At 37.9% G+C, this 144,179-nt stretch overlaps 1 protein-coding gene, 1 long non-coding RNA gene and 2 pseudogenes across 6 annotated transcripts; 3 read left to right on the forward strand and 1 right to left on the reverse strand.

Annotated features, from left to right (window-relative positions):
* Positions 1-62,175: 62,175 nt before the first annotated feature.
* On the forward strand, positions 62,176-104,413 carry LOC143654323 (pancreatic triacylglycerol lipase-like). 2 transcript variants are annotated; one of them, XM_077126132.1, is made up of 13 exons: positions 62,176-62,260; positions 81,258-81,303; positions 82,883-83,037; positions 83,595-83,717; positions 85,756-85,890; positions 86,566-86,677; positions 88,989-89,108; positions 89,201-89,320; positions 89,847-89,965; positions 99,030-99,159; positions 100,211-100,319; positions 100,857-101,021; positions 104,190-104,413. In XM_077126132.1, exons 1-13 carry the CDS (start codon positions 62,204-62,206, stop codon positions 104,269-104,271), a joined length of 1,473 nt encoding a protein of 490 aa, XP_076982247.1. In that variant the 5' UTR covers positions 62,176-62,203; the 3' UTR covers positions 104,272-104,413. The 2 variants fall into 2 exon arrangements, with proteins under 2 accessions (XP_076982247.1, XP_076982246.1); XM_077126131.1 differs by lacking the exons at positions 62,176-62,260; positions 89,847-89,965 and adding exons at positions 71,513-71,749; positions 98,089-98,264.
* A 3,805-nt stretch (positions 104,414-108,218) lies between these two features.
* Positions 108,219-116,251, forward strand: LOC143654325 (uncharacterized). 3 transcript variants are annotated; one of them, XR_013161763.1, is made up of 4 exons: positions 108,219-108,339; positions 114,258-114,377; positions 115,433-115,534; positions 116,066-116,251. It is a non-coding gene; the product is annotated as an uncharacterized LOC143654325 (long non-coding RNA). The 3 variants fall into 3 exon arrangements; XR_013161761.1 differs by lacking the exon at positions 108,219-108,339 and having other exon boundaries at positions 113,224-114,377; positions 116,066-116,210; XR_013161762.1 differs by lacking the exons at positions 108,219-108,339; positions 115,433-115,534 and adding an exon at positions 115,305-115,393 and having other exon boundaries at positions 113,228-114,377; positions 116,066-116,210.
* LOC143654581 (TIP41-like protein pseudogene) lies at positions 108,368-109,202 on the reverse strand (annotated as a pseudogene).
* An 864-nt stretch (positions 116,252-117,115) lies between the features above and the next one.
* LOC143653427 (protein phosphatase 1B-like) lies at positions 117,116-133,538 on the forward strand (annotated as a pseudogene). Its single transcript, XR_013161265.1, has 4 exons — positions 117,116-117,391; positions 117,594-118,392; positions 127,232-127,320; positions 128,318-133,538. The product of XR_013161265.1 is annotated as a protein phosphatase 1B-like (transcript).
* Positions 133,539-144,179: the final 10,641 nt, after the last annotated feature.

A 144,179-nucleotide genomic window follows, 5' to 3' on the forward strand; every position in this document is an offset into this window, starting at 1 on the left:
CTATAAACAATCTCCGTCTTGTCGGTGTTGAGGTGGCTTATTTTATTGATGTTCTTGTGGTATGAAGTTTTGATTTTTTATTTAAATTGTAATTCACCGAATGTGCATTGTAACTTCAAGAATTCTTGGCAATTTTATGTACTTCTTATTAGCTTAGACAAATCCTGAACATGTGAAATAATACGTATTTGAATAAAGTGGACAGGAAAGAGAAATTATTCTGTGAAAGAAGGGTCTGTGGTTATATGAAGTACCACGAGGTGGCAGTATCTCTTCACAAGCTCTTCACCAAAGTCCCTCCAAGGACTTTGTCAGTGTATAGGACCATCTTGCTTAGTTTTCATCACATTCTAAACCTATCTTTAAAGATTGCAAGCTGTTTCCATCTACAAATGCTATTTGTTTAGAATATGATCTGAGTTTTCCCACAGAAACAGGGTTCTATGGCAGTGAATTTTGTCTATAGACCAGTCCAGATACAACTATTTAACTGATACATTTTCCAAAAGAATAAAATAGACCTTTACTGTTTATGAGGGATCCACCTTGAGGCATTTACAAATCCCCAAATGCTCTGCCATCATGGGGAGTAATATCATCATAAAATTCAATGAGTGGGCCATGGTGGCTCAGCAGGGAAAGTTCTCACCTACCACGCCGGAGACCTGGGTTCAATTCCTGATTCCTGCCCATGCAAAAAAAAAAAAAAAAAGAAATATTAAAGATTTAATGACCCTTTCAGACTTTTAAGAAGGTTTGCTCATTCAGTCTGTGAATCCTTTACTCTGCAGTTGCTGTGGACTTGGCACTGTTTTAGGACTCAAGGATATAGCAGTGGGCAAGACAGTGTTCCTCCTGCTACTTCAGAGTGTGCCCTCTAGCAAGCAACAGAAGCAGGCACATAAATAAAAGGAGAAAGAAATATTAGTTGCACATTAGCTTTACTAGTTGCTGTGAAGGCAACCTGAGACAGAGAAGGCCTCTCTGAAGAGGTGACATTTAAATCCTGACTACTATTATAAACCGTCTAGAGAAAGAATCAAGGACCTTAATATGCATTTCTGCCCACAGTCTGAGCTGTGGTTTCTTCTAGTTCAATAAATAAAATGTAGTTGTTTGTAGGAAGCTGGAAGGATGGCTGCTAAATTGAAGGAAAAGTGTGTGCTGAGTTGAGCATTAACTGAATTGAACAGGCAGCCTTGGAGGCCAGTATGCAGAGTGGGAGAGGCCCAGAGAGAGGCATCCCAGGGGAACCCTGGGAATAATTAGGGAGCAGGCCCCAAGACGAAAGAGCTGAAGGAACAACTGTGCATCTCTTTCCTGCCTTTCTTTTCTGTTAGCTCATCACAGCTAATTAGGCCACACTCCCAGCTGACTGGTCCTGGGGCACCAGGTTCCTGGGAATGGGGCACTAGGTCGATTTGGAAAGAAGAGAAGGTTGAAGGGGAGGAGGGCTGAGAGCCAATCTTGGAGAGAGAGGAAGGAAAGTGGACATTTTAAATGGTGGCAGCAGTGGAGGAAGGGATGCCCTGTTGACTACAAACCATCTCTATGTAGCCATTCACATATGAAAATGAGAGAGGAATCTTCTCTGTAAAGCAGCTGTAAAGTGGGGGGAAATGGAGCACTAGATCATATGACAAATATATCCAATGAAGGCAATTACTTAATTTTTCACTACTAAGATGAAAAGAGCCTGAAACTTAGATGAAACTGAAAATGCTCATTCCTGTGTTCCCCATTAAGTTGGTTTGGTGGTTTTTGACCTCTTCTGCATGTAGTCTTTGTGAATATTCTTCAAAGTCCCTCTTTTAAGATTAAAGTCTTCCCAGACATTTCTGAGAGTTCCCTTAACATCAAGTGCACTTGATCAGCCACAGCTTGGGAGCACATCTGGCTGGCAAAGCTAGGTCCAGGACACCAGGTCTTGAAAGAATAACTGGTTAGACTCCCTGGAGTTGGGCCTTGCATCAGTTTACATATTTTGTTACACAGATGCAAATATCTGAACAGCTATTACCAAATTTAGTAGGTACAAATATAAGACACTACTAAAATTGGCCCTTCTAACATAAAACATGCAAGTATTTTCAAAGCATGAGTGTGCAGATACATTTATTTCTTGCCCAGGCCACATTCCCAGAGAGTTATCTGCTTCTCCACTCCATATCCTTTCCACTCTGGTCTCCACATTACATCAAGGAGATTTTTCTAAAAATATAAACCTTATTTTAAATCTTTTCCTCTTACATATTTGCAGCAGCATCCACTGACAGTGAGGTCATGTCCAAGCCCCTTCAGGTCAGATCACATCTGACTCCTGCTTACAATGCTACTTTCATCTTCCACCAAACCTAGAACTCTACCCACCAGCCTTAGCAAACCAGTTATATTTTCCAAAACTGCTTACAGGCTATGTTTATTTTCTTTCTTCTCCAGGGATGCTGTTTCCCCCATGTTCAACTTGGCTCCTCCTCTGGTCCCTTAGATCTCGGATTGCATTTCCCAACTCGAGCAGGAATATGTCCCAATTCCCCAAGGCAAGGTGATTTGGTGCTTCTGTGGGCTCACATGGCACCTATACTCACCTCTCTTTCTTCACTAAGAATACTGTGTTGAGGTGCCTCTCCTGCTGAATGGAAAACAACTTAAGGACAAAGCTAAGCCTCATTCCTTCTTTTATCTGAGTGCTGAGCCTAGTTCCTGGTACATAACAGGTGCTTGATAAATAATTGTCCAATGTATATATGAGTGGATTTGTGAATGTTCATAATGTTTTGGAGACCTTGATATATTTTGCCTTTGTTTTGTTAAATATCTGAACATGAGACAATGGGCTGAGAGTCTGGACACCTGGGCTCTTAGTCTAATTTTGCCTCTAACATACTGTGACCTTGGCAAATCACTTTGCTTCTCTGGGTGTCAGGCTTTTCATCTGTAATATAATAAAGTGATATTAAGTGAGCCTTAGGTAGGCACTAAGGGTCTATTATTTTAACTGTGTTGCTCTGTAGATTCATCTTTACGTACTGATAAGCCTTATCTTTTTATTTTTATTCTCATTTATTTTCCGCATGCAGATGTTGCTTTTTGAGATCCTACTAAATCCACAACCTTATTTTTACATATGGTATCCCATATGTATAGCCACTTTTAACTTTCTGACTTTGTTAGCTATTTTGGCATGGTCTAGACACAACCTTGTTTATATGAGGAAATTTGACATTCCTGTATGTACAGTTCCTGCATTAAATGTACATAGTTTATGTGTCTGTACTTTGTCCTGAGTGATGTCTGACCTTTTCTATTACCTTCTTTCTTTATAAATCGTATAGCAAAGAATGGCTTGCCTTTACCATCTATCTTTCTAAAATACTATCACTCTCAAGTATGCTCTTGTTGGCACATATCTCAGTTTAATAGACTTGCTTTCTCCTAGGGTTGGGCCCAGCTGGGCCGTACTTCCACAACCCTCCAAATAAAGTCAGGCTCAACCCCTCAGAGGCCAACTTTGTAGATGTTATCCACACAAATGCACCTCACTTTTTGAGTTCGGTAAGTTTTTAACAGAAACAGAAGCCACATTGAAGCACAGAGGAGAGTTTTAGAAATTTTTGCCCTAATTTTTATTCAGGTGTTGAAACTATTAATGCCTGTGGCCACCTTGACTTTTACCCAAATGGAAGGACACACACGCCACGATGTGATGACTTCATTACACCTTTACGAAATTTGATTTTCATATTTATAAAAAAAAGTAAATATGAAAGCTTCTGATATAGCATCCATTCAGCTCCCTCCTTGGGTGAGATCCCACATCCTTTTGAATATATTTATGTATTCAACCCCAAACAACAGTCACATGTATGAAGCTTCCCATGAGCTGTGAGATCTGCAAGTTGGAGACTGTGTGCCAGTTCCTTTCGTGTTCTCCATGCTCAACACAACATCTAGTATATTTTAGTAACAAAGTATAAACAGGGAGGATGTGTTCATTCCTTCAACAAATCTATTTTAAGTGCCTACTATGTGTCCTGTGTCCTTCTAGGAATAGCAGAATGAATGCAGAATTCCTACCCTTGTGGAGGTTATCTTCTCATCTGAAAGAAGAACAATAAACAAATAATACAGATGTTATAGAGGATCTTATGTGTTGGTGAGAGAGGAGGTGAGGGTAAGGGAAGGAAATTTTTATAGGGTGGTTGTTCTAGTTTGCCAGCTGCCGGAATGCAACACAACAGTGACGGATTGGCTTTTAATAAAAGGGGGTTTATTTTGTTAGTTCTTCAGAGGAAAGGCAGCTAACTTTCCACTGAGGTTCTTTCTTACGTGGAAGGCACAGGATGGTCTCTGCTGGTCTTCTTTCCAGGTCCCTGGGTTCCGACAACTTTCCCCGGGGTGATTTCTTTCTGCACCTCCAAAGGCCTGGGCTAAACTGTGAGTGCTGGGATGAGGAATGCTAAGTTGCTTAGGCTGTGCTACGTTGAGGTCTCTCATTTGAGCACCAGCCAATTAAGTCAAAAGTCCTTCATTGCAGCAGGCACGCCTCCTAGCCGACTGCAGATGTAAATCAGCAACAGATGAGGTTCACATACCATTGGCTCATGTCCACAGCAACAAAACTAGGTACATTCACCTGGCCAAGTTGACAACTGAATCTAACTACCACAGTGGTAGAGAGTCCTTATTGTAAAGATAACTTTTGAGAAAAGACCTGAAGACTTTTTAAGACCAGGGATGTGGATACCTGGATGAAGGGCAGCAAGTGCAAAGGACCTGGGGCAGGTGCCTATCTGGTAGGTTCAAGGCAGTAAGGAAGCTATTTTGGCTGGAATAAAGTGAAAGAGAAGAGAGTGGTAGAGGGTAAGGTCAGAGAGGGAACAGGGGCAGAGAGATATAATGCAGGATCTTATAGATTGTGGGAATATTTCATTTGAGTGAAATGGGAGTTATGGGAGGGCTTTAAGCATAGGAGAGACATGGTTTGCCTGACTTTTCAACCAAAGTATCCTGGATGCTATATTCACAAATTAAACAAATAGTATACAACATTATATAGTGGCCACCAATAATAATATGCATAAGACACTTAGTTATAAAGCACCAAAAAGTTATTATTTGGTAATTTCATTGCTCCCTAGTTTCATATATTATTATCATGTAAATAATGATATATATTATACACAATATGTAATAATACATAGTATTAATATTTATGATGATATGATAATGATAATAGGCTGATATGAGGTAAAATAATCTTGTGCCTCATAACTGTGTATCATTTAGTCTTGTGCCTTTTAATTGGAGATTGTCAGTCAAATAAATTTCCCAATTTGACAACAGAGTGTTACCCAGAACACAAGGAGATTTACTTTACTTTTGTAAGTCATTGAGTACATGAAGAATATATGACCCAATTTTGATGTTTAAACTTCTGGGGAGTAAAATAAATATTCTGAGTTTTGCTCACAGAATCTTGGATATCTGAATGAGTCTAAATCTCACCACCTGATCCCATGTGGTCAGAATATCTAGATGCTGAAATTATTTGATCTTATATTTGCCTATTCAGAATAAGTATACACAAGTCATGAAATTGAGAGGAGCTCAGATTTACTTTTCACTGTAGATTAATTACAGTGTTTTAATAGAACAATATTATACATATGGCATTTGAGATTATCTAAAGGATTAATTCAAGTAAAATATACATTTCTCATAAGCTACCATTTCGAGACATTGTATTTCCTACCACTTTCTTGTATTAAAAACATTTACTTGTCATTCATCTTGAGTCTTTAGATGAATTTTAAGGATTCAAGATATTCTATTTTTTTTTTTTTTTTTTACTAAGAAAGCATTTACTTTTTTTTTTTGTATGTTGTATGTCAGGGTCACATTTCATTCTTTCTCCATGTGAATATTCCATTATTGCAGCACCATTTGTTGAATTTTTGTTTGTTGTTTCTTTATTTTGCTTGTTTGCTTGTTTTTTGAGACGTGCATGGACCAAGAATTAAACTGGGTCTCCCGCATGGCAGGTGAGAATTCTACCACTGAACTACCCTTGCACCTCACCATTTACTTTTAAAATTCATTGTTTACTATATTCTAATGAACCATGTTGTCTAAATCACAATTAATTGTGAATATAAATTCTTATTGCTCATAATTCTATGGTTTAGAGTTCATCAGACACCGTGCTGGCTGTTGTCAACTGGGGTAATTCACACATTTGCTTCCAGCTGGTGGCTGGTTGGGGCTAAGCTGACAGGAATGTTCAAGGTAGCCTTCTCGTGCGTCTGGAGCTTTGGTACTGGTACTCTTCCAAGTGTCCTTTCTCCCCATGTGCTATGTTATCCTTCAGGGCCCCTCAACCCAACCAGATAATCAGGATTTCTTTACATGGCCTCTGGGTCCAAGAGAGGAGAATGGAAACTATGGATTTAAAATATCCTTTCCTCTGCATTTTTTTAAAATAGGCAAGTCACAAGTCCAGTCCATAACCCAAAAACAGGTTGGATCTCTTGCTGGGAAGGGTGGTACATTAACATTGCACAGGTATGAGGTTATCATTGTACTATAATTTTGGCCTCCAATGAATTCTCCTTCTTAGGTCCATGCCATATAGTAAGAATGTTGCTATGTAAAGAAAGCATAAATACTAGACTCCTGTGGTAACTTCAGAAGAGATGGCTCAAATGTATCTGGATCTATCTTTTTTATTATTAAAATAATACTAACTGTTGGGAACAATGATGCTGTGCCTGACAATGACAAAACAGTATTGCTTTTAACATTTTTAATAATATGCCCCACCTTCCACATCCACAAGCTCAGCTAAAGGTATGCACTGGTTAACATTGCTGGTTGTTTTGTGATTGAGTCAGGAGTTCAGCCCTTCCCGCAGAAATAGGAAAACAGAAATAATTGGGCTAAGGTGGAGAGGTTGTGGGCACAGGGATTCTTAAAGCTGTAAGTGTTTATGTCCCAGATCCCAGGGAGTGCTTGGGGTTATTGGTATCAGAGGACAAAGTCATCTAAACTTGCCTTTGCTCCTGTTTGGATGTCCTTTTAGATTCACACACATCCACAAATATTTGGTACTAAGAAAGTGAAGTGAAATTACTGATGGATTTTGTGTGATATTCAAGCCTAAACACAAATTCTTGCTGTCTAGACCACTCTACCAAATCAAGAAATTGTTATTAAGTTACTCTTTCTAAAAAATGGTTCACGCTATCAAATATCTGTTAATTGATATGAGTGAATTGGCAATTGTTTTCACAGAAGCAACCTGCCTTCTTTGAATGTAAGCATGCCCAAGTCATCACTTGTATGCATTCTCAATCTTAATGCTTATCCTTGTAATCATATGCAACTTTTAAAAGTGGTAAGTAAAACATTTTGCATTGGAATTCAATAATCAACTAATTTTTTGAAGCATGATCAGCCAGCTAAAAATTAGAGCTTTGAGGTAGGCGGCAAAAAATGCATCTGCCAGGCAGGTCATGGTGGCTCAGCAGGCAAGAATGCTCGCCTGCCATGCCAGAGGACCTGGGTTCGATTTCTAGTGCCTGCCCATGTTAAAAAAAAAAAAAAATCTGCCATTTGGGGAAATGATTGTTTCTGTGCTGAGTCCTGAACAAGTAGCTGGATTGCTGAAGGGCTGAAATAACCAAGCCAGCTATTTGAATTCTGGTTGTTTCAGTTGTTTTAAAGATTTTTTTTTTTGGCCATTTATTATGCAGCAATTTGATGTTACTGTGTAGCAGGCATAATAAGTCCAGGGCAAAATTTCTTCATGTATGCATTTTAAATGTCATCTTCAAAGATGCCCTGGGAAGTTTGCACCAATCAATAGCTACAGTGAAACATATTACTATGGACTTGGAATATGAAAATTATTTTATTAATAGTTAATTATTTATACATAGCAGAACTAAGGCATAGATAGCTCACAGGAGTTCCACACCAATCAATACGTGACAAAATACCAAATCAGATTTTGCTGGAGTCATAAAGCACACCACGCCACATCTGAGCTAAATGTATTTTTTTATTTGGTTATCATTATGACAAGGAGAAAGAAAATATATTTTATGGTAAGACGGGGAAAAGATTTTCATTCTTGAACTTTAGAGACCTGATCTCCTGGTTTCTTTTTTTCTTCACATACTATGTGTTTATTCTTCCATGTTTGCATTAATTTTTACCATGTATTTTAACACTAAAATAACAGTTGAGATGCAACACTGTGAATTCTATTTTTATTATTTATTATTAAAAGTTATTTTCTGATTGAGCCAAGCCTCTGTAATTATGATTATGACCACATAAAAATAGAAATTTAGCAACATAATAGATTTTTGGCAACAGCTTATATTTAAAATTACTAAATTTTTTAAATAATTTAATTTCATTATACCCTGTTTTATCTGTGTATAAAGCATGGAATTTTCAGCTCAAGTTTTTGCAAATACTCGCACTTTGTAGCAGTGTTTGAACATGCATGGAAATATGGTGGTTTGGTGCTCTCAGGTGGCCCTGTCGTTTTCCTGAGCCGGTTGTCCTCGCTGATTGCATGCCCTGGTGAACTACTATTCCCAGAAGGCTTAACAGCACTTTGAAAAATCCCAAACGCTGGTATTTCCCAGATAATCCCTCTTCTCCCTGACCTCTCACCACAGATGATGCATTGAAGAGCAAAAGGATTGTGGCATATCCTAACTGAAGGCCAGTGGAAGCAGTCTCCAAAGTCACATATTCAGTCTGCTATACTGGAAAATCCTTAGGAGTTGGCTTATATACCACATGGATGCTAATTTTGGTTAAAAATTAGAGAGCATTGAGTCAGTTTCCTTAATGTGTTTTATCGTACGTTTACCCAAAGACCACCCCACTGAATCAAGAAATTGTTATTATAAAGGTACTCTTTCGAAAAAATGGTTCAAGCTATCAAATATCAGTTAATTGATATGAGTGAATTGGTGATTGTTTTCACAGAAGCAGCCTGCCTTCTTTGAATGTAAGCATGCCCAAAGTCATCACTTGTATGCATTCTCAATCTTGATGCTTCATACGAAGCCTAGTAGATCATATTATTTTCTAAACACAGGGACTCTTCCTCCATTTGCTCGTAAGTATTATAACTAAGTTTTATTGTAATGCTTTAAGGTATTTATCTTCAAAATTTCAAGTTATTATTGAGTGTCTTCTAAGTGCTGGACATTAGGTCAGACTTTGGGGATGCAGTGAAGACTAGTACAGTGCAGCCCCTCATTGAGTTTAAGCTAGTGGGGAAGGCAGGCAGTAAACTGCTCCAATCCCAGGTATAAGTTTTTTGTTGGGAGACTTTCAAAGTACCCTCAGAGCACAAAGGAGGAACTGCTACAACCAGTCAGGTGAGCCTTTAGAGCAGAAGTTATGTCTAAATTGAATCCTTAAGCAGAGTAAGAGGAGAAGGAGAGGAAGAATATTTTAGGCAGAAGAAACTACAAATGTACATGTCTGGAGTTTAGAAAAATCGGAAACTGAAGGAAGGAGATGAGGTAGGAGAAGTAAATGGAGGGCCTTGTGTGCCTTGTGGAGAGTTTGGGCTTTATCTTTGGGTCAGTAGAAAGTCACTGGAGGATCCTAGGGATTATCAGAGCACTATTTTGAAAAAAATCACCCTAGATGCTACATGAATTAGAGGGGGCAAGATGGAGGCAAGGGGACCTGTTAGGCAGTTGTTGCAACAGCCTAAACAGAAAGAGAGAACTGAAGATATTACAGAGCTGTTAGGAAGTAGAGGGAAAATGGAACTTAATGAATAAATTTTGAGAGATATAGAAAAAGGGAGAAGGCGAGGATGATTCTGACTGAGTGGATGATATGCCATTGGCTGTGCTTAGTAACCCAAAAAAGTGAGGCAGATTTGGTGTAAGATGATGGGGTCAATTTCTGACATTATAGGTTTGAGGTGCCTTTGGGACTGGTGAATGTGCACACCTCACAGCAGTAAGAGATATGGGTCTGAGCCTCTGGTGATGGGTGTGGTCTACAGCTAGAGAGTTGGCTGTCACCCTTGTATAGATAGTAATTAGAGTGTGAAAGTGGGTGATGCAATTACCCCCAAAGAATGTGTCAAATGAGGAGAAGAGAGCACAGAGAAAGGAGCCCATGCAAAGGAGAATGAGGAATGGGCAGAAAGGTAGAAGGAAAATTGGAGGAGGGGAAGAAGTTGAAATTAAAGGAACCAGGGGAAGAAGGGAAGAAAGAGGATGAAGAAGGAGGCTGATACATTCACCACGGCAGCCATGCTGAGAAGTCAAATGAGGCAAGGGCTCAAAGGGGCCCATTGGATGGTGAGCTTGGTGAGAGTGGTTTCAGTGGAGATGTGGTGGTGGGGGCCACATTTCAGTGGAATGGGCTAAGAGGAAAAGAGAACTCAGCAATGATTAACTCAAAGAATTAAATACTCCTCTCTGGTAGGGTTTCCCCACTTTAGGGCATTTTTCAAACAATTCTATGAAGTACGGTATTTTTACAAAGTTTTAAGCATACAGCGATTTTAGAATTCAAGGTTTAAAAAAAAGCTGTTTAGTTTGAGATTTAAAAAAAAATGTTATTCTTGACCATTTGAAGGCAATTATGCTATTAGCAGTATCGTGCTGATCAAACCACCCCCAACTCCCCCTCCCCCACCACTGAACATTCCTACTGCACCCTACAGCAGAGGATGGGACAACTCATTTTGCTTCTAAATCATTACAAAAACAGACCTTCTTGCCCAGTGGGTCTTCTGGATTTTTTTCTGGATTAATTGTCAATTGTACCAAATAAAAACTTGGTTATACAAAGCATTCATGTCAGAGAATATAAAGGTAATAGATGAAAGAAGACATACAGCTCCCATTTAGTAATAAAAAATGCCTGAAAAATTAAAGAATTTTCTTTCTTAACTATTTTTGGGAAATTAAAATATGAGCATTTCTATTTATTTTAAATGTAGATTTGATTTAATCCTGAAAGTTGCATTTACATTAATGTGCCCAGAATGTCATGCTTTTCAAGTGTTTTAACCCTTCACCTTTTTTGTTTTTTTCGTTATTTCCAGCACAAATTATCTATCAAACTTGGAGGAAACTCGAGGGAGCAGATTTCTCTGTGTAGGTGGAATGACTGGAAAAATAGGCGAGTTTGAGATTGCCAGGTAGGCTCAGACGGAAAATCTGGGTGCTGACACAGTGTTGAGCACTCAGTAAGCAGCTCAGTCTTTCCTTTTCTTACCGTGCCACAGGCTACCATGCTGTGTTTGGCTTTTCTTTTTACTTCATATTTCCCAGATAGAAAGAAGAAATCATGAAACTTATTATTTTCCCCACAGTTCCATCCAGAAACAGAAGATGTTAGGAAATGGAGACATGAAAATACAGATCTAGATAATAAAGCAAGTAGGGAAAAAATGACAGTAGGGTACACAAGATATATCTTTAAACCATTCCGTTTAGTATTATGCTAATTTGAGTATATATTTTTATTTATGTGGCTCACAAATTACTTATAAATGTCTATCAATTTCTAAATTTCTAATAAGTTATACCCACAGATAAAGGACATGTATTGGAATAGTCAATGGCAGGAATAATTCAGTACAGATTTGTGTATCTTTTGCTGTCTCCCTTTATCATTAATTTTCTTTAATATTTTATTTGATCAGCCATAACATTTTTGCTTTCTATATTTTATTTTCATTATTTAATTCTGTGATCCATTTCAGAATTAACATTATGCACAGGAACTAGTTGCTATCTTTTGTAAACAGATGCATGAATTAGATGTTTTGCCTCTATACTTTCCATCATCTTCAAATAATGGGCAAAGGCATAAAAAGCAGAGATTTTGTGGTTATTTTGTTAGCTGAGGGCTATCTTGAGTTAATCCTTCTGAAAGAGTTTCTGCCTGTCATTGTAGCAAACAGCACCCCCCCTTTCTTTTTCTTATTGGGTTGCCTTCTCTGTAGAAAATCCCCAGACCCCCTCTCCTGATCTCCAGGAATTGGTAAAACTGCAGACAAATGAGATAAGGCGCATTCCTGGGATGGGGACCCCTCCCCTAACAGCTCCTCTGTTTCTGTAACCTGCTTCACGCCTTAAACTGGCCAATTGCCTTTCCTTTAATATTGCTAGTTGCCATATTAAGCTTACCCTATCTCTAGCATGTAATATAGTCTATAAAAGCTAAGGTTGCCTTTTGTTCAGGGCTCAGACTTTCAAGGTGACTCGGCTGAACCCTGTGTGCATGAGCTAATAAATCACTTGCTTCCTGAAATTCAGCCTGTGCTAATTTTGCAGAAGGTTCCATTCCTGGTTTTCACACTACATCATCTTGCTTCAGTGTTACTGTATGTTAATATGGGTCCAGTCAGTTACCATCTGTATTCTAGGATGAAGCACAGGCTCCAGCCCACCTTTCTAGCTGTGTCTCCCGCATTTACATCAACTCGGCCAGGTTATGTTGTTTGTACTACCCACCATTGAATAGATCCCACCCTTTCTTCTCTTCCTGGTTTTGCCCATGCTGTTCCTTGATTCCAAATACCCCTTCCCTGTCTTAGTGTATGTTGTTTCTTTCAGCCCTTCTTGGCCACATAAGCCATCCCTCTGAGAGAAGTTGATGACAATAGTGTATCTGTGGCTCTGTGGCTGACAGGACAGTCTGAAGCTGGGAGTCAAAGGCACCTGGCCTGGGCAGGAGGGGATGAAAATGCAGTTTCTGCCCCTTTTAAGATTCATGGGAATGTTTTTGCCGTCCTTGTACTTCTTTTGGTAATGTCTGGAGAAACTATTTGTAATGCTGTTGCATAGTTACTCAATCCTCTTTTAAGAATAATTAAGCAATTAAGGTTCACATCAGATGCCTCATCTTGAAATGAAGTCACCTAAATGCATTCATATTCTGATCTGGTCCTTCCTATTATTTCGTCTAGCTTTTACAGTCTGACCTCACTGTAGATTATATCTTAGTTTTGGGGGCTTCTAATGACACTTTCATGAAAGTCTGCATTATGTGAGCACTGAGTGAAGGCAGTTCATTGAGCCACAGGGAGATTACTATTAAGCGCTTAGAAGAAAAGTTGTATTCTGATAATTAAATCTAATTCTATATATGCTAGAATAAGACAGGCCTTAGGAATAGCAACATTCATTAATTTATTCAACTAACATTTAAAGACCTACCATGTATAGTTATTATGTAGATACATACAAGTTCCACTCTGTTGGACCTGATATTTCAGGTAGAGAAGACAGACAATACATTAGCAAATGATTAAGTTAATGGCAGATAGTGATAAGTCTGATGAAGAAAACAAGGCAAGGTGATGTAATAGGGAGTGACAAGGGGACTAGCAGCTTTATCAATTATGAACTACAGTTTAACTTTGTTTTTGGCACAAAAAAGGGACAGTACCATCAGAAGGAGCATGGTTATCAATAGGCATAGAAAAAGGGAAGTTGGTAGACCTCATGAAGGTAAGAGATGTTGATATGGGTAACACAAGCAGTCTAGCTCATGCAAAAGGATTTTTTTTGCATCGTGGGAAAGGAAAATTTCAGCCAGCCTCATTTTAACATGGTTGGAATATGCCTCAAGATAATCCACCTCTCTCTGCTCTACAGCATGCTCACTAAAACATTTCCTGATCATTAGTTTGGTTATCCAATCCTATATGGACAAAGAAGGTGCTAGAGATAGTGTAGGAAAGCATTCTGGTTAGGAAAAAGGAAGCACTTTCCCATTCTAGCTAGGTTGATGATCAGGTCTCTGGTTTATAGATCAGTTATGTGTGGATTTATTCCATCATTGTTAGGTTAATTGTTTCTCTGTGTTTAATCATTTCCAGTTGGTAGCTGGACTTAACTTGGTCCTTGTAAATGAGATTGAAAAGTACAGTTGTTGTTTCCTTCTTTTTATGTATAGAATGTTCTTCTCCCCCAATAAACTACAAGGCCACAACCAGATCTTTCACGATAGATGACTCATCAAGATAGTGCTTCTTTAAGCATCCCCTAAAAGTCAATCAACCAAGTTTCCGGTTTACATCACCCTTCTTTCAATCTTTGGAGCCACGCTATTCTGAGAGGCTTATCAATGTGAAAGGAAAGAACAAATCTAAAAGAAAATACCAGCAAACACAACTTTCTCTTCTATGGTACATATACAGATATTTTCTTTGACTTCTGTTTTGTGGATATTCAGTATAAGTTTAAGAGTCATATTTTTCTGTTTATAGTGGAAAACTTAAGCCAGGCATGACTTATACAAAATAAATTTATACAGGCATTAACCTTGGAAACATTACAGGTATTGAGTTCATTTGGAATAAACATTCATTTGGACAGTCTGAAGATAAGTTGGGAGAGAAATGGTGACAAATGTTTCTGGAAAATGTGAATATAGGTAAGCACTCATTTTTCATTTGCATTTCCAAAACAGTGTAAAGTTTATATATAGTTTTGAAAACCAATATTTAATTTGAAATTTCTAATTAGTATAAAAATGTATATACCTTAAAATTTTGCAATTAGAAAAGGAAAATTATGTAAGAAACCAGTATTATATTTATAAAGGTGTTTACAAAATTATATTTATTCATTGAACTAGAAGATCTACTAATGCCTTTTCTCCCCCTAGACTCATATTTGTCTTTTCAAGCTTAGAAAGCCGGCCAAGTATCCTGTTGGGCAAGGTGAGCCAAGACTGATGGAGCCCAATGCTATGGTCTGATCTATAAGTCTTCTCCCATCTTGCTGAGTACTTCTTGAAGGTAATAAAGCCTGAGCAGAGCGTCTCAGCCTTTTTTTCCTTTAAAATTTCAAGACCTACCTTCTATAGTCATGACACAGTGGAACCCAATATTATCCCAAAGCCTGAAATCATGCTAATTCCCAGATATATTCTTGACAGATGAATTTAATTGAAAACAATGAGAAAAAAGACAACTCTTTCGGGTTGGTATCTGGACCTCATTTAACCCTTGTAAATGAGGTTGAAAAGTATAATTTTTTTCTGTATAGAATGTTCTTCTTCCCAGTAAACTTTTGGGTGTGGCTTAAAAACAGACTAAGCTCTGGGTTTGAGTGTAGTCCTGTGATCTCTAGGAACTTTCACAGCTGCATTGGAATAAAGGAAGTGACACAAAAGCAGAGCATGTGAACTCACTGGGAGAAAGTGAGCCTCTGTCATGTTGAGTTTTTGAAGTACATTTATGGTATTTTCAACTGGAGCAATCATTGTCCTAAAATTATCTGAAGAGTGTTTATTGCATTTTTAAATCTTGCTGAAGCAAATTATGATTATAGTTCATAATATATAGTAGATTATAACCCTGAAGATTAATACACCCAACTAATAATAATGAAAACCAATAACAGTATGTTAGTATTTCTAAAGTGTCCCTTGGTCTTCAGGATGTATGTGAAGTCTGAGAGATTTTAGAGCACATCTGTGTTGTGTGAATCCTGGTAATCACTGGGCCCTGGAAGTCAACAGCCTGGGGCTCAGCCCCCTGTTGGGGAAGCCCCTGTCACAGGAGAATTAGTCATCAACCTAGGTCTTCAAGGCCCCCATTGTGTATTTGTATTTAATTGAAAGCCAGCATTTGATTTGTAAAGCTCTGGGGAAAACCCTAGGTTGGCAGTAATAATATTGTAATATTTAAACATCAATTGTGTTTTCTTTCATTTTCCTTCAGTGTCTTCCAATTCAGTTATTGTTATCAAGAAATCAATGGAAATGGAGGGTGATTGCTTTTCTCTGCTCTGTTTTCTATCACTGGGCTCAGTGTCCAGTCCATAGCACTGTGCTATAAATATTGTTGGCAATCAATGATGGTAGGTATTATGCAGAGGTCTTCTTGATTCTCTTTGGTGCCTCATTTTCAACTGAGCCTTGAGAAGAGATCCATGGATTTGCATAAACAAGCTTGAGTTATAAACCAGAAAGCAGGGCAAAGTTTTTACCAATATGCAAGTAGGGGATAGAAGATTGGTTGGAGCACAGGCATGGTGATGGGAGGAAAGTAAATATGAGCCCATGTGGCACAGTCTGGCAGAGCGTTCTGCCATCATTGGTGGTCTGGACATATCACCTGTAGGTCTGAACAGTTGTGGGTACAGCCCAGGAAGGGGGTGCCCATGAGCAAGTCCAGTGGGAAGGACTGAGTAACTGTGTTGGCAACAATAGCACTCATTAGCAACCTGGCCTTGGAGTCTGTTCCCCAACTCCAGCAGAGGGAAATCTTCCTGAGAGCAGCTGTCCAGTGCTTGTACCTCTCTCTGCTCGGCCTTTATTCCCTTCAGGAAGTACTCAGCAGGATGGGAGGAAGACTTATGGATCAGGCCATAGCACTGGGCTCCATGAGTCTTGGCTTGCCTCCTTGCCCAAGAGGACACTTGGCTCCACTTGGCTGGCTCTTTCTAAGCTTAAAAAGACAAATGGAGCCAATTAATGTCTGGTAACCTTATTTTAAGAGAAGGTAGACTTTTTGTCCCATAGTTCTTAATATCTTTCTCCTTTTTTACAGTGTAAAATTGAGTATGAAAAATAGTGCATGAGCTATTTAGGTGAAGGGATTCTGAAAATAAAAAGTAACACCATTACGAAAGCTCTAAAATCATAATTCTCTTGCTCTCTTAGTGCCCTGTGTTATCATACCATGGCCTATAACTCTTGGGGCAAGGACTATTAGGAAAGTCTTCTCTTTCTTAAATGAACTACCTTTAATGTTGAAAAATTACTTTCAATTCAATTAGCTATTTACTTTCTTCACTCCCCATTGCCGTTGATTCATACACATACCTTGTCATCATAGCACCCATAAGCACCTCACTTCTAAACTCCATAATCAGAGTGTCCCCCTCTCTAGCCACAACCACTTCCCTTCAGGCTTACCAGCTGACCTTCTTAGACCTTTTTGTGACTTCTGGTCCATTACCCTTGTACTTTCTCATAATCCATCAACCCACTCCTTACTTCATTTTCTTTCTTGCCCAGCTTAAATTGCAGGATAATGCCTACCGATATTCAAAACTACCTTGCCCCCCATCTTTTTTTTTAGCTTTGGCATCCTGTCAGTCAAAGCCTCAACCTTGAATGTGCTCAGCTTTCCTCTTACTCTGGGCCAGAATCTGAACAGCTGAGTACTCCTGGGACAATCACACCACAGGGAGGTATGGGAGAGCTAGGGTGATTATAAATTGGTGATCAACACTGTTCTGAAATTCTTCCTTTTTTCCTTTTTGACATCCACTACTCTGAAGTCCCCTCTCACTTTATGAAGAAAACAGAGCTCATTAGAAAGCAAATCTCTCATCTCTTTGATCCGAACATATGATATTTGCCCTTTTGTATCTGGCTTATTTTATGCAACATAAAGTCCTCAAGGTTCATCCATGTTGTTGCATGCATCAGGACTTCATTCCTTCTCACAGCTGAATAATATTCCATCGAATGTATATATTACATTTTGTTTATTCATTCTTTGGTTGATGGGCACTTACATTGCTTCCATATTTTGGCAATTCTGAATAATGCTGCTATGAATATCAGTATGCAAATATCAGTTTGAATCCCTGCTTTCAGTTCTTCTGGGTATATACCTACTAGAGAAATTGCTGAGTCATATGGCAGTTCTTTACTTAGCTTCCTGAGAAACTACTAAACTGTCTTCCATAGAAGCTGTACTATTTTAAATTTCCATCAGTGAATGAGTATTCCTATTTTTCCAACACTTATAGTTTTCTATTTTTTCAATAGTGGCCATTCTTGTAAGTGTGAAATGATATCTCATTGTGGTTCTGATTTGTATTTCCCTAATAGCTAGTGATGTGGAACACCTTTTCATGTATTTTTCAGCCATTTGTGTTTACTCTTTGGAAAAATGTCTGTTCAAGTCTCTTGCCCATTTTTTAAAGGGTTGCTTGTTTTCTTTTATTGTTGATTTGTACGATTTCTTTATATAATCTGGATATCGAACCCTTTTTGAATATGTGGTTTCCAGGTTTTCTGCACCAGTAGGCCTGCAGGAAAGAGGAAGATAGTTGGATAAAGATCCAATTGAGTAAGGGGCATTGATCTCTGGACCATGTCTAGAGTTAGAAGAGGTGGAAAATAAATGCTCCTGCCAATGCTAAGGAAAGTTCAGACACCTGGTTCAGTTCCCTATTTCCCCCACCTTCTCAGATCCCAGAAAATAATAGAAATTCCCCTGATTACTACAGCCCTCGTGTTTTCTTGACTCTACTGTCCCCTAGAACAGGCGTGGGCCTTAAGAATAGAAGTATAATTTATGCCTAGCTATTAATTCCTAGCCTTTTAAAACCTAAATTAATGTTAGATAAATGTAAAATATTTCTTGGAATCTTTACTCCTCCATTGGAAAAATCAATCTTTTTTCATATACCCTCTATCTGGCCAAGATTTTGTAAATCTTTATTTTCCACAGATTGTATAATAAAAACAATAGGTATGGTTTTTGTTGTGTTGTCTTTTCCCCCGCCAAACATGTACTTATAATACCAGATGGATTTTTTTTATTATATGCATGCTTCTGTTAAAATTCGTCTCTAAATTATTTAAGAGTTATAGTCAGGAAAATGGAGAATGTTTGCTAGATTTCATTCCAAGAAAAAAGGCTAAATGTGTACATAAACAAGGCCAAAGATTTTTGATGAATGTTTTATATCCTTAACATTCTATAGTTTGAGTTTTGCAAGCATTTTTCTTTCATATAGTCATATACTTTTTTCTTTTCTTTTCATATACATTTTTCATTCATTTTTAAACAAATATTTATTGTTATCCATATGTGCTAGGCATTATGCTAGGTAATAAGGTTATAAGGAAAACAAGATATAGTTTCTGCTTTCATGGGATATACAAAATTGTGGGAACACAGAAAAGTAAATCACTGATTATAATACGGCATAGCAAGAATTATAACATAAGCAGGGACTAGGGTTAGAGGAGCATAAAAAAGAACCAGCTTATTCGACTATTCTTAAGACTTCTACCCTCCACTTGTTAATCTCCTATGGAAGCAATAACCATAGAGAGGGCAGCCTACTAGGTTTTCATTTCTGAATTCTGTGGCTACTATATGTATTAGTATAAGTTATCCTATTGTATATTCAGAATATTTTATTTTTTCTGTAATTGAATTCTTAGAGGAATGGAACTGATGCTTCACTCATCCATCCACACACACATCTCCCCATCAAGGATCTATTGATCACGGCCAGTGGAACAATAATTTTCTTGAGGGTTCCAGGCAAAGAGAGCAAAGATCATGCCATTAGGTTTAGGATGAAACCAGCTAAAGCAGGACTAATTCACTCATTTTTTCTCTAATATAGTCCAGTGGCCCAGATGGAGACAATTGTAGGACAATTACCATTGATCATGAAAACAGATATAATTACCAAACTTCACTCCATCATTTAGGAATAACCACGACAAACCTAGCGTTTAAAATAATTTGAAGCTAGAGATATGTGTGTGGGGAAGGAGAATGCCACTTCCGAGGAAAGTGAACATCATTATTTCTTGACTCTCAGCTCAAAGAGCATGTGGGCAGCAGGAGATGCTTCTGGACGCTGCTCAGTTATAGGAGACAAGACTCTCAAATGCTCTGTTTAAAGAAGGACTTTATCCAAGTCATTTTACTTCATGCAAATGAGAGAAAAGGGAAGTGTCCTTCCTGCTTAAAATGAAAATTTATGTGTATTTATAGTTTCTGGAGAGCAGAACATAATTTGCATTTTATCTCCAGAGCAAAACAGTTTTTAAGTCAACTGCTCAAAATTAAACCTGTTACTGGATGAAGGTTACTTTCACAGGATATAGCACCCATATCTAAAGTCCAGGTACTTTACAAAACTCCATTTAGCATTTAGGAATAGCATTTGCAATGACATTTTTATGACATATGATGCCATTTGCTTTTCTCTGAAGCTGCAGAGGGAAATGCAACTTTTTTTCCTTATTTACAGAGGTTTCTTTCACCCACACTTACAGATGTCCATGGATTTTCCTGGCCAAAAACTGTAATCTATTGGTTAGCACAAAAAGAAAAAGAAACAGGCCCTAGGAATCCAAAGCACACATCTTGGTAAGAAAAATGCAAAGAACAAATGGAATCTGGGCACCAATAATACAGGTGACCCAAAATCTCAGAAATTTATTTCCTTCTGATCTTCTGCAATATCTTAAATTTAAGGTAGTGAGTAGATTGTGGATGAATTAGAAGATTTGGGATCTGATCCTGAATCAGGATAAATTAATGAAGTGGATTCAGGAAGCTCATTTCTCCTCTTTAAGCTTCAGAGTAAAATGAAGAAAGTATTCATGATTTCCGGGGTTGATTCCTCATTCTTAAATCTTTGGGGAATAAGTGGAGGTATGTCTATATGAATAAATGAATGGATGAATCAGTCAATACATTAAAAAATGACTGTTGGATTTTCTTGTGTGGTCAAAAATTTCCCCCACCATATAAAGCTCCAATTAGGTATTTTTATGTTTTTATGATGTTCACTGATTGTATCAAATAAAATTCATGTTTCCAAAAGCTTGACTTGTCTTTTTATTGTGGAAAGCCTTGTTTAATTGCCTTTAATGTATTTGAATATATATATTTTTTCAGTACCTAATTTTTAAAAATCTTTGTTAATAAAATAGCATACAAACATTCTTAACATACAAATATTTCATACATGGTGTACAATCAGTGGCTCACAATATCATTAGATAGTTGCGCATTTATGACCATGATCATTTTTTGGAACATTAGCAGCACTCCAGGAAAATAAATAAAAAGAAAAAAGAAAAAAGCTCATACATACCATACTCCTTAACCCTCCCTCTCATTGACCACTAGTATTTCCATCTACTGAATTTATTATAACCTTGTTCTTCCTATTATTTGTTTATTTTTCCATCTCTATTTTTTACTGATCTGTCCAAACCCTAGATAAAGGCACAGAGTTTTCACAATCACACAGTCACATTGAAAAAGCCAGATCATTATATAACCATCTTCAAGAAACAAGGCTACTGGAATACAGCTCTACAGTTTCAGCTACTTCCCTTTAGCCACTCAAATGCACCATTAACTGAAAAAAGGATATCTATATAACGTGCAAATATAACCTTGGGGGTAACCTCTTGCCTCTGAAATCTCCTAGTCACTAACACTTTATTTTTTCTCTTTTCTTTCTTCCTTCTTTTGGTCAAGAAGGTTTTCCAAATCCCTTAATGCCTACCCATCTCGAGATTTCTGTCCCATGTTGTCAGGGAGATTTACACCACTGGGAGTCATGTCCAACGTAAGGTGGCGGGGGGGAAGGCAGTGGATTCATTTGCTGCATTGGCTTAGAGAGGCCACATCTGAGCAACAAAAGATGTTCTCTAGGGGTGACTCTTCGGCCTAATTTTCAGTAGGCTTAGCTTATCCTTTGCAGGAATAAGTTTCATAGGGGTGAACACCAAGATCAAGGGCGTGGCCTATTGATTTGGTTGTTTCCACTGCTTGCAAGAAGATCAGAAATTCTCCAGGTGGGGAAGTTGAATCTTTCTCCCTTTCTCCTCATTCCCCTAAGGGGAGTCTGAAAATACTTCTTCATTCACTGTCCAAATCACTCTGGGATTTATCGGGCATCACACTAACCTGGACAAAAAAACAAAATCTCATGCCCTATTCAAGATTCCCTATACTTATGGTGTTCAACTAAATTGACCACATAAGTTTAATATATATTTTTAAGATGCCTTCTAGTAGAGAAATAAACATATTACCTCACCCAGTGTTAATAAATCCATTAATCCCACTATACCACAGTTTGTACATTTTCAAAATGAATCAAACCTCTATGCTTATGCGTAGTGAAATTTTAAAGATCTCATTCTGGTTAAAATTCTGGTTTGGAATCCATCTTGAAATTTAAGAATAACAAAGCAACATGTATAAAGATAGAATATTGCAAAAGAAAAAGGTATATTCTTCATTATTGGTTGTTGCTCTTGGATTAACAGTGTGCATGTGGATCTATAAAATATGGAGGAAATTTCATTGCAGTGTTTCCCAAATGCATTAAATGAGTTTTAATTACAATCAGTAAAGAAAGAGAAGGCCCTGAAGTCCTGAACTGTTTGCTAGTTTACTGTGTATTTCCCATGGCACATATTTCAGGTGGGATGCGAAGGGGAGAAATAACTGTAATAGAGAAACTTTGGCCTCAAAGCATATCTGGGGCATGCCAGCAGAAGGGACCTACACAGTGGATGTTCTGCAAGTATCTGTCATCAGGTTATATACGAATTTACAGGTATTACTGGCCTCGTTTCAAAGAATTGCTCTTAGTGTTGTAATCAATAAGATATTTCTCTCCTGAGACTGAACTTTCCCCTTGGTTGAACAGCAAATAACATCATATAAGGACAACATTTAAGCTATTATCTACAAACCAATTTAACACGATTAACTGGTCAGTTTTGTTTAAAACAAAAGTGACAAAGCAATTTACTCAAGCAACAAAGTTAGTATTTTGGGGAACAGTCTTTATCAGTATTGATTTCAGTTTTACTATATCAATATACCAATTTATCCAAAATATCACATCAGTTGTGTTTTGAGGGAACATTATGGAGTACTTAGAAAGCTAGAAAGAGATATAGGAATTTGAATGTCATAGGGTTAAATAGTTATCTTAATTAGTACTTTATAAGGGGGGACAGCCATTGAACTAGTGTCTATTAAACCGCTTCAAATTCAATTTAGATCACTCATAGCAAAAAGACAACATAGGGGCGGGCCGCGGTGGCTCAGCGGGCAAAGTGCTTGCCTGCTATGCCGGAGGACCTCGGTTCGATTCCCGGCCCCAGCCCATGTAACAAAAACGGAGAAACAGAATACAATAAAAACAAGAAAATGTTTAAAAATGTTTCCCTTTCTTCCTTCCTTCCTTCCTTCTCTCTGTCTTTCCTTTAAAAAAAAAAAAAAAAGACAACATAAAGTTCTATGACAAATGATTTAGAAGTTAGACACATTTCCATTTTCTAATGTAACTATGGAAGAATTCCACGACAAATGAATTTTTATGATGCTCATACTTCTTGCACTGAATGGGGTGAAATCCAGTGATTTCTCTTTCATCCTTTTTCTTAGTAAATCCCATTTCCAGTATTTCTCTAGATGTTTAATCTTGACACTCCATGTTCTGTTTCTTTTTCTTTTTACACTATTGAAGGCAGGCTGATCTCCCCCTCTGCTGGGAAGATTACAGTGAGCATAAATGGGGCCAGTGGATGGATCACAGGTCAGTAAAAACAGTGAAAGGTGGAAAATGGCACTACATATACCACAGCATAACTGGGGCTGCACTAATAGGAAGGAAGCCCCAACGAGACTGACTGCCATAGTTAACTTTCATTTAACCTTCCTTTTATTGTAATATAACCTACAAAAAAGTAAGTGCAAAAATTCCAAGTACAAAGCTCAAGGATTTTTTTCAAAGTGCCCATATACATGAAAATAAAGAAATAGAATATTAATGGCATCACAGAAGTCTCCTTTGTGCCGCTTTCCAATCTTTACACACCTAAAGGTAACCACAATTCTGACTATCATCACCATAAGTTATTTCTGCCTGTTTTTGAATTTGGTATAAATGGAATCATACAGTATTCATTCTTTCTTACTTTGCCCAACGTTATGTATGTAAGATTATTGGATGTAATAGTAATTTTCATGGCTATCTTTTGCATATTTTCTTATTTATTAATTCCACAGCTAACCAGCATTTTGATTGTTTCTAGTTTGGAGTTATTACAAATAATGTTTCTAGGAACATTTTTCTAAATATATTTTATGTGCATTTATTTTCAATATATCCCTAGGAGTGGAATTGCAGATTAATGGAACGTGCATATGTTCAGCTTTAATAGATACTGCCAAGAAGTTCTTCAGGTGAGTGTAACCGTTCAAACTCCCATCGGCAGTGTGTGGGAGTTAGTTTTGTCTCCACACCCTCACCACTCTTTGTACTGTCCTTTTAATTTTAGTCATTCTGGTAAGTATATATTGAACTCTCATGGTTTTGATTTGCATTTCTCTGATGTCAAATGATGTAGAAAGAACATATCACAGACATCTAACAAATATGAAATGTAATACCTATTCTGGTTTCCACAGAAATCAGGTTCCTTTCTTAATAAGTATAGTATGTACTGGGGGTGGAGCCCCTTGCTTGGCCTTAGTAAGGATTTTACTTTAGAGTTAATGTATTTTTATCTCATTATTCTTCAATCAAGCTTGGTAATTTGCATAATCTGTTGTTACTCCTGTGTTTTATCACATCCCATTTCTCTAAAAAGGATCAGTGACTTGAATGTTGTCCATTGAGATGGAAAATCAGAAATAACAACAGCAACATACATACCATAGCATAAAATAATAAAATAAACCCAAAACTAGCCCTGTATCGAGTGAATCTGGAAGCATGAGAAAAATAAAATGAACAGTTTTATCATCTTCCTTCAGATTCCTAGTGTATAAACATTTCTCTAAAGGGAGCATAAAGTTTTTGACATTGCCATGATAATTTTAAGGAAATCACAGTGAGCTCTTTATTAAGTACATTGAGTTCTTTCTAAACAATGCTTTCCAGTATGAAATTTATCAATGGGAAATGAGTTCAAGGCCACATAGGCATTATTCAAAGTTTGCATTCCTTATAGCAAAAACAGGTAAAGGTACAGGTCATGGTATCATCGGAGAACTTGAAGAATCCATCTCAAAGTTAGTGACAGATATTTTTCGGCAACACAAAATATCGGTGCAATTCCTTTATCAGGTGAAATTGTTGGACACTGCATAGTATCAACAGGACACAATGTGGAATTACCATCACTTGTGTGTGCCAGCAGGCTTTATAGTTGTACAAAACCACCCATGTATACCATGGTGTGAGGACAAGTATTGGATGACTTTTTGTCTTCTATCACTGTAAGCCCATGCTACCAGATAGATTCCATTCAGCTAAATGATTGGTTTTGAGCCAAAAGATAAATTGAGACCAGTATAGACAATAGCACAGCTGTGTTTTGCAGCAAAGCGTCTGGGACTACACAACTGAAAAAAAGTTGTTCTATATGCCAGTTGATGCATGGCTGCATTTGCCAAGAACTGTTGGTTAGCAACATATCTTCTGATGCTGAAATGGGGATGAAAAAACAATATGAACATGACCAAATGTTGGCCCTGGAATATGTATTCAAAATACTGTAGGAGCGCTACTCAAAGGAAATGAGGGCAAAGACACAAACGGACATTTGCACACCAATGTTTATAGCAGCATTATTTACAATTACCAAGAGATGGAAACACCCAAAATGCCCATCAACAGACGGTTGGCTAAACAAACTGTGGCATATACATACGATGGAATATTATGCAGCTGTAAGACAAAATAAAGTTATGAAATATGTAACAACATGAATGGACCTTAAGGACATTATGCTGAATGTGATTAGCCAGAAACAAAAGGACAAAAACTGCATGGTCTCACTGATACGAACTGACATTAGTGAATAAACTTGGAATATTTCATTGGTAACAGAGACCATCAGGAGATAGAAATAGGGTAAGATATTGGGTAATTGGAGCTGAAAGGATACAGATTGTGCAACAGGACTGAATATAAAAACTCAGAAATGGGCAGCACAATATTACCTAACAGTAATACAATTATGTTAAAACACTTACTGAAGCTGCATGTGAGAATGATAGAGGGAAGAGGGCTGGGGGCATAAAGGAAATCACAAAGAAAGACGATAAAGATTGAGATGGTATAATCAGGAATGCCTAGAGTGTATAATAAAACAAATTTAAAAAATGTTTTTGCATGAGGAAGAACAAAAGAATGTCATTACTGCAGTGTGCTGAAAACAGATGGTACTTAATATTTTAAAATTTCAACTTATATATGAGACTAAAGCAAAAAATGTTTATTTGGTACAAATTTATATTTTGACTAGTGCACCTCCTAAAATAACTTATGTAGATAGTTGGTTGAACACCTTAAGTACATGGACTTTGGGTAGGACATGAGATTTTGTTGGTTTGCCCAGGTGATGCCCTGATGAATGCCAGAGTGATTTGATCAGTGAGTGAAAAAGTATTTGCAAAGTCCCCTTCAGGGAATGGTGAGAATGGAGGAAAACTCAACTTCCCCAAGTTGAATTCTTGATATTCTCACAAGCAGTGTGGACAATCAGAGCTATAGGCTGAGCCCCAAGTCTTGGGGTTTGTTCATATGAAACTTAACCCCACAGGGGGTAGGTTAAGCCTACTTAAAATTAGGCCTAAGAGTCACCCCCAAGAGAACCTCTTCTGTTGCTCAGATGTGGCCTCTCTCTCCAGCCAACACAGCAAGCAAACTCACCACCCTCCCCCTGTCTATGTGGGACATGACTCCCAGGGGTGTTGATCTTCCTGGCAATGTGGGACAGAAATCCCAGAATGAGCTGAGACTCAGCATCAAGGAATTGAGAAAAACTCTAGAACGAGCTGAAGACCCAGTATCAAGGGATTGAGAAAACCTTCTCGACCAAAAGGGGGAAGAGTGAAGTGAGACAAAGTGGCAATGTCTGAGAGATTCCAAACAGAGTCAAGAGGTTATCCTGGAGGTTATTCTTACGCATTAAGTAGATATCACCTTGTTATCCAAGATGTAATGGAGAGGCTGGAGGGGACTGCCTGAAAATGTAGAGCTGTGTTCCAGTAGCCACGTTTCTTGATGATGATTGAATAATGATACAGCTTTCACAATGTGACTGTGTGATTGTGAAAACCTTGTGTCTGATGCTCCTTTTATCTACCTTGTCGACAGATGAGTAGAACATACGGAATAAAAATAAATAATAGGGGGAACAAATGTTAAAATAAATTTAGTTTGAAATGCTAGTGATTAATGAAAGGGAGGGGTAAGGGGTATTTTATGTATATTTTTTTCTGTTTTCATTTTATTTTTATGTTGTCTTTTTATTTCTTTTTCTGAATTGATGCAAATGTTCTAAGAAATGATCATGATGATGAATATGCAACTATGTGATGATATTGTGAATTACTGATTATATATGTAGAATGGAATGATCACAAAAAATTTTTTTTTCTGTTTTCATTTTATTTTTCTGTTGTCTTTTTATTTCTTTTTCTGAATTGATGCAAATGTTCTGGGAAATGATCATGATGATGAATATGCAACTATGTGATGATATTGTGACTTGTTGAGTGTATGTGTAGAGTGGAATGAGCATGTGTTAGGAATGTTTGTGTTTCTTTCTTGTAATTTTTTTTTAATTAAGAAAAAATAAAATAAAAACACTGTAGGAGGCAAAGTGCTGCAAGCACAGGCTGCTTTCCCACCCTCAAATGTGCTTGCTGTTGAGGGAAGAATGTTTGTGTGAAGGACACAAAAATTTTTTCAATACTCCTGACGACATCTAATCCATGATTTCAATGAGGTGCCTCATCAATTTATTCATGTTCTTGAATAGCCTCAGTCCCTTACTTTCTGGATAAAATATCACAGTTTTTCATCCTGAGGATAACATTTTAGAATTCCTAAGATGAGCACGCTACTGAAAAATTGCTTGATTCCTTATTAGTTTCCTGTTGCTGTTATAACAAATTGCAAAAGACTTGGTGGCTTAAAAAAAAATAGAGGGTGGGCCATTGTGGCTCAGCAGGCAGAGTTCTCGCCTGCCAGGCTAGAGACCCAGGTTCAATTCCCATGCCTGCTTATGCAAAAAATAAATAAATAATAAAACAACAACAACAACAAAAAAAAACATATTAAAAAAAAAAAATAGAAATTTCTAGTTCTGAGGCCACAAATCCAAAATCAGTATTGTTCAACCAAAATCAAGATGTTAGTGGGCCATGCTCCCTCCAGAGAGGCTCTATGACAGCATCCCTTCCTTGCTTCTTCTGATTTCTTCTTTCCAGCACCTCTTGGCTTGTGACTTAATTCCAGTCTTCAAGACCAACATCTTCAACTCTCTCTCTGCTCCATCTTCACATTACCTTCTCCTCTGTGTCTAGTCAAATATCCCTTTGCCTCCTTCTTATAAGGACACAGGTGATTGTATTTAGTGCCCACTCAAATAATCCAGGATAATCTTCCATTTCAAGATCCTTAATTTAATCACATCTGAAAAGACCCCTTTTCCATCTAAAGTAATATATACAGTTTCCAGGGTTTAGGACCTGATATCTTTGGAAGCAATTATTCAGCCTACTGTAACCCCGAAGATAATACTTTTTCCTATCACATGATAAATCTCTCCCCCTTCCATAAGCATATTTTAAAAAGATAACTAAGAACCCTCCCCTCTTAATATCCTCAATTTAGCAGACTGCCTGGATTTTCAGACATTCTTCATTGTCTCTATAAAACATGCCAACTTATGCCTACAGCACAGTGACTGATATGTCCCTGTATTTCTACTCCCACCTGTTGAATTCTGTTTGTTCTCAAAAATACTTGTCAATTGTACTTGTTAATATGGGTATGTAATTTCATCAAACATTGTATGAACTGAGGATATAATGTGTGCACCAGAGTCTCCTGGGGAGTTTTAAAATCCCAGTGTACAGGCCACCCTCCAGACAATTACATCAGAATTTCTGGGGGCAGGTCCCAGGCATCAGTTCTTTTTAAAACTCTCCACGTGATTCCTATGTGTGGCCAACTTTGAGAAACAAGACTGACCATGAAGGTATCTTAGACGTGGAAGGGAAGAATCAGTTTTGTGCAAACGATCAACTTAGGTGCTCTTTTATCCCTTTCTTTTTCACTATAGCTCACAACTATGCTATGTTCACTGATTCCAAGTAGTTTTACTTCTTTCCCATTTTGATCCCTCTTACTATGTAATGGCATTTGAGAATCTTGTTTTCAATATTTTAGGGTTCTAGGACATGGTCTAGCTTTCTATAATGGGGCCAATTTTCAAAATATTCTAATAGAAGGCTCCTTCCCTCTGCCTGTTCCAGTGCCCCTAAACAGTCCTGAATGTGTAGGCATATTCATATCCCCCAACAGCATGCCAAACAGAACAGAAATTGCTCTAAAGAAGGTTGAAGAAGAAATAGTACAGGACTCATCAGCCGGAAGGAATACCCAATGGCAAAATTTCCAGACCAGGAGTGAATTCTTTTACGGATCCCCACTTGTGCTAGAGGAAATAAGGTGAGGCATTGATTAAGAAGACTCCCTGGTGTGGCCAGGCATCTAGGAGGCAAGAGATAACAGAGGAGAGTGAAGAGAATGTCAGCTCCACTACCCAGGGCATTGAGAATTACACCCTCAGCGGCACATCATTGTTAGAGTCATGTCCCTGCCTGGTCCTCGGTAGAAAGACACAAGAAACTACTGTTTATGTCCCAGCAAATCCTTGTTTCATAGACTTTCAAATTCTTGCTCATTAATTCCACAAGTATTCACCTGAGGTAGAAGCCTGTTTGACTTATTTGAGAAAACAATGAGGAGTCCAGTATATCCTGGAGCCAGAGTGCAAGGCAGAAAAGGGGAGGAAATGATATCAGGAAGCAAAAAGACCACATCTCTAGAGCCTTCGAGAACATGGTGAGTCATCTGGAATTCCTTCCCAGAGAGTTGGGAACCAGTGGAAGGGTTTGAGCATTTCCCTTAAGTTCCTAACTCTCTAAGAGAAACAACTAAGCCCTAACTTTTGTAGAGCTGTGGGCTAAATTTGTGTCCCCACTTTTGTGAATACAATCAGCATTACAGGCTAATGTAAGGCTGGTGATCTTGGTAGTCTTGGGTTTTGTTTTGTTTTGTTTTCCTTTAAATGCCTCTGGGTGACTCTGTTTTATTTAATTAGCCAGTCCTTTTGAAGAATGACTTCCTTGCAACTTCTTCACAAATCATCTTCTTTTCTTTTCTAAATACTTTTATTTTTAGTCATTCCTTCTTACAACCCACAGACCTTAGCAGAATCCTTGTGCTCAGAAAGAACAGCCTCATCTGCCTTCCTTCTTGTGGGCATCCATGACTGGGGGGGACCTAAACTGGACAAGATGACACTAGCTGGCTTTCTCAAGACATGATTTGCAGTGAAGATTGGAGAGGATGGGTTTTGGGAACAGGACCAAATAGTTCACCTATGGTATTTGAGTGCCCCGTGCTGCCCATTTGAGCCCCTTCAACCTCATGTAAATGCTATTTGTACACCCAGACAGCACTAGGTAAATTCACTGGGATTTTGAGTTCTGCCTGAGAACCACAATTCCCATGAGTATGATAAATAACAATGATGGTTTCTGAGTGCTCTACCAAATCATTAGTTTTAGTAATTTAAGGGTAGCAAATGGAGAGGGAGGAATTTTTTTTTTTCCTAATACAGAAAAACTCCTTTTAGGATATTAGTGCTAGTAGAAATACTGTGCCTTCAGAAATATTCGTAAGCACTGCTCAAATCTTTAAGGATGATTTTAGCCCAACAGATTTTTTTGTCTTGCTTAAACTTCTAAAGGATTTGAGGGGGAAATCAGTGGATAATGAAATATTGAAATATTCTGAACTACTTTTCTCCTGGGAAATAAATGGTACTCTAGAGGCCCGAATAAATCATTACAACTAATGAAATTTCCTGCTGTGGCCTCTAGTAAATTTGCTCTAGGAAAATTGAATTTGTACAGATTTATACAGTCAGGTTATATAAAGGAAAGCTGTTTATCCAGCATTTGAGTAGCATAAATTTACTATTCATTATGTAACCACATTTGCAGGGGGTTCCCTGTGTAGCCTTCCTAGGAATGTGTTTGGAGAAGAGAAGTTTCACATTGCTAGTAATACTTAGCACTGCTAGTAAAAGACGACACTGCAGGATTCATCCCCAGCTACTTGACTCAAACTGTACCTTCAGCCATTGCATACTCTAGTATTTTCCTTGCTAAAATATCTCATTTAATTTCCATTTTCTTCTTCTATTTTTTTCATTTTACATATTTTAATTTTTCATTATTATATTTTATAAATGTATGTATATAATTTCTGAATTTCCTGTTTCTGTCTTTTGCCTATTTTATCTGGATGATTTGTCTTTTCCTTGTTGATTTACAGAAACTTTGTATATCATTTTTTTGTCTCGAGTATATATCACAAATCATTTCCTCAGGCTTAGATTTGTATTTTGTCTTGTTTTTACCTTATGGGGATGCTTTTAATTTATGCACTGTCAGGTGTGATACAAGAAATGAGGTGAGAATTAGCTTTATAATTTTATATGATCCACCGATTATCTAAAATGCAGCATTTTCTATTAATTGAAAATATACCTCTATATTAGACTATAGTTCTATAGATACTTAAATCTAATGATGGATTCCCTTCTCTGTTCTGTTCATTTTTCTATTTTAGGATTTCTCAACCTTGGCACTACTGATACTTTGGGACAGGATAATTCTTTGACATTGGAGGGTAGGTTGGTGGTTGTTTAGCAGCATCCATAGCCTCTACCCACAAGATGCCAGCAGCATCCCCTCTCAATGTAATAATCAAAAATATCTTCAGACTATGCCATATGTCCTCAGGGTTGGGTGAAGGGAGTGGTGAGTTGTGGAGGCAAAATTGCCCCCAGTTGAGAAGCAGTGGTCTATTTCTATCCCAATACCACATTATTTCAATGGTTGTGATTTTATGGTATATTTCAATACTGGCTGGCATAAGTTACTCTCTTCTTTTAAGATTTGTCATATTTAGACTCCCAGAACTTAGACTCATTTTGTGAATTAAAAATATTCTGTCAAAATTTTTATTGGCTTTGCATTTAATTCAAATATAATTTGAAAAAAATTGACTTCCTTCATGATCCACAGCCATTCTATTCAAGATATCTCCATTTTGTCAGGTGTTTTGGGTTTTCTTTCCCTTTGTTAAGATAGAGTGGCAGTCCTGCCCAGCATTTAAGACCATGGGCTTTGGTTCAAATCTTGATTCTACTATGTTCTGTGAATTACCTTGACAAGCTGTTAAAGTTCTCTGAAGCTCAGCTTTCTCAATTGTAAAATGGGTGTAATAATAACACCTACCCACATTTGCTTTGTGGATTAAGTGATAATGTAAAATCTCTCAGCTTTGACAGTTGTTCTTTGATATTATTGTGCTTCCTAGATATTTTGTCTTATTGTTTTTGTGAATAAAACTATTTCTTTCATTATTTTAATTATTTCCACAGAAAGAAATCTATTCATTTTTGCATATAAATTTTGCAACTAAGTGCCTTCCAGAATTCTATGATTGTTTTGAATGGTTTTTCAGTAATACAGTCATGGCATTGGAAATAAAGGAATATTGTCTCCTCCTTCCCAGCTGGTATACTGCTTGCTATTGAATTGCTGCCTTGGTTAGCATTTCCAGAACAATTTAAATTATAATGAAAATAAGGAGCACCCTTGTCTTCTAGGTTAAATGAAAATGCTTCTATCCTCTCATTGAGAATTTGTTTCTGAGAAATACTATTGTTATTGAAGAAATAACTTTCTGTTCTTACTTTTGAAGGGACCAGTGTGTATATGTGTGCTTTAAATAAAGAATAAGTATTGGGTGAAAGGACAGACAAAGGGCAATGAAAAAAAATAGCAGTAAGACAAACATCCAAACAAATATGGAAATGATCCATTATGCAGCTGGCCATGCAGATAAATTGGAACAGATTAGGCTTTTCAATAAAAAGCATATGGACAATTGTTTATCATATGAAATTGGACCCCCTACATAAACAAATCAACTCCAGGTAGATTAAAGGCTTAAATGTAAAAGGAAAACTATAAAAACTTTTAGAAGAAAATGTCAAATATATGTATTACTTTGAGTTGAGAAGGACTTCTTAAAAAGATAAAATATGTATTTACATAAAGGAAAAAATAGCTTGAACTACATTAAAATGAAGAACTTCTGTTCATCAAAACACCACAGAATCAAAGTAAAAATCTAAGTCCAAACCTGGACTAATATTTCCACATGAATAACTAACAAATTATTTATATCCTATATAATTCATACAAATTAGTACAAAAGAGAAAACAAGCCAAAAAACAGGCAAAAGACCTGAAGAAGCACTACACAGAAGAGTAAACCCAGTGGCCAAAGGAAAGAAGCTCAAGTCATTGGTAATCAGAGAAATTCTAAAGACTGGAAAAATTAAAAAGTTTTATAACAGCATATAAAGATACAGAGCTACTGGAACAGTAACAAAAAGGATCTTGTATGAAAATTTTACAACAATACTTTGTGTAATACTGGAAACTATCGTCAATCTAAATGTCACTTAACAGTAAAATGGATAGATTAATTTTGGTGCAACCATACAATAGAATACAGTGGTCAAAACTGAATGAATCATAACTACACACAACATGGGCGAATTTCAAAAATACAATGTTGAGTGGAAAAAAACAAGATGCAGAAGAATGCATATAGTATGATTTCACTTGTATAAAGTTAAAAATTATGATAAACAGTAATATATTTTAGAGGTTCAAACATATGTTATGCATCAGTATATAAATTATAAAGAAAAGCAATAAAGCAATACCATGTTTAGATCTGTGGTCCCCTCCAATGGAGGACAGAAGGAAGAAGATGAGTGGAGGAGGGATTAGAAGGGAACTTGTCCTAGTCCTCAGATACCTGGCTGTTTGTTTATACACACACTCAACAAATCTTTGTTCAGAGCCTCCTTTGTGCCCTCATGGACCTCTGATTTCTGGTACTGATAGATAACAAATATGATTCATAATAATATATGCTACAGAGTGATACATGCTAAGGATAAAAAAGAAAGGCACAAAAGGAATTGAGGAAGCATTGGTGGAGGCGGGGATTAAAACCTTAGATAATGTGGCCTGTGAAGGTGGCATTTGGGTCAAGGCCTGAAGGAAGTGAGGGAAAGCCCTGTGACTGAGTGAAGAAGAGCATTCCAGGCAGCATGAACCGAGAGGACAAAAGGCACAGAGGCGAGTGGTCAGCTCTGATCCAGAAGTGCCAGTCAGGGTAGCGAATAGGCAGCAAGGTTGGGGTGCTGGGGGAGTAGGGGAGTGAATCGTGTTGAAGGCTTTGGCTCTTACTCTAAGGACGATAAGAATCTTCTGGGGCGGGGGGTTGAGCATAAGAGTGTTGGTCACTGTATCACAATTCTTTATACCATGCACATACTTTGTAAAAGTGTTCGTTTGTGAAAATGCAATATATAATTTTTAAAAAACCTATGAAAAGACTAAAGTGAGATTTCCTATTCTCTCCCTTTCTTCCTCTGGTTTCTTCCCATGGATTAATTGAAGGAAATGTGGATGAACAAACAACTCACATGTTTTAATTGGTAAATAAATTAGAATATGATTATAACATAACAAAGTAATTAGGATTCAGTTTTGTGGTTTCTAAATGGCTGGTCAGGAGATACTGTTTAGATCTCACCTTCATGCAAGCCCCAGGCTTTGTTACTTGTTCCCTTTGGCTGTGAAGAAAGGTTTAGTTGACACTTACGTGACCAAATGCTTTGAAGAATGAGGACACTGGCTCTTAGAAGTTTCTGTTCTTTGATGTTTTAACTTGGTTCTGAGATAATGAGAGCTCATTAAAACCCCAGTATAAGATTATACAGGCAGCTGGTGCAGCTAGGCCCCTTGTACACAATTAGGTACTCGTTCTATATGTACAACTAATCAGATTCTATCAGAACGATTTCTTTCCTCAGTTTTGTGTCATTACTAAGTAAGACACTCACTAAGCCTCTTGATCACTGTACACAAATATCTCTCCCCCTTTGTTCCTCTTTTTTTTCTCTTTGCTGTACCTGCAATCATTTCTGGGTGCTGAATCATCATCTCTTTCAGGGACATGTCACTCAAGCCCCAATGGCAATGGTCTTTTCTCTGTTGCATGCCCTGAGAACTGGTCATATAATCACCAGTTCTTTTGAAAAGATTCCCTTTTCTAACTATTTTTTCCCTGACTAGAATTTTCGAGGTTGAATTTCAGCTTACTCTTCTCTGTGAATTTCACCCTGTAACTTCCCTTAGCTTTCACCACAGTTCCTTCTGTTAGCTCACTTTTTCTTCTACATTATTGTTGAGAAGTAAATTGACATGTTTTATTCTAAACAAAAAGAACATCCATTTTTTCTCAAATGATTGGAGTATCTTGTTCAGTTAGCTGTGAAAAAATTATTCTTAGTTTATTGAGGATTAAATATGCTGTTGAAAAAAACATGGGCAGATAATTTTTTAGCATTTGTTTGCCAAGCTCTCCTTAAAAGAGTCTGTGTGAATAAAGTGCTTTCAACCACAGGCACATACATACATACTCAGAATAGTGGAATAAACAAAGACAAATGACATTAAGATAGTGACTCATTAAGTATCAATTTTTTCAAAGAAAAATTTTACGTGTACATATGTGACCTTCCTTCAGTTATTATTGATAAAGGCTTTTCAGTGATTAAAACTGGAAACATCTCCTTGGAACTTTCTTTTATCATCCCTGTTCTATGGAAGTATAGGCAAAAGGAAGCACTTACTTATTAAAGGGCATTTATACTCTGACATGATGTACAGAACCTGCTGGAACTACCTGGTAAGTTGGAAAAATTGGAACTATTTAATTAGATATTATAAAAGCTTTTTAAAATATACAAAAATTTTATAATTTTATTTAAATTAAATTTAAATATTATCATGACTGAATTTTCTGAGTTAATAGCTACTAAAAATATCATCCTTAAATGTTTTTGAGGAATTTTTTAGGCATAATTTCTGTGTAGTAAAATGTACAATTCTTAACTATACAGCTTGATTTATATATATGTAACCTCTATGCAGACCAAAATATAAAACATTTCCATGATTCCAGAAAGTTCTCTCATTTCCCTTTCCAGTCAGCCATCACCCATTCTGAAGTAACTGTTTTTCTGACATGTGTCACTATAACATAGTTTTGCCTGTTCTTGACCCTTATATAACTGGAATCATAATATTATTACAAATGTCTTATGTTGTTAAAAATTGGATCATTTCAGGTTTTTATTCCCATTTTTTTTTTAGCCAGACACAACAATATTTTGGACTTGTTATAGGTGCTGCTGTTGGGTTCAATGGCAGATAAACACAAATAAGTAAGTATTAAAAGAAATGTTATATATAAGCTTTGTAAAGTGCTGAAATCATATGATTTCTCATTACTTGATGGATAAAATTATCTGTGGAATATTTTTCCTTTGAGAACTATATTCTTAAAATACTTTTAGAACCTTGAAATGAAAGTAATCCATGCATTGTTTTGCCCATGAGTTCTACTTGTGTCCAGGATGCCCTCAGCTTCAAGCCAGAGATGGAAAGCTCAGCCATTCGTTGAAATGAAAAACTGACCTGGGAGAGAACCCTAAATTCTCAATGTAAATCTTAAACCAGGGGAAATTGAATGCAGATATTATCCTCTGCCTCCTCTGAATTAATGGTCAGGACCCCTTGCCTTGAATGGGAAAAATAAATCTGAACTTATGAATGATCTGAGAAGTAGCAGGAATAAAACAGCTTACCTCCTTAGAAAAGCACATTCATGGCATTCACGTGGAAATTAATTGTTCAAACATTGGTTCGGATTTGTTTACAAGTTAGTGGAAGGGAAGCTAGAGGTCTTTAAATCACATGCTACATAAACTATTCTCATCAAAGCCCATTTTGAAATGCTTTCCACAAAATTTTCCATGGGCAGTGATTCTGGAAATATCCTCCTGGGGGAAAGATGTTAACATCTGCTCTTCTAGTGACAACAAAACCAACTTTCAAGTAAGACTGAGAAAGGGTTAGAATTAGGGTGATGGCTGGCTAATGAGCAAAGGGTAAATTCCAGAGGGCAGTCAGGCCACAAGGAAAAAGATATCTCTGGGGAAAATGACAGTAAAAAGCCCTGCCAGTAATAAACAGTGCCTGGCACCTGAAGGAGTTATCGTCGTCTTCAGCAAAGGAGGAAGAGGAGAAAGCAATAAAATAACTAGTAAAAAAGAAATTACAAAAGGAACAGGAAAACCATACAAACACCCTGTGCTGGTTTGAAAGGAAGTATGCCCCCTAAGAAAAGCCATGTTTTGATATAAATCCCATTTCTTAAAGGTAGAATAATCCTTATTCAATACTGTATATATGAAACTGTAATGAGATCATCTCCCTGGTTGATGTGATTTAGTCAAGAATGGTTGTTAAACTGGATTAGGGGATGACATGTCTCCACCCATTTGAGTGGGTCTTGATTAGTTTCTGAAATCCTATAAAAGAGGAAACATTTTGGAGAGGGAGACTCAGAGAGAGCAGAGAATGTTGCAGCACCACGAAGCAGAGAATCCACCAGTCAGTGACCTTTGGAGAGGAAGGAAAATGCCTCCCGAGGAGCTTCAAGAAATAGGAAGCCAGGAGAGAAAGCTAGCAGATGACACCGTATTCACCATGTGCCCTTCCAGCTGAGAGAGAAGCCCTGACTGTGTTCGCCATGTGCCTTCTCACTTGAGAGAGAAACCCTGAACTTCATCGGCCTTCTTGAACCAAGGTATCTTTCCCTAGATGCCTTTGATTGGACATTTCTTTAGACTTGTTTTAATTGGGACATTTTCTCGGCCTTAGAACTGTAAACTAGCAACTCATTAAATTTCCCTTTTTAAAAGCCATTCCGTTTCTGGTATATTGCATTCTGGCAGCTAGCAAACTAGAACACACCCCCTTCCCACAGAACTGCATACTTCCTGCCGCTTTCCTCGTGTAAGAGGGCCCACACGTTCTTCTCACGTGTGTACTAAATGAACTTTTTACCTACCTTCTTGGTCTGTGCTGTGCCCTGGAGTTCTTTCTTGCAGCCATCTGCAAGAACCTAGAAGGCCAAATCTGGCAAAAAGACTACTTATTTTTTTATATTTAATGCTTATATACTTTATTTAATAAAAATAAAGTTAAATATGCAATGCATTTTGTTTATGACACTTCAGTTCTACTGATGATATATACTTACCCGAGGCTTATTCTCAACAAAAGATGTGCTCAAAAATGTCCATTGATCTTTATGATAATAGCCAAAAACTAGGAAACCCCCTAATGTCTTTCAATAATAGGATGACTAGATAAATTATGACATATTCCCATAATGCATTATACACAGTGCTGAGAAAGAAGGAACTACTGATATACCCAACAACATGAGGGAGTCTCACAAACATAATTGAGTGAAAAATTGTCAGGCACAAAAGGATACATACGGCATAATTCCATGCAAATAAACTTCAAAAGCAGACAAGACTAATCCAAGGTGCTATAGGTAAAAAATAGTGGTTACACTTAGGAATGATTTATGTCTGGTAGAGGTCATAAGGGAGTTTTTTAGGTGCTACAGTGTTCTATCTCTTGATTCGAGTGATTGTTATATGGGCTTATACACATGTAAAAAATTAACTGAGTGGAACATCAATATTTGCCTATTTAGTATACATAAGACTTTAATATAAAATATACATATAAAATGTTCACAAGCCTAGATAGCTTCAGATAGTGAAATTTTTATGGCTGGAGCTCTTTAGAATCAGCAAACTCAAGTATCATGTTATGTAACTTAATTTAAAATGATCTATTAAGTTGATACTCTTCTTATTCTCCCATTTAATACATATATTCTATTATTAATTGTTTTTCTTCACTGAAATGGGGATTATAGTAGCATCTACCAAATGGGTTATTTTCTAAATCAACTTCAACAAAGTATAATTTTCATATAACAAACTGCACCCCTTTCAAGGGGATGATGAGTTATAAAATTCATATAAACTTATAAAACTAGTAGGCCACTCCTTTACATTGACTAGTATTATTCCATTGTATGGACAGGCCACATTTTGTTCATCCATTCATCTGCTGACAGATACTTGGTCCTTTCCATTTGGGGCTAAGAATACTGATGCTATGACTATTCATGCACAAGTCTTCTGTGGACATATGTTTTCATTTCTCTTGGGTAAATACCTAGGAATGGGATGGCTAGATTATAGGGTAAGTATATATTTTCTTCTTTAAGAAACTGATAAGCATTTTTCCAAAGTGGTTATAATTACATGCCTACCCGCAATGTATTTTCCAGTTTTTTCCACATTCTTAACAGCACTTGATATTGTCAGTCTTTTTAATTTTAGACATTTTAATGGGTATAGTGCTATTTTTCTGTGATCTTAATTTGCATTTCCCTGATTATGCTAATGTAACTATGTTCAAGAGTACAAAGGAAAATGTCAAAATGAAAACTAAAAAATATATAAAAGAAATGTATTTTTCTGGAATTGGAAGTTCCAGAATGGAATAATAAAATATCTGAAACAAGGAATTTCATAGATGGGTTTAATAGAAGATTGTCAATGACAGAAGAACTTGAAGATAGGTCAATAGAAATTGTCCATTCTGAAGAGTGGAGAGAAAAAGACTGAACAAAAGAAAGAACAGAACCCCAGCGACCTATGGAACAATACCATAAGCTTCAGCATAATTATAATTTGAATCCTAGAAGTAAAGGAAATATAGAATGGTGCAGAATATATATTTGAAGAAATAATGACTGAAAATTTTCCAAATTAATGAAACACATCAATTTAAAGATTCAACAAGCTCAAGAAACTCTAGGAAGGATAAATACAAAGAAAACCACACCTGGTTATAACATAATCAAACTGTTGAAAACTAAGATAAAGAGAAAGTCTTGAAAGAAGACAAAGGAAAACAACACATTACATGTGATTTAAAGGACTGCTCACTTTTCATCAGAATCCATGAGGGCCAGAAGACAAGAGGATGTCTTTAAGGTGCTAAAAGAAAAAAGCTGTCAAGTCAGAAATTTATATCCATCAAAAATACCTTTCAGGAATGATGTTAAATAAGTCCTTTTCAGATAAAGGAAAACAAAGAGAATTTGTAGCCCGCAAACCTGCACAAGGTTCACCCAGCCTTGTGGAAAAGGATTCCAGAGGGAAACTTGGAACAAAGCATACTGGAAAGGGAAAGTATGTTTGTAAATAATAAAAACTACATTTTAACCCTAATTTCTTTGCAAGTCTTGTGACTTAATTTTAACATAGTAGGATTTGTAATGTTATGTAGATTTAATAGAATGACAACTATAGTATAGAGAATTGTGGGGAAGGGTGAGAAATAATGAGCCTACACATTTGAAAAGTTCTTAACATGTTATGTGACGTGATGCTGTGAAGTAGACTGTGAAAACTTAGAGATAAATATATTTAAATCCCTAGAGCCACCACTAGAAAACACAATGCATAGAGTTGTAGTTTAAAAGCCAATAGAGAAATTAAAATAAGATGGTAGAAATTAGCCAGCAGTAATCAGTGAATTTACATAATCAGAAATAACCACAGCCAAACTCAAGGGGAAGCTTGGGACATAATTTAAGGCCAGAGGTGTGTGCCAGTAGGAACAGAATTCCATCTAAGGGTAAAGGAAACATCAGGATCCCCTGGTGCTCTCCAAAAACACTGGTGGTGTGGTATTTTTCCCAGAACTTGACAACCAGAAATATAATTAGTTACTATGGAGAGAGAGAGAAAAGGAGAGAGAGAGAAAGAGAGCACTAGGTATAGATACAGAATATTGTTACATTGCAGAATACTAGGAAAAGGATGGATTTGGAGGACTGGGGTCTGCTCCTGATTCACCCATAATTGGCTTTTCTTGTCCTGCACATATTATTTCCCCTCCTTGAGCTTCAGTTTCTCCATCTATAAACTGAGTGTGTGGAGTATTATTTCTAAGATTGCTTACTTTTTAAAAAGTAATAACTTGAATAAGGTGAAGGTATTTATACTTTAATTAAATGTTTGTTTAAAAAAATTTGTCATCCAGCACTAACACTGTAAGATTTATTTATTTTGCTTATGACATTCTCTGATCATAGTACTCTATCAAGCTCTGAGTATCTGTATGTTTTCGAGTGAAATAACTTTCCCATGATATACAGTAATGGTAGATTTTCTAAAGCCTTTTAAATTAAAAATAAAATAAACCAACAATAAAAAATCACCCTAGTCTTCATAATGGGGAAAAAAAGAAACAAAAACAACCCTTCCCTTTTCAATATATTTTCTTGAGGGGCCCTCTAGTGGAAGAATTTGCATATAGCACTATGAAAGTTACTACTTACAGATTTAATAACCTGTGTTACATTTCATAAGCTGAAAAACATAATATATATGCCTATATTAGAGTAAAATTCTCAAGATTTATTTCTCACTTGAATTAAAATTCTAGTGTGTATTCAATACAAGATGTAAGAGTCCACATGTATAGCCTTATAACATTTATACATATTCTGTCCTAATTATTGTTTGCTGATTTTTGGATTAAGTCACTTAAGAGGAAATTTTATTGCATTCTCCACATGTGTAAAGTGAGAAGACACTTGTGTCCTGAATTATCCATCTCTTTCCTGTACATTTCCTGCATTTTTCAGGTGAAATAGATGAGCACATCTGTTTGGACTGGGGAGAAAGTGCACTAAAGAGGCACCCGGGGCCCACAGTGTGGTTGCGGGGCGGGTGTGGCAGGCTTGGTGTGTGTCTTCAGGCCACTGTCTCCAGGTCCTAGAGAGGCCCACGGGCTCCACTCTTGGGGGGTGGGGGTGGGGGTGGGAGTGGTTAAAGAAATTGCTGGAGATGTAGAGAGACATTTTCCTCTCCTGAGAATCGGCTTTCCCCTTTGTTGAATAGAAAAGTACCATGAATGAAAACTATTTTTAAACTTCACTCACAAGCAAATTTAACCTGGTTTACTAATTAATTCTGTTTAAAAAATACACATATATCTAAGGCAATTTAACTCAGTAACTATTGGGTGTTTGAACTGAATTTCATGTTATTTGTTTCAATTTTGATAATAGATATAATTCATCTGAAACATCACATTGGTTGTACAATGGCGAACCTCATGAAGTAAATAAAAAGCTAAACTTACTTAGCAGAACAAGATCTGAAAACCACCTCAGACTTAGATATCATAGGATAAGTAATTACTTTCATTATTTTGTTCTAACAGCATTTTTTTCTAATAGCGAGTTCCTAGAAGAACTCATTTTAATTTAGCTTCCTCTTTCATAACAGAGGGAACTTAAGAGTTAGATGCCCTCCTATTTTCTTATATAACTATGAAAAAATATCATGGCTAATAGGATACCTGGGTTGCTTTTATATCTTACCTTGTGTAGGCCCAAATACCACTATTCCTCTGTATTCCCCAATAGTAGGCCTTCATTGTCCAAGGCTCACATCTTTGGAAAACCCTGGCTCCTCCTCTCCTGGGGATGCTGGAAGGAGGACAAAGGGGGCCATCAGGTATGTTACAGCCTGCCCATCTTGCAGCACATTTAAGAATGAACTTCAAATAGTTGTGCTTTAGCCTTTAAGAGTGGTTGCCAGTTGTTTTTAGTTCCCTGGACCACATGATTAGAAATCCAATGTTGAGGGGCAAGCATGAATTTTTAAATTATTGATACCAAACTTGGAGTTGGCAGGACTCATGTTTCACAAATAAATGTTACCCAAAACTTAAAAGCTAATCATCAGCTGCTTGTGGAGTCTTCACTCACACCCATGTTTATTCAGTAGCCATTCCCAATGTCCAAGTTTCATAATGCAATTGAAGTGGAAATAAACTTGTAGAGCTCAAAATTGCACGGTTGATTACAGTTAACTTTGATTTCAGTCATTCATCGGCACAGATCTGCCAGAACGGCCCTAGGCAGCCGTCAGTTAACAGTCATGAGCACAGGATGTCAGTTCCTAGTTCATGTCCAGTGGATAATCAGTTAAACTTTGGGTGGGCTATATCTTGGAGCTAGGCAAGGCCTCACTGGGCCCTGGTCATCCATAGGATGCCCGAAGCCCGGGACTATCTTGAAACTTTGGTTCACAACGACAACTTTGTAGACACAAATCATGTGGATGCTGAGTTCATAATCCCCCAATGAATGCAGAGCATTTCAGGAAACAGCAACCATCTCCCTGTAACTTCCTGTCTGTGCTAATATGAATCTCTCTTTGTGGCTGCCCTAACAGTTGTCAGTTCCTTTGGAATTTTGCTAGTATTCAGATGTACTAGGAGAGATATTTGGTATACGGAATTTCCAGTATGTTTATTTGCTGGAAATAAATGAGAAGTTCTCCATTTCAGCCGAGCTGCTATTATGGGGCCAACAACTCCCAATATCTAGCAGAACCTTGGTGATTGCTGGAGGAGGGTGGGGGGAAGTAGTTAATCCTCCATGTCCAGCATTCTTAATTTATTGGCAGCAGCTGTCATTTGTTGAGTGCCTACTATGTGCCATAGACCATGCTAAGCTGTTACATGCAATATCTCACACATAGTGCACAATAACTCTGCAAAAACAAAATACTATTCTTTGTCCCCATTTTAGAGAGAAAAAAACTGAGGTTTAACTGAGGTTTAGAGAGGCAAATTCTGTAGATTCTTTCCATTACATAAATGGTAACCTAGGAAATTTAACTTTAGAAAATGGGTAGGGAAGATGGAGCCTCTCTTTTCTAATACATAAAACTAATTACAAAGCTGGCATTTACATGCCAGTTCACACCCAGAAATGCAATGTGAATTTACACAACGAGGATTAACATGGTGAGTAAAAATTTGTTTTAGTGTTGAATATGCTGAGCTGTATTTTGAAGAAAAGCCCGAAAAAGCCACTGATGCTAAATTTATAAATGTGAACCTGGTGGGTTCTCCCACAATCCCCAAATGGATGAGCTCCTTGACCCTGGTTTCCATGGGAGACCAGCTATTATTCTTTGGTCGGCAATTTATTAAATTCACTTTCACCCTTTAAAAATATCTCAGGTATTGAAAATGAACAAAATTAGGTGCCATCACATCAGCATTTCTCGATTTTTAATGTGCACATGACCCCTGGAAAACATGTTAAAATACAGGTTCAGATAGGTTTGCATTAACTAGCTGGTTCTCAGGTGATGCTGATGCTGGCCCAAGAGCCACACCTTGAGTAGCAGGAATCTAGATTTCTCCCAAATGGAGGAAAAGAAATAGTGTACATAAGAAGAGTTCTTTCTTATACTCCATAGACAGAGACAGAGTCTGTGACAGTAAAACCATTATGTGTAGAGAGTGATTTTTCTAGGAAAGTTAAATTATTTTTTGCCAAACTTGCAAAATAATTGATAATATCTAGTTCTTTTTTTAAAAAAATATAAAAGGACTTCAAAAATTGTTCCAAAGACTGCCAGTGTTCTGTGAGGGTTCTACAGGGGCAAAAAAAATTGTTAGAGAAAGTAGGTTTGGGGGACTTTCGGGAAGATGGCAGACTGAGTTGATTGAACTTACCCCTGCTCCATGGAAAAGGTAGAGAAGGGACTGGCGGATGACTGAGGCAGCAATTCAGGAGTGCAGCTGACCTGGGAGAGCCTTCTGCAGCACACACGGCAGCCCTGGTTACAGAAGCTGAGGGACCGAGAGCAGAAAGCTGGAGCCTGACATGGAGGTGTGGAGCCTATGGGAGTACATGGACGGGACTACGGGACTAGCAAGTAAGCCAGGCGCATTCCTTGGGCTTGCTACCCTCACCAGCACAGCCCTGTGACCGGCAACTCACCCCACACCCCATGCACCTGAACCCTGTCGCCAGCTCCATTCCCCGAGCTCCAGGCACCCCCACCCCACCAGCCCCCAGTGCACATACCTACAGCTCAACCCACCTCTCCTACACCGCTCCCAAGCATTACCTCCTCCTCCCTGTTCCCTGCAGGCTGTTGCCAGTGCATAAAGGCTGTGAGCACTAACCGCCATACCCAGGCTACCCCGTCCCCCTGCCTATAGTGTCACACAGCCTCACCCCGCCCTCCCTGAGCTCAGCACATCTGTTTACGGCACTCCCAGGCCCACGCGTGTGCATGGACCCCCCAATTACATCTTTCAGCTCTGGGAACTGCACATTACAGCAGTCTTAGAACCACACATGTGCACAGCCCTCCGCCTCAGTTCCCAGCTCTGAGAAAGTGCCAACCTGCGCAGTCGGGTCACATCTGCCCACAGTCCACAAAGGCATAATGCTGACCTGCTGCCACAGCTCTACGCATGCGTACAAAGAGCCCCATGCCTTAGACCAGTGCACACCAGGGTTATACACCCCCGACCGGTGCACCCGCACAGCTACATCCTCCCTGGTAGCTGGGCGCCCACGTTCACAAGCATCAGCGTAACATCCCCAACCTGCGCCCATACCTGTCCTGAAACAAATCACCATACTGAGTGCTCCACCCTGTGCCCTGCTCCCTGCTGTATGACCACCCTGCAGACACAAGGCCTTAGACTACTTTACTTTGGAAGTCAATTCCCAAAGTAAATCAATCAAGATATTTACATGCCATGAAGACAGCAAAGATCACTAAGCATAGCACAGTTCAGACAGATATAGCCCTGCCTAATGACCAAATTAGAACCCCAGAGGAGACACAGATGTTGTCTAACTAACTAATCAAAGATGTTCATACAACTCTACTTAATAAAATAAGTGGGAGAACAAATGACATAAAGGAGATCAAGAAGACAGTAGAAGAGCACAAAGAAGAATTTGAAAGAATAAATAGAAAAATAGCAGAAATCATAGACATTAAAGACTCTGTTGACCAAATAAAAAACATACTAGAGGCACACACACCAGATTTGAAGAGACAGAAGAGAGAATAAGTGATATAGAGAACAGGATAATTGACTTCGAAGATTCAAAACAGGAAATGGCAAAAAAGATGGGAAAAATTGAATGGGAACTCAGGGAAATGATAGACAAAACAAAGCGCACAAATGTAAGAATAACTGGTGCCCCAGGAGAAGAGAGGAGTAAAGGGCTAGGAAGAGTAGTTGAGGATATAATGGGGGAAAGCTCCCCAACCCTCATAAAGGACATAAATATACAAGTCAAAGAAGCCCAAAGAACTCCAAACTGAATAAATCCAAATAGGCCTTCCCCAAGGCACATACTAATCAGTCTGTCAAATGTTGAAAGGAAGCAGAAAATTCAGAAAGTGGCAAGAGTAAAGCAATCTACCACATACAAGGGAAATCAAATAAAACTGAGTTCAGACTATTCAATTAGCACCCTGGAGGCAAGAAGGCAGTGGTATGATTCATTTACGATCCTGAAAGAGAAAGACTTCCAGCCAAGAATTCTGTACTCAGCTTCAAAATTGAGGGAGAGATTAAAAGTTTTCACAGACAAAGAAGTCCTAAAAGAATTTGTCAATAAGAAACTGGTCCTATGAGAAATACTAAAAGGAGTTCTGCCAGCTGAAAAAAAAAATAAAAAGACAGGAGAGGGAGGTCTGGAGGAGGACACAGAATTGAAGAGTACCACTAAGGGTAATTTAAATAATACAAAGAGAAAGAGGGAAAAGAATAAATAGATCTAACAAATAAGATTAAAAAGATAAGATGGTGGAATCAAGAGATGCCTTTTCAGTAATAATGTTGAATGTTAACAGACTAAATCTACCAATTAAAAGATACAGATTGGCAGAATGGATTAAGAAACATAATCCAGCTATATGCTGCTTACTAGAGACTCATCTTAGACACAAGGATACAAATAGATTGAAAGTGAAAGGATGGAAAAAGATTTTCCATGTAAGTTGTAACCAAAAGAACGCTGGAGTAGCTATACTAATATCGGACAAAATAGACTTTAAATGTAAAAACATCATAAGAGCCAAAGAAGGCTGGTACAAAAAGGAACAATGTGTGAGGCATGCAACAATGTGAATGAACACGTGGGACATTTGGTGGGACAAAATAAGCCAGAAACACAGAAACAACAATGGTATGGTCACCTTTAGAAAATACTTATAAGAAAATACGGACCTAGATTGTAAGCTTTTAGAGCAAACACATTAAGTCCGGAGTGGTAATTATTATTTCTGGGTTTTGAAAGGCTGTTAATATATATAAGTTATATATATAACCTGATATTTAGAGATAAGAATGAAGCTGAACAGGTTCATGGGGTTAAAGTAATTCAGAACATAGGGCGGGTAAGGAAGACAGTGTCTATGTTTTAGAACCACACATACCCTTTGAGACCAATGGAAGAAAGGTTTATTTGATCTGGAACTGAAATTTTCAGTAGTGCATAATCTAATTCAACCTATCTGTATAGCTCATTTGAGCAATTGAAACACAGGAAGCACAGAATAAGAAAGAGATACTTTAATCCTGTATAGATTATTGTAAGGCCTGGGAACATCCTAGAGTATATTAAACAGATAATCTAAAAGTATTGGCAAAGTCCCCAGAGGGAGGGGAGGAAGACTATGGAACTATTAAACCTTACTGTCAGGGAAATCCCCTGATACTGTGTCAAACTTTAGGGATACCCAAATCAATAGGCCATGCCCTCCATCATGAGGCTTACTCTTATGAAGCTTATGTAGGTAGCAGAGAAGTTTAGACTACCTATAGGCATGCCTAAGAATTACTTCTGGAGGACATCTGTTGTTGCTTAGATGTGGCCTCAGTCTCTCTAAGCCCAACTCTGCAAGTGAAATCATTGCCCTCCCCCCTACATGGGACAAGACATCCAGGGGTGAAAGTCTCCCTGGCGATGTGGGAGATGACTTCCAGGGATGAATCTGGACCTGGCACTATGGAATCAACAATTACATCCTGACCAAAAGGGGGGAAAAGAAGTGTAATTAATAAAGTATCAGTGGCAGAGAGTTCAAATAGAGCAGAGAGGCTACTCTGGAGGTTACTCTTACACAAGCTTCATTTAGACCTTGCTACTTACCATAACCTGCCAACCCCCAACCAGGACTATTCCAGCCAATCCTAAAGAACACCTGGGGCAATATATAAGATTCCACTAGAGTTCCAGGCACTTGAGTAACTTTCCAGAAACCTACAACCTCCAGATGGGAACCTGGTTCTGATAAGTTCTGAAACTTAGCCCAGCCTCTCCAGAACATCAGATAGTTCCATCTCCCGACCCCATATTAGTGACAGACCCTTCTAATATCAAAAATTTAGAATTGCCTTAGCCCAAAGAACCCCAAAGAGACGTATGGAAAGATCAAAGGTGATGGTGGAATTATACATAGAAGATATGATTTAACAAATGAATATGAATGCTGAATCATTAAATTGATAGCTCTTTTAGTCTCTAGTATTTTAGGGCAGCTAGAAGTTACAAACCTAAAATTGTGAAATAGTAACCCATGTCAGAGTCTTAAATATGTTCTACAATTGTGGTGCTGTGCTTTGAAATTTATACCTTTTTTGTGTATATGTTATATGTTATTGTTCACACAAAAAAAGAAGGAAAATAAAGTCGATTGTGATGATAAGAAAGTATTTAAGCCCTCTAGTCTCCTATATTCTGGAGCAGCTGAAGGGAAAAATATGAAAGTATCGTATGGTAGCCCATGACAAACTCTGGGATCTATCCTGTAACCACTTTTTGAAGAGTGCTTTGAAAACTATTGCTTTTTTATTTCTTCTCTCTCTAAATATGTTATACTATACAATAAAAAAAGTAAAAAAAAAAAAAAAGTTAGAATGGGCATGATCAAAAATACCCCTACAGAGTGTGAGAAAGATCAGAGGTGATGGTAGAGTAATGCTGAGAAAGCTGGGTTTAACAAATGAGTGCTGAATCATTTTACTGATATTTCTTTTAGCTTCCAGTATCTCTGAGCAGCTAGAAATAAAAATCTAACATTGTGGAATTGTAACTCATACCAAACTGTGAAATCTGTTCTACAACTATTTGTCGTGAAGTACTTTGAAATGTATTGCTTTTAGGTATATAGTTTATTTAAACAGAAGGAGTATAACAGAGAAGATAGGACTTAACAAATAAGTATGACTGCTGAATCAATATATTGACATTTCTGTTGGTCTCCAGTGTCTTGGAGGTGCTAGAAGGCAAAACCTGAAATTGTGGAACTGTAACCCATACCAAACGGTGAAGTCTGTTCTATAACTACTTGCTAAAATGTAGGTTGAAATTTATTGCTTTTTTGTATATATTTTACAATTTAAAAAAATGTTTAAAAAAAAGAAAGTAGTTTTGTTATACACATTACCTTGAACTAAACCAGCTTATCCATTAATGAGTTAAACTCATCCGGAATGGATCAATCTTTTCCTCTAAATTTGTTTTTCACCTTTAGTATGATCTAACTACTTAAGTCAGCTCTTGGGAACTACAAAATAGGTCACAAGGTACAAATTATCCTCTGTAACTGTAATATGTCTCTCGATTGTGATTCTGATGTAATTGACATTAATCCATCTTATTGTTATGCTCTCATCAGGATACCAACAAGAACAAAACCGGTCATTATCATGTGATTGAGAACAATTTCATAAGAGAATTTATGGTGTGTAAACACTTAAGAAGTGGTTTGTCTAGGAGCATCCTCAACCCAGACAACTTTGGAGGACATCCTTACCCTTCCTGTAATGTTTGAGGTAAGTGTTTTTCATGGCTTGTCAGTGACAAAGGAATAATATCACCCGTTAAAAAGATGACATTATTTCCAGTAATTTTTATGACTCATAGTTTTCTGCTTTTAAGAAATACTTTCCATAATTGCTTATTCAGCAAAAAAAAAGTTTAGAGAAAAATTAACTTAAAAGTACATTTAATTTAACCTCCATTATCCAAATGATTGTCTTATGTGAAAGATTTACTTTTTTCTATGTTTGCACTCTCTAAACAAAGTTTTAGTCTCCATAAAATGAAAAAATATAATTGGTTTATTTATCTTGTGTTGTGTTAAATGTGATCTTCATTATGTGATATTAATTAGTTGTCAGTTATTTTCAGGATCAATTTGTAAAATATATATTTGTTAAATAAGACGGTGATATAAATCATTTCACAATTAAAGTAGCACATTATGTGTTAAGTACATGGTATTAATCAGAGGAAAAATCTATTGGCTTAGAGGGGCACAGGTATTGAGGTTAATTAGTAGAAATAAAACAGATTAAGCTAAATTCCTCAAGGCTCCAAGAAACACAAATGAAACAGGAAGAGCTCAGGAGAATAATAATTATAATAATCATAGCTAATATTTATTGAAATCTTATTATTTGCCAAACCCTATCATCCTGTCTCATTTATTTATTTCTCACAGGAACACAGTGAGGTTTGTTCTTCTATCATTCCCATTTTACAGATGAGGAACCTATGATACAGTGAGATTAGGCAACAAGTCTAAGATTACATTAGCAAATGGTGGGGTTAGGATTCTGTGCTGCTTTGAAAATATTATGTACCCCAGAAAACATGTGTTCTAACCCTGATTCAATCTTGTTAGGGCAGCCGTTTCTTTTAATCTTGATTCAATACTGTAGGTTGGAATTCTTTGATTAGATTATCTCCATAGAGATGTGACACTCCCAGTTCTGTGTGTGAGACCTTTGACTGGATGCAGATGTGACTCCACCCATTCCACGTGGGTCATCAGTCAGTTTACTGGAATCATTTAAAAGAAGAAACATTTTGGAGAGAGCTAGCAGAAACGACAGAGCTGACAGAATGACACAGAGAGAGAGAGAGAGAGCTGAGAGAGAGAGCGCGTGAGAGAGCTGCCACAGATGCCGGCACTTGGAGAACAGAGACATGGATGTTTGGAGAACTTGGAGCCCAGCAGACGTTGCCATGAGATGTTAAGCAAGCCAGAACCTGGAGATAGCCAAGGGAAGCTAAGAGATGAAAGCCAATCCCCGAGAAACAAAGTAAGGAACCTTCACAGGAACAGAGACTGAAAGCAACAGAACCTATGAGCAAGGGACCAGCAGATACCAAGCACGTGACTACCCAGCTGACTGAGGTATTCCCAACCCATTGGCCTTCCTTGAATTCCTTTCCCTGGATGCCTTAGCTGGGACATCTTCATAGGCTTAGAACTGTAAAGTTGTAGCTTATTAAATTCCCTTTTTAAAAAGCCCCTCCAGTTCTGGTACATCACATCCCGGTAGCTTGCAAACCAACACAAATTCACATCCAAGAAGTGTGACTTCAGGACCCACATATTTTTCATCACCAAACCCTAGAAGAGAAGGTTTTGCATTCTGTAGACCAGAGCCCTGCCAAATGCAGCCCTCTACCTTAGGCCTACAAACTGAGAATGCATTCTACGTTTTTAATTGCTAACATCTATATTTTCTTTTTTTTTTTTGCCATCTTTTATTTTATGGGGAGGAGGGGTATTGAAGACCACGGTTGAGCTCCCCAGTCCAGCCTGCTCGAGAAGAGAAGCCCACAAAGGGAGGAATGAGGTACGCTGGGGGTAGGGATGGAGGAAGTGGAGGGGGAGCGTGGGAAGGGTGCCGGCCAGGAGGGGCTTCCCCACCCCTGCGCAAGGGCTTCTCTAGCCTTCTTCCTTCCGGTGACATAAAATTCTGCACCTTCAGATTTGGGATCTGACAGATTGTATTCCCCACCACCGGTCCTAAAGGGAGCCAAGGCCGATTAGTACCCCTATCCACCCAACACCTGTATTTTCTAATCCTTTGTGTGTAGTTGTTTACTCACCTGCGTTAAATTTGCATTTTATGTCATTCCTGTTCTGTGGGGTTATATTATCATTTTCACACATGAAGGATTAATAATTTAAAAGCGGTTCATTGAAATAAAAAAGCAGTGATGAAAATAGTAACACAAGTAGCCTAGGTCAGGATAAGCTCATATGCCTAAAGAATAGATAAGACCACACCGGGAATCTTTAGGTCCAGGGCGTGCAGCGATGAACAACTAAAACTTCGATTTTACTAGATCAGCATTCGTTTGTCCTGTGCAACATACCCTGAGTCTGCAATGGTTTTAGTCATGAATATTGGCCCAAACTGGTATTTATTATGTTGCTGTTCTCATAATATTTTTGAATAGTACACCATTTCTGCTCCTATAAATAAATTAATGTATTTTCCTAGAACTAGTAAAAATGAATGCTTTTAGGATATCAGTTAATTTTGCCACTAAAGGTAGAAATCACTTCAAGACTACAGAGACATTAATCAAAATTGCATTTCTTGTAGTGAAAGTTGCAAATCATACTATCACAATGGAGTTAATAAAACCAACCACAATGATAATGATACACATTATTTTGGGGGAGATAAAAACAAATGAGCTATCAGCCAAATTCCCTTATCAAATGACATTGCTGGATGTTACACAGTATGATTGGCCTAATGTTTGAAGTTCTTATCCTGAGGTGCTAGAGAGACGTTGTATGTTGCAGTTGGATGATCCTGCTCATGTTCAGATAGGAATTGGTTCCTGGCACATGTAGTACAAGGAAGAGTGATTTTACACATTTGTTGTCTAGTTTATCACTGGACTTCCACAGTTGCTGATTATTCTGTGAGCAGTAAAAGACTGAAAAACACGTGCTGGATCAGTAGGAACAGAAGCAGCTTTGTTTGCTGAGGGACAGGTATGCTTGTCAAACTATAAAAGGCAGCACTTTGACTCACAGACCAACTGGAGGTCAACTAAATACTTCATGTCCCTGAGTGAGTGTTGGAGGGACACACTGAACATCTTAACTACAATGGAAAGCCCTCTAAATTAGTCTCCACATATCAGAGTGCCATATTCACTCATGTTCTAAATTCTCATGGTTAGCTTTCATTCTATACTACGAGCCTTTTGATCATCTCAGCTCTTTGAAATACTCTCTTCTCTCAATCCCTATAACCCCACTCTCTCTTGTTTTCCTCCATCCTTACTGACTACTCCCTCTTATTATCTTTAGTGGTTTTTCCTTATTTCCTTAAGCTTTTGATGTTAGAAAGCCTCAGGGCATAGTGTTTGACTATTTCTCTCTAAGTAACTTCATCTAGACTATTGGCTATGTAAGCCCAATGAATCCCAAATTTGTATTTCCTGTCTGGACTACTCCCCTGGACTCCAAAATAATCACCTACTCCATCTAATAGGCATTTTATATTCAATATATTCAAACTGAACTCCACCCAAACTGATCTCCACCCAAAAACCTATCCCTCTCACATGCAGTCTTCCCATCTTAGTTCATGGAATGCCAGCCTTCCAGCTGCTCAAACCAAACGAGTCATCCTTAACTTACCTCCATTTCCCTTATTCCCATCCAAATCCTCTCAGTTTATCTTCAAAATATATCTAAAATCTGGACAAATCTCACCATTTTGACTGCTAATACCCCAGACCAAATCACTACCATCTCTCACTTGGGAATATTGCAATAGTTTCTTGATTTATCCTAGCATATGCTCATCCCCTTTTGTTCTATTCTCAACACAGCTGCTGTAGTGATCTTTCAAAATCACCCCTCTGCTCAAAGCTCTCTGAAGGCAAAGTCATCTCAGAGTAAAATCTGGAGTCATTACAATGATCTATGAGGCCTACCTAAGGCCTTTGCACTGCAGACTTCATCTCTATCCTCTTTCTCGCTTACTTTGTTCCATCCTGGCTGTTTGGGCAACAGTTCAGGCATACTCCCACCCCAGGGCCTTTGCACTTACTGTTCCTTTTGCCTGGAGTGGTTTTTCCCCAAATAGGTCTTACTTCCTCACTTTTTTCAAATTTGCTCCAATGTCATGCTGTCACTGAGGCCTTTTGTTTCCACCTTATATACTATGATTATGCTCCAGTCTGACACTCTCTTTCTTCCTTATTTATTTTCTCCATAACATTTATCACCTTGTTTATTTAAATTGTTTATTTTTATATAACTTCACATTACAGAAAAGTTGTAAGATAGTACAAAAAATTCCTGGATACTCTTCATTCCGATTCCCCAAATGTAGCATTTTACCTCATTTGCTTTATCCTTCTCTCTCATCTATCTATCTATCTATCTATCTATCTATCTATCTATCTATCTATCTATCTATCTATCTGTCTGTCTGTCTGTCTGTCTGTCTATGTACCTGTATCACCTCTCTATCCATACCTACATACATACATAGATATGTACATTATATAATTTCCAAATATATAGTTAACATTAGGAAATTAGCACTGATGCAATAATTTTATTTAATCTACAAAACTCATTCAGATTTCTTTAGTTGTCTCAGTGACATTACATTATAGTAAAAGAAGATCCAGGATAAAGCAATACGCTCAGTTCTGTGAATGAGTTACATTCATAGAACAAGAAGGAATACTTTCCAAGGACAAATGCATTCAGAGAAGGTATTAATTCAGCTTTGTGGCATGCTTAGATATGCTCACTGACATAGCATCTGATGGAGCTCTGAAAATTGTCTTCAAAGAGAAATCTCTGCATACAGATGTTTGGTGAGTCCCGTGGTGTAAGACTATAACCTGGGACATGCGGCTAGCCTCTGAAGAGGAAAAAAGACAACAGAAGACACAAGGGGTGGGGATCTGAGACCAGCATGTCTCCTGATGGGCTAGGAGACTTCGTGGGATTTTGAGAACAGGAATTCAGGATGGTCAGTTACAGATCAACCTGAACTAAAGGAGGGTGATCGGATGGAGTGCTTCCTTCCATCTCATACAACAGGATTCCCTGACTTATCATCCAGTCAGGCCAATGCAGGCCGGAACCTCTGACACTGTGGACTCCCCTACTGGAGCTGGAGGCAAAAATGCCCCCTGAAAAGCCAGCATGTTGGTATTTAGAGCATGAGGTCACTCATGTTGCAAGTTGCAAGTTACTCAACAGGCAACTTGATTTATTTCCACATCCCTCCTCACCTCTCCAGGATCGATCATAATCCCACTATGAACTCTCTACTCCAACTAAGGCTAGATTAAGACAGAGACTAAATTCCAAAAGTTAACTTTGCCCCTGCCTCAGCCTACTTCCCCTCTCCCAGTACAAATTCAAAATAAAAACTACCTAAATTATTAAATAAATATGAATAAAATCAGCAAGGTTGTGATGATTTTACCATGATAAACACTTCAGTCTTTAAGTATCAAATGCTTTAAAAACAGACGTTAGATGGCCCAAATTGAAGCTGTTTTCCCAAGCACATTCCTTTGCCTGCCTGTTGAGTTATTCAGCACTGACTCCAACCATATTGAGCTGTATGCATTTCCATGCTATCTCTTATCTCAGATTTTCCACCTGGAATATCATCCAACATCTGGCTACCTTTTACTATACATAGCAATTGCTTTTTTTGTTTTGTGCTTCTTTCACTTGATTTAAGGTTTTTGAGATTTATCAAGGTTGTTGCATGTATGAGTAGTTCCTTCATTTGGTAACTGGGTAGGATTATATGGATATGGCATGATTTGTTTATCCACTTACCAGTTAATGGACATCTTGGTTGTTTGTACTTTGGGGCTATTATGAATAAAGTTTCTACTTTCATAGAAGTCTTTTTGTGGATTTATGTTTCTATCTCTTGGGTAGAAACCTAGGAGCGGAATTGATGGTTCATACAGTAAGTGATGTTTCTTTCTAGGATACTGCCAAACTGCTTTCTGAGGTGGTTGTACCATTTGATTCTTCCCACTGGCAGTTTCTGAAAGTTCCAGTTGTACCACCATCCTTGGTATTGTCAGAATTTTGGTCACTATACCTATTTTATTTTGCGTTTCTCCGATGACTAAATTTGGTGAGCAACTTTTGGTATTCTTATGAGCCATTTGTATATTTTCTTTGTGAAGTGATTGGTTAAATCTTTTGCCTATATTTTATTAGGTTGTTTGGCTTATTACCAAGTTTAAGAGTACTTTATATCTGGGTACCAGTCCCTAGTTAGAATCCATACGGCAAATATTTTCTCCCAGGCTATGGCTTGCTTTTTCATTTTCTTAACAATATCTTTTGAAAAGTAGAGTTTGTAATTTTTATGACGCCCCATTTATCTATTTTTTTTCTGGTTAGTACTGTTTTTATGTATGGTTAAGAAATCTCCACCTACCCCAAGTTAGCAAAGATTTTCCCCCATGTTTTCTCATGGGTATAACTTTCACACTTTCTGCACTCTAGACAGGTTGCAGTTATTGCTGTCTTATGTATGTGATGTCTTTTCACCTTATTATTTTTAGGGTTTTTTTTTTTGGTTGCCATTGGGGTTCAGCAATTTTATAATGATGAGCCTTTGTGTGCTTTTCTTGAATTCATCATGCTTGGGGATCCTTGAGCTTCTTGGATCTGAGGGTTCATTAAAAAAATTCAATACTGTAAAACCCTTGTGAGAGTTATTCTCTTTTCTTGCTGGGACCACCATAAAATCCTAAAGCAAAAGCTGCTGCTGAACCCGCCTTTAGGAGAGCAAAAGTGGAGCCGAGGTATTTAATTCTGTCCAGCAGCTTTTCATAGAGAAAGAAGAAAGTCAAAGCAGAGCATGAGTCATAGCCACCTTAAAGAGAAAAAAAATAACGAAACATTTTGAGTTCCTGGGGTTTGTCACATAGAAGAAAATGGTTGTGAGCCAGGAGACTTAGTAACAGGCAGGTTGGCGGTGGCCAACATGTCGTTGAGAGGCGGGCTGTGTTTTTCGATCTTTCCCCATCATGATCTTCACCCGTCGGGCTATCCCAGAAAGCTCCTTCATTCGGACGTCTCCAGTGGGCACCTGGCAAGGGTAGGGGTCTCTACCACTTCACCCTAGCTCTCTCCATCTCCTGCCCTCGGGCGCTAGCTGGGCGGGCAGCCAGTGTAAAAATCTTCCAAGTTCCCAAATTGTCAGACACCGAGAAGAGGAATTTTGAAATATTGGGACATGTCTGAAGCCAGAAGTCATGTTCAGTTCACACAGTCACCACAACCAAATTGCTACCAAGTGCTAGGGAAGCACTCATGAATAGTGTCCTTCCCTTTGTGGGTTTGCTTATTCACGAGCTTCACCAAGCGGATATGTGTCTTTATTCCTTCATGACCTAACTCCTGCTTAGGACTTGCTCCTGCAATTTCCTAAATGCCCTCTCATTTTTCCCCCTCCTGTCCCCCTGGCCAACCCTTACATGTTCTTTAAGACTCCACCCTGACAACCAAGCTACCTGCCCATCCTACCATCTTTCTTCAGCACTCTGTGCTTAATTCATCAACTTACAAAGTTGCTTGTTTTTCTGCCTTTATAGTAGGCTTTTGGACACGAAGGACAAAGGCTGGATCTCCTTCACTATGTCAGGGTTCCTAGCACAGCATCTGCAACGTGGTAAGTGTCCAAGAGCATTTGCTGTCACGAATGAGTAAATGAAGTTCGTTCTTGGGACCAGCTGTGTTGTGGTACATGTGTGTGCATGTGGAAGCTTGCTCATTGCTACAATGATGGTAGACATTGCACTCCCTGCAGCTCAGATCCCTCTGTTACCCCTGCTGAAAGGGATCAAACAAAACTCTCATGGCATTTTCAGTCAAAAGAACGATCAATTGGCCCCCATCACCCTGAGCAGGATAAACTGGAGAGTGAAGCTAGTCTCACAAAACCAGAGTTTCGCTTGCAGGATTCTCCCTCCCCATCTCTTCTCTCTGCTTCTGGATAAAGTAAATGGACTTTCTCCAAACCCTGGGAGAAATGGCTTCCAGAACACTGAGCTTGTATCTTCCCAACTTTGCTAGGAAAAAGTCCTCTTTCCCTATGTATGTATATCTTTTTTTTCTCTGTTATCATTTTATTTCTTTTTCTGTTGTCTTTTTATTTCTTTTTATGTCTTTTTCTAAATCAATGCAAATGTTCTAAGAAATGATGAATATGCAACTATGTGATGATATTAAGAATTACTGATTGTATGTGTAGAATGGAATATCTTAATGTTTTGTTTGTTGTTAATTTTTTTTAATTAATAAAAAAAAATTATCCTGCTGTGAAAAAAAAAAAAAAAGAAAAGAAAAAGTCCTCTTGTTCTGGTCTAATTTTTATCCTGGACTCTCTTGTGTTGTGGGTCACTTGCTCCCTTCCCCAGCCTCCACATTTATATTTATTGTGCTGAGCACTTGGTAAGCCTTTCAGTATGAAAATGCATGCCCTTCTAATCTTGTGAAATTAATACAGTTTGTCTTTTTTTTTTTTTTTGATAATCCCCTCCCCTCTTGTTTCCTCATTCTGGTACAGTTATTGATCATTCCTTTCATTTGCTTTCTTTTTTGTTCTTATTTCTAATTCCAGTATCCTTCCCTCTCCCTTACTTTTGGGCAGATTTTGGCAATTCTATCTTTCATCCCTTTTATTTATTTATTTATTTATTTATTTATTTATTTGCTTGTGCCATCTTGTTTTTAATATCCAGGAGGCTCTTTCTTGTTCTTCGAGTGATACTTTTTTCTAGAAACCTCACTTCAATATGCAATTTCATTTCTTATCTTCTCTGAAGATGTTAGCTAATAGTGAATGGTTTATTTATTTATTTTGTTGGCATTCTCTCTGTCCCCTACATTGTCTGTTTCTTCCAAGTTGCTTTTTTGGGCTCTTTCATCTCAGAGGTTTTCCTTGGATGTCTGGCCATCCCTGGTTATCTGTGCATATTTAGGAGAAAGCACCAAAATCTTGTTTGTAAGTTCAGAGTTCAGGAGGAGTTCAAGATAGGGTGACTGAAGGGGAGACATAGGGGATCCCCAAATGCCAGTACCTGTAGATCTTTTGTCCTGGCTAATCAGTTTCCCAATGGAGGGATCCTCAAATCTCCTACACAGAGGATATATATCTGGCACTCCGAGATGGGGGGGGGGGGGGTTGGAAACCAAGGCTTTCATCTTTCTGTAGGAATATGAAAGATTCCTCATATTTTGGTTCGATGCCTCACTCACTGCACTCTGAGCTGTGCCCAGCATCTCCAGCCAGCCCAGGAAATAAGCCTCGGGTCTTATGTTGGGGATGGGGGATGTTGCCTGGCCACATTGAGTTAAAGAAGGAACCTGAGGAATTACCTCCCCCTTTAAAAGTTTTCAACCAATTCCCTGATGATCAGATTCTACTCTGCAGTCCCACTCAGCTTACCTGCTTTCAGGTAGGAGATGGCTCACATTTCTGTACCGTTCTCGAGTCCTGCAGTGCACATCAGCTTGTGCCTATCATCCCTGGGAGGCTCTTAACTTTCAACACTGTCTGTTCTGTCTGTTACTATTTCTCCGCTCCCTGCCCAGTTTCCAAAATTTTATTAGGGTCACTTGCTGTTATCACCTCTTCTGCTCATTGTAGTTTTCCTTGGGGTTTTATGCTTGCTTTTTTCTTCTTCTTGATTTTGTTTTGTTTTTACTCCTTTACTGCAGTTTAGTGAGACTTTGGGAAGGAGCAGAGATAAACATATCTATTAGTTGCTGGGTTTGGTCAGAATTTTCAGGGTCATCTTAATACACAAAAGAAAATCCCTGGACTGCTAAAGGGCATGGGGTTTCTTTTGGGGGTGATGAAATGTTCTAAAATGGATTGTGGTTATGGTGGCACAAACTCTGTGAACACACTAAAAGCCATTGTATTGTACATTTTAAATGGGTGAATTGTATAGTATATAAATTATATATGAGTAAAGCTGTTATATTAAAAAAAATTTTAATGGAAAATAAAAATTCAATAGTGGACATTTTCAGCATTATTTCTTAAAATATTTTGTTTAATATCACCAACCCCTTGCCCAGGACTCCAATTACGTGTATATTAAACTGCTTATTGTGGTCCCACAGGTCACCAGGGCTCTGCTCAGATTTTCAGTCTTTTTTCTCTATACTTCAGTTTGGATAGTTTCTATCACTATGTCTTCAGTTTACTAACCTGTGAATAATCTGCTTTTAAGTCAATGCTTAATAGTTTCCATTTCTCTCATTATGTTCATGTTTTCCTTTAAATCTTGAACATATTTATAAAAACTGTTTCAGTGTCTTTCTTTGTTAATTTTATTATCTCTATCATTTCTGGATTTGTTTCTATTGACTGATAAGTTGCTCCTTTTGTGAGAAGCCTGCTTCTTACTATGCCCAATAATTTGTATTTCAATGCTGGGCAATAAGACTACATTACTGAGTACATTATAGTTTTCTTTTAAAGAGAATTGTAGCTGTTTAAATTTTATCTGTCAGGGGCAGGCAGTTAACTTACTTACAGATCAGCTTAATATTGTTGAGATTTGTTTTTATGCTTTGTAAAGGCAGATTGAGATAAGCATTTATGATAGGTCTATTTTATCCCTCCTTCTAAGGCATGGGATTTTTGGATGTCTACTGAGTGCCCTGTTTGTTCAATGAAATGTCTTACTGTGTTAGTTTGGACTTTAATGCCTCCCAAACAAGTGTGAGCTCAAGGAATTGTTTTGTCTTTGCTAGTTGTTCTTTGACTAGCTTCATGCAGTCTTACTCTCTGCATGCATAGTTTAATATTCTGTCAGTGATCACGTAGATCACTTTGCCAAGTTCTGGTGGTCTTAATCTTTGTAGCTTCCTCCTCTCCAGTATTCTGCTCTGTAAATTTCAACTACTTCATACTCCCTGAACTCTGATCTGTCTCCTCTGCTCAGTGGGTCAGCCGTGGTCTGCTTGAATTCTCTCTCTCTGTTCTGGGGTCCAGGAAATGGTTCTGAGCATATGGATGGAGTGATTGTAGGGCTGAACTTACGTTTCCTTTTTCTTATTTGTCACAGTCTTGTACTTCTGGTTGTCCAGTCTCTGGAAAGGATTATTTCACATATTTTATCTAGCCATTTAATTATTTATAATAAAAGAAAAGTCCCAGGTGCTTAGTCATGACTAGAAATAGAAGTCCCTCAGAATTTAAAAAATTTAAATTAAAATGTGAATAACTTTTGAAATAGATTTTTCTATTTGCCTTACAAGGTTGGTTGTGAAATGTACATGGTGTGAGAGCCTGTGTCTTGATCTGCTCCTTTGTGAGAGGTCTCAGAAGATTTCTAATTATTCAATTCCAAAATATCTCGTGTGGAACCAAAAGAGCAAAAAAAAAAAAATGCTGATACAAATTATTGATTTAATCCTATTTTTTCTTTCATTACTTTTTAAAAATTGATCTCTTATATTCTTCATTTTGTCTCTCCTCACAGTTCCCTATACCCAAGCTGTGATCCCTGGGTCTGTTGAATTTTGTGTCTCTACCTATTTGACCTTTCTTCCTTCTAAATGGCATCCTGAGACTCATGTTTTTTTCTCATTATTAAGTAACCAATGTTTGGCTCTTTCTCCAAACCCCTTGAGAGTTTATATTTTAAGGGAGTTCAGGATGGCTGGAAAATGAGCAAAGTGTGGATATGAGAAATGGGTGAGGTCAGAAGCCTAGGAGGAGCCAACCAGCTCTGAAAAGTCTTATCTGTGATGTTAAGAAGAGTGAGCTTGACATAGCATTGTGCTGGCTAATAAGATAGCCACATATGCCATTGATCACTTGAAATGTGACTTGAACCATATATTGAAATGACAATATTTTGGATATATTGGATTAAATACAATATATTATTAAAATTAATTCCACCTCTTCTTTGCACTTTTTAAAAATGTAGCTTCCACAAAAAATTTTAAATTATTTTTGTTGCCAGTGCTATATTTCTATTGGGCTCTGCTAACCTGGAAAACACTTAGCAGGGGGAATAAGGCTAAGGCTTCAGGAATGACAATTGGATGGCCAGTGTGCATTTTAGAACTGACTTCTGGCATTGTGTGGAAGACAGACAAGAAAAGGGACAGTTTGTGGTCAAGGAGAGCAGTTAGAAGGCTACTGTGAGAGCCTAGGAGTGAAATAATTGTCATCATCAAGGTTACAAAACTTGTAATTCTATTTGGTTAATTTTCCATTTGCTGCCTTTGTAGTAGTAAAGTAAAATGCAAATAAAACAACCAAAAATATGTGTGTGAATTTGTTTTACAAAGAAGATACCCATCCTTAGACACGTGTATATACACATACTCAAGCCTCCAGGTGTACCTATTCTTGGCCAATTTTTACATAAACTCTAGAGCTAACAAAGACCAGAAGAACATTAGCTTGTGCAGATTGACACAAAGAAGTCATCTGAGGCCAGTGTAAATAAAGAACTTGCCCTCACCAACTATGTGAACTTGGGTGAGTTACTCAGACCCTTTGAGTCTTACTTTCTTTATGAGGAAAAACAGCTACCTTTCACAGGTTCAATGGGGAATCAAATGCAAAGTGAAAGTAAGTACATAAAACTAAATAATTAACACTATAAAATTTTAGGTATACTTGCTATTCTAATTGTGTTGGTTTGCAAACACTGCTGGACTGCAATATACCAGCACTGGAGCAGCTTTTAAAAAGGGGAATTTAATTAGTTGTAACTTTACGGTTTCTAAGCCTATAAAATTGTCCAAACTAAGGCATCTAGGAAAAGATACCTTAATTCACTGTCACTGAGTCAGGAATGCCTCTGTCAGCTGGGTACTCATGTGGCTGGCTTCTGCTGGTCCTTCAATGCCTTCAGCTCTGTTCCTGTGAGGTTCCTCATTCGGTTTTCTGGGGCTGCCTTTAATCTCTTGGCTGCCCTTGGCTCTCTCCAGATTCCGGCTTGCTTAACATCTCATGGTGATATCTGCTGCGCTCCAGACACCAGGGCATCTGTGTCAGCTCTGGACTCTGTCAGCTATGAGGTTTCTGTTGGATTCCAGTAAAGCAATCAAGACCCACCTGGAATGGGCAGAGTCACATCACCATTTAATCAAAGGTCTCTGTGGAGATAATCTAATCAAAGTTTCCAACATACTTTATTGAATCAGGATTTAAAGAAACAGCCGCCCCCAAAGGATTGGATCAGGATTAAAACATGGCTTTTCTGGGTAACATAATATATTCAAACTGACACACTAATCCACAAAGTTAGCCATTTCCATGCATAAAGGAAGAGGGTTGGCTTGGCTATAGTTTTACCACAAAGGTAAGGGTGGGCTAGATGACTCACACTTTGTAGGGTGGTTGCTTTGGAAGGAGTGAAGCATGGTGTTTTTTTACTTAGGGAATTTTGGCATCAACCCCTCCCATTGATGGCCCTGGCAGTAGGTTGAACTGGATAAAAGGGATGATAGACCAGGTAAAGGTTAAGTAAATAAGACCTCACTCAACTAACATGTTGGTTATCTGACCGCACAGTTGTTCCAGTGCCTTTCTTTTCCTTACCTGAAGTTTGGCATAAAAGGCCAGAATCACAGCCTAAACATACCTTTCAGAGTCAATATTTTAACTCCTTTGCAAACATGACTATTTGGAATTAAGAACTGCCACGTTTGCTGTTTTTATTCATGGAAGGTTTCCGATTCAATGTTATGTAATGCTCTAGTGAGGCAGACAGATGTAGAATCATTTTAGACAAGGGCCTACCTCAGTTTTCTAAATAGAGAAATTGTGGGTTTAAAAAAAATTCATGCATAAAATACAGAGTTTCCATATACCATCCTATTATTAACACCTTGCATTAGTGTGGTGCAATTGTTACAGCTGATGGAAGCACATTTTCATAATTTTAATTTAGTAACAATAGTCCCTGGTTTAATTTAGTTTTCACTGTATGGTGCCATTTCATGGAATTTAAAAAATATTTTATTCTTGTAACACAAATGCAACATAAATTTCCCATTTTAGTCACATTCAAATATATAATTGACTACTGCTAATTATGTTAACAATGCTGTACTACCATCACCACTATCCATTACCAAAAATTTTCTATCATCCAAAATAGAAACTCTGTGTATTTACAGCTGTAACTCCTATTCCCTGCCCCCTCTACCCCCTGGTAACCTTTATAACCTTTATAATAGATTCTGACTCTAAGAGTTTTTCTTCTCATTATTACATATCAGTGAGCTCATACAATATTTGTCCTTTTGTGCCTGTCTTATTACACTCCACATGATGTCTTTTTAAAAAAATAAAGTTATTGAGAAATCTTCACATGCATACATACAAACATATTATATAACCAGTGGTCACAATATGATTGCATAATTTTTTATTCATCACCATGATCATTTTGAGAACTTTTACATAATTTCAGAAAAAGAAAAAAAAAATTAATACATCCCATACTCCTTACCTACCATTTCCTCTCATTGATCACCAGTATTTCAATATACCCTGTTTTTACCCTTTATCTCACCATTATTTACTTACTTTTTTATCCTTATTTTTTTTTACTCATTTGTCCATACCCTGTATAAAAGAAGTATCAAGCACAAGGTTTTCACAATCACACAGTCACATTGTAAAAGCTGTATATTTATATAGTTGTCTTCCAGAATCAAGGCTACTGCAACACAGTTCAAAAGTTTCAGGTACTCCCTCTAACCACTGTAATACACCATAAACTAAAAAGGGATATCTATATAATGCATAAGAATAACCTCCAAGATAACCTCTCAGTTCTGTTTGAAATTTCTCAGCCACTGAAACCTTATTTTGTCTCATTTCTCTCTTCCCCATTTTGGTCAAGAAGGCTTTCTCGATCCCATGATGCTGGGTCCTGGCTAATCCTTGGGAGTCATGTCCCACATAGAGGGTAAGGTAGTAAGTTCACCTGTCGAGTAGGCTCAGAGAGAGGGCCTACATCTTAGCAGCAAAAGAGGTTCTCTGGGGGGTGACACTTAAGCATAATTATCAGTAGGCTTAGCTTCTTCTTTGCAGGAATAAGTCTCACAGGGACAAGACCCAGATTGAGGGCTTGCCCTATTGAATTGGTTGTCGCCACTGCTTGCAAAAATATCAGGAATTCTCCAAATAAGGAAGTTTAGTATTTCCCACTTCCTCCCAAGTCCCCCAAGAGGACTTTGGAAATACCTTTTTATTCTCTGCTCAGATTACTCTGGGATATATTGGAGCATCACACTAACCTGTACAAACTAACAAGATCTCACACCTTGTTTAAGATTCCATGTAATTACGGTGGTCAAGTAAACTGACCATACAAGTTAAATTAGATAATGTACTGCCAAAAATATAAATTTTGCACTAAATATCTCTCCCTTTGGTCTTGCACAGAGGTTGATGTTTGAAAGTATGGACCATATCATCCTTTATCCAGTATTCTGATTTACCCTAGTCCTATCCAAATCAGCTTCATTTTTCTATATAGCTTTTTTGTACCAGTACCATGCTGTTTTAAGTATCGTGACATTTTAATTAGCTTTAAGACTGGGACATATAAGATCTCTGCTTCATTTTTTTCAAGATGTCTTCAGCTAATTGAGACCTCTTACCTTACATATAAATTTGGGGGTTGGTTTTTCCATTTCTGCAAAGCAGGTTATTGGAATTTTGATCGGGATTGCATTGAATCTGTAAATTGAGTTGGGTGGAATTGACATTGTTACAATATTTGGTCTTCTAAGCCATGAACATATAATGTCCTCTGTGTCAAATGGCAAATCTTCTTTGATTTTTTTAGTACTATTTTATAGATTTTGTGTTCAAGTCCTTTATAACCGTAGTTACATTTATTCCTAGATATTTCTTTTAGTTGCTACTTTAAATGGAACTTTTTCCTGACTTCTTCTTCTCATTGTTGTTTGCTAGTGTATAGAGACACTACTGACCTTGAGGTGTTGCTCTTGTAGCCCATTAACTTACTGAATTCATTTATTAACTTAGGAGCTTTGTTGAGGATTTTTCTTCTAGGTTTCTCTGTATGTAGGACTATGTCATTGGCAAACAGGGAAAGCTTACTTCTTTGCCAATTTGTATGCTTTTTATTTGTTTTTCTTGCTTATTTATTCTGGCTAGAATGTCAAGTAAAATGTTGAGTAACAACAGCAATGGCCATCCTTATCGTGTTCCTGATGGTAGAGGGAATGCTTTCTGTCTTTCACCATTCAAAATAATGTCAGCTGTGGGTTTTCCATATATGCCCTTTTTCATGTTGAAGATATGATTCATTTCCTGCCTCATTTTTTAAGTGTTTTTATCAACCAGGGGTCTCTGGATTTTGTCAAATCCCTTTTCTATGGTAATTTATAGGATTATGTGGATTTTCCCCTTCATTCTTGTCATGGTTGAGTTCATGTGTCAACTTGGGCAGCTTCTGGTGCCCAGATGTTTAGACAAGCAAGACTTACATGATTGTTACTGTGAGTACATTCTGTGGTTTTTAATCATCAATAAGTTGATTGAATCTATGGTGGATTACATTTACAATCCACTGGAATGGCTTCGACAGTGAGAGATATAATCAGTTGAAGGATTTATAAGGAAAAGAGATGACTTCAGCAGCAGTCCTGGAGGGAATTTTCATCCCTAGTTTATCCAGACAATCCCTCCTGGGTAATTTACCAGGGTATTTGTTGTGTTTGCCCACTTCTAGCCTACTCTATAGGATTGGATTTGTACATCTGCACAGTTGCATGCAACACTTCTGCAAAATCTTACAATACTTACAGATATTTTCTATTGGTTCTATTCCCTTCATAACCATGACTAACACACTATGCTCAGCACACAGTTTAGTATTTTGTCAGTGTCTCATATAGACAAACATTCCAATTTATGGTGGTTTTTTCTTTGTAGCTTCCTCCTCCCCAGTACTCTGCTCTGTAAACTTCAACTACTTCAACTTCCCTGAACTTTGATCTCAATCTCCTCAATTCAATAAGTCTGCCATGTTCTGCCTGAACTCCCCCTCTCTGTTCTGAGGTCCAGGAAATGCCTCTGGACATATAGCTGGAGTGATCGCAGGGCTGAACTTGTTTGTTTCCTTTTTCACATTTATCATATTCTTGCACAGCTGGTTGCCCCATCACTGAAAACCATTTTTCATATATTCTATCTAGTTTTTTAATTGTTTATGGTAAAAAGTCAAGTCTGGCTCCTGTTGCTTCGTCATGTAGAAGTCCCTCAGATTTTAAATCATTTACATTAAAATTTTAATAACTGTTGAAACAGATTTTTCTATTTGCCTTACAAAGTTCATTGTATAATGTACACAGTGTGAGAGACTGTGTCTTGGCCTGCATCTTTTTGGGACATCACAGAGCATTTCTGTGTTCAATCCCCAAATATCTTAGGTGTGGAATCAAAAGAATAGCAAAATATTGACACAAAGTATTGACTGTCTTATTTTTCTTTTCTTTTTTTTTTTAACTTATCTTCTTTTTCACCTTCATCACAGCTCCCCATATCCAAGCTGTGATCACTAGGTGTGTTGAATTTTGTGTCTCTGACTACTTTCCCTTTCTTGCTTCTAAATGGCATCTGGAAATCTTGTTTTTCTATATTTTAAGTACCCTATTTTGGCTTCTATCCAAATCCTTTGAGTGTTTATATTTTAAAAGGAGAGCATAATGGCTAGAAAAAGGTCCAAATGTGTATGCGTGAAGTGTGTGTGGTCAGAAACCTAGGAGGAATCAGCCAGAGCCTTATTTATCACGTTAAAAAGTGAGAGTTTAACATAGTATAATGTTGTCGAATACAGTAGCCACATGTGCCATTGACCTCTGGAAATGTTAGTTGTGTCATATTTTTGATTGATAATATTTTGGAAATATTCAATTACATACAGTACATAATCAAAATTAATTTCACCTCTCCTTTTTTTTTAAATGTAGCTACCAGAAAATTTTAAGTTATTTATGTGGCTGGCGTTGTTTCTATTGGGCTCTGCTAAGCTGGAAAGCACATAGCAGGGGAAGGAGGGCTAGGGTTTTGGAAATGACAATTGCAAGGCCAGTGTGCATTTTAGAATTGACTTCTGCCAATGTGTGGAAGACGCACAAGAGAAGGAACAGTAGGGCAGTTAGAAGGCTGCCATGATAGCCCAGGAAAGAAATGACTGTCATCGTCATTGTCACAAGATTTATATTTCTATTTGTTAAATTTTCTATTTGCTGCCTTTAAAGAAGTAAAGAAAAATACAAATAAAGCAAAAAAAAATTGGTTACCCCAAAATATGTGTGTGAATTTGTTTTGGGAAGAAGATAATCATTTTTAGACATGTGCATGTATATTCATACTCAAAGCTCCAGCTATACTTACTCCTGGCCAATTTTTAGATAAACTCTAGAGCTGACAAAGCCTGGGAGAACATGAGCTTCTGTGGATTAACACCAACAAGTCATCTGAGGCAGTGGAGGGAATTTGTCTCTTACCAACTGTGTGGCCTTGGATGGGGGGCTTAAACCCTCTGAGCCTCACTTTCTTCGTGAGACAAATAGTTAAACTTTCACAGACACTGTGGGAGATTTTATATGTGAAAAAATTTAAGCATTTAAAACCAAATAATTAAAGCTATAAAATATTAAATATGGTTGTTATTTTATTGCACAGTGTCATCTATCTCCATGCATAAAGGAGGAGATTGACTATAGTTTTCCTGCAAAGGTTAACAATGGGCTAGACTACTCACATTTCATGGTGTGGTTGATTTGGAAAGAGTAAAGCAATAACAACCTCCAGATCATGGCAGGGTTTTTTTGCTTAGAAAATTTTGGCATTGTCATGTGAGTATAGCCTCCCTCCCGTCGATGGCCCTGTCTGTAGGCTGAGTGGGATAAGGGGAGGATAGGCCAGGCAAAGGTTCAGTAAATGAGACCTCACTTGACTAACATCTGGTTAGCTAACCACACAGGTGTTTCAGCACCTTTTTTTCCCTTACCTGGAGTTTGGCATAAAAAGTGGCCAGAATCACAATCTAAACATAACTTTCAGAGTCAATATTTTAACTCATCTGCAAACATAGCTACTTGGAATTAGGAACTACCACGTTTGCTGTTTTTATTCATGAAAGGTTTCAGGGTCAATGTTATGTAATGCTCTAGTGAGGCAAACACATGTAGAATCATTTTAAACAAGGGCCCACCCCTTGTTTTTTAAATAGAGAAGTTGTGGGTGTATAAAAAAGTCATAAAATGCAGCATTCACTCATACCATCATATCATTGACACATTCCATTGTTAGATACATTTGTTACAATTGATGAGAGCACATTTCCATAATTGTACTATAACCAATAGTATGTAGTATAATTTAGAGTTCACTGTGTGATACAATTGTATGGATTTTTAAAAAATTTATTCTCGTGATCTTTGTAACCTAAAATCTCTTCTTATACCACATTTAAATATATAATTGACTGCTGCTAATTATGTTCACAATGTTGTACTACCATCACCACCATCCATTAACCAAAAATTTTTCATCATTCAAAATAGGAACTGTGTATTTTCAACCATAACTCCCTATTCTCTAACCCTACTCTGTCCCCTTATAATGTATATTCTATACGCTGACTATGAGTTTTCTTTTTCTAATTATTTCATACCAGTGAGATCATGCAATATTTGTTCTTTTGTGCCTGGCTTATTACACTCCACAGAATTCTTCATGGTTCATCTATGTTCTGTCATGTATCAGAACAGAGCCATTCATTTTAAGGGCTGAATAATATTCCATTGTGTTGTATATACCAAGTTTTGTTTATCCATTCATCAGTGGAGGACACTAGGGTTGCTTGCATCTTTTGGCAATTGTGCTACTGCTGCTATGAAAATCAGTGAGCAAATACCTGTTGGAATCCTTGCTTTCTGTTCTTTTCAGTATATACCTAAAAGAGGGATTGGCAGGTCACATGGTATTTCTATACTTACCTTAGGAGAAACTGCCAAACTGTCTTCCACAGGGGCTGCACAATTTCATGTTGCCACCACCAATGAATGAGAGGTTCTGTTTCTTCACATCCTCTCCAATATGGGTGCTTTTCTGTTTCTTTAAGTAGAGCCATTCTCCTGGGTTTGAAATGGTACCTGTGGTTTAGATATGCCTTTCACTAATGGCTAATGATGTTGAGCATCTTTTGATGTACTTTTTGGCCATTTTTTTGTCTTGTTTGGAGAACTACCTATTCAAGGTTTTGGCCCATTTTTAAATTGGGTTATTTTGTCATTTTTTTGTTGTTGATTGAATGATTTTTTTTTATGTATTCTAGAGATTAAACCCTTATCAGATATGTGATACCAAATACTTTCTACTGTTGTGTAGATTGTATTTTACATTCATGAGAAAGTCCTTCGATGCACATAAGGTCCCATTTATCAATTTTTTCTTTTTTTGCTTGTGCTTTGTGCTTAAAGTCTAAGGTACCATTGCCTGACACAATATCCTGAAGATGCTTCCTCACATTTTCTTCTAGGAGTTTGATAGTTCTGCCTCTTATATTAAGATCTTTGATACGTTTTTTTGTGTATAGTGTGAGGTAGTGTTCCTCTGTCTTTTTATTGCAAATTAAGAACCACTTTTCCCAGCACCATTTGTTGAAGAGACTATTCTTTCCCAATTGAGTCGTCTTTGCCATAAATCAGTTGGCCATAAATGTGAGGGTTGATTTCTGAATGCTTACTATGATTCCTTTGTTTTCTACAGCTGTACTTGTTCTAGTGTCATGCTGTTTTCATTGTCCAGAGCTTTAGGATTGGGACATGTGAGATCTCCAACTTTGTTCTTCTTATTCGAGATGGCTTTGACTATTGGAGTCCACTTACCTTACATATAAATTTGATGATTGGCATTTCCATTTCTGCAAAGCAGACTGTTTGAATTTTTATTGGGATTGCATTGTATCTGTAAATTGCTTTGGTAGAATTGACATCGTTACAATATTTAGCCTTCCAATCCATGAACATAGAATGTTCTTCCATGTCAAATGGCAAATCTTCTTTGATTTTTTTGTAGTGTTTTGTAACTGTGTACAAGTCATTTAAACCTTTGATTATATTTATACCTAGATATTTGATTCTTTTAGTTACTATTTTTAATGAATTTTTTTTCTTGATTCTTCTTCTGATTATGCATTGCAAGTGTATAGAAGCACTACTGATCTTCTGTTGATCTTGTAACCCGCTACCCTGTTGAATTCATTTATTAGCTCGAGGATCTTGTTGAGGATTTTTCTTTTAGATTTCTCTGTATATAGGGCCATGTCATTGGCAAACAGGGAAAGTTTATTTCTTCCTTTCCAATTTGGATACTTTTTATTTGCTCTTCTTGCTTATTTATTCTGGCTAGAACGTCAAGTAAAATGTTGACTAACAATTGTCATCTTGTCTTGTTCTTGATTGTAGAGGGAAAGCTTTCTGCATTTCACCATTCAGTTTAATGTCAACTGAGGGTTTTCCATATATGCCCTTTATCGTGTTAAAGAAGTTTCATTCTCTTCCTAGTATTCTAAGTATTTTTATCAAGTAGGGATGCTGGATTTTGTCAAATCTGTTTCTTATGGTAATTGAGATGATTATGTAGCTTTTCGCCTTCATTCTTGTGATGGTTGATTTCATGTGTCAATTTGAGTTCATGTGTCAACTGGTTAGGTCATGGTGCCCTGTTGTTTGCTCAAGCAAGATTGGCCTGATTGTTAAGATTGGCCTGATTGTGAGGACACTTCATAGATTTGAATCATCAATAAGTTGATTAAATCTATGGCTGATTATATCTACAATCAGCTGAGGACACTGCCCTCAACAATGAGAGATGTCTCATTCAATCAGTTGAAGGATTTAAAAGGAGAAGTGATGACTTCAGCAGTCAGAAGAGAGAATTTCTGTCTCTTCTTCAGCCAGCAAGCTTCTCCTGGTGAATTTCTCAAGGACCATCATTGAACTTCCTGGCTGTCAGTGTACCCAATGGAATTTTGCGCTTTGCATCCCCACAGTTGCTGTGAGACAATTCTTATTAAATATAAAAAATCTCATATTTACAGATATATATCTCTTTCCCTGGAGAACCCTGACTAATGCAATTCTGTTAATGTGGTGTATTGCATTAATTGATTTTCTTATGTTGGTTTGTCCTTGCATACCAGGCATAAATCCCACTTGATCATGGTGTATAATTGTTTTTAATGTGCTGTTGAATTTGATTTGCTAGTATTTTGTAGAGAACTTTTGTGTCTATATGCATAAGAGAATTTAGTCTGTAATTTTCTTTTCTTGTAGTATCTTTATCTGGCTTTGAAGGTGATTTTGCCCTAGTAGAATGAAATAGAGAGTATTCCTTCCTTTTCAGTTTTTTGGACGCTATAGAACAGGATTGGTTTAAATTTTTCCTGGAATGTTTACTAAAATTCCCCTGTGAACCAGCTGGTCCTGGGCTTTCCTTTTCGGAAGGTTTTTGATTGCTGATTCAAACTGTTTACTGTTTTTTTTGTTGTTGTTATTGTTTATTGAGGTGATCTATTTCTTCTTTAGTCTGTATAGGCAGTTTGTATCCATTTCATCTAAGTTATCAAATTTGTTGGTGTACAGTTGTTCATAGTATCTTCTTTTTTTTTTTTTTTGCATGGGCAGGCACTGGGAATCGAACCCAGGTCTCCAGCATGGCAGGCAAGTGCTCTGCCACTGAGCCACCATGGCCCGACCCATAGTATCTTCTAGTCCTTTTTATTTCAGTGGGGTTGATAGTAATATCTCCCTTTGCATTTCTGATGTTAGTTATTTGTGTCCTCTCTCTTTTTTTCTTCATTAGCCTAGCTAAAGTTTTGTCAATTTTATTGATCTTTTCAAAGAACCAAATTTTGGTTCTGTTGATTCTGTTTATTTTTTGTTTTAGAGCTACTGTGGGTTTTAAAGAAAAAGTATTCATAATATACAGGATTCCTATATACCACACTATTATTTGCACCTTGCATTGACATGGTATATTTGTTGCAATTGATGAAAGCACATTTTTATAATTGTTCTAATAACTATAGTCCACAGTTTAACTTGGGGTTTACTGTTTGTGTAATGAAGTTCCATTGATTTTTTTGTTTAATATTTCTACTATTTCTCTATTTTTTTCTGCATTTCATCATTTATTATTTAGATGTTGAGGCTCTCACACTGGTGAACACTGACAACTTATTTCCACCATAGAACTATAACCACACATTCCCAGACAGTATAAATGTATGACTGTACTAACATTAATACACATCACCACTTTATCAATTGCATAATAAAACAAATTATCAAATATCCAAATACTAAGTTTCACATCTCAAAAGGCATATAAAATATTAGATGTCTGCTGAATCATTAGCAGGAAACTACTTTTTTCTTGCAAGAGAGGTTGGGAAGATAAGGGAAAAAAATCACACTGCAAACAAAAATTATAATTGTAAGCAATTGCCAATAGGTATGGAAATAAATTATAAGAATTCCAGGAATTTTATTATTAAGAATTATTATAAAGGTACATGGGTGGTTCAGTAGTAGAATGCTCGCCTTTCACACGAGAGACCTGGGTTTGATTCCCCGACCATGCACCCCCAAAAAATAAAAAAAAAGAATTATTGTGGTTACTAACAAAGCATCTCTTCCTTTTAGCATCTCTTCTTTTAAAAAAACTTGCTAAATTAAAAAGTATATTCTACATTTTCTGCACAATACAAAATCAACATTTTACTAAAAATATCTAATAGCTCCCTCCTGTTCATTTGTCACACCCTTCCAGTTAAGTTGCACCCTAAACTGCCAACATTAAATTAACTGTACACCTTTTTTTGTCTGGAGACATTAAAGACAAATGTAGATTTTCAAAATGGGGTTTCTGTTATGTCACAAAATGAGTTTTATAGGTAGACATTAAATGATCACTGTAAGACTCGGTAAAAATCCAACAAAATTCAATGTCTCACATACTTGAATTATACTGACATGAGTGTTGGAGATGTAAACATAAAGAGAACAGACGAATACCCATACAGGCCCTACTTTCAATGTTTGAAATGACTGACCACATATGGTCTAGAGTGTTCATAGTTCCTGGAATTTTAAGTTCTGTGTGATACTACAAATATACCAATATTGTGCTGGGTATTTTTGGGCCTAATCTCTCTAAATTTCTGATGAGATGCTGGCATAGGAATTAATTTAAAGAAGATATAACTCAATACTGCATGATTACTGAAAGATCAGTTGTCACAAATGATAAGCCCACTTTAAATGCTGACCAGCAAGAATCTTTTGCTAAGTATCTAAATAGGCTGATTGTAACCCAAACTGGAGGTTGCAATTGTGTCAAACTGGTAGCATGGTAAAACTGATTTTCAGTACTCCTATGGGAATTTCACTAGTCTTATCCACCAACATGTTGGGGCTAATATGTTTGACAACTTAGGACCTTCCTCTGTCAAGTTCCACTTTCAAGGCAATAGCATCCCGCGCCCAGTTTTATTGATTGCAACACCTCTTTCCTGACCACTGGGGTCTTTGAAACATGGCCACATTATAGGGCAGTACTTCTCCAAAGACAAAAGTTGCTTGCTGTTAAAAACTCCATACTACTTTTGTGCTGTGAACTGTACTACATCTAAATATTTCATTCTACCTTCAATCAATGCTACGACAATAAGCACTGCTGCTCTCCCAAAACTGCAACACAATGTACAGCAATGCAGTTGCCAGGTTCTTCCCCAAATTTAGTTTTTACAAGATTTAGTCAATCATCAACAGTGCACCATCATCAAAAGGTCAGTCAAGAACATGGGTGCCTTCTTTCTGCCAAGACCAGCATTATAGTTACTATACATACTCTTACTGTTGTGGTAGCTCCATATTTCTTAAGTTCTTCTATACACTTGCTTAAAGTTGCATTAGTTGGATTGTGTCTAATAAGAAATCTCATTTTCTTGTATGTGACTTCCACAGAGGCTGGGTGGTTCATTTGAGCCATGTTAATTTAGTTAAAAAACACTCAATACAGTTATAAAAGAATTTTAAAAATTAAATGCAGAAATGACATAAAGAAACCAAAGTCTACTTTGATAAACTCCACTTGAAATTCTCAGTGGTTTGAGTATGAAGCAGGGAGTAATGGGAAATGAACCTCCTAACAAGAAACAGCAATTCTTCAATCAGGAACACTGAGGCAATATATAGGAGTGCACTGAGGTTTACCCCATCCACGTCAGAACTCTGATAAAATGCTCTGCAGATTTCAATTCAATGCTTCTGTGTCCAGGTTCCTTGGTGCAGCAGCAGTAAATGTCTACAGTTCACTTGTCTGCATGGTGGGCATGCTGGGCTTGGCAGTAATCTCCACTGCCCTTCAGAAACTCCAGAAATGTGTGACCAAGAACACCACAGAAAGAAAATATGCTTATTCATTGAAGATAGTGACCTCATCATACAGCTGGTCCCAAGACCACGGCAGAACAGGTGGCTGCCATGCAGCCAAGTCCGTCCACAGTGGAGGGAGCCAATATGCACCACAGCTCTCTTTATATTACTTTTGCCCTTTATATTATTTATGTTCATTCTAACCAGGAAATAACCTTCCTTTTGTTTGCTTTGGGTTTAGTTTGCTCTTTGCCCAGTTCTTCCAATTTTGAGGTTGGGTCTCTGATTTGAAATCTTTCTTCCTTTTAAATGTGGCACTTAGAGCTATAAATTTCCCTCTCTGCCCTGTCTTTGCTACATTCCACAAATTTGGGTATGTTGCATTTTCATTTTCTTCAAGATATTTCCTAATTTTCCTTGTGATTTCTTCTTTAACCCATTGGTTTTTAAAGAATAGATTGTTTAATTTCCACCTATTTGTGAAGTTTCCATTTCTCCTTGTGCTACTGATTTCTAGCTTCATCCCATTGAGGTGAGAGAGGATATATTGTATGATTTCAGTATTTTAAAATTTATTGTGGTTTTTTTTTTATGGCCTAAGATATGGTCTGTCCTGTAGAATGGTTAGTGGGCACTAAGGTGTGTATTCTGTTCTTGGTGGGTAAGTGTTCTATATATGTCTGTTAGGTCCAGCTGGTTTGGAATATTATTCACGTCTTTCATTTCCTTATAATTCTTCTGTTCTGTCCATTATTGAAAGTGGTGTAGTGAAGTCTCCTACTCTTAATATAGAACCATCTATTTCTCCCTTGAAATCTGTCAGTATTTGCTTCATATATTTTGGGGCTCTACTCTAGGTGCAAATATATTTGTAATTATTGTATCTTCTTATTGATATAAGAAGTGTAAAATGAACTTTATCAATGTAAAATGACCTCCTTTGTCTCTTATACCTGTTTTTGTTTTTTTTTTACCAAAAATCTATTATATCTAATAGTAGTATAGCTATCCTAGCATTCTTTTGGTTACTGCCTGCATGGAATATTTTTTCTAGCCATTCACTTTCAACCTACTTATATCTTTGAATTTATGTTGAGTCCCTTATAACCATGTATAGTTAGGTCATGTTTTTTATCCATTCTGCCTATTTCTGTCTTTTGACCGAGTGTTTAATCTATTTACATTTAAAGTTATTATTGATAATGCAAGAATTTCTTTTGCCATTTTGTTACTTAGTCTTTCTAGGTTGCATACATTTTTTTTTACCCTCAATTCTCCTCTTAATGCTTACTTTGATAATTTTTTTGTATTGTACCATATCGAACCCTATCTCATTTCCATCTGAATGTATTTTTCATGTATTTTCCTTAGAGTTACAATGGGGCTAAAATTTAACATTTTAAATATATAACAATCATATTTGATTTGATATCAACGTAACTCAAGAGTGTATACATATACTATTTCTATACCCCCACCTTTTAAAAATACTTGTTACAAATTATAACTTTGTACATTATATGTCCCAAACCATAGGTTTATCATTACTTTTCATGCATTTACATTTTAGCACTTGTAGGGAGGAAGAGGTATAGTTACATACCAAAAAATACAGTACACTTGTACTAGCATTTATAATTACTCAAATGGCCACCTTTACTGCAGGTCTTTATTTCCTTATGCCCCTCTGCACCATTGTCTACTGTCCTTTCATTTCAGTCTGAAAATTCCCTTTAGCATTGCTTAAGAACATGTCTAGTGGTGAGGAACTCCCTCAGCTTTTGTCCTTTGCATTTGACAGTTTGATTATATTTTGTGACTAGGCATATTTTTCTTCAGGTTTATCCTGCTAGGTATTCTCTGAGCTTTTTGGATGTGCATAATCACATCTTTTGCTAAATTTGGGACATTATTATTATTTCTTTGAATATTCTTTCTGTTACTTTCTTTCTTTTCCTTCCAGAACTCCCATAATGCATATATTGGTGAGCTTGATGGTGTCCCAGAGGTCTCTTAGGCTATTTTCCCTTTTTATAATTCTTTTTTCTTTCTGTTCCTCAGCCTGACTCATTTCAATTGTTTTGTCTTCAAGTTTGCTGATGTTTTCTTCTACTGTCTCCTGTCTGTTATTGAAATCCTCCTGGGAAATTTTCATTTCAGTTACTGTGGTCTTCAACTCTAGTAGTTCTGTTTGGTTTGTGTTTACAATTTCTATCCCTTTATTGAGATTCTAATATTGTTCATTCATTGTTATCCTTATGTCTTTTATTTCTCTGTATTTGCTGTCAACTCCTTTAGCATATTGAAGATCATTTTTTTAAACATCTTTGTCCAGTATGTCCACTGTCTGGTCTTCTTCATTGATATTTTCTGTTTGGGCAATGACTTCCTAATTCTGTGTTTGTCTTTTTAATATTTTGGTGCATATTGCACATTTGAATATTTTTAAATGTTAAGTGTGGGATTTATTCCCTGAGATAACTGTTTTTTTGAGTTTGTAACCAGCTGGTGGTATAATAGAGATTTTCTTGAGTGTCAGGAATTTACAAAATCAAGCAAATCTTAGCAAAAAACACCTTTTACCTTCTAAGCATATTGGCTTTGCTTTGTCTGGTGCTACCACCAAAGTTCAGCCCTCCTGTCAGGCATGTCAGCCTAAGCCAGATGCAAAGTACAGAGTCTTTTCTGGGCTTGTGTCTTATCCTGGCTTGTGCCTACTAATCCCCTTAGAAGTTCCCCTACTTATTGGTGTTTTAATGCCCCCTCTACTTCCCAGGCGATAGAAAGGTGACCATTGTTTCATAAGCAATCTGAGGTCATATGATACTCCAAGGTTTCATGAAAAACTATCCAATGTTGCTTGGATCCCAAGATGCAATTTATGTGATGTTGGAGCATCAAAATGTGCTGAATACATTGGAGACTCTCAAATACCACAGGTTGATAGACTGGAGCTAGCATCAAAATCTGCTCTCCACTAGCCTTTGTTGCTTCAGGCTAGAAGGTGGACCCCACAAGGGTGACAGAGCCAAGGCAGCTCTTCCCCAGATACCATATGGCATTAAAACCTGAGAATTGTGGGAAGATGGCAGAATAGGAAGCTCCACAGAACAACTATTAAACAGGCAGAAACTGTCTGAATTAACTATTTTGAAACTCTGGAGTACAGTAAAACACCGTACACATCTAAGGAAGAGTGAGAGGAAGAGACTGGTAAATTACGGTAAATACCAGTAAATTTGTTCTCTCTGTGCAGCAGTTACCATTGGCCATTCCTTACTCCTGTGGCAGGCGACATTGGATGAATTTCCATGAAATTTCACTTTGCCTGTGAAACAGTGGTCACCATCAAGGATTGGACTGAAAGATGCACATTAAAATAAAAATTCTACCAAAGCGAGTGAAGAATTGGGCAGTTAATTTTTATAATTTGGGGGTGGCAAGAAAATTAAGCATTATTTAAAAAATTGTCAAAATATTAGTGTTATGTGTAAGTGCCATCCAAATCTCATAGTGCAATTTCCAGGCCAGGATTGGATATTTTGTACCTAAACTGTTCATGAAAGTGGGAGGAATCAGTGTATTAAAAAAGTACTCTATAGTAATGAATACTTGTCGCTATAACCCTGAAATCTCAGAGGCTTAACACAATAAGAGTTTATTTCTTGCTCATATAAAACTCAGAATGGATGTTTGTGAATGATGGATAGCTTTCTTCCAAGCAGGGAACCCAGACTCTTTCTACTTTGTGGCTCTGTCAGCCTCAACACTGGCCTGCAAGTTTGCTTGGGGTTGTTTGCATTGTGCTTGAAAGGGAGGCACATGGAAGGCCATGAGAAAAGGCAGGACGGGACCTGGTGCAGCTCTGTTTCTCTCATGTTTCATGTAGTCCCACCTTACCTACAAGGGAGATTGGGAAATAGGGTCTAGTTCTTATCTGTTTAGGGAAATGCCAGCAACATTTGCCGCATTATATAGACATGCCTAGGTAGCATGTTAGTGGCCTGAGTGAAACAATTCGATTCATAAAATTTCACCCTGGCTGAAGTGTTCAGCAGGATTGAATTTAAGGGAACTCACTCATCCAGAACTGACATGATAGACTGTGGATTATGCAACCATGACCTTCTCAGCTCTTATAACAATTTGGGAAATTAAATCTTCCCAAGACATTCTAAAATTTGAACCTTCTTCAGTTTTCAAAGGAACTTCCAAGGATTCTAGTCTCTGTTTCAGAATTTGGTAACTTTTGGTTTTAATTCTGTAGTTTATATTGAACAAATGTTACTCTGATTATGGATTAGCTTTTATAATATAAAATGCCAACCTCAAAGTTTTTTGAAAATTATTTGGTAATTCACATGAAACTTAAAAATTACTTCATGGTAAACCCCAGAGTGAACATTCATTCCAATTTTCTTTGTTTTTTACATGGGATAGCACCAGGAATTGAACCTGAGTCTCTGGCATGGCAGGCAAGTACGCTGCCTGCTGAGCCATCATGGCCCACCCTTGCTCCAATGAGTTTTGACTGCAGGGTTAATATTAGCAGTGCCACAACTAAACGCTGAAGCAATCCAAGACTTTGGTTCTTAAAAGTTTCTGGTTTTTTGCTGGTTTTGGTAAAAGAGGGTCATAAAATCATAGTGCTTTATTATAATATTTTGTAGGTGATTGTTATTGTAGTAACTATTAAAAATAAATTACGTTTCATACTCACATTCTCATGTGTTAGGATATATTAAGGGCCTGCTCTATGTCAAACACTGGGATAAATGCTAAGATAGCACAACAAAAGTCTGAGAAAGTTCCAGCCTTCTCTGAGTTTATGTTCTACAACTGACGGCTATGGGTCTGCACTGAAGGAAATTCTGAGGGAAGAGATCTTACAGCAGAAAGTAGAACAAGCCTAATTGGGAGGTGATTAGATGAAGAATTAAGTGGGAATTTGCTGCTGTCTCCCATCCAGGAATCATTTCCTTGTGCCTTCTGTCCTTATTTTAACATTCCTCTTACCAAGCTTTCTGGAAATTTCCTCACACACAAAAATTTTATTGTTCTTTTCTGTACCTGTAAACTTTGTCAGGGGACTGAATTATTATTTGCCCATTTTTGACCTAAAAAAGTGGTGATTTCAAATGGTTCAACCTAATATCTGTTTACCTGCCAGGCTGAATGGCCCCCATCTTTTAAGGATATGGTATCCCACTGCAATCCTTAAAAAAATTATTTTAAACTATCTACCACAATCTGGCCATCCTAATTCTTTTCTACCAAACACTTTTCTTTCTGATTACTTTTCACAGGCCATATTTTTTCCTAGGTATCAGTTTACTTCTCTCTCAGTCATAATTTTGTCTGGTGGTATGATCACTGATGCCCCCCTCCCCAAGCTCTTGGCAGTATCCCCAGTTCCTTTCTTTAGCTTGTTTATTTTTTTTTGCCAGGCTTTTGCTGAAAAAGAAGTTAGTTCTGTGGACCATTAAAATATCAACTGGTTTCCTAAAAGGAATGAACTCTTGAAAATTTGCCTCTATTTCACTGTTTCTGAGAGTAAGGCAAGATTATACAAAAACTGCATGTGCTCATGAGCTTTTCATATTTGTTTCTAAGACAGCTGGTATCAAAGCTGTGGAAACATTTGGTGTCACACATGCTCACAGACCTGCACAGAGCATTTGAAACGTGAGAGGGGACAGACTAGAACCTCCATGATGATGAAATTAAGGTGATTCTGAGCCCAATGCAATCCCATGGGAAAAGAACTTTGCGTATCTACCCACTTCTCATCCTCTCACAAGTACTGTGGAATAAACTTTCCCTACTCTGTTATCTTCATTTATCTATTACTAAATTAGAAATACACCCTTGGCACCTTTTCTCTTTTCACACCACTTTCCCCTGAAACTATTGAAAAGAAACTTTGCCTATAAAATAGCCATTAGGCATATCTGGGTGTGCGTAGAACCGAATGGAACTGCCGCGTGCGCTAGGAATGTGTTTCCAGGCCGAATTTATTAGAATTTACCCATTTCCCACTTCCCAAGATCTAACTGAACTTGAATTATTCAAATTTTTGAAAAACTTATTTAGCCAGACTCAATCATATTTTTTATTTTATTTAGATGCTGCTAATTTGGACACTCTCGCTGCTGCTGGGGACAGTGACAGGTAAGAAAATGTATTTCTGTGGTGCCGGGAAAGACCCACTGCTCAATACTGTCAAGCAATCTGTGACGGTGACTTTGAGCCACCAGGAGGATCAGGATGAGAGCGAGGGGACAGCAAGGCTACGGGCACACGTGCTGAAGTAGGCTTGTCAGTTAAAGCCCGGGACACCCAGTTCAATGTGAACCCCAGACAAACACTGAATATGGGACATACTTATTGTAAAAACATCTGTTATTTATCTGAAATTCAAATTTAAGTGAATGTTTCATAGTTTTATTTGCTAAATCTGGTAACCATAGCCTGGAGTCAAGTGTAGGATTTGAACCCTGGCTCCACCACTGACAGCTATATTACCCTCAGCAAATTCCTTTACCCCTCTGTGCTTCAGTATCTTCATCTGTGAAATGAGGATGATGAAACCCCCCTCTCATAGGGTCCTGGTGAGATTTATGTAAAATAAGTCCTGTAAATCATCTTATCCAACACCTGGCCCATAGTAAGATTTTGAAAGCAGCCACCACAACAGCTCCGATGCCTACTCCTATTATTATTCTGGACTTCACGTTCCTTGAGAACCCTTCCTTTGAGTTGTTCCTTTATGAATAGCATTAAAGCCTGGAGCTATGTTAAAACTTGGACTTTTAATTTTTTTTATTCATTTTGATTTTTTGTGAGTAGTTTCATCGTGGGAATCCAAGGTAAAGAGAGAAGGTTTTAGCCCTTAAATGAAACTTAAGCTCTAATCCCAAAACACAAAGCTGGAAGGTGGCAATGAGTTGAGAACCTCAACCCCTCCACCAAGACCTGGGGATACAAGGCCACCCTTTCCTCGTCTCCAATGCTGCAGACAGCCACCCCAGTTGAGAGGGCTGAGCAGGGATGCAGGGGAAGCAGGCAGTCCTGCATGGTGGAAATGTGAAGCGGCAGTCCTGTCTTCCACAGGATGTTCACTTTTGAAGTTGATTTGTGAGTGTATGGATGAGGGTGTTTGGGTATAGAGGAAGAAAATCTGTCACCAAATGTAACAGTGCGTATTTCAGGAGAGTGACCACTAAAAAAAACATCTGGTTAAACTAATGTCCTTGAAATGTGTTCTGGTTTGCTAGCTGCCGGAATGCAACACACCAGAGACGGATTGGCTTTTAATAAAAGGTTATTTATTTTGTTGGTTCTTCAGAGGAAAGGCAGCTAACTTTCCACTGAGGTTCTTTCTTACGTGGAAGGCACAGGATGGTCTCTGCTGGTCTTCTCTCCAGGCCCCTGGGTTCCAACAACCTTCCCCGGGGTGACTTCCTTCTGCATCTCCAAAGGCCTGGGCTGAGCTGCAAAAGTGCTGAGATGAGGAATGCCGAGCTGCTAGGCTGTGCTACATTGCGTTCTCTCATTTAAGCACCAGCCAATTAAGTCAAACGGCGCTCATTGCAGCAGACACGCCTCCTAGCCGACTGCAGATGTAATTAGCAACAGATGAGGTTCACATACCATTGGTTTGTATCCGCAGCAACAGAACTAGGTATGCTCACCTGGCCAAGTTGACAACTGAATCTAACTAACACAAAATGCTTCTGGGTGATTGCAGGGAAAGAAGTCTGCTTCCCAAGGCTAGGCTGCTTCAGTGACGACTCCCCATGGGCAGGAACTCTGGAAAGACCCCTCAAACTATTGCCCTGGGCCCCAGAAGATGTCAACACTCATTTCCTCCTGTACACTAATGAAAATCCAAACAACTTTCAAGTAAGAGTGCTCATCGTTTTACAACTAAGTTCTGCCTATTTTATGTCATAAGAATAGCTGAATATTCAAAACTTCTAACCAGAACAAATCAGACAGTGCATCTTGTTAGACTTTTGGGACAGGGAGCTTAAGTATTATTTTATGTAATGTGCCTACAAAAGATCCGTAAGTTGAAATTTCCTATTTTCTCTTTGTGGCACTATATAATAAATGTACTAAATATAGGAATGTGTCTATATACACACACGCACACGCACACATGCACACATGCACATACTTACACAAAGTCTTCAATTGTGTGGAGGTAAGAGTGCACCCCTACTACCAACATTATAGCAGACATATTATCTTGAGTTGAACAATAGCTACAATTTTGATGGCTGGAAAGTAGCAGCTTGAGGGTGGTTATGAATAGCTCGGTTGTAAGGGGTGGATCCTTACTTAGAAAAATCCCAAACCCTGCGATCTCCTTCTACCTACCACCTGCCTCCAAGTACAAACAATTCTATTGGATAGTATAAGAAACTTGGCTTGAAATGCTTTTCTCTCCAAAACAGGAACTAACTGCAGATGGACCAACTATCAAGGGCTCCAATTTCAGAAGGGATAGAAAAACCCGCTTCATTATCCATGGATACACAGAAAAGGGAGATGATGACTGGCTGGCCAATATGTGCAGGGTGAGATGTGGTACTCTCTTAAGGAAAGGTTGTTTCCAGAGTAATATTTAGCCACTTGGGAAGACACAGAGCCCACACTCACGACACGTTGGCCACCATGGCACTGGCGAGTCCTGTGACTTCTGCTGGGTCTGAAGTTCCCACAGGAAGTCCGGGAAGGGAAGGAAGGGAAGGAACCCCAGGCAGTCAGGACCAGCAGGTATTTGTTGGCTCAGGGTAGTGAGTATTTAGTGATCAGTGTGGAGGGATTTCAAACTTTTAGTTACAGATGCAGCCGTCCTGATTTATACCAGCTGATCAGAGTTTTTTCACTACCTTTTCATTTCTGTGTGAAGAGCTCAACCATCTCATTGTGTACAATCTGAGTCTATTCCTTTGCTCCCCTTTGATCCTATGAAAGCAATATCTAGGAAAATGAAAACTGGTAGGTTTCCTACCTGACTGCTGTTGCTTAACATGTTCTGCAGGCAGTGAGCCATTGTCCTTAATTTTCCTTTGGCAATATTCCCTGTGACCAGGAAGAATTATAAGACAGAAAATCAAAGAGAATGAATTTCCCCTATAGCTGCTAGTGCTCAAGCAACATCATCATCAATTCACTTATTCATGTATCTATCAATTTTCTGTGGCCAGCTGTGACACAAAGACACTGTCATTTCTTCAGAGGCCTCAAAAGAAAAGGCACAAGGGTCTGCCTAAACTCATTTAATTTTAAGACTGGTTATAACTTAACCCAAAGGTTGAACTGAGTCAACTCAGTGCATTCACTGGTCCTGAAGACAACCAAAATGAACATTAGAGTCCATTCACTTCACAACTTTAGAAATAATCAGAATAAAGCCAGAACTTTCCTTCAGAAATAATTTAAAGCATACTATTATTTAAAGGTGTGGTAGGGGTAGAGAAATCAATTCTGTGCGATGTGGAAAAATATTTGCTATTCTTAACTCAAAAGGAATATGGAATTTTTAAATATTTATTCACAATTTCCAAGATCCCAGAAGCAGATGTGGTTTTTTCATCTTTGATTTGGTTTTCACAACACTGTCACATTATGACTGAGAAACAAGTAGAAATTAAACAAGAAGTTAGAGGTCCTACATTTGAGTTTTGGCTCTATCATTTGCTAGCCATTGATTTAGCAAATTATCTCCTCTCTTTGGATTTTTTCATCTGTGAATTGAGAGAACTGGAGATGATTTCTAAGATTGCTTCATTTTCTCACATTCTTTTTAGAAAAGGTGGGTATATTTATAAACACACACTCAGACAAACACAATTCCTACCAGATCTAACATTCATGTAACTATAATTGATCCCCATCGAATAAGGCTTCCTGTACCATATCTGGTAGGTTATGTTTTTTCTTTGTTGTATGCTGTATGGTGGGGTCACATTTCATTATTTTTCCATGTGAGTATCCCATTGTTGAAGCATGGTAGGTTATGCTTTTATGTAGAATAGCTCTTCAGTGATATACAGTAAAGTCTGTTTATTCAAAAGCTTTGAATAGTTTTTCCATCATGGAAAAACTTACTCATTGACCTTCAGTATATTTAGCTAAGTGATCCTAAGGTAAACTTTCATTCATTCATTCAGCAAATACTTGTTGAATTTGTACTATGTGCCAGGAACTGCTCTGGGCACTGAGGACAGAGCTGTAAACAGACAGACAATGCCCTCACATACATTCTGGTAAGAGAAAAGTCTTAGGACATTTATAATGTTCTAATGAGATAAACCACTGTGCCACATTTTATTCATTTTTCCATGAATCAAATTCCTATGCTAGGTTGCAGTGGAAATCCCAAGAATCCAGTTTCCCCTATGGCCAAACCTCTAATCTGGAGCCAGTGTTAAACTTCAGAGTGATGCATATCCATAACAGGCTAGAAGTTTTGTTCATTGCTTTGGAGTTAAAAGTCAGCATGCTATTATTTAGATCAAGGAAGGAATTGATGATAGCCCTCTAATGTGTTCATTAGCAATTAATAAAGATCCTGAATGATTTACCTGTTTATTGTGTCTATTCCACCAGAACTTCTTTGTGATGGAAAACGTGAACTGCATCTGTGTGGACTGGAAAGGTGGTTCCCGAACTGGGTACACACAGGCCTCCCAGAACATTCGAATTGTGGGAGCAGAAGTGGCCTATTTTGTTGAAGTTCTCAAGGTAAGTTCTCCACGGTTATATAAAAAAAAAAAAAGCTAAGGGTATGATAAATGGTACTGATATTTCTCTCCTGAGATGTGCCTTTTTTTTTTTTAAAGAAAAATGCAAAAAAATTCTCAATTTGGGCTTTATCAATAAACATACTTAATTCAACAAACTTTTTAAAGTGAATTTTATCAAGAAAACAAGAGGGTATTTTCACTGGACTCTATCAATATTTGAATTTTACCAGTTGTTAAAACGATTTGGTATTGCAATGTTAACCTCAAAATTAAATTTGTTCTTTTTTAAGGAAAAGCACAATTCTAATAAGCTAAGCTGACATATGTAACCAAAATATTAGCCTTGAATTCTGCTTATGTAATTGCGTTCATTATTTTCTAATCCAAATTCTTGCTTCATCATCTCTGGGTAGCAGCTCTTCATCTTGACAATATCCATCAAGTGTTCTCTGTCTTCATAGAAAATAACGAAAGTTAAGTCCATGAATTTAAATGAAAAGTTGGACCCATTTCCATTTTCTTATGTAACTGTAAAAAATATACAATCCATGAAAATCAAGTGCTTTGATGGAGTGGTGTCTTCCTAAAAATCAAGTTTTGGGTAGTGCCCTTCTGTACCCATCTTTGATTCTGCAATACTTGAAAATGTTCTGAGAGTTTTTCTTTTCCACAGGCGGCTTTCGGGTACTCACCTTCCGATGTGCACATCATTGGCCACAGCCTGGGTGCCCATGCTGCTGCGGAGGCCGGAAGGAGATTAAATGGGACCATTGAGCGAATCACAGGTGGGTCAAAGCACTGAGAACTGCAAAATCGGACTAAGTATAGCCTATATGGGATCTAAAAGGAAATGTGGGATGGAGATTTGGTACACCCTGCTTTTAAAAAAAATTTTTTTATTAATTATTAAATTAAAAAAATATGACAACAAAGAAACACATTCTTTTTTTCACGTGTTATCTTTTTTAAATTTATTCATTTATTAATTTAAAAAAAATTTAACAACAAATGAACAAAAACATTAACATATGATCATTCCATTCTACATATATAGTCAGTAATTCACAATATCATCACATAGTTGCACATTCATCATTTCTTAGAACATTTGCATCAATTCAGAAAAAGAAATATAAAGACAACAGAAAAAGAAATAAAACAAAAATAAAAAAAGATTATACATACCATTCCCCTTATCCCTCGCTTTCATTGATCACTAGCATTTCAAACTAAATTTATTTTAACATTTGTTCCCCCTATTATTTATTGTTATTCCACATGTTCTACTCTTCTGTTGACAAGGTAGATAAAAGGAGCATCAGACACAAGGTTCTCACAATCACACAGTCACATTGTGAAAGCTGTATCATTATTCAATCATCATCAAGAAACATGGCTACTGGAACACAGCTCTACATTTTCAGGCAGTTCCCTCCAGCCTCTCCAATACAACTTGCATAATAAGGTGATATCTACTTAATGCGTAAGAATAACCTCCAGGATAACCTCTCAACTCTGTTTGGAATCTCTCAATCATTGACACTTTGTCTCATTTCACTCTTCCCCCTTTTGGTCGAGAAGGTTTTCTCAATCCCTTGATGCTGAGTCTCAGCTCATTCTAGGATTTCTGTCCCACATTGCCAGGAAGGTCCACACCCCTGGGAGTCATGTCCCATGTAGACAGGAGGAGGGTGGTGAGCTTGCTTGTTGTGTTGGCTGGAGAGAGAGGCCACATCTGAGCCATGAAAGAGGCTCTCTTGGGGGTGACTTTAGGCCTAAATTTTAAGTAGGCTTGACCTATCCTTTGTGGGGTTAAGTTTCATATGAACAAACCCCAAGACGGGGGGCTCAGCCTATAGCTTTGGTTGTCCACACTACTTATGAGAATATCAAGAATTCAACTTGGGGAAGTTGAATTTCTCCCCATCTCACCATTCCCCAAAGGGGACTTTGCAAATACTTTTCCACTCACTGATTGAATCACTCTGACACCCTGCTTTTTACTTAAGGACATGAGCTTTCACATCTTCCAAACTGGGCCACATGATCAGAAATAAATGTATTCTGTTCTGAGGACTGCAAATTTTTTATTGATACTAATCTTTGATCTACAAAGACTTGTTTAATGTGCAAATATTGCATGTGATGAAAATGTAAATTAAGAACATCTGAAGGCCTACTGAACCCTACTTTCCCTTTCTTAGACATGCACAAAGTACAGGTTTAATGATGTAGTTTGAATAGAATTAATCATGAAGACCTAAAAATTGTATAATTGATTATATTCAGATTCAACAGCAATTGTTAATTAGCCCAAATGTAGTCAATTACTCAACAGCTGTGAAGGGCAGGTGGTCAGGCTAGACTGCCAGTTCCACTTGCTGCTAGGTAGATAAAAAATATTATTTTACAGACCTTCTTGGCTGCATTTGACCAGTGGGGTCATTTGTTGAATACCCAGACCCTAAAACAAACTTTATATGAAAAATGTTGGTATCCCAACATCTGGATCTGAAAGGTGAGTATTTCAGGGAATGACCACTTTCCTCCTCCATCTTTCAACTGTCTATGACCTGATTCTTTTTAGTAGTTCTGTGTTGATTGCATGTGGATGAGTGCAGACATCCAGGATGTCTATCTATTAATTTTCTGGAGAGATGTTCCACACAAAATGTTCCATCCTATATACTTATAAATGTTGATGAGAGACTGCTTAGGTCCCTTTGAGGTGCTGGTGACTTTGATAGCCACACCTTTGCCTTCTTGGGAGTTTACCATCTAGTGGGGACTACTGTAGTCAGAAAACCTCTGGGGGGCAGCATCTCCCAGGTTCTGGCTTTTTCCTTGTAACTGCTAATGGTAGTGAGTCTCATTCCCCAGTTCTGTGGCTTGTGGACAATGGACTTTAATGCAAATAGCAAACTGGAAGTTGATTTCCCTTCAAACACAGGTAAGGTAAGGAAAAACTAGCTGCTTTCTTTCATACATAACTCATGATTACAACCAGTGCCTGCTCTCACATCTGCAACTAATGAAGAAAGGTAACCATGTATAAACGCTGATGGATATTAGCATGATGCATCCTATTTCCTGCAGGACTGGACCCTGCTGGACCTTCCTTTGAGGGCACCCCAGAATTAGTGCGACTAGACCCCAGCGATGCCATGTTTGTGGATGTCATTCACACGGATGCTGCATCTCCAATCCCCAACATGGGTGAGCACCCCAGCGTTTCCTACGTCATCAGCTGCTCGTCATTTGAAGTCTACACATTAACTTCAACCTTCCCTTGTTTTAAAATTCCTCAGGGTTAGGAATAAGACAAACTGTGGGCCACCTAGACTTCTTTCCAAATGGAGGAAGAGAAATGCCTGGGTGTCATAAGAACAGTTTCTCTCAGATGGCTGTCTTGGATGGGACCTGGCAAGGTAAGTCCATTCTGTGCATCAAGAGATTTCCTGGAGAAAGTTTCACTTTCGTTTTGCCAAAATTGCTAAATATTTTGGTATTGCACAGGTCTCACGCTTTATATAATAAAAAAAGTCTAATTGTGTCCTTGAGCATTCTGTGAGGCTTTAAATTGTGGATGATTGTAGGGTGGGGTGGGACACAAAGAGACCATTGGAAAGAAATGTGTTTGCAGTTAATTTTCCATTGTGCTCATTCAGGAATGGCGTTACTAAGTTACACTTGTATCTACATGTACCATTATTTCCATTCTAAAGTTTTTTCCCATTTCACTTAGCAATGGCCGAGTTATTGTAATCTTTAAAACTCTTGTTAATTTCTGATTTCATCACAAAATATAAATACTCTTCATAAATTATTTTCATCTGTGACCTCCCTGAGTGGATGCTAATTAGAGAAATCCATTCAATAACTATATTCTGGTCAAGTCACTAACTTGGAAAGCTAAAATCTGTTGCTGATGTGCAATCATGTCTGATTTCCAAGGAGTACTTGATATTATGGCCTGTAATCACTTAAGAAGCTACAAGTATTATACTGAGAGCATCCTCAACCCTGATGGCTTTGCTGGATTCCCTTGTGACTCTTACAAACACTTCACTGCAGTAAGTATATTCAACCTTTCACTTAAAAAAATACTGTGACTATAACTTCTCAAGATTGGTGTGGTTCTCTGTACACACCCGTATTCAATGATAATAATCTTTCCAGTTATTTAATAATAATCTTTTAATAATCTTTAATAATCTTTCCAGTTGTTCAAACAGCTTAATTACAGTGCAGGGCTTCTAGGTACTCGCCCTTTTTCATTCCAAAATCCCAAAAAGCAAAAGGAACATATATATGATTCAGTAATTAAAATCATCCTTTAAATCCTGATTTCTTGGTTATATGTTTAATCACCATCATTGTCCACTCTAGGCATTCCTAAATTACACCATCTCAGTTTCTATCCTCTGTCTTTCCTTCTGGTTTCATACATGCCCCTGGCCCTTCTCCCTCAACCATATCCATATTCAGCTTCATTCAGTGTACTTATATTATTGTGCTACCATCAAGTAGTATTATGCTATCCATTTCTGAATTTTTACAATCAGTCTTGTTGCACAATCTGGATTCCTTCAGCACCAAATGCCCAATCTCAACTCTCTTTCTATCTCCTGAAAACCTGTGTTTCTCACTTACTTCTCAAAGTTCCCTCCTTAACATTAGTCCATGCTAGTGAGACCATACAGTGTTTTTCCTTTTGTTTCTGGCTAATTTCACACAGCATAATGTCCTCAAGTTTCATCCACACTGTTACATTGCTTCATGACTTTATTCTGTCCTACAGCTGCACAGTATTCCATCTTATGTATATACCACAGCTTGTTTAGCCACTTTTCCATTGATGGACATTTGGGCTGTTTCCATCTTTTGGCAATCATAAATAACACTGCTATAAATATCGGTGTGCAAATGTCTGTTTGTGTCCTTACCTTCAGTTCTGCTGAATAGATGACTAACAATGTGATTGCTCGATCATATGGCAATATAGCTTCCCAAGGAACTGCCAAACTGCCTTCCAGAGCAGTTGTACCATTTTATATTCCCACCAACGGTGGCTAAGTGTGCTTCTTTCTCCACATCCTCTCCAGAATTTTTTGTTTTCTGTTTTTTGTTTTTTTTTTTATAATGGCCATTCTAGTGGTTGTGAGATGATATTTCATTGTGTTTTTTATTTACATTTCTCAAATAATCAATGAACTTGAGCATTTTTTCATATGCCTTTTAACCATATTTATTTCCTCTTCTGAAAAGTGTTCATGTCTTTTCCCATTTTTTAATTGGGTTATTTGTCTTTTTGATGTTGAGTTGAAGAATCACTTTATATATTCTAGATATTAAACCCTTATCTGATTTATAGTTTCCACATATTGTCTCCCATTGTGTAGGCTGCCTTTTTACTTTCCTGACAAAATTCTTTGATGCACGAAAGTGTTTGATTTTGAGGAGATTCCATTTATCTATTTCTGTTTTCATTTCTCCTGATTTGGGTATAAGGTCTAGAAACCCATGTCTTATTAAAAGATTTATAAGATATCTCAGTACATTTTCTTCTAACAGTTTTATGGTCTTAACTCTAATGATCCATTTTAAGTTAATTTTTGTGTAGGCTGTGAGATATGGATCCTCTTTCATTCCTTTCAATATGAATATCCAGTTCTCCAAACACCATTTATTGAAGAGGCTGCTCTCTCCCAGATTGGTTGGCTTGACTGCCTTATCAAAGATCATAGGTGACAGGATCTATTTCTGAATACTCTCAATTTGATTCCATTTGTCAGTAAATTTATCTTTACGCTAGTACCATGCTGTTTTGACCACTGTAACTTTATATCTTTATAGTCAGATAACAGGAGACCTCTCACTTCATTTTTCTGTATCAAGATATTTTTAGCTGTTCAGGGCACGCTGCACTTTCAGATAAATTTGGTTATTGTTTTTTTTTTCTGGAAAGTAATTGTTGGGATTTTAATTGGTATTGTGTTGAATCTATAAATCAATTTGGGTAGAATTGATATCTTAACTATATTTAGTCTTCCAATCCATGAACACAGTATGCTCTTCCATTTATTTAGGTCTTCCATGATTTCTTTTAGCAATTTCTTATAGTTTTCTGTGTATAGATCTTTTGCACCCTTAGTTTATTCCTAAATATTTTATTCCTTTTGTTTGCTATTGTAATGGAACTTTTTCTTTGATTTCCTCCTCAGATTGTTCATCACTAGTGTATGGAAACTGTACTGATTTGGAGGTGTTACTCTTGTACTCTGCCAGTTTACTGTTTTATTAGCTCTAGTAGCTTTGCTGTAGATTTTTCACGATATTCAAAATATAGTATCATATCATCTGCAGACAGTAAGAGTTTTACTTCTTCCTTTCCAATATGAATCTTTTTATTTCTTTTTCTTATCTAATTGTTCTGAATAGAACTTCCGGTACATTGTTGAACCACAATGGTGACAGTGCTCATCCTTGTCTTGTTCTTGATCATAGAGGGAAAGTTTCAGTCTTTCCCCATTGAGGATGATGTTAGCTATGGGCTTTTCATATACTCCCTTTATCATGTTGAGGAAGTTCACTTCTATTCGTATCCTATGAAGTGTTTTCCTCAAGAGAAATGTTAAATTTTATCAAATGCCTTTTCTGCATCAATCGAGATTATCACATGAATTTTCCACTTTGACTTATAGATATGGTGTATTAAATTAATTGATTTTCTTATGTTGAACCAGCCTTGCATACCTGAAATAAATACCACTTGGTCATGTTGCATAATTCTTTTAATGTGCTGTTGGATTCAATTTACAAGTATTTTGTTGAGGATTTTTGCATGTATATTCATTAAAGAGATTAGTCTGGAATTTTCATTTCTTGTAATATCTTCACCTGGTTTCAGTATTAGGGTGAAGTTGGCTTCATAGAATGTGTTAGATAGCTTTCCCTCTTCTTCAGTTTTTTTGAAGAGTTTGAGCAGGATTGGTACTAGATCTTTCTTGAATGCTTGGTAGAATTCACATGTGAAGTCATCTGGTCCTGGACTTTTCTTTTTTGGGAGCTTCTTGGTGACTGATTCAGTCTCTTTACTTGTGATTGGTTTGTTGAGCTCATCTATCTCTTTTCGAGTCAATGTTGGTTGTTCATGCCTTTCCAGGAAGTTGTCCATTTCATCTATGTTGTCTAGTTTATTAGCATATCATTGCTCATAGTATCCTCTCATCACCCTTATTTCTGTGGGGTCAGTGTTTATGTCCCCTCTTCCGTTTCTGATTTTATTTAGTTGCATCCTCTCACCTTTTTTTTCCAACATAGCTAAGGGTCCATCGTTTTTATTGATTTTCTCGAAGAACCATCTGGTTTTGTTGGTTTTCCGATTGTCTTCATATTCTCAGTTTCATTTGTTTCTGCTCTGATCTTTGTAATTTCTTTCCTTTTATTTGCTTTGGGGTTAGTTTGCTGTTCTTTCTCTAATTCTTCCAAGTGAACAGTTAATTCTTCAATTTTTGCCCTTCCTTCTTTTTTAACAGAGACATTTAAGACAATAAATATCCCTCTCTGCACCATCTTTGCTGCATCCCATAAATTTTGGTATGTTGTGTTTTCATTTTCATTTGCCTCAATATATTTTTACTGATTTCTCTTGTAATATCTCCCTTGACTCTCTGCTTGTTTAACCGTGTGTTGTTTAGCCACCATATATTTGTGAATTTTCTGGCCACTTGCTTGTTATTGATTTCCAACATCATTTCATTGTTTTGTATAATTTAAATATTTTTAAATTTATTGAGACTTGCTTTGTTCCCAGTATATGGTCTATCCTGGAGAATGATCCATGAGCACTTGTGGAAAATGTATATCCTACTGTTGTGGGGTATAATGTTCTGTAAATGTCTATTAAGTTTAGTTCATTTATCATGTTATTCAAAATATCTGTTTCCTTATTGATCTCTGTCTAGATATTCTGTCTATTGATGAGAGTGGGCAATTGAAGTCTCCTCTATTATGGTAGAGGTGACTACTTCTCCCTTCAATGTTGTCAGTGTTTGCCTTATGTATTTTGGAGCGCTCTGGCTTGCTGCATAAATATTTGTGATTGCTATGTTTTCCTGTTGAATTATTCCTTTTATTAATACATAGTGTCCTTCTTTATCTCTTTTAATTATTTTACATCTGAAGTCTAATTTTTTGGATATTAGTATAGCTACCCTGCTCTTTTCTGGTTTTTGTTGGCATGAAATATCTTTTCCCAGCCTTTTGCTTTCAACCTATTTTTGTCCTTGGGTCTAAAATGAGTCTACTGTAGAGAGCAAATAGATGGGTTCTGTTTTTTAATCCATTTTGCCAGTCTATGTCTTTTGATTGGAAATTTTAATACATTAACATTTAATGTCATTAATGTAAAGGCAGTACTTTCTTCTACCATTTTATCTTTTGGATTTTGTATGTCATATCTATTTTTTTCTCTTGTTAGCTTTACTGATCATCTTTATTTCTCTAGATCTATGTCTTCTGCTTTTTCCTATCTGCCTATCTGCCTAATATTTCTTGTAGAGCCATTCTCTTAGTCACAAATTCTCTCAGTGATTGTTTGTCTGAAAACATTTTAATCTCCCCCTCATTTTTGAAGGACAGTTTTGTTGGGTATATAATTCTTACTTGGCAGTTTTTCTCTTTCAGAATCTTAAATATATCATACCACTTCCTTCTCACCTGCCTGGTTTCTGCTGAAAAATCTACACATAGCCTTATCAAGCTTCCCTTGTATGTGATGGATTGCTTTTCTCTTGCAGCTTTCAAAATTTTCTCTTTGCCTTTGACATTTGACAATATGATTAGTAAGTGCCTTGAGAATGTCTATTTGAATCTATTCTGTTTGGGGTATGCTGCACTTCTTGGGCATGTAATTTTATGACTTTCATAAGAGGTGGAAAATATTCAGTGATTATTTCCTCCATTAGTCTTTCTGTCCCCTTTCCCTTCTTTTCTCCTGCTGGGACACCCACAGTACATATATTTGTGTGCTTCATGTGGTTATTCAGTTCTCTCAGACCCTGCTCATATTTTTCCATTCTTTTCCCTATATTTTCTATTGTGTGTTGGATTTCAGATGTCTAGTACTCTAGTTCACTAAACCTTTCTTTTACCTTTTCAAATCTATTATTATCTGTTTCCATTGATTTTTCACCTCTTTTATTATGCCTTTCATTCCCATAAATTCCATAATTTGTTTTTTCAAACTTTCAACTTCTTCTGTATGTTCAGCCAATGTCTTCTTAATATCCCCTCTCAACTCGTTGATTTGATTTTTGATGAGATTTTTAATGTCTGTTCGAACATCCTGAATTAGTTGTTTCAACTCCTATATCTCATTTGAAGTGTCGGTTTGTTCCTTTGACTGGGCCATATCTTCGATTTTCCTAGTATAACTTTTTTTTTTGCTGGAGTCTAGGCATTTGATTTCCCTTAGATTATTCTGGTGGTTGTTTTCACTCTTTTACCTAGGGTTTTCTTTGTTTTTTGACATTCAGTTCAACTTATTCTAGATCTCTAGCATAGGTTCTGTTTAAATAATTAGAATTTTTCAGTTCTTCTTTTTCTGTTTCTTGCTCTGCCTTTTTGGTGCCTTTTTTTTGAGGAGGGTCTTCTCAGATATAATAGATCCCAGTCAGATTTTCCCAGACCAGACACCCCCATGTCTCAGGAGGAGAGGGTAGCCAGTATCAGTTTTCCCTGATGGTGAGACCTAGCTGGTTGTCAGACTTTCCTATGAAGCCTCTAGTTTCTTTGATTTTCCTATCTTGCCAGCTTGTGTCTCTTGTCTGCCCACAGCTCCCCACCATGCTTAAACTCATGAAGTGCTTTTAATTTCAGCAGCCTCTCCCTGCCAGTGTTGTGGTTGAGAAGAGGTGAGGCAGTTGGAGGGCTCTGATTGCTTCTGTTTTCCAGTCCCTGGGTCCTGAATTCCTTGAAGGAGGAATTCAGCTTGAGGTGGCCCCTGTCTCCCTTTTCTTGGAGAAGACATGACCTTTAGGGAATTAACCCCTTTCACCTAGCAAGTTTCTTTGTCTCTCAGACATACCTTATGTGCTGGTTTGAAAGGAGGTATGTCCCCTAGAAAAGCCATGCTTTAATCCTAATCCCATTTTGTAAAGGCAGCCACTTCTTCTAATCCTTATTCAGTATTAAATGCTTGAAACTGTAATTAGATCATCTCCCTGGAGATGTGATTGAATCAAGAGTGGTTGTTAACCTGGATTAGCTGGAGGCATGTCTTCATTCATTTGGGTGGGGCTTGATTAGTTTCTGAAGTCCTATAAAAGAGGAAACATTTTGGAGAAAGAGAGATAATTCAAAGAGAGCAGACCAGAATGACATAGCCATGAGAAGGAGAGTCCACCAGCCAGTGACCTTTGGAGATGAAGAAGGAAAATGCCTCCTGGGGAGCTTCATGAAACAGGAAGCCAGGAGAAGAAGCTAGCAGATGATGCCTTCTTCGCCATGTGCCCTTCCAGATGAGAGAGGAACCCTGACTTTGTTCACCATATGCCTTTCCAGATGAGAGAGAAACTCTGACCGTGTTCACCATGTGCTCTTTCACTTGAGAGAGAAACCCTGAACTTCGTTTGCCATGTGCCCTTCCAGATGAGAGAGAAACTCTGACTGTGTTCGCCACGTGCCCTTTCACTTGAGAGAGAAACCCTGAACTTCATTGGCCTTCTTGAACTAAGGTATCTTTCCCTGGATGCCTTTGGTTGGACGTTTCTATAGACTTGTTTTAATTGTGACATTTTCTCAGCCTTAGAATTGTAAACTAGCAATTTATTAAACTCCCCTTTTTAAGTCATTCTGTTTCTGGTATATTGCATTCTGGCAGCTAACAAGCTAGAACACCTTAGTTCCACCCGTGCCTGTGGCAGCACTGGAGCCTGAGAGTGCTTGCAGTTCTGTCTAATGAATTGTGTAAGAAAGTAAAAAAAAAGAGCCTTTTCAGAGCTAGACACCCTCTTACTGGATTTGCCAATCAAGAGCTTGAGTTGGGATGTGGCTCTAAATATCTTCAGGCTCTATATGCCCCCTTTTCTTGGGGTCCAACCCTTTTCTAGTATTCTGTGTCATCCAACTCAGAAAGCCTCCAGTTTTTTTTTTCCATCAGCCCTACCCAGTCTCTGCTGGGGCAAAAGCTCCTAGTTCCTTTACTGCTTATTTCAGGTCCATCCATGCTGGAGGCCCATCCCCTGCAGCTAAAATTTGCCAATTAATTCCACAACTGGAGTTTCATTAAGCAAACCGCTTGCTAATAGTAATGTCTGTTTCCTTTCCCTTTGAGAAACCAACCTGACATCCTGTGGGGAGAGGGTCACTATTCTCTGCGGCTTGAGGGACTTACAGTTCTGTGTGGGATCTCAGCCATTCCACCTGGTCCAGTCTGGTGTGTGCTGTGTGTCCTGTCACCGATATTCTCCCAGCAGTTGTTCTGTACCGTTCCTGGCTATTTACTAGCTACTCTGGAAAATGAACTAAATTCCATATCTCACTATGCCACCATATTGCCCCACCCTTAAATGTGATCTTAAATATAAAATAGCAATTGTCTGTTGTTTCCTAAAATTGGCTTTTCTTTTCACTATAAATATTATCAAATCAAAATCTGTCACCTAAGCCATTTCATAACTAAAATGCCAATGAACCAGCCAGGGGAAATCATAATTACCAAGGAGATAGAATGTTTTGATTGAGAGATGATATAAATCCTGATTTCACCATTAAATACCTAAATAACTTTGGACAAAATATTCAACTTCTCTAAGGCAGTTTTTTTTTAATTTGTAAGTGTAAATAATTATGATATGACTGCATGGATTTGGTGAGAGGATTTAATGAGAAGACATTAGTTATTTAACCACAGCCTAAAATATTATAATTAGTATTCAACAAATGTTGGCTATTATAGGGGAGTTATATATTTCATTCATACTGAAGCTTGCATATGCAATAAGAATGCATCCTCCCCTTTTTTTTGGTATGACTTTATTATCTTCTTCCCAAGTCCTAAGTAGGTAACATAGTAAGCAACCAGATAAGCTTCGGGTCTCATCCAATTAAAACTTATCCTGATTGATTAATATGAACAGTTCTTGTAGGTGATGTTTACTCACTTTTATAAGGAAAATTCTCCATCTTGCAGATTTCTCAGCCATTGGACCCCTCATCAGCTTCTTCCCAAGGTGGTGGTGGTTAGTGTGTGTGTTCATCAGAAGGGAACCCTTGCAGATCCATGGTGGAAGTTCTTCTGAGCAATATCCTATTGCACTGCTGGCATTTGCAGATGAAGTCTGGGGCTGGTATATTCTTCTTACTTGGGTAATGATCTCTGAGAGCTTTGGTTCAGTCTCACCTTAGCTGGATGCAGATTCCTGTGACTCTGCCAAGTCTATTATCTCCACTGATCTGGAGTACACATTCACTTCTACTGTAGAGTAGTGGAAATTAGAATGTTTGCCCTCTCCACTCTGCTCCTCTCTCTCTTTTTTTCTCACAATTCTTTGAAACAGAAAAAGGGAGCATTGTCATATATCATACCCATCTTCTCCAGATGCCAATTTCCTGGCTAAGCCTGAATGGCCAGCTGGGGCATCGTCTCTTCACCTATGGAAAATTCTGGAATATGAGTCCTTTAGGCCTTGATATGCTAAGAATGAGTTAAAGAAATTGCAAAAAGCCTGATTTTTGGTGCTTTTGACTTCTTAAAGGGATCCTATTTTGCTGTTCATAAGCTGATTATCACCCTCTGTTCATTCTCTTTGAAGTTCTAAAATAAATACTGGCCATCTTGTAGGCAGATGGAAGCCTTAGGCCAACCGAGGCAATTTAGAAAGAGAATACATATAAATATATTCCCATTGTCTGTTTTTTAATATTTTTGTTAGTATTGTGTTATTCCGCAGTGATATTGCTAATTGATTATTGTAAATATACCATTTTCATAATATGCATTTATAACCTTTTTTGAAACACTCTTCAAATGCCCTTTTACTGTGAGAATTGACCTGCAGTATCATGGGGGAAACAATGGTACGTTATTAAGTGAAAGAGCATTCTCATCCCTCATTTGTTTGTTTTCACTAGAATAAATGTTTTTCCTGTACAAATGGAGGCTGCCCGCAGATGGGTCATTATGCTGACAGATTTCCTGGGAAAACTAATGGAGTAGGTCAGAAATTTTATCTAAACACTGGTGATACGAGTAATTTTGCCCGTAAGTTTCTGATTTGCCTTAAGTACTTGATGCTGTGTATCTTGTCATGTCCTTTGAAAATGTGCAATATTACTTCTTTATGTAAAATCTTTAAATTTAAACCCCCTCTTCAAAGTTGAAAACTGCTCAATGTAATTAGGACTGATTTAGGTGGCAAAACAGAGTTTGAGGCCTGAAGTATGAATGATACAAAAATAAACTTCTTATTTGATTTGGGTGCTGATTTCTAAGTCTTCCTCCAGGCCAGCCTCTGTATTCTAACATTTTGCTGTGCAAAATTCTGTTTTCTATAAACAGAAAGAGTAATTCAGGAGTCAGATGACAAAGCTTGTGGGAATGGAAAGGAGTTGGCAGATTCAAGAGATACTTAGGGTTGCATACTCCATGGATGATGGAAATTAGAGGGTGGAGGGGTATGAGGGCTAGGGCACATGTTCTTTTTATTGGCAACAGAGGAAGAAACTATTTGACTGGGAGTCCATGGTGTTAGCATCATTCTAAAAACTAAACACGTGTTATCCTCTCCTCAAATTGGCCCAAACTAGCTCTACATAGCAAAAACTGACAGTTCACTATTGACTAGCACCAAGGAAATGCTCCTTAGGTTCCATAAATTAACACATCACCCATGGCAGTGGAACTCCAAATTAAGGAATATTCAGAAATAACTGTAGACTCTTTAACCAAAAAAAATCACATTACTCTAAAATTTGTTAATCTGTAGAAATGACAAACTAATGAAAACATAATCCTTTAACATAAAGTTCTTATAGCATTCAAGAATAATTGTTAGATTTTTTAAATTGGAAGCTGAACAGATTGGTTTTTAGTCCCTTTGTTTGAAAATATATCTATTGACTGGAAAGATTCTGTCCCTTACAAATGCCAGTATACTGAACGTTTAGATAAAGCAATGTCTTTGATTATTTGCTCAGAAGAATTAACAACACTATATATAAATTATTCAAAATTCTGCAGAAGTGGAATCCAGTTAACCCTTTTTCAGTGTATTTTCCCTACCAACTGATATTTTGCAATTTTTTCCCTGCAGGTTGGAGGTATAAGGTGTCTGTCACACTGTCAGGAGAGGAGGCTACAGGGATGGTGCAGGTTTCTTTGTCTGGAAATAAAGGAAACTCTAAACAGTATGAAATTTTCAAGTAAGTGAAATTTTAATCTAAGTTCCTAAAATGTTGGAATATTTTGCATGTATCATTTATGTTTGTTCATTATAGCTATATAAGTGAGTATAGTACCACCAGATATAGTAAAGAGATTGTTTAACTCCTGTGCTTTAATACATTTCAAAATTCTCTTTCTAAATTTTTCTCTGCTATTTCCTGGGAAAACCTCTGATGTTTACTTTGCTGAAGGATTTATTTTTGATGCCTGGTAAATAATTATGCTGCCCACCAAAACAGCTGGGAAAAAATGATATAATGATGTCATTGTTTTTAAAACTGTGGTGGGGATTGTAACTTAAACATTGTTGGGGTTTTATAAAAATAAGGATGACCAAAATAAAATGAGGCATTGGCAGCAAGTGAATTACTGCTGAATTAGCATGTATGTCTGCATTTATTTAAGATACCAAGATGACAAATATGCTATCAATTATCTTCACTAGGTATGCTTTGTAAAAATACATCTATTTATATATGTTCATGTATATATTTTTTAACTTCTCAACTTCCAAGGGGCTTTCTCCAACCAGGCGATACTCATTCCAATGAGTTTGACTCAGATGTGAATGTCGGGGAGGTGGAGAAAGTTGAATTCATTTGGGATAACGATATAAGCAATTTAATTCTACCCAAAGTGGGAGCACCCCAGATCACAGTGGAAAGAAATGATGGAGAAGTGTAAGTATGTGTGCTGATTGAAATATTGAGTTACATTGGAAATAATATTCCCCTGAAAGTCTACTTTCAGTTAAACCTCTTACAGAGGTAACTAGTACCTTTTTTCTCTTTAGGAGAAAGCATAGAACTTTAGGAAAACAACTCTGATAGATTTGTAGATAATTGTTGTGTTATCTGATACAAATTGAGAGTTAAAATGAGAGTCTGACCTCATGAGCCTAAGAAAAAAGAATTATTTCATTTGATCACTCCGCCTTGTGTTACGCATGTACTTAGCATGTGCTAATGAAAGACCAGCATCTTAACCAAACTTCCTCGTTCACCAAATTGCCGCTTAAGTTTTCAGGAAAACACAACCAATAAAAGGATAGAAATAAGCTGTTGTATATGAGTGGCCCCCTGAATGAAGACAGAAGTCCAGGAAATCAACTCTTGGTTTTAACCAAGACTGGCGTACATGTGAGCCAAAAGATATTTACCATCGTGAACTACCAGAAAGGATGAACTGATAATGATTATAATCATAACAATACCAATATTTGCTTGAGTGTTTTGGGTATTAAGCTAAATCCTAAGGCACACAGCTGTGCTTCTTCTGCCATCATGTCACTTGGTCCCCTTAAATCCCAAAGAAGAGACGTTTGTTTCTGGTAATAACAGAGGCCAGATTTACCTTCCCAACTGAAACAACAAAAAAAAATTATGCAAAATATATGAAACAAAAGTTTTCAAAATAGTGGACGTAGGACATCAAAGGACAGTGATCCTTGAGAGGCAAGAAACACAGAAGGAGAGCCTTACAGGTGCCCAGCTTATTGCCTTCAGAGGGCCTCCAGGATATGGCACAGGGAGGAGCAATGCAAGCATCACGCAATGGGCTCTCTGAGCTGAGGAGACAGCTGAGAGTCCAGAAAGGCCAAGGTGACTAGATTTTACAGGACAAAATACCAGAGAAGGGAGAGCTGCACAGAGGGACAATCTAACAGGTCTGAAAATTCTGAAATATGGAATATTAATAACGTGAGTACTGATCAGTACATAAGTGTTACAAAACTACCCAAGGCCAGTGCAGTAGCTACTCGAAAGGAATAGAAGAGACAGTGCCCAGTGTGGTTGCGAGACTGGGGATAGTACCTTTTTCTGTTAAGCAGACTGGAAAACTCGAACTTCAAGGGACATTGAGCAGACTATTTAGGAATGTCATGCTCAGTGTTGGGAGTAATTAACCAAAATTGAACTACTTCCAAATAAACGTACTGCATCCCAGAACAAAGTTAAAGATTTATAGGAATGCAAAATCATCTAACAGCTAAAAAGGTAAAATTATCAATATCTTTCATTCAGATATTCCCAGATATACAAAGAAGAACAATCTAGCATATAATGAGGAGACTAATCAACTGAAACCCAAGCTAGAACTGACAGATGTTAGAATAGCAAAAAAGGACATTCAAAAAGGTATTATGCCTATATTCCATTAGTTCTCAAGTTCAATAGAAAATGGAAGATATGAAAGGATCCCAACTGAGCTTCTGAAGATGAAAACTTAAATACCTGAGATGAAAAATACACTGAATTCAATTAATATCAAATTAGACATTGTCAAAGAAAGGACTAGTAGACTTGAAGACATAATAAAAATGACCCAAAATGAAATGCAAAGAGAAAAAGAATTTTAAAAGAGAAAAGAACATCAGTGAGCAGCTGGATAACTTTAAGCAGCCTAATATGCTTTTTACTGGAGGCCTCAAAGATGGAAGGACAGAAAAATATATTTGAGGCAATAATGGCCCCCCAAATTTCAACCTGGGTGAAAACTGTGAGCCCCATATATCCAAGAAATAAACACAAGAAACGTGAAGAAAACTGCACTGACACATGTCGAAATCAGATTGCCCAAGAAAGAATTCAAAGGTGATGGTGGAGTTATACAGAGAAGGTAGGGTTCAACAAATGAGTGTGATTGGTGAATCATTACACTGTTATTTCTTTAGTCTCCAGTATCTTAGAGTAGTTAGAAAAAAACCAAAAAAAATCGTGGAACTATAACCCATACCAAGCTTTAAGATTTGTTCTATAACTACTTGTTAAAATGTACTTGGAAATTTATTGCTTTTTGTGTATATGTTATATTTCATGATTAAAAAAATGTTAAACATTTTTTAAAATATCAAATTGCCTGAACCAGAGAGAAAAATCTTAAAAGATGCTAGAGAGAAAAAAAGTCATGCTATATAGAGAAGAACAAAGATTAAAATGACATCAGATTTCTCAACAGAAAATATGAAAGTAGAAGATAGTAGAACCACATCTCTAAGAAAGGGAAGGGGAAAACTGTTAAGGTAGAACTCTATATCCCCCAAAATGTCTTGCAACAACAAAGATGAAATAAAGGCTTTTCAGTCACACAAAAGCTGAAAGAATCATCACCAGCAGATCAGCACTACAGGAAATGGTAAAGGAAGGTTTTAGGTAGAAGGACAATAATGCTGCTTGGAAATGGATCCAGAGAAATTAAGAACACTGGCAATAATTACTCTTTGGCAAATACATAAAATTTTTAAATATTGTTATCCAAGTCTCTTTAAAAGATAATTGTTTAAAAAATAATGACAATATTTGGAGGGTGTTTATAACATAAATATATATAAGATGTGTGACAATAATACCATAAAGGCAGGCGGGAAGAAATTAAAAAATAGTATTGTAAGATTCTAATGCTGTATATGATTGGTGTAGTAGCACTTAGAAAGTAAAAAGCGATGAGTTAAAATATATATTCTTTGAACTCTAAAGCTAATAAAACAAATAACTATAGCAAATAAGCCAACACAGGAGATAAAATGGAATCATAAAACCACTCAATTAATCCAAAATAAGGAATAAAAAGAAGAAAAATGAACAAAGAACTTGGGGGACAAATAGAAAAAAATAACAAACAGGGGACTTAAACTTAACCATGTCAACAATCATAATAAATAAAAATGGCCTAAATACCCAATTAGAAGGCAGAGATTGTCAAATTAGATTCCTACAGTCAATGTCTGGGTCTCAGGCAAAAGGTGTACCCCTTGCTCGCACTAAGGGAAGAGCAGACGATGCCCTCTCACTCAAAACACCAGATATGTGCCATTAAATGTTCATGCTTTCTTTCCTTTCTTTCCCTAGGTTCAACTTCTGTAGTGCAGAAACTGTGCGGGAAAATGTTCTGCTCATCCTCACGTCATGTTGGGAGCCTGCTGACTTGTGACCACTAAATCCTACTGCTCATAAAATCTAGTGGTGAATCAATGTATTCCTTCCCTTTGTCACTAATGTCAGTTATTTCCAATGAAGCTTTTGGATGAAGTAATTTAAATAAAAAATTTTGAGTTAGTCTGAAGAACCACAAATGACTATTGAATTTTGCTATATAATTTGTGGCATTTGAAGTTGGGAGAATAGTTTACATTATTAACATTACTGATGTCACTCTGATCATTTAAGGCATACTTCCAGGTCCAAAATGACTTCCATGGAATTCTTGCCCTTTTGGTGGGCACACATAGAAATTACCAGCTATTGTCACTTTTTCTATCCTCTTTACTCCTAATCAGGGAGATGACATATAAGGAGGCAAGGACTGTGCAGATCTGATGCTTCTCCCCACTCTCAGTTGGTTTCCCCAGACCCCTCCCTTCTCTGCTGCCTCTGATCTTTGTAAAGCCCAAATCTGACAACCTCCCAATGGCCCACAGGGCAAAATCCACATTCCTTAGTGATCTTTGCAAAGTTTCTCTTAATCTGTTTTTTACTTATATCTTCTGCACTCTACGCCCTGGAACTGCCCCCCAAAAAGGGCCTTGCTCAAGATACCACAAGGCCTTTGCATGAACTCTTCTTCTAGGATGTTCTTCCCCCCATCTTTCTGTCTGTTTAACTCCTCCTGGTTCTTAAATGTCTTTGTAGATATCACTTCTCCAGGAAACCTTTTCTCTCCACTACCCATACCCCTTAAGTGTAGATTGGGAGCTATCTCACTACATTCTCCTTATCTCAATATTTATCTCTCCATATTGTGATTACTTGTTTACTTCTCTGTGTATCCCATTTGTAAACTCTTTAAGGGGATTTCATGTTGTCTGTGCCCGGCACATATCTGGCATGTAGTATGAGAACAAATAAATATTTTTTGAATGACTTTCTTACTAACCAAAGAATAAATGAAGCCACTAGGGTCAAGATATTTAAAATTAGGCTGTGTCCAAACAATACTATCCAAACAGAGAAAGGTGCTTTTGTGCTAGATCTTAATGGTGGGTAGGGATTTATTTAGGGTACTTTCACTTGTATGAACCAAAAACCCAACTGAAACTGGCTTAAGCTTTTAGAATTGGAAAGTCCAGAGGTGGGGGAAGTAGGGGCACAATTTCTACAATCTAGCAACTCAGTAATCTCTTTAAGGGCTACTTTCCATGCTATAATATTTATGACGATTGTTTTATACCAAAGCTGGCTCCTCTCCCATTTGAAGGATGGCTGTTTACCACAATTGAAGCTACAGATCTCCTCTTAAGGAAGAGAAAACACACATTCCTTCTCATCTTTCCAAGCAAAACTCCTGTGGTCCCTCTTATTGGCCCGTGGCCAAGGAAATGGAATGTGCTAATTGGCTTGAGTACATCAAGGCTCAACCCTGGATAGGGGATAGTCCAGCATCCCCAAAGTACATGGACCATATAGAGGAGGAAAAAATACCTGAAGGAAAGGGAGGAGTCAAGGATAACTACTGGTTTGGGGCCAGAACAACAGCAAAGATAAAGTTGCTATTGACTGAGATGGAGAATGCTTCGGAAGTAACAGGCTTGAGGAGAAAGGTCAGATGGTCGGTTAGCTTTAGTAATGTGGAATTTTATATGTTCATTGGGCATCCAGTTGGCAAAGTAGGCAATTGGATACAGCATGGAGTTGAGGATAGAGGTCTGGTCTAGACATAAAAACTTTGGAATATCAGTGTATAGATGGCATTTTTTTAAGCCCTACATTTCTCTATAAAGAGACTAATAATGCTTAATACATAGTGAGTGCATAATAAATATTTATAATTATAATTACTGTGGCTCTTTCCTATAGCACTAATACTAGCAATGAATAAAAAATAGTGAAGTTTTTTATAAATAACTTATAATAATAAATAATCAAGTTTTAACTCTTCCCTTGAGGAAAGAGCTCCATGCCACTTGGAAAGGATGGGCTACTTGATAAACAAATGATCCACTTTCAGCACATGACTTTCAAAACAGTTTGTTATTTGCTAGGCTGTATTCCTTTTTACCAAGGTGGTTGTAAAGAGCCAATTGCGTTAAATTTTGTGGTTCAGCCTCTCCTCCAGGAAGAGATTTTAGAAGACAAGTGATGGCCAAATCCATGTTTTTCCCTTTTTCTTTTGTTTATTTTTTTTCCTACCACATGCATAGTGCTTAAAGTGTGCCAAGTACTATTCTAAGTGCTATATATATATGTATATATGTTAAAGTATACATGTATACATATATAAATACATAAATGTTACATATATATGCATCCATAAATACATATTTAAATGTTCTTATATATATATATATATATATATATATATATATATATATATATATATACTAACATTTAATTCAGACAATACACTGTGAGGTAGTTACTTTTATTTTCCCCATTCACAGACGAAGCGACTGAAGCACAAAGAAGTTATACAACTTGACTGAGGCAAGCATGCTGTTAAGTGGTAGGACAAGGTTTCCCAATGACATCTTGGAAGTGAAATTTCCTATTTGTCCATTTCTGTCAGCCAGACTATTCAGCAGACTTGGGGTGGCCTGCTCTAGGACTCTAAGATTCAGCTTTACATAACAGCTGCTGAAGTTCAAAACCCTACAAAGTTATCTCCTCCCCTCGCCAACCCCTCAAACACACACGCACATACACTGACACACATAAACACGTACCCACACACATGGTAAGCCAAGGAGGAGGGGTGGATAAAACAGTGGACTTGTAAAGTGTTAGCAAGTAGAAAATTAACATATTTTGTTTACTATCTACATAGTTATAAATACCCATCTCTTTGAACTCCCAAATCACTGTGACGCTAACAAATAGCACAAAGATAAGCATTTGCAGGAATATTCAGTGCAATTAATAGGGCAAGAAGGATTTGCCTCAGTGGTGCTAGACCATGAGATGATACCAGGTAGCAAGTAAATTACCTGGAACCTCTTGAACAAATCTAATCACACATATGAGAGCTCACTTCTGAAACTATATAGTATTTTCAAAATCCAAATGCTTGGATTTTCTTGACTTAACTGGGAAATACATTTCTGCAGCTAAAACTCCTCTCTGTTCTTCTGCCCACTACCTCCTCCCGCCCATGGTGAAGGCACAGAAATGTTCAATCTTGAGGAGTCCCCATTAATTATTTTTTTCTTTCTTTGCTTTTGCTTTGGGTATAAGTTCTAAGAAGCTACCTCCTCTCACTAGGTTTTGAAGATATTTCCTTAAATATTCTTCTATGAGTTTTATAGTACTGGCTCTTATATTTAGGCCTTTTATCCACTTTGAGTTAATTTATATATAGATTGTGGGGTAGGAGTCCTCTCTCATTCCTTTGGGTATGGATATCCAGTTCTCCCATCCCCATTTATTGAAGAAACTGTCCTGTTCAGTGGCTTTGGGGGCTGTGTTAAATTTTATATATGGTAACAGAATAATTTTTTTTTAATCTATGGAGCTACACTGTATAAAAAGTGAACCTTAAGTTAACCTATGGGATTTAAGTTATTGCACAATTGTAAAAATGTGCTGTCATCAATTGTAACAAATGTTCCACTTCAGTGCAACCTGTGGTACAGTGTTGTAGGAGAATCATGTATTTTATGCCTTGTTCTGTAAACCCACAACTTCTTTAATAATAAAAATTTTTAATGAAAAAAATGGCCATGGATCTAGGCGTCTATGGGTCTATTTTTGAACTCTTAATTCTATTCCATTGACTAACATCCCTGTTTTTTTGCAATACGATGCTGTTTTGGCCACTGCGGCTTTATAATAAACTTTAAAGTCAAAAAGTGTAAGTCATTCCACTTTGTTTTTTTTTCAGCATGCTTTTGGCTATTAATGCCCCTTTTTCTCCTAAATAATTTTTTTTTATGTGGCACCTGCTTGCAACAATTTTTTTTTATTTCTCCTTTAAGGCTACAGAAAATCTGCATGTAAACAAGGCAATTAATTTTCACAATAAAAATACCCCACTACTAACAGCCAAGGTCTCCAGTCAGATTCCATGGTGAGATATGTTGTATTACATTCCATTTCACAAGTATACTTTCTTGTGATTCTGCACGGTTAGGATCAGTCCTTTCTGGACGTGTCAGCTTTTCACAAATGGCCTCTTTTTGTGGCAAATACCCATGAAGAGGGAACGTGCAACATATATTAAATTAGCAATTTTGCTCTCCGGTGATATATATTCTCATATAGGTCTTGCTGGCCTCACGGTTAAGTCTTGTGTCATTTATTCTGATTAGCTCCCCATCAATTCTCAAGAAAAATCATGACAGCAGGAAGAAGCTAGGAGGCATTAGTCTAATTTTCACATTCAAGCTTGAAACTCCATGATCATGCAGGTCATCCTCAAACAGAACTTTTTCAAAAAACTTACTCTATTCTCCGGCTTTTAGTTTCTCTGTATTTGTATGATCTGTTGTAGGTACAACCTTTAATTTTAATGATTGTCCAAGTAATGTTCCTTTGTAATCTGTTGTATAGGTTCAATCATATGGTTTAATAACGTATTTGGAGTATTCACCTTCTATCCTGCTGTCCTGCCACTCTTCAGCATAGGCTACTTTGAGCATTCCTTGGTAGTTATTTATATATCTTAAGGCATCTGCAGCATTGAACTCAATCCTAAAGTCAGAGCCATGCTGGATTCTTAAACATTGTTTCCAAACATCATTTGGAGAGGGAGAGCAGGGAGAGATGGCATATGCAATTCACTGGCTAACTTCTCTACATCCATTGACTTCATGATGTGGGTTCTCAGTGGCTGTCAGCTTCCAGGGCCCAAAGGAGAAAGTCCTCGTGGCTGTTCTGGAAGCCATGGATCGTTATGGCCCAGACAGGGTTGGCAGGGGCCACGTGGGACATGCTGGAAAGGAAGCGGTGGTAGGCACCGGTTCCTCAGCTTCCCTCCAGCCCAGCTCCATCAGCTTCCAAGCTGTTCATGCCGGGCACCCCCTCCCAAATAATTTTAATAACTAAATTTTCAAAGTCTGCAGAGTAGGTTGTTGGGATTTTGACTGGTATTGCATTGAATCTGTAGATGAATTTGGGAAGAACTGACACCTTAACAATGTTTAACCTTCCTATCCATGAACACGGTGTGCCTTTCAATCTATTTAGGACTTCTTTGATTTCTTTTAGCAATATTTTGCAGTTTTCTGTGTACACTTCATTCTTCTACATCCTTGGTTAAGTATGTTCCTTGACTCGTGATTCCTTTAGTTGCTATTGTGAATGGAATTTTTTTTTCTTCATTGCCTCCTCAGTTAGAGCACTATTAGTGTCTAGAAACACAATTGATTTTTGCATGTTAGTCTTGTATCCCTGGTGGGATGCAGCTCAGGTAGATTTCTTTAGATATTCCAAATATAGGATCATGTCATCTGCAAGTAATGAGAGATTTACTTTTTCCTTTCCAATTTGTATGTCTTTTATTCCTTTTTCATAACTAACTGCAATAGCTAGAAATTCTAGTACAATGTTGAATAACAATGGTGGAGGTGGACATCCTTATCTCATTTTTGAACTTAGGGAGGAGGCTTTAATCTCTCACCATTGAGTACAATGCTGGCTGTAGGTTTTTCATATATGCCCGTTATCATATTGAGTAAGTTTCATTCGATTCCTACCCTTTGGAGTGTTTTTATTAAGAAAGGTTGCTGAATTTGTTCAATGCCTTTCTGTGTCAATCAAGATGATCTTGTGATTTTTCCTTTTCAAGTTGTTAATGTGTTGTATTACATTGATTGATTTTCTTGTTTTGAACCACTGTTGCATGCCTGGAAGAAACCCTGCTTGGCCATGGTGTATAATTCTTTTAGTGTGCTATTGGATTTGATTTGCAAGTGTTTTGTTGAGAATTTTTGCTTCTATATTTATGAGAGAGATTGGGCTGCAATTTTCCTTTCTGTAGTACCTTTATCAGGTTTTGGAATTAAAGTGATGTTTGCTTCATAAAATGAGTTTGGTAGTGTTCCTTTTTCTTCAATTTTTTGGAAGAGTTTGAGCAGGAATGATGTTAGTTCTTATTTGGTAAACTTCCCTGTGAGGCCATCTGGCCCTGAGATTTTCTTTCTAGAGAAGTTTTTGATGACATTAAATCTCTTTACTTGTATTTGGTTTGTTGAGGTCTTATATTTCTTTTTGAGTCAGTATAATTGTTTTATGTTTCTAGGAAATTCCATTTCATCTAAGTTGTATTGTGTGTTGGCATACTGTTGTTCAAATATCCTCTTATGACTTTTTTTTTTATTTCTTTGGGGTCCATGGCAATGAGTCCTCTCTCATTTCTGTTTTTATTTATTTGCATCGTCTCTCTTTTTTACCTTGCCAGTCTAACTGAATGTTTGTCGACCTTGTTGATCTTCTCAAAAAAGCAATTTTTGATTTTACTGATTCTCCATTTTGTTTTTTGTTGTTGTCATTCTCCAATTCATTTATTTCTGCTTTAAACTTTATTTTCTCCTACTTGCTTTAGAGTTAGTTTTCTGCTCTTTCTCTAGTTTCCTCAGTCATTCAACTAGGTCTTTGGTTTTAGCTCTTTTCTGCTTTTTTGATGAAGGTATTTAGAGCTATAAATTTCCCTTTCAGTATTGCCTTTGCTACAGCTGGTAGGTTTTGATATATTGTATTCTTGCTTTCATTTGTCTCCAGATATTTACTGATTTCTCATGCAATTTCTTCTTTAACCCAGTGATTGTTTAAGAGTGTGTTGTTTAACCCCCATATGTTTGTGAAAATTCCCGTTGTTCAGTGGTTATTGATTTCCAACTTCATTCCATTATGATCAGAGAAAGTGCTTTGAATAATTTCAATCTTTTAAAAGTTATTAAGGACCTTTTTTGTGCCTTAGCATATGATATATCCTGGAAAATATTCCATGAGCACTTGAGAAGAATATAAATCCAAGTGTTTTGGGATTCAATGATCTATATAGTTCTATTAGGTCTAATTCATTTATCATACTGTTTAGATTTTCTGTTTCCTTATTGATCCTTTTCTAGCTGTTTTGTCTACAGAATAAAGTAATGTGGTGAGATCTCCCACTATTATTGTAGAAATGTTTGTTGCTTCCTTTGGTTTTGCCAATGTTTGCCTCATGTACTTCTGAGCTCCTTGATTGGGTACATGAACATTTATGATTGTTATTTTCTCTTGGTTTACCCCTTTTATTAATTGTGTCCTTCCTTCTCTCTTATGACATCTTTACAGTTAAAGTCTATTTTGTCTATAGCTACCCAGCTTTCTTTTGGTTACTGCTTGTGTAGAGTATTTTGTTCCATCCTTTAACTTTCAGCCTATTAGTACCTTTGGGTCTAAGATTAGTCTCTTGTAAACAATGTATAGATGGATCATACTTTTTAATCCATTCTGCCAATCTGTGTCTTTTAATTGGGAGTTTAATCTACTAACATTCAAAGTTATTACTGTAAAGGCAATTCTTGATTCAACCATATTATCCTTTGGTTTGTATTTGTCAGATCTAATTTTTCTCTTTCCTTCTTTTTATTCTTTAAATTACACTTACTAACACACTTCAGTTCTGTGCCCTCCTCCAGACCTCTCTCTTCTGTCTTTTTCTCAGCTGACAGAACTCCCTTTAATATTTCTTATAGAGCAGTCTCTTGTTACTAAATTCTCTCAGCATTTGTTTATCTGTGAAAATTTTAAACTCTCCCTCACTTTTGAAGGGCAGCTTTGCTGGATAAAGAATTCTTGGCTAGCAATTTTTCTTTCAGATTCTTAAATATATTGGACCCCAGCCCTCTTGCCTCTATGGTGACTGATGAGTAGTCAGTGTTTAGTCTTATGTCGCTTCCCTTGTATGTAATGAATCACTTTTTTCTTGCTGCTCTCAGTATTCTCTTCTTCTCAACATTTGACAGTATGTATCTTGGAGTGAGTCTATTTAGATTTATTCTATTTGGAGTTTATTGGGCTGCTTTGATTTGCATATTTATGTCTTGTATAATGGCTGGGAAGTTTTCCTTAATTATCTTCTCAAATAATCTTCCTAGCCCTTTACTCTTTTCTTCTCCTTCTGGGATACCAATGATTCTTATATTTGTGTGCTTTGTGTTGTGCATCATTTCCCTGAGATACAATTCAAACTTTTCCATTCTTTTTTACCATTTCTTCTTATAAGGGTTCAAATTCAGTTGCTCTGTCCTCTAGTTCACTTATTTTTTCTTCTGCCTCTTCAAATCTGTTGTTGTGTGTCTCTAGTATATTTTAAATTTGATCTAAAGTACCTTTCATTTCCATGAGATCTGCTATTTTTCTATTCATTCTTTCAAATTCTTCTTTATGCTCTTTTAATTGGGGTTTGCAGTATCCTTATGCAACTTTTTCTTGATCTTACCTTATTGGTTTGGCAACACCCTTCATAAATCATTGTTTCAGTTTGCTAATGCTGCTGGAATGCAATATATCAGAAATGGATCGGCTTTTTACAAGGGGGATTTATTAAGCTACAAGTTACAATTCTAAGGCCATGAAAATGTCCAAATTAAGGCATTAATAAGAGTATACCTTCACTCTAGAAAGGCTGATTGCTCCTAGGGTTTCTCTGTCACAAGGAAGGCACATAGTGACACCTGTTGGCCCTTTGCTCTCAGGTTTCATTTCTTCTGGCTCCTGGTTCCAGCGGCCCCCTCTTTGAGCTCCCATGGGTTCTCACTTAGCTTCTGTGTGGCAAACTCTGAATTTTATCTCTTAGCTTAACATCTCCAAACTTTGGTGTGTTGGCCGCATTTCTCTGCTCTCCATGTTGGTTCTCCAAGCTTCTCCAAATATATGTGAATAAGCTTTCCCCAAAATGTTTCCCTCTGTTGGCTCCTTTAAGGACTCCAGTAAACTAATTAAGATCCACCTTAAATGTGTGAGGTCACATCTCCATCTAATCAAAAGAAGCCACCTACAACTGGGTGGGGCGCATCTCCATGGAAACAACCTAATCAAAAGGTCACACCCACAACTGGGTGTGTCACACCTCTATGGAAACAACCCAGTCAAAAGTTCCCAATGTATAGTAGGTCTGCCCCCACAAAATTGGATTAGGACTAAAAGAATATGGCTTTTCTGGGTACATGAGAGTTTCAAACCAGCACAATCACAGTCCTGTGAAGTGGAGCAAAAACAAAAACAAAAACTTTACGCAGGGGGTGTTTAAAATTCTACCTGATGAGTCCACAGATAAGTCATATAGGAGAGGAAGATTCTGGCTAATCAGAAAGATCTGTTGCAATGATTTAGGAAGGCCTTCTGCAGGAAATGACATTCAAATCTTCTTTAGAGAATGGTAGAATCTAGAAGGAAGAGAGCAGGTACACATTTCTGGCAAGAGTGGGGAAGTTACAAAACAATGTGAGAGAAGCAAAGATAGACCCTGGCTCTTCTATGCCAGGCTTGGAATTTGTGCCTTTCGAACTTATGAGAGAGACAGATGGAAGAAGTAATGTGCTGGAGTCAGCATAAACGGGCTCACGAGAGCTGGTGCACGTCTGTCTTTCCAACTCCTCTCTCAAAGACCTCGTAGTGGTAGCTTGAAATTGGCCACAGGAAGTATTTAAACCATGGATCTTGGTAAATGCTACAATCAGAGCTTCAGCCCCCGACCCTTGCCCCACTGAGAGCCATTTTTAAATTTACCACCACACTACTGAGCGGATGATATCATTGATCTAAACTGGGGCCTGGGCATTAGTATTTTTTTAAAGCTGCCCAAATAATTCCAATATGATATGCATTAGGGGTGGGAATCACCACCTTGAATGAAGATAATTTAGAGATCATCTGTTCCAACCCCTTTTCTCAGTGAGGATACTTCAGCTTTAAGAAAGTAGAGTGCCTGCTACTCAGTATATATCAGTTCTAAAAAGACAAATTCACCACGCAGCCTGATCTATCCCTTCTCCATAGAACAAGCGCTTCCCCTGCCCAGATGAAAGGTGTTTAAAAGTGGGTCATTAGCTGATAAATTTGCTGGCAAGATGAGGAGCAGCAGAAATTCTTCCTGAGGAACTGCCAACAAGTTTGCCTGTAAGTTGCCCCTTTGACTTTTTCTCCCATATAGAGAAAATTTAGTTTCTGTTACGAATGAAGGATTTACCTTTAACCTGGAATATTTGTGGACCTATTTTGATAATCTTAGAAAACTCTAATAATCAATTTTAAGTGTACCTGAAATGCATTTTTATCTCCTGGTTTGAAATATCAAAGAAACCTTCACCCAAACTCTCCTTTTTAAGGCTCAACTGAGGTTTTAGAGTCTGCATTTCTTCTATTTTATTGTGATGACCGTAAAAGAATGGAAGCAAGTAGTATAATTAATGGGATGTGACAATTTGTGTGTCTTTGGGCCCATCCATCCTGGTTTTTACTATTTCACAGTTCATTGTTCTTTTCATTTTTAATACTCCCCTAAGAACATATTCTTTTATTAATTCCACAAATATTGATTTGATACCAGCTCTTTGCCCAGCTAGGCCCTTGAGAAGCCCCTTCCAATCTCTCTACTTTCTTCCCTTGCTCCGTGGACCCTGAGACTCAGGGACTCCCTCTCTGGTGGAATGGGAGTGAGAAGGCGGGGAGGGAGTGATTTCTCCCAAATTCTGATGAATGAAGTAGAACGTAAGATAGATACAGGACACGTGTGGGGCACTTCATACCCCCATGTTGTGCTGTAATACTAGGCTGGATGTAATCATATGGATATATAAATGTAATACATATCATGTGCTTGTAAAAGCCAGGTTTCTTGAGGCATAATTTATGGCAAAATTCACCCTTTTTAGTGTATATTTCTATGAATTTTGATAAATTAATTGTCATCAAACCACTATCAAGATATAGAATATTTGGTTAGTCAATTCTTCCATTCATGTAATGATATATGAAACACTAGTCTATATATTTTGGATCAATATCCAAAACCATGTTTTCATTTCTCAATCAACATGTACACAGGGCCACAGACTGGGCTACACATTGAAATGCAGGGATGAACAAGACACTGTGCTCATGAAATTTACAATCCAGCAAAGATGACAAGAACGGTGAGCAATTAGAAATGTGTTGTGCTTGGCAAATGGCAGGTGGCTGCTGTGGCTCTGTGGGACAGGAGACCTTGCACTGACCACAGGCAGGGAGCCGGACAGCAACTGAGGAGCTGAAGGATGAGTAGGAGCTGGGCAAAGGTATGTCTGCCTCTGTGTGCAAGTGTGGGTACTCAGTATGGGTGTGTGCGTGTGTTTGTGTGTTTGTAAGCATATGTGTGTATACTCATGTATATGTGTATTCACATTTATGTCTGTGAGTGTAAGTGCATAGGTTTCCGTGTGTGTGTGTGTGTGTGTGTGTGTGTGTGTGTGTGTGTGTTCACATGCAGGAACACAGTGGGTCCCAGTTATAAATGTTTTGACTGAGCTGGCAAACCAGCCCCGTTTGTCAATTTAGCCCCTGAAATGCAGCTAGTGCAACTGAGGAACTGGATTTTATGTTGCATTTAATTTAAATTTAAATGTAATAGCCACATCTGGCTAGTTGTTTTTGCACTGGCCAGCGCAGCTGTAGGAGAAGACACGGATGTGTGTGTGCATTTCCTCTGGAGGTCTAATTTGTATTGTAGATTAGCAAGTAGGATTCCTTACATGTCGAGGCTGCAGGGTAAGGGGTGGGAACGCCTATTTCGTGTGTGAATAAACTGAACTCTTCCATCCTCTGTGCAGGCTGGAGATACGGAGTTGCCGTAACACTGTCTGGAAAAGCAGCCACTGGCCAGGTAAAAGTTGCTTTGTTTGGAAGTAACGGAAACACCCGGCAGTACGACGTCTTCAGGTAAGCTTCCTGCTTTGGCTTTCCATCTCAGTCAAGGTCAGGCGTGGTCTGCAGAGCAAGTCCAGTGCTGAAACTCTTACCATCACTTTCTATATCGATGGATTTTAAATTATTTACTTTATGTACTGAAGTAAATAGGCTTCTGCTAATGAGCTTTCTTTTCTTTTCTATAAACCCAGGCATTTTGTTCATTCTCTCTCAATAGTCAGATTATTAAAACATAACTCTAATATTACCACAGATATGTTTTCTGATTAGTAAAGTAACATGTGCTTGTTATGTTAAACTAATCAGCTAACTTGTTACTACACAAATAATTCTTCCTTAAAAAAACTATAAAATCCTATAAAGGAATGATATATTTGCCTGTACAAAAGTTTTGAGGGGAAATTGACTTCGGTTTGAGGAAACAAGGTAAATAATAGTTTGAGGCTGCCACGTGTAGGTAGCTTTTTATTTTTTATTTGGGAATTAATTTGGAAAAACAATCTTGTTACTCTAGAGCATTCAAGCAATCGAGAGTAGAACAGAGTGACAGAGCCTTATATGGCCATTAGAACTTGCTTTTGTGCTAGGAATGTTTCTATTTCTCTATTTCAAGGGGATTTATCAAATCAGGCTCTACCCATTCCAATGAATTAGATGCAGAACTTGGTGTTGGAACAATTGAGAAAGTCAAGTTTCTTTGGAATAACAACGTGATAAATCCAACCTTCCCCAAAGTGGGCGCAGCCAAAATCACCGTGCAAAAAGGAGGCGAGAAGACAGCGTACATATCTTTGCTAGCTTGTGTGCAAGGATGTTTCTAGAGATTCATGAGTGCTATGGAAAATCGTCCCAGAAAATCAATCATGGTTAAGCCACAAAAGCCAAGAAAATCTATCACCACAGAGAGCGTATGGCCTTGCCTTCAGGGAAAAATAAGGAAATAAAAATGAAACATGAAACAATTTCTGATGGATACAAAGTTTTATTTACGGGAGAGGGAGCTGAGCGGCTGCTCTGACGAATGCCCCCCGCCCACCCCCACCCCACACCCCCCGGCAGCGACGGGGGAGTTTCCTGCCCGCGCCCGGTTCTGTTTGTCTGTTTCTCAGAGTTCAGTGGTTGGAAGATGCTTCGGGAAGACGAGGCTGCCGCGAAGGAGGTGGCGGAGGAGGTGGCGGCGGCGGACTCGGCAGCGGCAGCTGCGCGAGGGTAGAGAGAAGGCGGTGAAGGTGGCGTGAGGGGCCCGCAGGGCGTGGAGGCGGCGGCCGGGTCCCGGGGTGGCGCCTGCGCTGGCAACCTGGGGCTGAGAGCCGCAGGGCACCCGCCCCAGTCCTCCCCTCCCTCGTTCGCCCAGGATCCGCTCCCTGACCCTGCATTTTTAAGAGGGCTGAAAATGATCTATTCACGATTCAGTACTGAACGGGGGTGCAGTTTTTGGATACGCCCCAAACTGAGAAACCTCACGCTCAAGGTGCTGGGTATAGTCTCCGTGCTGCCTGAGCAGCGTGCGAGGATGGAGCGTGGAGAGGGGAGTCGCACACCCAGCTGCTGTAGGAATTCCTCACGCCTTGGAAGGCGCGTCATTTTTGCAGGTTATAATGGTCATGCTGGATCCTGAGTGGCAAATTACTGCTTAACACCTTTATTAGGACACATCACTAAAAATGAAGACTTTAGGGCAACTGGAAAATCAGAATCTGCTCTTGAGCCTTCAGTGGAAAATGTCAAGAATGATAACAGAACTGGCGTTCTGAAAACTGATGAATTCATACATAACTTTTCAAATGCTAGAAATGGAATGGACAGGAATGAGGGAACTGCGGTGGGAGTTATGATTTCACCTAAACATCTTTACATGGTCAGCTGTGGTGATTCCCGTGCTGTCCTGGGTAGGAATGGACAAGTCTACTCTTCCACCCAGGATGGCGAAGGAGGGAATCCAAAATGCAGGAGGCAAGTGGTGATGCAACGTGTTAAGGCATCATTAGCGCTGTCTCGTGCTCTGTATGATTACAAGGTGTGGATGGCAGGGACCAGCAGAGGACCTTGTTTCCCCAGAGCCTGAGGTTTATGAAATTTTAAGAGCAGAAGAGGATGAATTTATCATCTTGGCTTGTGATGGGATCTGGATGTTCTGAGTAATGAGCTCTGTGAATTTAAATCGAGGTTTAAGGTATCTGCTGGCCTGGAAAATGTGTGCAGTTGGCTAGTGGGCACTTGTTTACATAAGGTATGTACATTTTTTTCTTATAGTTAAAATGTCCTTTTAATTTGAAAAGGCATGGTAAATAAGAGTAAGCAAACTTAAATTTTTTAAAATTAAAAAAATCTTCATTAGGGAAACCTGTATATTTTGAAATATTTTCTTCACCAGAATTGAAACCATTGTTTTCTGCCATCTCCATTCCCCCGAACCTTGTCATTTGAAAAGTAATGAATTTGTGATACATGGTGTCATTTATTGTTTGTTGCTGTGACCTTTTTTTCAAGGCCACAAAATTAAAGGCAAATTTCATTCTTTACTGTTAGTTTCAAACATAGTACCTTTATGGTTATAAAGACCTACTAAAAAAATCAAGAAACGAACACATTTGTATAATTTTAATAGTACCTATATTTGAATGTGAACTTATTTACTTAAAAATGTGTTTCAAAGTCTTCTATGAAAGTAGTTATTAAGCTGTATTTTTGTTTGTACTGTTTTGTCTTAAGGGTTTAGTTGCTTTATATTTTTTAATTAATTTTTTTTATGAAAGCATCTGTAGATTCATAGAACAATCATGCATAAAATATAGGATTGCCATATACCACCCGAACACCAACACTTGCATTGGTGTAGACAATTTGTTACAATTGATGATGACATCTTTTTCTAATTCTTCTATTTTTTAACAGTAGTTACATATGTTACAATTGGTGAAAGATTATTAAAGTGGTACTATAACCATTGTCCGTAGTTTACATAGGGTATTTTCCCCATATCTCCAACCTATAATTATTATTTTTTTTTTTCATGCATGTCCCATACACTGGACAAAAGGAGTATTAGCCACAGCAAGTCCCCACAATCACATGGTCACATGATAAAAACGATACAGCTATATAATCATTATTAAAGACCAAGGCTACTGGATCACAGTTCAGCAACTTCAGAAATTTCCTTCTGGCTATTCCAACATACCAGAAACTAAAAAGAAATATCTACAAAATGAATAAGTAGTCATAATCATTTGTTAAATCCTAATTTCTCACTTAACTGACTCTCATTTGATCTTTCTCACAATCTTCAAGGATATCTGAGCAATGACCATCTTAACATCTTCATGCTGGAAGGAGGTAGAGGAATGAGACTGGTTGATGTTCCTGGGTTTCAGGATTTATCTGGCACAGGAACAATCTGGAGGTCTTAAAGCTCTGAAAAAATAAACTTACTAACTAAAATTTTTATAAAGTCCTAGATAGAGCCCAGGGTATTCTTTTGGGTTTTCAAGGATTTTGTTGTTTGGGGCTTGGTATACTGTGGCATTTTATATCTGACTAAAGCTTGTGTAAGAGTATCCTCCAGAATGACCTCTTGACTCTGTTTAAAAACTCTTAGCCACTGAAACTTTATTTTGTTTCATTTCTTTTTCCTGCTTTTGGTCAAAAAGGCATTTTCAATCCCACAATGCCAGGGCCAGGTGCATCCCTGGGAGCCATGCCCCACATTGCCAGGGAGACTTATACCCCTGGAGTCATGCTCCACGTAAGAGGGAGGGTAGTGAGTTTATTTGTAGAATTGGCTCAAAGAGAGGCCACAACTGAACAACAAAAGAGGTTCTCTGGGGGTGACGCTTAGACCTAATTATAAGTAGACTTAGCTTTGCCAGCTGTGGCCTTTTTTATTCAAATTCTGGACATCCACAATAGCCATCTTATGCCTGCTTATGAAGTAGCTTGATGAATATGTTATATGGTATATATATTAAAAAATCAGTACCACAATAAAATAGTAGAGGATAATAACAGAAATCTTGGCTATTATAGTTTGGGGGATTTAGTTCTGAGGCTCCTAGCAGCTTAGACAAAAACTGAAATACAAATATGACTTGTATATTTCTCATTGTCTAATAAAGGAAGTTTTTCTTTGCAATAAAATCTAAGGAATTTATATGTCACTTTCTATGTAAGTAATATCATATGACATGATGGATATCTCTTATAGTACTGTTGAAAAAGATATAAAAATTATTTTCATACATTTAAAGAAAGATTTTGATTGGGAAAGTTGTAGGTTTATAAAAAGATGTCAAGAATACAGTTCCCATATGTCGCCCTCCCTTCCCCCCATCGCTAAGACTTTGCATTGGTGTGGTACCTTTGTTACAATCGATGAAAGAGTGCTATAATTGCACTGTTCACTATAGACCATAGTTTACATTAGGATGTAGCAAAAGACTAAATGTGATACCATGAAGAATTTCTGTGGAACACTAAAGTTTAATTTTGATTTGCAATTTTCTATGAATATTAACTTGATACAGTGATAGAAAAATATCCAGAGTAACAGAGAATTAGCAATTACCTTGGAGGTCCTTAAAATATTCATTTGTTTCAAGTGGGATTTTGACAACATCTATATAGCATTCAATTAAAATCTCAGTTAGCTGGCCAGTGCCTGGAGTGTGCAAAGATTTTGTGGTAAAACTGGCCATTTGGTATATGAAATAAAGAGTTTGACTGATTTGTTCTTTCTAGATGGAGAACCATTTTATCTCCCCACCAGATAGGTTGCTGTGGAGTCTATAGGCTTAGCTAAGGTTTCTTAGGAAGGGTCTTTGGATTCATGTAAATACCCAGGTTTTTGGTGAAATATCTACTTTTTTCCATAGACTGGAATGAAGCAGCTTCAAAAAAGAGAAATTTTAAGAACTGGCTACCAATGGGCACCTTTTCTTCTGAAATTGTTTTAATGATGATATCTCTAGCTCCAACAATTTTTTATAAGAGCACTGTATTCATTCTGTTTCTCAGAATGAGCTAAGTACAGAACTACTGATGATTGTCAGTGATCAAATAATAAGTGGCACTAAAAATTTCTTTCTCTTCAGACTCTAAAATGCAGTGATTTGGACCTACAGCTTATTGAGATGGAAGTAGGCATAGATTTCTTGCTGGGCTGCCAAATAAAAACATTATTTTATCCCTGATTAGAAAAGTGATAAATGCTTATTATTGAGAAAAAATCCAGGTAATGCAGAACATACAGAGAAACACTCAAAAATTTGCCACTCGGCCAAGGTTGCTAGTTTAATTGTTTTGGTATGTATCTTGCCAATCTTTTTAGCTTGCCTATTGAATGTGTTTTTTAATAAAAATGAGATCATTATAAAAAGTAAGAAAGAAGTTATATGTTGTTAAACCCAACTCTTGGAGCGCTTGGGTCGCGGCAGCCTAAAAACCAAAAGAATACCCGGGCAGGAGGTTAGACATGAATTTTAATTAGGACTTATTAATAGGAGAGGATTCTTCCTGATTCTAGCTGGTTGGAAAATGGAAACTAGGTCCCCACAAACAGCTGAAAGTGCCAGAAGATGGCTTATAAGGGTTTAGGACAAAGAATTTTCTGAGGGTGGGATGACAGAGTTTCAGTAGGGTCTCATGACACAGGGGTTTGGAGGTTTGTTAGCAGCAGTGATTGGAGAAGAGGAGTTTCAATGCCTTGTTTACGATACCATTTGTACATTCTCCCCCCATGAGGAGGCCTGATGACCTTTAATGTCTGTCCTGGTCATATAGGCGGCTTCTGCAATGATCTGCTCTTAATATGGAAGGGAATCCCGGGCCCTGGATCCCCACAATCTACTCCCATACAGCAGACTACGTTGACCACAGGACAGACTTTGCATCCACATTCCACAGCAATCATATGAGACAAAGCCCTAGGAGTCCCCCACCCAGAGACAACCCTACAAAGAGATGCCACCATGACCAAGAAAGGGAATTCATCCATTTGGACAAGGGGTCTACTGATAATTGATCAATATTATGTGTATGCTGTTGCATATGATTTAAAAATTGTATAACATTGTGCAAATGGTCAGGAATATATACACAGCACTGCATATTTTAAAGCACAGGTGCTGCCCTGTGCTGCAGTGAGGATGTCTAAGGCCATTCTATTTTATAAACTGCTTTTCTAAGCTCTGTGGTTTCTTCGTTCAGCAAGGATATACCCATTTTTGATTCATTAAACTTGGGCAGTGTGATTGCCCAAGCTGCCACCTGGTATATAAGAATGGCTAAAGGATAATACCACCAGGGAGTGCGTTTTATTCTATATCCAGTTTTAACTACTTCCCAATTACTACGTGTGTGGGTAAAGAGTATATAAGGTAGCGGGAACATAGAGCTGTCCCCATGGACAATGTCCTGTCCGGTTAGGGTAAGTAGGGCCAACCATGTTGCCCACAGGCCAATAGCCATCCCTTAAGGAAAGGATACGCCCATGTTGGTTGGAGATGTTTTGCCGGTGGAAAAGACTATTAATTTGTAGCTTAACAATAAAATTACACAATTCAGGGGGTAGCCACCCCATGTGATGAATTCTATGAAGTTGTTCCATACAAAAGGGGCAACATGGTCTACTGTTATAACTTCTGCCATCAGCCACCCTAAACTATCATATACAGCATACCTCAATACAGGTTGGGGCTTGTTTACCTGTTCCCATACAAGGGAGGAGATATAAGCCCTGGTCTCATTATAGGATGGTTGTTGAGTTTTAGTATTAAATGAGAAGATTCTTTTCCAGATTTTCAGATATGTTGAATTCTGCCAGGCCAGCAGGGTATTCCAAGGAATCCAATTTGCAGGGGTCACAGTCCAAGGAAGGCTAGTAGCACCTGAAGATGGCAAGTCCATGCAGACTCAACATTGACTACAACGGTGGGCATGAGTTACCACTGAAGCCCACTGTAGGAAGGTGCTTTCTAGGGCACTATGTGTAAAAAGGAAAATGTTTATGGGGAAAATAAGAAGTAATTCTGCTGATTTAACAATATGCATGCTAGAATTCCTTTGACTGACCACCAGGTACCAGGCAGAGAAACATTATGGGGAGGTTTTAAATGCCAGATATTTTCCCCATGCAAATCTTGAGAGTCCTCCACCCTTACATCAGTTGTTAATCTAGGCATAAGAAGGGTCCACATAGTCATTCATAATGATCCCATGGGAATAGGAGGTGCTGAACTGTTAATAAAGACGTTAAAAAATATTTTCTGAATAAATTGAGGACTTATTACAATATTTTGGGTAACTCCTATTCCCTGGGAATTTAGGATTCTTAACAACGTGACTGCATAGACCAGCACCAAGACCAATTGACCTCATTTTCTCCATTTTGTGTGGTCTGAGTCAAGGCGACAAGAATTTATTACTACATACCCATTAAGCTATAAGGTGACTGGCCCTTTAATCTGGATTCTTACTGCTTGCATTGGTCCCTACATTAGCATTTCAGTGGGGGCAGGTGCAGCAACCAGTGGTGCTTCATTCAAGGGGGTTAAAGCCTAACAGAGCCACTTAGTGCACTGCTACAAGGACCTTTAATAATCTTTTAGCTGTTCCTTTAACAAACCATTCATTCTTTCAATATGGCTCACACCTGTGGGGTTATAGGGCAAACTGGGTCATCCACATGATGACCTGATCTGTGGCCCAGGATTGGACTATCTGCCAAGTGAAAGGGGTCCCCTGATCACTGACTACCTGTGTAGGTATGTGTTTTAGTTTGCTAAAGCTGCTGGAATGCAATATACCAGAAATAGAATGGCTTTTAAGGAGGGAATTTATTATACGTTTACAGTTCTAAGTCCTTAAAAATGCCCAAATTATGGCATCCAGAGAAAGATACCTTGACTCTAGAAAGGGCCAATGAGGTTTGAGGTTTCTCTGTCAGCTGGGAAGGTATATAGTGGCATCTGTTATCTTTCTTTCCTGGCTTCTTGTTTCAAAATGGCTTCTCCAGAGGCATTTTCCTTCTGTATCTCCAAACATCTAATTCTGTGTCATTTCTGTCTGCTCTTTTCCAAAATTGTTCCCTCTTAAAGGACTCCAGTTCGCAGCTCCACCTTGAATGGGTAGAGATACATCTCCATGGAAACAACCTAATCAGAAGGTTCCACCATAAACAATACTGAATCAGGATTAAAGAACATGGCTTTTCCAGAGTACACAACAGTTTCATACCAGCATAGTATGCCATACAGAGCACTCATTTTTTCCAAACATCTGATGGTGGCCCTCTGGTTAGCTTTCTTCCTGTAGCCATGTCCACAGTAGTAAAAGCATACCTCACCCCCCTCCGAGAACAGAAATGGTCCAAAGAAGTCCATTTTCCAATGAGTCCCTGGAATTTGTGACAGGTTGATGTGCCTCATCTGATGTGGTAGCTTATGTGGTTGATGCAGGTAGCATGAAGGGCATTCTCTAGTGATAACCACTAGCTGCTGGTACATGACTGGCAGCTGGAACTTCTGGGCCAGACACCACAGAGTTTTATAAACTCAGCGTTCACTTTTCCGGTGAAGCCATTCTGCCGCGTCTCTCATTTCAGCTGTGCTGCTCTGAACTTGTGCGAGTGCATCTGCTTCCATATTCTGAGTAAGGTGATGGGAGTGTGGGCAGCGATGTGATAAACAGTTACCTTTTGCCATTGACAGGCATCCCATATGTCTTGCCACAGGGCAACCTATGACTGTCCGTTTCTCCTACATCCAGGTTGCCATCCAGGTTGTAAGACCTTTGTAACAGCCCAGCTGTCAATATAGACAGTGGGTCTCCTGGCTCATGCACTGTTACCATCCATAGCACTCTTAACTCAGCCCACTGACTGCTTTGCATAGCACCAGTCTACCCCGTATGATGTCAGTACTGGGTTGTACTGCCAAAGCTGTCCAGGTGGGAGCCAGCTCATTAGTGGAACCATCAGTGTACCATACAAACTCAGGAATGGTACCTGTGTCTTCTATTTGCCCACTACAGCCAGTGTCTCCTTGGTCTACTAGCTGGCTTGCCAATTCTTCCAACCCAGCTCTTGAGGGGCTTGGGTTGGGGCAACCCAAAGACCAAAGAACACAGCAGACATTGGGTTAGACATAAATTTTCATTAGACTTATGAATAGGAGAGGATTCTTCCTGCTGGCGACCTGTTGGGAAATGGAAATCAGTGCCCCTCAAGGAGCAGGGAGTGCCAGGGGGCGGCTTATAAGGATTTAAGACAAAAAATTTTCATAGGGTGTGATGACAAGAGTTTCAGCAGGTTCTCATGGTCTCATGACATAGGGGATTAGAAGTTTGTTCTCAGCAGTGATAGGGGAGGGGTGTTTCAATGCCTTGTTTACTATACCATTTGTATATTCTTCCCTGCCCCACCCTAGGAGGGCTGATGACCTTTAGCGTCTGTCCTGGTCATGTAGGTGGCTACTGCAATGACCTGCTCTCAATACGGAGGGGAATCCCAGGCCCTGGATTCCCCCATATTTATGGGCCAGAAGTGGCTATAGTTCAAAGAAGAGAAGACTTGTGGAATTTCAGGGGGCAAAGAAATCAGTTTTTGCAAACCATATAAAATTTATGGCAAGGCAAGAGGAGTCTGGGTGGTAATGTTTATGAGACCCTCTGGTCAGACCTTGTGGTCTTCCTCACTTTATGCCAGGGGTGGGGGGTGGGGGGTGGAGGATAGAGTGGGGAAAATGGGGAAGCTGGAGGGAAGTCTGGTAATGACCTGAGGGGGCAGGGTGACCATCCCCAAAACCCTGACCCCCCCCATCTGGCCAGCAGGATGTTCCTGGAGGGAGTTTTTGGGAAGAAGAGCCTGGTCCCAGCTGCTGATGGTTTGGGGGTTTAGGAGATTAGATGGGGCCAGAGCTGCACTGAACTCGGGCCCCAGGGACTGTTGTGTCCCCAGGCAGGGAGCGTGAGCTGGCAGAGTGGCACCAGGGCTGACTTGGCAGCTACATATCTTCAGGCTGGATAACCCCTGCCAGGCTCTCCCTGTCCCTGTGAGTCAGGGAGGACGGAGAGGCTGACCTGACCTGATGGCCAGTGGAATACGGGTCCTCTCAGTTGGAGCCCAGCACACAGGGAGGCCAGGCCTGGGCCCATGGGAAGATGCTCAGCATCCAGGGTCAGCTCCCCTAGAATCCACTGTTAGGAAGTGGATTCTGGGAACTGAGTGGTTATAAATATGTTGGAACATAGTAGTATCATTGAATTGAGAGGCATTCCCAGGAAATGATGTGCTCACAGCTAGTATGGAAGAAGGAAAACAAACACAAGATCAAATCAGCCAGAGGATGCATATTGCAGGTTTTTGGAGGAAAGGCTGTGACTTTCTGTACTTTCTAGAAATGGAGCAGAGCCACTTCTGCGGCCCTGAGCACCACAGCTGCCCCCTCCCCCTTAGTGGTGTGAGGGCAGCTTCCCTCACCTGTCTCCACCACAGAAAATCTATCTTTGACCTCAGATTTTTAAAATCTCAGTAAATTGAATGCTGCGTCAAGTCATACAAATTAGTTTTGGGAGTGAAACGAAGTTAAATTATTCAAATAATTTAAGTATTTGGTGAAAAGAGACAGTAAGATTTTTTAAAATAATACTAATATTCAGCGGAGTAAAGAAATCTAGATTTTTGGTCCCACCTCTTGTCTCAGATTCCCCTTGGTTTTTTTTAAAGCCACCTTTCTGGGCTTTCAAGTCCTAGTAAGAAATCTGATTAGAATTCCCTTTAATAGTGTGACGATTAAGTTCAGGTGTCAGCTTGGCCAGGTGATGGTGCCCAGTTGTCTGGTCAGGCAAGCGCTGGTCTAGCCATTACTGTAAGGACATTTCGTGGCTGGTTGATAAACCGGAAGGTTGGTGTATTAAATCATCAGTTAGTTGATTGCAGCTGTGGCTGGTTACATCTGTGCTCAACTAAGGGTGTGTCTTCCACAAACGAGACCATCCAGTCAGTTGGGCTTGATCCATTGGTTGAAGACTTTTAAGGAAGCAGAGAGAATTTTCACCTTTTTTTCTTCACCCAGCCAGCTTATCCTGTGGAGTTCAAGACCCTTCATCGGAGCTGCCAGTGTCACGGCCTGCCTTGTGGATTTTGGACTCTTACACCCCCACAGTTGCGTGAGACACTTTTACAAATCTCATATTTAGAGATGTTTCTTGTTGATTCTGTTTCTCTACAGAAGCCTAATACAAATATCATGGTATCGAACGAGAAATGTGGTCCCCTCCCTCCTTTTTATTTATCTCTTCCTCCCTTCATTCTCTGACTTTATGAAGTACCTAAGGTGTGCCTGGCACCTTGTAGGGAATGCAAAGACAGAGCCTGCCCTCAAGGGGTTTACAGTTTAGCTGGTGAGAAACATTAGCCCCAGGTTGCATGTGAAAGACCAAATAACAGAACAAAACCTGAACAGTGAGGGGCCCAATGAGAGCGGCCCAGGAGGCAAGCAGGGGGCCCAAAGGGGGGTGGGTGAGCTGCTGTCAGGGGGCGGGAGTTCAATTGGAGAGGCAGTAAGTGGGGGAGGGGGAGGGCAGGGCAGGGGTATGCGAGGGGCATGGGGACGGGATGGTGCAGAGAAGCGGGGATTGGAAACTCTGAATGCTGGGTGAAGGCTTCCAGGAAAAGCAAATGAAATACGAAAGACAGAAAGGTGAAGGGGGCAGTGAAGTTCAAAAGTGGTGAGGCCTGAGAAAAGCCTGTGCATTTGAAATCATCTGAGAAAGGACATCAAAAAAAAAAAGTTGGAAAATCCTGTCTTAGCTGCTGAGAGAAGTACCAATGGCAAAGCTGTCAAAACTGAATGCTTATTTAAACAACTGCTTTTGATACATTGCAAATTTATCTTTAAAAGATTGGTAACAGAGTCCAGCAGGAGTTAGAAACAGGGTAAGATAATGGATAATTGGAGCTGAAGGGATACAGACTGTGCAACAGGACTAGATACAAAAACTCAAAAATGGACAGCACAATAATACCTAATTGTAAAGTAATCATGTTAAAACACTGAATGAAGCTGCATCTGAGCTATAGGTTTTTTTTTACTATTATTACTACTTTTATTTCTTTTCTCTATATTAACATTTTATATCTTTTTCTGTTGTGTTGCTAGTTCCTCTAAGCCGATGCAAATGTACTAAGAAACGATGATCATGCATCTATGTGATGATGTTAAGAATTACTGAGTGCATATGTAGAACGGTATGATTTCTAAATGTTGTGTTAATTTCTTTCTTTTTTTTCTTTCTTTCCGTTAATAAAAAAATAAAAAAATAAATAAAAGATATGGAAGCCACAGCACCAGAATTTAGATGTCTGGGAAAATAAGAAGTAGGTAAAAATGTGAAATTAAGAATAGTTACTGATATAAGGGCCATAGAGGAGAAGAAAAAATATTTTATTTTTTTCTTACAACCAGAGGAGCTGCACTATTCTATTAATTCTAAGTTGAATTATTTTCATACTTGTTTTAAATTGTCATTCTAATTAGTTGGTAAATAAAATCTTGTTAAAATAAAATTCTCTTAATCTACATTTGATAGATGCGAATGCAATTACCTGTGATATTTCTGGATGTAGCTTTGTGATTGCTAAGAGAAGACATTTGCAAATTTGAACCACCATTAAATGTGTGATTATTGAAATAGTTTTTGTGGACTGTAGACAAAGAAGTTCTTGAATGGGTGACATGGAGTTAAACATAGGGTCAGTGTAATGTCAGTCCTGAAATCTTATGCCAATTAAACAACAATATTTTTATCAAATAAAATCAAAGTTCTTTTTTGAGATCCTAGTTGGAGAATAAGCATATACCCAGTTTCTGTAGAAGAACTGAGATTTTGATTAATGATCTGATTTGTGTGAGGTCCCAGAAAGCAACTGGCCCCTTTGTTTAAGTTTAATTGCTTGGGTTCAGTTCTAAGGTACCTTAAAAGTTAATTGCTTTTGAAAATATGCTCATAATCAAATCTTACAAGACAATAGAAGACAAAAATTTGGAAAACATTCAAATACCCCTTTTGGTAACAGAAAACAGTGATTAATCAGAAACAGTATATGTGAGTCTTTAATAACTTTCTGCACCTCATGAGGAAAAAGGAAAAAATCAGTACAGGCTCAAATCAGTTACTGAACACTCACCTTTTGGGTATCTCTTAAAATTAATACCTGCCAGTTCATCCTACTTTATTATAATTTCTGCAGATGATTTTTTTCTATGCTACTTTGTGGTCTGATTTTTAAGGTGATAATCTAAGAGATAGCATCTTAAAATATCAAATAATAAAAGTTATATTAATTCTTCAGTATTTGCTAAAGCAGGAATGTGGATTAAAAGAAAACTTCCAGAAAAGAGCAACAAGAAGAATTTCTTATTAATCTGAAGTTAGCAGTCTTGCTCATTTCTTTCTTTTTCTCCTTCCATTCTTCCTATCCATTCATCCAGGCTCCTGGCTGCCTCTCCAAACCCATCTCATACCATTGATTAAAAAAACACTTCTTTTTCATACAGTTTAGGATCTCACAGCTTTGTTGGGCGATTCCTGAATCAGATGGTATGCCATCCCATTCAGAAAGTAGAAGGGAGCGCCACCGAGGCGGGGGCGGGGCAGAAGGCTGCAACTCAACTCACAGAACAATCACAGAAGCAAGTGAGGAAATGTTCTGATTGGCTGACATTGTTTCCATTTTACTTAGAGGAGGACTTACAAAGTGGGAAACAGCTATATATTGGTTAATCTGGTATGTCTATCAATTCTGATAAGCTTTCTCTACTGGACTGAAACTAGTTTATCACCAGATAATGTTACTGGACAAAGGTGATGGATTTTTTTTGCCAGATGCTCTCAAATGACCAGTTCCTGAGACACCGGGATTTCAAAGAGAGAAAAAGTTATTACTAGCATATAGCAGGAGGTCAGATGGCTTATCAGCCCAAAATCTGTCACTCCAAGCTGTAGTAATTCTCATAGTTTTATAGAATTAAAAGATGGGCAGGTTTTAGGATAATGAGCATGGTGGCCCCAGATGATAATTAGGGGTGATCTCATCGAGCATGTGCAGATTGAGTACATGCTTAGTCACAGAACATGTGTAAGAAATGTTGCCCTTAATATGCTGATGAGTGATTTTTAGTATTATAATGAGGCATAGGTGACTTAGAGGTTAAAGTTAAAGTCTAAGCTATTATACATATCAGGCGGGCCCATTTTGGTTAGATCCAGTCTAGGTTATCAAGATAACTTTGGACATGACATGGGTTAGCTCAGGGCTGACCCATCACCCTTCATTAATAAACATTAGGGGCTGTCTTAAGTGATCATAAGACTCTAAAGTTGAAACATGCAATAAATGGGTACAAATGGAGGTTAATCACAAGGGTTTTTACAATCACAAGGCTATACAATCATTATCAGTGATCAAGGTAGCTGGAGTACAATTTAGAGATTTCAGGTGTTTTCCTCTGCCTACTCCAGTATACCAGGAGGCAAAAAAGGAATAGCTATCTAATGATTCAGTAATCAAAATCATCCCTTAAATCCTAATTTCTCGATTACAGTATTGCTTACCAGTGATCCTGTAAGATACATTCTGTTTTCTGGAAAACCTCCTGCAAGTCAATTGTTTTTGATTTCTGGAAAAGCCTTCTCTGCAAGGGGTCTTCTCACGACCATGCCCAATGCAGGTGTTCATTTTATTTTACTTAAAGCCACTGTTCTTCCACACTCCTCCTGAGTCACACTAGCCTTCTTTCTGCCCCCCTAATAGGCTAGACTTGCTCCAGCCTCAGGATCCTGGCAAGTGCTGTGTTCCCCTAGCCTGGGATGCACCTCCCCCTGATTTCTCTACGGCTGCTTCCTTTTGTTCATTCAAGTATTAGCTGACGTATCACCTCCTCTGAGACGCCTTCCTTTCAACAGACTAAAGTAGTCATACGCTCCTACTGTCACACACCCCAGTTTAATTCTCTTCCTGACACTTATAGTTTCTGATCTCTTATTTTTTCTGTTTTCCATTTAACACCATTAAACCGTAAGCTCCATGAAGGCTGGGACTTTATTTGTCTTGTCCGCCACTTTTTCCTCAAAGCTGGAAACAGTGTCTGACATTTAGGCAGTATTCAATAAGCGTGTGTGAAATATCAGATCACCTTATTTTTTCAACCCTTGTTTAGTAATTGAGGATTTAAGTACTGCTTCTCTGGTTTAAAAAAAACTAGATATTTTTATCGTTGATTTTGCTTCTTGGTTGAATTAACTTATGTTCTCATCTCTTATTCTTCCTGAGTCTCTGTTTACTTAGCTGAACAATGGTGGTAATAATATTGCTTCTCATTTCAAAACCTATCCATATACAGCGCCCATATAAAAGCAATGAAAAGAAGTAGGAGAAAATAAAGATTCCACATCCCTTCATGGAAAGTTTGTGAGTCTTTCAATGGTCACTTACAGCTTTCTATTTTCAGGCTTTTAATGGGCAGTTAATGGTTATGAATGCTTACTTTCCAGCAACTGCTAGAATAGGAAATGAAAATTGTAAGTTGCTTGCAAGCGATGAATGTGCATTAGAGAAGATTAAAAGTATCATTTCTCCATGGTAATAGAAAATTTTGAACTGCATTTACTTCTGACTATTATTAGTCCATCTTCGTGGTCTGCAATATAAAGTTCAGGCCATCCTGTTCTGGCCCCATACTGAGAAAAATTTGTGAGTGCCATCTGCTGGATTTCTGTGATACTACATTAAGTTAGGTAATTGAACAAAATTGAAGGGACTGTTGCTTGTGCTCAAATTTGATAATGACAAATTCTTATTTTAAAAACTGGTCTATTATTCTTCCCCCTCACTCCTTTCATTCCTTCCTTCCTTCTTTCTTTTATTTCTCATTTATGTAGATGTGAATTTTGAATCTCTCTCTATAAATTTTTAGATATATATATGTATTTTGCAAATATATGATTATTTGATATTAATTTAAAAATGGGTGTGATAACACATCCTAGGAAAATATAAAGCCTAAGGAAACTGTTTTGGTTTGCTAAAGCTGCCAGAATATAATATACCAGAAATGAATTGGCTTTTACAAAGGGGATTTATTAAGTTACAAATTTAGAGTTGCAAAACCATAAAAATGTCTTAATTAAGGCATCCTTAGAAGGATTCCTTGACTCTGAAGAAAGGCTGATGGCACCTGGGGTTTTTTTGTCACAAGGAAGGCACGTGGAAATGTATGCTGTCTTTCTCTTCTGGCTTTTGGTTTCACACGGCTCACTCAACAAGTGTAGGTCTTCCTGGCTTCCCTGTGGCATTCTCTCTCTTCATCTTCAAACGTCTGTGTCTAGGCATCTCTTCTCTGTATCACCCCGAGCTCTTTTCTCTATCTGTGAGCTCTTTTAAGGACTCCAGTAAACTAATTAAGACCTACCTTGAATGGGCAGGGCCACATCTCCATGTAAATAATCAAATCAAAAGATTCCACCCACAATAAGTCTGCACTCACAAGATTGGATTAAACCAGCATGACTTTTCTGGGGTACTTAACAGTTTCAAATCAGCACAGGAACTAAATGAAATTTTAATAATAATGCAGTACTCTTTCACTTTTGCTAACTTTAAAGTTTAGGAGCCTAATTGATTTCATCAGTATACTTCTTTATTTTTAAAATTCAAAAATTTGAATAAGAGACTTTCCCTCTGAGGTCACATAACAAGTTGGTGGAAATTCAAGTTGTTGATTATTTATATAACTTCTGGGTGTTAACCTTGACTAGTCAGTATATGACTTTAGTCTTCAAAGATTCATAAAGGAGTCACTGGGTCCATCAAATAAAGCAATAATAGATCAAGTGAAATTGCTCTGTGATCTTTAGTAAATTGACCTGCCAAACCAGCTTTATCACCAGATGTTTGTTTTCCTTAAAACTTTAAAAATTTTTTTCTCCTTATCATTTGACATCTACTGAATTCATGTTATTTCATGAGCCAAGTGATTAGATTATTTTCTAGCGTAATTCTGTTGATGGAGAGAAATTGGGTTGAATCCCTATTAACTACAAGAATATTCTTTTCTTGAATATTTGAGAGCACAGCATGTGTCCAATCCATCAGCAAATCCTTTTGTTTCTACCTTCAAATTATATGCAGAATCTGAACTTTTTCTCATCATTGCATGGTACCACGATGGTGTAAGCCACCTGACACTTCCTATCTTCCTTTGCTGCTTTTTCTATTTAGCACTTATACTATACATTTAAATTATTTATCAATTGAATCATATTTGCTGTCTGTCTTTCAGGGTAAATATAAGCTTAATGAGGGCAAAGATTTTTGTTGCTTAATAACTGCTATATGCCCAGTACTTAAAAAAGCTCCTGATATTATGCGTTCAAAAAGCTAATTTCTTAAATAAACAAGTTTGTTTTGAGTGATTTTTCCTTTCTCAAATAAAATACTTAGAATAGTTAAAATACTTAGAGTAGTAGGGACATATTCTTGGTGCTTCTGTACACTCTAACTTATAATGCCCAAATCAGTATAATCTTTTCATCATTTACTCTCAACTATCTCAGTACAATTTAAGGTGAAAAATGAGCACCTACTAAATAGGATGTTATGATAGTTGTGGTATGGGACAGTCTTAGTTTTCTAGGCTGCTCAAGCAAAAATCATGAAATGGGTTGGGTTAAACAATAGGAATTTACTTACTTATGGTTTTAAAAGTAAAAAAAAAAAATGTCCAAATCAAGACATCATGGTGACACTTTCTCCCTGTAGACTGTGGCATTCTGGGGCTAGCTGCCAGAGATCTTTGGTCCTTGGCTCCCATGTCATATGACAATACACATGGTGGCCTGTCCTGGTCTCTGGGTTCTCTTCTGGGTTCCAGTGACTTTCACCTTCTTGCTTGCTTTTACCTTCTTGGCTGTGTTTTTCTCTCTCTGAATTTTGCTCTGCTTATAAAGAAATAGGGTTAAGACCCATCCTGATTGGGCTAGGCCACAACTTAACTAAAGTAACCTCATCAAAAGGATGTACTTAAAATGGGTCACACCAACAGGAATGGATTAGATTTAAGAGCATGTTTTCCTGGGGCACATATAACTTCAGACTGCCATAGGGACCAAAGGTGACTAAAACATGGTCCTTGTGCTTATAAAGCTTAAATATATTCTTCCTGAGGATTGTTAAGGAGGAATTGGGTGTGAAACAATGGAACAGTTTCAACTAAGAGCTACTGAATTTAATCTTCAGTGAAATAGGAGATGGATTTAGTGGGGGTTTTTTTTTCATTTTACTTTATTTTTCTGAAGGACATCAATTAAACCTAGCAGTGATTCTTAAAGAGTTTGGGGTATTTCCTGACCTGTGAACATTTGGCCATATTTTATAGTTAAATAGAAAGATAGGTAGATAGAAAGTGTTGATGTTAGGAAGTTCAAATTTTGAATTCCTTCCTTGACTTCTCATACTTGATAGCTTACATAAATCACCTCCAATCTTCACCATTAAAAGAGATAGGAGTATTGATGACTGTTTTACATCCCAGGAAACAGAGGCTACAAGATGTAGCAAATTTCCAAGATAATAAAATATCCACATCAAAGTAGAGATTTGAACCCAAGGTTGCTGGAACTCAATGCTTTCTAATAAACAATGTATTTCCCCATCCAGAATATTAGGAACTGATTGGCCCAGATCTGGAAATACAATAAGAGCCATATCTTACACAGATGCAAAAACCATTTTGCCAGACATCAAGAATGTTTGAACTGCCTCTTTCCCAATGGACTTCACTACTTACTCTTTCCCATCAGGTGTGAAGGCAATTGGAACACCCATTCCTTTCAGATTTATACAAAGTGCTACTTCCTCTGCCAACTGCTTCCTGATACACCGAACAAGCTGAGCACATCCTCTGTGTCCATTCTAATTGTGCACCTCACTGTCATCCAGCAGCGATAAAATTAGTAGCTACTTCTGGATTGTGAACTATATAAGGACAAGAATTTTCATTCTTTTATCTTTGCATCTCTAATCCATACCAAAGTGCCATACCCATAGCAAAAGCCCAGTAAATGTTGAAAACTTCATGTAATGATTAACTTATACCTCATAGATAGGTTTTATAGACTGGAGTGGAATCTAATCATTTTCAATACCCTTGCTGAAAGAAGATACATTCTAAGATTTAAATAACCTAACTAACATTACCTTTTCGAACACTAAAGGCCTACCTTTATTTCTCTCTCAGGTGCTTGTTCTGGAGAATATTTTTTTTCCAAAACTCAAATTTGCACTCATTATAACCAATTGCCATTTGCCATTTACAGTAGCACTTTGGTAGTGCTAGAAAGTGTAAAGAAGGATTTTATAAAGCATAACAGTAGCTAACTTTTCTTAGGTAAAGAAGGATTTTATAAAGCTTAACAGTAGCTAACTTTTCTTAGGTAAAGAAGGATTTTATAAAGCTTAACAGTAGCTAACTTTTCTTATGTAAAGAAGGATTTTATAAAACTTAACAGTAGCTAACTTTTCTTATGTAAAGAAGGATTTTATGAAACTTAACATTAGCTAACTTTTCTTATGTAAAGGATTTTATAAAACTTAGCAGTAGCTAACTTTTCTTGCCTAATTTAGCTATTTACATGTATTTTAGCTTCTGAATGATAGAAATATCTAGCAAAAGGATTTGTGTCATTTTATATTCACTACTATGCATTTGGTGTGAGTTAAGGATTGTAAAGGAAAGAGTTATGGGCCCCATCAGGCTAAGAAAAACAACTCGGGACCTTCCGGGGTGGTTATCTGCCTCTCCCAACCCCCAAGACTCCTTGCACCAGAAATGCTTGTTGTGAAAATGATCGTTACCTGCTTCTTGCATGAAGCAACACCTGTGACCCATGCTCGACCCCCACCCCCCTCCACCTCACCCTTAAAAAGCTTCCCCAAACCCAGGCTGGGGGCTCTCTGTTCCTGCGTGTTCAGTGAGCCCCACGCATGTGTGGTAAATAAACCCCTTGTGTGTTGCATGAGAGAACGTTTCTTGGAGTCCTCCTTTGTGTGGAAAAACTCTCGAATTCTTACAAAAGGAAATCGGGAATACTCACTAGTAAGGGAGCATTTCAAAGGAATGCAAGTAGCATCTAGAAAGAATATTGATGATAATTTGCCAGAATTAATTGAGAAATAATTCACACATAATAATTCTTCTTAAGAGAGAATGTCTTGGTTAACTTCATTCTGTGAGCATAGAAAGAAGGGACAAAACTAAAACTGCATTATACAATGATGAAAATATGCTAAATGGGTTATATATCCATGACTAATTAATTTCTAATTTTTGCTTTTGTAAAACCTCATTAATTAGGATTAACTGGAAATATACTTATTTGAAAGTCAGTTTTTTTCTAAGAAAAAGTGTTTTAATTTTTACTTTAAACACTAAGTTAAATTGCCTTGCTTTACAGAGTAAGATAAGACTAACAATGAATTTACATACATTGTGCTAAAGTCAAATTGTATGTTTCCTATTGCTGCTGTGATAAATTACCTTGGATTTAGTGGTTTAAAACAATAAAAAATTATTATCTTTAAAATCAAGATGCCTACAGGGCTGCATTACTTTCCAGAGGCTATAGGAGAGAACATGCTTCCTTTCCTTTTCCAGCTTCTAGAGGCCGCTTGCATTTCTTGGATCATTCATCTTCAAAGCCAGCCGTGTTGGCTCAAGTCTTCATGCTGCACCTTCGTGGTTCTCCATCTTCTGCCTCTCGCTTCCACTTGTAAGGACACTTGTGATTACTTTGAGCCCTTGTGCATAATCTAGGATAATCTTCCCATCTCAAAGTCAGCCCATTGGCAACCTTAATTCCATCTGCAACTTTAGTTCTCCCTTTTATATATTCATGTGTTCTGTAGATTAGGATGTAATATATTTGGGGTGAGGGTGGAGGTGAGGCATCATCACTCTGCTGAACATGTCAATGGCACGTTTGTGTTCTCTAATATAGGTTAGGCGGCCCTCGTGAAGGGCAGTTAGAATTAGTGCTGTGGCTGGCTAATGAACAAAGGACCAACTCCAGGAAGTGGTCAGGCAGCAAGGAGAAAGATGTCTCTGAGGAGAACAATGGCAGTGAACAGCACTTGGGGCCGACCATCCCCACCTGAGTGAGTCATCTAGTGATCACGCTTCAGCAAAGCAGAAAGAGGGGGAGGACAAAAAAATAGCTACTAGAAGATTACAGAAGGAACAGATAAGCTGTAAAAACAGACCTTCCCAGCAGTGCTGGGCACCTCTCCCATTGCAAGAGTGCCTACATGTCCCTCTTGTATGTGTACTCAGTAAAACTTCCTGCCTGCTTGCCCCATCTGTGCTGTGCCCTTGAATTCTTTCTCACGGCACTGCCAAGAACCAGGAAGCTAAGGCTGGCAACACTCCTACAGGGTCATGCATTTTATGTTAGTTATCTTAGCAAATTTTTTTAAGTTGGGAGAAAAACTGACTGTCAGTTAATGCTATTTTACCTTTCATGATTTTGTGGCCTGTGGGGAGTCAGGAGCAATAAATCAGGCAATAAATCAGGCCCTAGCAAGAAGGTATCCGGAGTCACAAGATCCAGGGCAGGAAGTTCCCAAGAGTTAAAAATTGAACAATAATCATTGTTAAGAAACAAAAAGAATGGGATGTATTGTGCAAGAGCAAATGGCATTTCTCTGCTTCTGTAGATAAAATTGCTTGCTTACAGCTGCAAACCAAGATGTGGCTCAAAAAGATAATGTCCTTTTTCCTGCTTCTGTGGATACGCTGGTGGTTTTTACCTTTATAAGCCCCCCTTGAGAACTCCTCCGGACTGCTCTCTGATTCCTCTTTCTTGAGTTTCTGAGGCAGTCGCCAGCTGGCTAATAAAGACTCCTAATTGGCTTGCAAATTGCTTTGACTTGTGTGGTCTCTCTTCTGGTGCGCCCCACAACAGGGCCCATCCTGACCTGAAGTGAAGTGAAAGAATGATTTAATTGAGTGATTTTTCCTTCCAGGAAACAGAATTCTGTGGTGCTGTAACAAAGACATTTCATGGACAGTTTTATATTAGCACTTTTTCTCTTTATCCTCCTCCATTTCCTCTTCTTCCTTTTCCTTCTAGTTGTTAAAATCATTGCTTTTCCTTTCTGAGGCTTACCCAAATACTCCTTTATAATTTTTTCTCATTTGTCACCTACAACTCTTGCCCACCCTTCTCTCTTTAATCTATTTTAGTGGCTTATTCCACTCTTGGATGGTAAGTGAAGTTGTATTCCCTTTGTTTTTTAGACTTGAAAACTTGATGATTAGTTCCTAGCTGAATCTGACTTTCAGATAAAACTCTTCACTTGGATTTTGTATAAAATGTATAAAATCTTAAAATGAAGTTAAGGCAAAAAATTCCACTCTCAAAGTATCCTTTAGGAGAATCACCCTGTTGCTTCAAATGGTTTGAATCTGTTTTTATTTTAAAAGACAGAAAATATTACAAAGTAATGTTATATAACAAGGTCTGTATGTCTCTGAAGGATTGTGGTGTTGGCTCCTTTGGTATAAATCCATCTAATTCATGCATATCTGTAATAATCCTGAATGAACTTCTCCTAGTGCAATTTTCCCAGAGCTAGTAAATATATTATAATAGTTTTCAATTTAAGGAGTATTTCTTGGAGTTTTGCTCTAGTAGGTTCGGTAGGGATCACACAGAATAATAATAATGATAATGTATGGTTCATATCTGTAAAAAGCTTAAAATCAAGAAGGCTATGATGCATTACAAAATCAGGTTGCGTTTAACTTCATAATAAGTAGGTTTATTTGCCTTAACTGCACTTTACTCCAAAGTGATCGTATGGTGCTACCTTACTGTGTAGTCTTAGACAAGTTACTTAATTCTTCTGGGTATCGGTTTGGGAATACAAAAATAAATACCAATACTTCACTGGGTCATCAAAAAGATTCTGTGAGATAGTGAACACAAAGAAATCAACATTTTGCCTGACTCTCATTATATGCCCTGTGAATTGTAGCCATTTTAATTATTGTTGAGCAAAAGACAGTATGGCATTGAGTGCCTTACTTAGCATAGTGGTAATATGTTTGATGTTCTTCTTTATATGCAAAGATGGACTTACTAGTTCATATGGTTTGCTTTCTTTGAGTCACCAGAATTTCACATATGGCTTTTATCTCGGACCTGTGATATATTGGCTGTAGTAAAGCTACAGTCTAAAGTTATGAAACGGATTTCCCTAGGCAAGCACAATTGGCAACTTTTGCCAAGTCTGAAGCAGCTGAATGACCAGCCTACAACTTTTGGATGGTTCGATTTCAAGCTAATCCTGTTTGTTTAAAACTCTGAGATATAATCAATCTGGAACATGTTTTGCTGGACGATAAAGATATTTCTGAGTTCAGTTGAAGGTGGCATATTGAACACAAAGCTTTAGCTCTACTCCTTCCCCAAACTCCATCACTATGATAGTGAAATGACTTTTTTTGAAAGACCTAGAGGGCAAAGAGGACTGTCAAGGAAATGATAGCAGTATGATTTTGGAACTTGAGGAAGGAGAAGGATTGGTGGGAAATGACTTAGTGAGCCTGAGAAAACTAATCCTAACTGGCAGAAGGGAAAGATGAAAACAACTTACTTTGCCCCCAGAGAATCCTTAAAAGACTCAGGAATTGGCAGTATCAGGTACCACTGGAATGAAGGTAAACGTGTGTCTGAAAACAAAGGGATTGGTTGAATCTATACTTAAGAAACACTTCGTTCCTCTGATTTCTCTTCCCCACTCCAGCTGGGAACAGCCTCTCCCCACCCCTGACAGTAGATTTTAGGTTAATTTTATGGAGAATATAAAATATATCTGGACAGAGGATACCAGGCACTGCTGAGGATAGAAAATAGAAGAATTAAGAAGAAAATGTTGCATTCTGAATGTTATCATCTCCACCCTTTAACTCAGGTCCTAGAATGGGGAATTCAAATTTATCTCCTCCAGGACAGTGTTGTCCTGGGACCAGGAGCATCAGCATCATCTAGGAGCTTTTAGAAATGCATATTTTCGTATCCTATCCCATATAAGTTGGTCTAGTAAATCTGTGTTTTAACAAACCCTCTCAGGAGATCCATATTAAAAGTTTTGAGAGGCATTGCTCCAAGGAAAATACTGAAATATCCTTCTCTGAGGAATCTCATAGACCCAAATGAAAAGTTTTAAGAAAACCTTTTCTGTTTTTTCAATGAAGCGGTCTAGCCATGTGACCCCAGAGGGAAGCCCATTGTTGACAGGTGCCACCCATGTGTCCAGAGATTGCAATTAATCTCTCCTGGGCTTACTCTAAAATAGAAGTACTCAAGATTCACAAGACCAACCTTTAATATGAAGGGGAAGTAAACAAATAAATGGAGGTGGGGTGGGGGTACTTGGAGAAAACAGTGTATGCAGAGAGAAAAGAATCTTTCAGACAATCATTGATATCTTCTAAGAGGTAAGAGAGGATATAGGATGCTACAAATAAGGGAATTAAAAATATCTTAGAAGAAGGTTAAAAAATCAGTAAAGAGATTTTAAAGATGTAGTTGAGGAAATCTCCCAAAATGTAGGGCAAAAATACAAAGAACTAGAGAAAAAGGAGAGAAAAGATAAGATTAGAGATTTGGTTCCTTTTGTTTCACATTTGAATAACAGGAGTTCAGAGAGAGAGAGCAGATTAATAGAGAAGATAAAATTTTCAATAATTAGAGGTTATGAATTTTTAGATTGAGAGAACCCATTATAGGCCCAGTGGAATGAATGCAATTAAACCTACTGTCCAAGAAACATTATCACAAAATTTCAGACCATCAAGGACAAAGATCATATACTAGGAACTTCCAAAGTGAAAAATGTATCAGCTGTGAGGGATTAGGAATCAGAATAGCTTTGGATTTTTCACCAGCAACACAGGGTTCAATCTGACAATTGATTTAACAGTTCAAATGAGAAATGATGAGAATCTCCTAGATACGGGGAAGATAAATCCCAGGATCATAGCTATGCATCAGGCCTACAGAGCAACCAGTTCAAATTAGAATAGCCTCAAGAGAGATGCTTCCAAGAAGATGAAATTGCTAGAATGCCTGGTTGATGTAATGGAGGAAATTTAGACATCTGATAGAATTATGCACAAAAAACTAAGCAAATAAAACAATCATTAACTCCAGGGAAAACAAAAAATTGTGCAAGGAAGTAAAAGTAATCATAATGCTAGACAGTTGAGCTGCGAATATTTTCATAATCACAGTAGTGTAAACACAGAATATTGATCTAACTGCAAATATAAAAATGCTATTCTGGAAGGATGGGTGTGGGTCAGAAGTGTGTTTGTGATGGTGGCACAAAATTTATCTTCCCTAGGGGGAAATCAGTAGATAACACCAAAATTTAAATATAGAAAGCAGCATATACATGTTGTTTAGTGACCTAGAGTTAAATTTTAAAATAAGCAGCCAAATGAGTTGAAATTATTGCCTGGGAGTTGGGGAAATGAAAAAGGAAGAGTAAGAAAGGAAGTATGGGTAGTTTTCATTAATAATCTTTGTAGAACAATTAGGTTACAAAATCCTACAGATTCCTGTAGAAGTGTAAATTTAACTAATTTGTTAGATGAATGTGGGAGGAAGCAAGAAGTAGCTTTCTGAGAATGGGAGGGGGTAAAGTTTCATCTAAAGTAGCAGTATATAGAATATGAAGCATTTAGCTTCTTAAAGGACTTCAGTGGTACGTACTGTTAAGGGATGCTCATAATATCAACCGTCTCCTCCACCTGCAGTCCAGGATTAGTAAAGATAGTTCAGTGCATTGAATTTCTACTGTAGGCTGTACTGTGCCAGTTGCTTTGTAAGCATTCATCTAATTCTAACACTTAAAGCAAGACACCCAACACATTCACACACACACACACACACACACACACACAAATACATACACATGTAAACTGAGGGAAAAAGATTTACAACAGGTGATAAGTAAATGGTTAATATTAATAATAGAGAACTCAAAAATTAATTTAAAAGGCAAATAATAAATAGGCAAGGGACATCAATAATTAATAGGGAAAGGTACCAAGGACTAATAATCATCTGAAAAGATGCACAAGCTCATTTATAATGAAAGAAATGCAAATAAAAACCAGATACAATTTTTCTTATAAATTGGCAAAAATTAAACGGAAGGATTATTGGTGTGAAATTAGGGGGAAAGGGCATACACTTACATTATAATCCTTTGGAGACTTTAACAGCATTTTTTAGCACCATTTTAAATTCGTAATTTATAACCTAGAATACTCACTACTAGATATCACTGAGGTTTGCATGAAACTTGGTGAACAGTAATATCCATATAATGTTGTAAAAAAAATGGAATTGGCCTAAACATGGAATGTCCAATCAAGATCATATTATATAACTATTGAAAATTGAGGAATATGTATATTTTATCAATTTTGGGAAATGTCCGTGACCCCCATGAGCCTCTTTGACCCCATCTTCCATTCTTCCTTCCTTTGTTCACTGGGCTCTTTGCTGTTCCTCAAATAAACCAAGCATGAGCCTATTCACCTCCTCAAGCTGTTCTCTCTGGAAAGTTCTTCTCTTAGCTATCCACTTAGCAAACCTCTTCACCTCTGTACAGTCCTTGCTCAAATTTCATTTTCTCAAAGAGCCTCAACCAACCTGTTGCATAATGCAACCTGCATCACTCTCCCCTCTCCCCAAGAATTGCTGTACCTCTTATTCTGCTTTGTTATGTTTTGCTTTGTTTTCTATAGCACTTATCATCTGCTCACATATCACATAACTGACTTATTGTGTCTGTCATTGCCTCCCCTCTTCCCACTGTTTGCATAACTAGAAGGTAAACTCCTGGAGGTCAGGGAGCTTTAACCTTGTGTTCATTGACACACATCAAATGTCTGAAATAATAACTAATTTACATTATTTCTTAAAGAATGTTTGTTGAATCAAGTGGAATGAGTCCATGATTTCCCTCAGATATCCTCAAGGACTGTCTCTGATGTCTGAAATTCAGCTCTGAGTGACCTACTTGATGCTCTACTAAGTCCAGAGCATTTCCAAGACCTCTCATACACACGGACACATTTCAGCCTCACAATGAACAGAGAAAAAATTGAGGAATATCTATATGTATCAATTTTTTTAAATGTCTATGATATATTGTTAAGTGAAAAACGCAATTTATAAAACAATATGTGGTATGATAAAAGTTAAAAAACATATTATGGAGGGTGGGAGGGTAGTTCAGTGGCAGAATTCTTGCCTGCCATACAGGAGACCCAGGTTCAATTCCCGGCCCATGCATTTCCCAAACAAACAAAGAAACCAGCAAAAACAAACAACTCAACAAATAATACTGCAATAGCAGGATACTCACATGGAAAAAGAATGAAATGTGACCCCACCATACAGCATACAAAAAAAAACTAAAAATGGGACTTCCTGGAAGATGGCGGCTTAGTAAGACGCGCGGATCTTAGTTTCTTCTCCAGGACACCTACTAGGGGAGTAGAAACGATACAGAAAGCGCCCAAAGCCACAACAGAGATAAAAAAGACAGCGTACCCCATCCTGGAACGGCTGGCTGGCTGAGAGAAGCAGCTCGGGTGAGATCGCCGAGGCGCGCGGGCCTTACCGGGCGGGGTGGCAAGCGGCCGGAGTTACTCCCTTCCCCCTTCCCGGGCCGGCTGGGAGAATTGGAGAGGCGGTCCCCTGAAACAAAGACGGCTGGCGCCCACACCACGCGCAGCCCCCGGACCAACTGAGAGAATTGGATCGGAAACCCCCAGGCCGCGGAGAACGGTGACGGGTGGGGGAGGCCCCTTCCAAACCCGTGACTCCCGGGGAACGTGCACTCTCTCGGGCGGGCCGCTGCCGCTGGCGCCCTCCCGCCAC

Source organism: Tamandua tetradactyla, chromosome 13, assembly GCF_023851605.1.
Source record: "Tamandua tetradactyla isolate mTamTet1 chromosome 13, mTamTet1.pri, whole genome shotgun sequence".
Classification (NCBI taxonomy): Eukaryota; Metazoa; Chordata; class Mammalia; order Pilosa; family Myrmecophagidae; genus Tamandua; species Tamandua tetradactyla.

Excerpts from the sequence above, each read along its gene's own strand:
- LOC143654323 (XM_077126132.1), top strand. The coding sequence starts at position 62,204 with ATGAGGAAAAACAGCTACCTTTCACAGGTTCAATGGGGAATCAAATGC. Across the intron at positions 83,038-83,594 it reads AAAATCCAAACAACTTTCAA|GAACTAACTGCAGATGGACC; the intron begins GTAAGAGTGCTC and ends TCTCCAAAACAG. Across the intron at positions 83,718-85,755 it reads GGCTGGCCAATATGTGCAGG|AACTTCTTTGTGATGGAAAA; the intron begins GTGAGATGTGGT and ends CTATTCCACCAG.